This window comes from Amblyraja radiata, chromosome 2 (assembly GCF_010909765.2).
Source record: "Amblyraja radiata isolate CabotCenter1 chromosome 2, sAmbRad1.1.pri, whole genome shotgun sequence".
Lineage (NCBI taxonomy): Eukaryota > Metazoa > Chordata > Chondrichthyes > Rajiformes > Rajidae > Amblyraja > Amblyraja radiata.
Window position 1 is genome coordinate 89,836,083 of NC_045957.1, and position 144,179 is coordinate 89,980,261.

A 144,179-nucleotide genomic window follows, 5' to 3' on the forward strand; every position below is an offset into this window, starting at 1 on the left:
GGCCTACTCATGCTCCTGTGTTCTGTTTTTTTTTTATGTGACCTGCAGCTGGTGGCGTTCCCCTGCTCCAGGTGAGTTTGCATTATTTGCTGGTAGAGTTTGCAGATTTTGGAGGTGTGGTCAGAGCAGCTTAGAGAAGTAAATGCAAGGCATTTTGTAGTAAACTATCAACTGCAACCATTTTGCAGTAGAGGGAATGGATGTTTATTGTAGTAGAAATGGTGCCACTCTGCACTGGTATAGCATTAAGCATCCTGAATTTTATTGGAGCTGCATTCATTCAAGCAAGGGAATTCCATAATGCTCCTGACATGCCTTGTAAATGGTGGAAAGGTTTTGTGGTATCAGAAAGCGAATTACTTGCCACAGGCCACCCAGTCTCTCACTTGCTCTTGTACTCGCGATACTTGTGTGGCTGCTCCAAAGTCGAATTTCTGCTCTGTTTTGACCTCCAGCATTTTGATGGGGGAGGACTCATTAATGCACAAGCTTGGATTAAAGCCCTGAAGACCCACCTAGCATTGCCCTACCTGCAGGATTTGGACATGACAAAGGCACACATTGACATTGTAAAGCCCCACTCAACAACTACTTGGCATGAGCCAAAGTTGGAAGAGCCATCTCATACACTCATCTTTAACAGCTTGACATAATCTTACAAACACCAGCCCTTATCCCAGACTTTCATCAAATGCCCACAGGACTGGCCCATTGTGTCAGCAACAGAGTGATCAACAGATGGGGGTAATGGCCCAAGGAGTCCGCCGCATTGACGCTGGATTCCACGAAAGCTTATAACATTAACATCCTGGTGAATTCTACTTACTTCAATGGATGAATTTTGGAAGATGCACCAAGGAAAACACTTGCAGAGAATATGGTTTGGTTCAGGAACTTCAGCATTTATCACCAAGAGTAAGCATAGGCCATTCAGCCCATCAAACCTGCCCCACCAAGGGATCCATGATGACTTGGGAGCTTGGATTCAGAACTGGCTTATCCATGGAAGACAGTGGGATGGATGGAAGTGTATTATTCTGACTGGAGTTCTGCGATTAGTGGTGATCCGTACGGATCTGTGCTGGGACCTCTGCTTTTTGTGGTTTCTATTAATTACTTGGACAAACTTGGATGGGTTGATTTGTACGTTTACAGATGACATAAAGATTGGTGGTGTGGCTAACAGTGAAGAAGGCCGTCAAAGGATATAGTGTAATAAAGATCAGTTAAAGTTGTGGGCATAGAAATAGCAGATGGAGTTTAATCCAAGCAAGTTTGAGGTGTTGCACTTTGGGAGGTAGAATGTAATGCCCCTGTCCCATTTAGGAAAACTGAACGGAAACTTCTGGAGACTATGCGCCCCACCCAAGGTTTCCGTGCGGTTCCCGGAGGTTGCCAGAGGTTGCAGGTAGTGGAAGCAGGTAGGGAGACTGCCAAAAACCTCCGGGAACCTCCGGGAACCGCATGGAAACCTTGGGTGGGGCGCAAAGTCTCCAGAGGTTTCCGTTCAGATTTCCTAAGTGGGACAGGGGCATTAGGGGAATGTATACAGTTAATAGCAAGACCATTAACATCATTGAGTATAAGAATCAGGAAGTCATGTGTGCAGGAAGGAATTGCAGTTGCTGGTTTACACCAAAGATAGACACAAAATGCTGGCGTAACTCAACAGGTCGGGCAGCATCTCGGGAGAAAAAAAGAATAGATGATGTTTTGCGTCGAGACTCTTCTTTAGACTGAGAATCAGGGTAGAGAGAGTCGCCAGCATTTTGTGCCTATCTTCATGAAGTCATGCTGCAGATTTAGAAAATGTTTACATTTGAAGTCTTGTATGGAGTTCGGGTTATTCCAGTACAGGAAACACATGGATTCTTTGACAAGGATGCATAAGAGGAGCCAAGATGCTGTCTTGATTGGAGGGTATTTAGCTATAAGGAGAGGTTGAACAAACATGGATTGTTTTATTGTCATGTCAGTAGCTCAGAGGTGACCTGATAGACATATATGAGGCATAGTAGAGGAGACATTCTGAATTTTCCCCCAGTGTTGAAATCTCAAAGACTAGCGGGCATAACATTTAGCTCAAAGGGGGAAAGTTTAAAGGAGATGTGTGGGGGAAGGTTTTTCTGCAGAGAATGGTGGGTTTCTGTAATATGCTGCCAGGGGTGGTAATGGAAGCAGATATGATAGTGTTGTTTAAGTGGCTTTTGGAAGATGCAGGAATAGAAGGATATTACTTTAATCATGTTTGGCAAAGACATTGGGGGTCAAAGAGCTTATTCCTGCGCTGTACATTTCTGTGTTTTATGTTCTATGATATGGCTATCAGCCTGTGCTCTTCCCAAGGTTCCTGTGGGAGTCTGGCCTACACTTTCTCTAGGCCTCGTGGTGTTCTCTCATGCATCACTCTACATGGTGTTTTCATGGAGACATCGTATCCCCACAAAGCAAATGCCCAGAGCCAAATCAATTGAAAATGATTGGAAAAGATGACAAAGCTATCTCCTGACTTAATGGAGAAAAGAATCAGTACTACAAAAATGACTTTCAAGGAATTACCCAATGCCAAGAGTCAAGAGAGTTTTATTGTCGTGTGTCCCAGATAGGACAATGAAATTCTTGCTTGTTGCAGCACAACAGAATATGTAAACATAATACAGAACAGAAGATAAAAGTTCAGTGTGTCTATATACCATAGACCATATATATACACAATAAATAAACAGATAAAGTGCAATAGGCTGTTATTGTTCAGAGTTTGTTTGATGTTGTGTTTAATAGCCTTATGGCTGTGGGGAAGAAGCTGTTCCTGATGCTGGATGTTCCAGATTTCAAGCTCCTGTACCTTCTTCCCAATGGCAACGGAGAGATGAGTGTGTGATCAGGCTGGTGTGGGTCTTTGATGATGTTAGCTGCCATTTTGAGGCAGCGACTGTGATAGATTTCTTTGATGGTGGGGAGGATAGAGCCGATGATGTACTGGGCAGTGGTCACAACTTTCTGCATTCTTTTCCGCTCCTGGATGCTCGAGTTGTCAAGCCAAACCACAATACAAGCAGTCAGTATGCTCTGTACTGTGCACATGTAGAAGTTCAAAAGAGTCCTCCTTGACATACCGACTCTCCATAATCTTCTCAGGAAGTAGAGGCGCTGATGTGCCTTCTTTTAATTGCATCAATGTGCTGGGACCAGGAAAGATCTTCGGAAATATGCATGCCCAGGAATTTGAAGTTCTTGACCTTTTCCACCAATGTGGGTCCCTATCCTACCCCTTCCAAAGCTCACAATCAATTCCTTGGTTTTGCTGGTGTTGAGAGCCATGTTATTGTGCTGGCACCATTTGGTCAATCAGTTGACCTCACATCTATACTGTGACTCATCTCCATCAGTGATACGTCCCACAACAGTGGTGTAGTCGACGAACTTGATGATGGAGTTTGCACTATGGCCGGCTACGCAGTCATGAGTATAAAGTGAGTACAGTAGGGGGTTGAGCATGCAGCCTTGAGGTGCCCCCGTGGTGACCCATCTCAGGTATTCCTTCTCTTCTCTCTGCTCTTCCTCCTCATACTTTGTGACACGGCAGACTTCTTTTCTCACTTTCCCAGTTCCGATGAAGGATCTTAAACTCGAAATGTTGACCATGTTTCTCTCGCTGCTGATGTTTAGTTTAAAGATACAGCGAGAAACAGGCACTTCGGCCCACCGAGTCCACACCGACCAGCGATCCCCACACACTAACACTATCCTGTGCACACTAGGCCAATTAAGCTACAAACCTGTACGTCTCGGAGAAAACCCACACAGGTCACAGGGAAAATGTACAAACTCCATTCAGACAAGCACCCTTGGTCAGGATCAAACCCGGGTCTCTGGGGCTGTGAACACTGTAAGGCAGCAATTCTACCGCTGTGCCACCGTGCCGCCCAGCGTGTTGCTTGATCTACTATGAGCTCCCAGCATTCTTTATGACTACCTGAAGTTTCCGATTACCCTACGAGATGATTTCTGCAGGACAGGACAGCAATCACAGTGTGGGACTGGATGTGCTCCTCCATGGCTGGTTTGCCATTGACATAAATTATAACCTTTAGGATGGTGGCTTTCAGATTCCAGATACACTGAAAACATAGTGAATATTACTTTTATATGATCCATAGCTTGTCAGTAGAATTGAAAAGTTTAATAATAGCTAGCAGAATCTAGTGATGTTTGGAAGCTTATTTACTCCCTTAGCAGGTTTCAGACTGCCAACTTCAATCAAATTTTGTTCTCCCACTCTCACCACCTCTCATCAAAAACGTATCTGTTCCTATACCTTTTACAGGAATGATGACAATAAAGAAAAGGACTAGAGGAAAGATAGCACAACTTTGCCAAAATTAAAATACATTTATTTCAAAGTATTGAATCAGTGACATTCAGTGACATTCACAACACATTATATGGCATTTCAAAACTTGATTTTCTCTGTCAAGAATGTTGAAATTTGCTCGGCTTAGTTTAATTACTAAAGGAAAAATGGAATTTAAGATTTAGTTACAGTATTAGGAAACTGAAGGGTAACATTTTTACATAAAGGATTGTTGGTATATGGAACGAGCTGCCAGAGAAGGTAGTTGAGGCAGGTACTAACGCAAAGTTTAAGAGGCATTAAGAGCATGGATAGGATAAGCTTAGAGGGATATGGGCCAAACACAGGCAGATGGGACTATTGTAAATGAAGCATCTTATTTGGCGTTGGCAAGTTGGGCCGATGGGCCTGTTTCCATGCTGTATGACTCTATGAATTACTCCAGCCTGCATATGTCGACTGGGCACAGAAACAAACCCAGTTCCCGAGTGATCCAGCATGTTGTTAGAACTACTTAGCTTCAGATCTCATTGTGTCTTCAATCCAAGTATCGATCAAATAACTGAATTCCAGAGGGAAGGTGAGCGTGACTGCCCTTGACATCAAAACAGCTTTTGAATGAATGTACATTAAGGTGCCCTGATGACACCACTGTGGTTGGAGTCATACCTCATATAAAGGATTAAGGTTATGGTTGTCAGAAGTCAATCTTTTTCGCTTCAGCACATCACTCCAGGAATTCCTCAGGGCACCTCCCAAGTCAAACCATTGTCAATTACTTTCTTATAGTCACTGATTTTGAATGGTATTCAATTCTATTTGTAACTGCTCAGCAAATGGATCAAACCATACCTGCAAGCAGGACCCAGAAAATATTTAGGATAGGGCTGATTGGTGAGAAGTAGAGAAAATTTCAGCACGTATTCTTGATATTCACTAAAATTACCATAATTGAGTGTGATATCATGGGGATCACCATTGACCAGGAATTCAATTGGCCATAGTGACAAAAGGAGATGAGGAGCTGGGCATTCAACAGCATGTACAATACAATACAATACAATACAATTCAATTTATTGTCATTTGGACCCCTTGAGGTCCAAATGAAATGTCGTTTCTGCAGCCATACATTACAAACAAATAGACCCAAGACACAACATAATTTACATAAACATCCATCACATTGCTGTGATGGAAGGCCAAAACAATTTATCTCTCCACTGCACTCTCCCCCCCCGATGTCAGAGTTAAAGTCAAAGCCCCCGGCGGGCGATGGCGATTGTCCCGCGGCCATTAAAGCCACGCCGGGTGATGCAAGGTCGCGCACCAGGTCTTGGTGTTAGAGCCCCCGGCGTGCGCTCGCAGTCCCGCAGCCATTCCAAGCCGCGCGGGGCGGTGTTGTAAGGCCCCGCTCCAGGAGCTCTTCAACCCCGCAACTCGGGCGGGAGAAGTCGCCACTGCGGAAGCCCTGAAAAGCAGTCTCCCTCCAGGGACCCGCGGGCTCCCGGTGCCGCCCGCCAAACCCGCAGTTGCAGCCACCGAATCTCCGGAGGTCGGGCCGCAGCAGCGTCCACCACAGCTCCACCCGCTCTGGACTCGGCCAGCTCCGCGACGGTGAGGTGAGTAGTCGGCACCACAGCCGCCGGTCTTCCTGTTGGAGGCCGCTCCTCGTTGCAGCCCCAACGACAACGGAGACCCGACAAAGAAAAGGTCGGGTCTCCCGTGCAGGGAGAGATTTAAAAGTTACCCCCTCCCCCCCACACCACCCCCACCCCCCCCCCCCCCCCACACATACCCCAACAAAAAATAACAAAAACTACATAAAAACATAGACATAAAATAATAAAAACGCAGACGGACTGCAGAGGCCGCTGCTGACGAAAGTTGCGCCGCGCACAGATGTGCTTGTGCTTGTGTCCTGATACCTTAAGCCCATTACACCATTTACAAAACTCAAATAGGAGTAAGATAGAATACTTGCCTGGAAGAGTCCAGCGTCGATAACTCTCAAGAAGGTCTAAGCCATCCAAGAGAAAGCAGCCAACTTCAATGTCACCCATGAACCACTCTGAGAAATTATTTGTTCCACCAGCAATATAGTCATCCACATCTATCTTGGAAATATATAGCTGGTCCTTGCTGGCTCAAAATCTTGGAATTCTACACTCAACGACTGATAGAGCCATTGCCTTACAGCACCACAGTCCCGGGTTCGATCCTGACCTTGGGTGCTGCCTTTGTGAAGTTTCTATTTCTCCCTGTGACTGCGTGGGTTTCCTTCGGGTGCTCTAGTTTCCACCCACATCCCAAAGACGTGTGGGTTAATTGGCCTTTGTAAAATGTCCCTTACGTGTAGGGATTGGATATGAAACTAGAATAACTGAACTAGTGTGAAGAGTCATTGCTGGTCTGCATAACTTGGTGGGCCAGAGGGCCTGTTTCCATGCTGTAGCTTTCAATCAATCAAAAACAGCACTGTGGGAGTAACTTTGCCATAAAGACTGCAGTGTTTTAAGAGGCACTTACCAAAACCAGGCAGACTTTACTCAGTGCTCCCATTTATTTTGAAGCAACAGCAACAAAGAGAAGCAGAAGAAAGCACTGATTGGCTCTAGCCCGAGTGGGAGGAGAGTTAGAAGTGAGTCAGAGGGGGAAAACAGTTGAAAACTGAGGAATTTGGTTTGTAAATTGGTAAATTAGGCAATTTAGCAGTCAATATAAGCAAGACGGCTCTTAGGGAGCGGCAGTGAGGGAGTGGCCTTGTGAGGGCAGTGCGAGAAAAGTGTGAGTCTTTGGCTCAAGAGTCATCGGTGAGGAGGCTACGCAAAACGCTGGAGAGGGAGAGATGAAAGGAGGAGATGTCAAGCAAACTGATTCAGTATGATGCTTGCAGTATGTGGGAGGTCAAGGACACTGCTGGTGCCTCTGGCTGCTACAAATGTGCGAAGTGCATCCAGGTAGAGCTCCTGAAGGACCGTGTTGGGGAAATGGAGAAGCAAGTGGATGACCTCAGGTTCATCCGAGAAACTGAGTCGTTCCTCGACAAGTCCAACAGTAAGATTGTTACACCTAAGGTACTGGAAGAGAGAAGGTGGGTGACGGTGAGAAATGGAGGGAAACTTAGAATGCAAACGTCCCCCGGTGTTGTACCTCTTGTGACCGGGTTTGCCCACTTAGAAGCTGTCGGGACAGAAGACGTTATCACACTGAGCGGCGGACTGGCTTGCGAAGCAAAAAGGGCTGTTGAGCCAAAACCAAAGAGGCCAACGTCAAGCAATGCCACTGTAGTTGGAGACTCCATTGTGAGAGATACGGACAGGGGTTTCTGCGGCAACAGACGGGATGCGAGGATGGTGTGCTGCCTTCCTGGTGCCAGGATCCAGGATGTCACAGACAGAGTGCAGAAAATCCTCAAGGGCGAAGGTGAGCATCCGGAAGTGGTAGTGCATGTCGGCACAAACGATGTCGGAAAGAAGGGGATGAATATTCTGCAGCGTGACTTTAGAGAGCTCGGAAAAATGCTGAAAAGCAGGACCTCCAGGTTTGTTATCTCCGGTTTGCTTCCAGTTCCTCGTGCTGGCGAGAGCAGGAACAGGGAGATACGGGACCTGAATGTGTGGCTGAGGAACTGGTGCAGGGGGCAGGGATTTAGATTCTTAGATCATTGGGATCTGTTTTGGAGTAAGGGGGAACTGTACAAAAGGGACGGATTGCATCTTAACAGGTGGGGGACCAGCATTCTGGCAGGCAGGTTTGCCACTGCTGCACGGGTGGTTTTACACTGAATAAGGGGGGTGGGGAGTCAAATGGGATAGTCGAGGAGGGAGTTAAAGGAAAAGAGAGTAAAGGGATGGTCAATGACCCCAGAATTAATGGGAAAGGAAGCTTACAAAGGGTTAGGAGCGTATGGCCAAGTGTAATAGGGATCGATGTGAAAGGTGAGATGCGTAAGAAATTAAAAGTGTTGTATATGAATGCGCGAAGTATAAGAAGTAAAGTAGATGAGCTTGGGGCTGGCCGAGTCCGGAGCGGGTGGAGCTGTGGCGGACGCTGCTGTGACCCGACACCCGGAGATCCAGAGGCTGCAACTGTGGGTCTGGCGGACGGCGGCACCGGGAGCCCGCGGATCCCTGCTGGGAGACCGCTTTTCGGGGCTTCTGCAACGGCGACTTCTCCCGCCCGAGTTGCGGGGTTGAAGAGCACCTGAGCGGGGCCTTACATCATCGCCCCGCGCGGCTTGGAATGGCCGCGGGACTTTGTGAGCGCCCGCCGGGGGCTCTAACAACTGGACCTGGTGTGCGACCTTGCATCACCCGGCGTGGCTTTAATGGCCGCGGGACATTTAACATCGCCCGCCGGGGGCTTTGACTTTGACTCTGACATCGGGGGGGAGAGTGCAGTGGAGAGATAAGTTTTTTTTGCCTTCCATCACAGCGATGTGATGGATGTTTGTGGTGTGTTGTGTCTCGGGTCTTTTTGTTTTGTAATGTATGGCTGCAGAAACTACATTTCGTTTGGACCTCAAGGGGTCCAAATGACAAATAAATTGAATTGTATTGTATTGAGGCTCAGTTAGAGGTTGGTAGATATGACATTGTGGGGATTACTGAGACATGGCTGCAGGAGGATCAGGCCTGGGAATTTAATATTCAGGGTTATACATCCTATAGAAAGGACAGGCAGGTGGGCAGAGGAAGGGGGTAGCTCTGCTGGTGAGGGATGGAAGTCAGTCCCTTGCAAGGGAAGACATAGCGACTGATGAGGTAGAGTCACTGTGGATTAAGTTGAGGAATTGTAAAGGCAAGAAGACACTAATTGGTGTTATCTACAGACCCCCAAATAGTAGCCAGGATGTAGGGTGTACGTTGCAGCAGGAGTTAAAACTGTCATGTAACAAAGATAATGCCACTGTGGTGATGGGGGATTTCAATATGCAGGTAGACTGGGAAAATCAGGTTGGTTCAGGATCCCAAGAAAGAGAGTTTGTAGAATGCCTCCTAGATGGATTCTTAGAGCAGCTTATAATGGAGCTGACCAGAGAAAGGCAATTCTGCATTTAGTGTTGTCCAATGAACCAGATATGATAAGAGAACTCGAGGTAAAGGAACCGCTTGGAGGTAGTGATCATAATATGATTAGTTTTAATCTGCAATTTGAGAAGGAGAAGGTTAAATAGGAAGTGTCAGTGATGCAGTTGAACAAAGGGGACTATGAAGGCATGAGAGAGGAGCTGGCCAAGGTAGACTGGAAAGGGATCCTAGCAGGAATCACGGTGCAACAGCAATGGCAGGAATATCTGGGCATAATCCGGTAGACGCAGGATCATTTCATTCCAAAAAGGAAGAAAGATTCTCAGGGGAGTAGGAGGCAACCGTGGCTGACAAGAGAAGTTAGGGATAGAATAAAACTAAAAGAAAAGATGTATAACACAGCAAAGAGTAGCCAGAAGCCAGAGGATTGGGAAACTTTCATAGGACAACAGAAGGAAACAAAACGGGCAATACAGGCTGAAAAGATGAAGTATGAAAGGAAGCTGGCCAGGAATATAAAGAAGGACAGTAAAAGCTTCTTTCGATATGTTAAGGGTAAAAGAGTAGCAAAGTCAAATGTGGGTCCCTTGAAGGCAGACATGGGTGAAATTATTATGGGCAACTAGGAAATGGCAGAAGAGTTGAATAGGTACTTTGGATCTGTCTTCACTAAGGAAGACACAAACAACCTCCCAGATGTACTGGAGGACAGAGGATCTAAGGGGGTAGAGGAACTGAAAGACATTGTCATTAGGTGAGAAATAGTATTGGGTAGGCTAATGGGACTGAAGGATGATAAATCCCCTGGATCTGATGGTCTGCATCCCAGGGTCCTCAGGGAGGTGGCTCTTGAAATAGTGGACGCATTGGTGATCATTTTCCAATGTTCAATAGATTCAGGATCAGTTCCTGTGGATTGGAGGATAGCTAATGTTATCCCACTTTTCAAGAAAGGAGCGAGAGAGAAAACGGGGAATTACAGACCAGTTAGCCTGACTTCGGTGGTGGGAAAGATGCTGGAGTCAATTATTAAAGACGTAATAATGGGGCATTTGGATAACAGTAAAAGGATTAGTCCAAGTCAACATGAAAGGGGAGTAATGCTTGACTAATCTTCTGGAATTTTTTGAGGATGTGACAAGTAAAATGGATGAAGGATTGCCAGTGGATGTAGTGTATCTAGACTTTCAGAAAGCCTTTGATAAGGTCCCGCATGGGAGAATGGTGACTAAAATTAGGGCACATGGCATTGGGGGTAGGGTGTTGACATGGATAGAAAATTGGTTGGCAGACCGGAAGCAAAGACTAGTAGTGAACGGGTCCTTTTCAGAATGGCAGGCAGTGGCGAGTGGAGTGCCGCAAGACTCGGTGTTGGAGCCGCAACTGTTTACCATATATATTAATGATTTGGAAGAGGGAATTAGGAGCAACACTAGCATGTTTGCGGATGACACAAAGCTGGGTGGCAGTGTGAACTGTGAAGAGGATGTTAGGAGGTTGCAGGGTGACATGGACAGGTTGAGTGAGTGGGCAGATGCGTGGCAGATGCAGTATAATATAGATAAATGTGAGGTTATCCACTTTGGCGGCAAAAACAAGGGGGCAGATTATTATCTCAATGGGGTTAGGTAAGGGGGAGGTGCAGCAAGACCTGGGTATCCTTGTACACCGGTCACTGAAAGTTGGCTTACAGGTACAGCAGGCAGTGAAGAAAGCTAATGGAATGTTGGCCTTCAGAACAAGATGATTTCAGTATAGGGGTAAAGAGGTTCTTCTGCAGTTGTACAGGGCTCTGGTGAGACCACATCTGAAGTATTGTGTACAGTTTTGGTCTCCTAATTTGAGGAAGGATATCCTTGTGATTGAAGCAGTGCAGCGTAGGTTCACGAGATTGATCCCTGGGATGGCGGGACTGTCATATGAGGAAATATTGAAAAGACTAGGCTTGTATTCACAGGAGCTTAGAAGGATGAGGGGGATCTTATAGAAACTTATAAAAGGACTGGACAAGCTAGATGCAGGAAAAATGTTCCCAATGTTGGGCGAGTCCAGAACCAGGGGCCACAATCTTCGAATAAAGGGGAGGACATTTAAGACTAAGGTGACAAAAAACGTTTTCACCCAGAGAGTTGTGAATTTATGGAATTCCCTGCCACAGAGGGCAGTGAAGGCCAAGTCACTGGATGGATTTAAGAGAGAGTTAGATAGAGCTCTAGGGGCTAGTGGAGTCAAGGGATATGGGGAGAAGGCAGGCACGGGTTATTAATAGGGGACGATCAGCCATGATCACAATGAATGGCGGTGCTGACTCGAAGAGCCGAATGGCCTCCTCCTGCACCTATTTTCTATGTTTCTATCTCAAGTGCTTAAGGATGGGCATTAAATATCGTCCCTGCCAGTGATGCCCGGACCCAAACAATCAATTTAAAAAATGCATAGACTTGCCTGATCTTCCCTCAGCAAATCAATTCTGAATTTAATTTATACACTTTTACCACATGTTAACAAATTTTGTCCTGGAAGTGTGTCTCCCGTTTTGTTTTAAATTTCTGTTCTCATTTTAAAACAATTAAGTTTGATGCAATAATCTTGATTCAATGTATCAATGTAATCCATTGTCTCAGTAATTTTCAAGAAAAAAATATTTCTAAACAGCTATTGTATAGGCCATTTCAAATTGGAAAGCAGCTTGTGTATTAAAGTAGGAATGTGAGTGGTTTTGGAGATTTAACTTTTGCTCGCAATGGCACAAAATTAAGTGATCTTTGAGGATGATAACCAAAGATAGCTTATATTTTGAGACCGTAAACATGGTGCTCAGCGCAAAACAAAATCTTTCAAAATTATTACAAGTATGCTATTATTTCAGTAACATTCAAACTTTCTGATCCCACTCAGTCGTGTTTGGATGAAAAAGCCTTTGTAGCGACGTCAGTGGAAGAGGGGTGAAAGATTAAACTGCGTGTAGCTTTTAAAACAATTTAGACAATCTCCTCCGCAGGATTAATTTGAGGGCTGATTGGGGTTACGTTCATTCAAAGAACCTTACAGTTCTAACTCTGCTAGAGGCAACGCTGATTTGTGGAATCCAGAGAAAACTATCAAAGTAGCAATCACATTTACATCTGCGTCTGAAACCTATAAAGCCTATTCACATAGCGACACTCCCTGGGAGGCCCTTGCGAAACCGTCTAGGTGAAAGGCAGTTAAACAAGCTGTGGGAAAACCAGGTACCTCGAGGTTTAAATGCCATTGGAAATGATCGTGATGACTTATTAAAACACACCATTTCGCAGATCAGTTTGTATATTGTTTTAGAAAACCTGAACTACTGCCCACAGCACACGACAACTTGTAACATTTAGTTCTAATGCTAGCTGATATGTTTATTCAGCATCCAACTCAAATTGTACACCTATAGCCACGCAATCGCAATGTTCAGACACGTGAAGGCGGTTTCATATTCGCTTACAGCCCAACGATTAACATCGCACCTCCTGCAATCAATTTGAAGAAGGGTCCCGACTCAAACGTCGTCTATCCATTTCCCTCCACAGATGCTGCCTAATCCGCTGAATTCCTCCTGCACTTTGCATTTTGATTAACATCAGCCCTATTGATTCAATTACCTCGTTAAGAAATAGTTGTGCTCCCCCCCCTTGGAATATCTGCATTTAGTCGAAACTAGACCTTTAAAGGAACATTTGAAGGTTGCAGAATGACAAGGAATCGCTCTTAACGCGAAGTCTTGTCATAACCTCCCATTGTTTGATTTGTGTAGCTACCGTTGGAAGTGGGAGTTTGTCCACATCGGACACGGGCTTTCCAATATAAGTTTGTTTATGGCCGGATGCATCCTGAATTTTTTTTTCTCTCTGTTCGGGTAAATAATGACTTTGTATCGGAAGAGCGCAGAGTGTCCGCCCACCTCTGTTCACGTGAATGGCGCTGGGAAACGAAAACCACGTACTGTACTGTATTCCATGCGACAGGAAATTGAAAGACGTGTCATTTAACTGCAAACCGCTTGCCCCGGGGGTTACGTGAACAATTTTTAATCCTTCTCCTCATCTGACCTGAGTCTGAGTCATCAAATGCTGTGACCCAACCGCAGCAGCAGAGACAGTAAGCCGTCAGACGTGGGTTTAATGAGGGAAACAGCATCTTTACTGGAAATGCTTCCACTCTAATACAACAAACAAGGCAGTAGCTAGAGAGAAAGATATTTAAGAGTCAACAGTGTTTTATTGTCATATGTCCAAAGATGGAACAATGAAATTCTTACTGGTATAGCGACATCTCTATGAGCCGGTCAATTAATTATGAAAATTTAAAAAAGATAACTATTTTGAAAATAGATCACTATCTTTAAATATATAAAGTGATTTGTCATTCGGTTAACCAGATGGGGTGAGCTTGTCAATTGGATACAGAATTGGCTTGGTGGAAGGAGTCAGTGGGAGGTAGTGGAGTATTGTGTTTAAGATTGTGATCAGTGATGTGCCACAGGAATTGGCGTTGGGTCCACTATATTTAGTTTAGTTCTAGTTTTAGTTTAGTTTATTGTCACATGTACAATTTGGATGAAATATAGAACAGAACTGTCCTTACAGTACTGTTCTATGTAGTAATAACAGTTCTAGCGGCACAGTACAGGAATATAATGCCCATAATGTCTGTGCCCAACATGATACCAACTTATCTCCTCTGCCTGCACGTGATTCATATATTTCCATGCCCTGTATATGTATTGACCTGTCCAAATGTGGTGGACAGTGCAGAAGGTTGTGTAAAAGGTTACAACAGGATTAAGATCAACAGGGAAAGTGGGCAAAGAAATGCCAGACGGAATTTAGTGTAAAATTTTGGGAAGTTAAAACAGGACAGGAATTATGTGACATTAAGTGACAGGATTCTGAGGAGTGTGGTACAACAGAGAGAATGAGGGGTGTAATTACAGTTTACTCCAAATGCAGAAGGCTGTGGAGGACAAGGGAAATAGATGTGTTTAAGGCAGAGATAGATTAATTCTTGATTCGTACGGGTGTCGGGTTATGGGAAGAAGGCAGGAGAATGGAGTTAGGAGGAAGAGTTAGATCAACAATGATTGAATGGCAGAGTGGATGTCATAGAATGATACAGCATGTAAACATGCCCTTTGGCCCAACTTGCCCACACCGGCCAACATGACCCAGCTACAATAGTCCAATCTGCCAGCATTTGATCCATATTCCTTCAAACCTGTCCTATCCATGTATCATGTACCTTGATGAGCTAATTCTGCTCCTATAACTTAACAACTTATGAATATTACATACAGGTTTGGTCGACATACAGTAGAAAGGGTATTATTAAGCTGGAGAGGGCTGAAAAAAAAATAAGCATATTGATGGAATGGCTAGGCTAGAATTATGATGGAATAACTGAGGAGCAGCGGACTTGTGTGGAAGCTCCTAATGCAAAGCCTACATGTATTTTTGTATTTTTGGTGACTGGCTGCAGCTAATTTAACTTGTAAGATAAGGTTCCAAATATTTACACTGGTTGAATATTAATAAGTCTGTTCCTTAAGGAATGAACCAGATGTACAAACATTTTTAAGAAATGATGCTTCAAATTAAATATCATATTCACATCAGTCAGGTTATCAAATTAAACGTTGAATTTACAATTCACAGAACAAAATCTACCACAGTAAATCCATGCGGAAGTTTATGCTCTTGATTAAATGATTGAAGGATACAGAATGGAATGAGGCCCTTTATCCCATTGAGTCTATGCTGACCATCAATCACCAGTTCACACTAGTTATATGTTATCCCACTTTCGCATCCACTCCCTTCACACTCCACACCTCTTTGGGATTTGGGAGGAAACTGGAACCCAGAGGTAACCCTAATGGTCACATGGAAAACGTGCAGACTGCACAGACAGCAATTGAGGTCAAAATAGAACCAATGTCTCTGGCGCTGTGAGGCAGTAGTTCTACAAGCTGCACCGCTGTGGCATCCAATGATTCTCACAGTGATCCTTCATCTAATTTCCTTTCTCTTTCCCACGATGCAATCCTTTCTCGCCTGTGTGTTTAACCAACCACTGAAGTAAAATACCAAAGATCCTGGAAATTTCAATGAAAAGCAAGAAATGCTGGAAACACTTAACAAGACAGGCAAGGACTGTGAAGAGAGAAACAGCTAACATCTCGGATCAGTTATCTTTATTTGTACAACTAAGTTAATGGCCTCAACTACTTGTGACACGGGTTCACATTCTGTTCTTGCTCCAAATGAACTGTAGATTATCATATGTACCCAGGGCATGCAATGAAGCATGAAGCAATGAAAATGGCAGGCAAAATGTAATAAACCCCTTCTTAATCGAATATCGCAGACAAATAGAGCACATAAAATATAGTACAATAATATTGTTGCACTGCCAAAATCAATCAGTAGAGCAGAAAAGATTGGAAGACACTGTAGATACTGTAATCTGGAGCAAAGATAAATTACTGTAAACATTCTGAGTTAAAGCAGCACCAGCGGATGCAAAGAGGTGATTGACATATTTGGTCGAGGCCCTGTAGCAGGACTGAGTATAAAGGGAAGACAGCTAGTATATAGAAGTCAGAGGGAGAGGTGAGGCAGAGGCTGGGAGACAATAGATGGATCCAGTTTGCGAGGGGATGACGGGCAGATGGAGCTAGGTGGGAGGGAGAGGTAGAATAGGAAAGGCGAACCAAGGAAGTAAGAACCCAGGTGGACAGGTATGTGGGTGATGGGCAGGAGGAACCGGGTAGGGGGTAATGAGTTTTCGTAACATGGTGGGGGGGGGGGGGGGGGGGGATGGAGAAAATGAGCAAAGGGAGAGAGGGAGAAGCTATGTGGGCTGGCAGGTAAAGCAAAGGAGCACATGGAATGTGGATCAGTTGAAATTGGAAAATTGAATGTTCATACCGCTGGGTTGCAGGCAACCTATGTAGAATATGAATTGCTGTTCTTCCTGTTTGCAAGTGGCCTCACAGAGAAGACCGAGGGTGGACAATTCAATGTGGGAAATGGAGTTGAGGGAGACTAGATCTCATGCTTCTGAATGGTCCTTCCATAAGCTAGGGTACAGTTCCGATTTTCCAACATATTCCATTGTGGATATTGTTTTTATTTCTGGAACTATGATGCTGCATTGCTTAGAAACTATATTCTGCACACTGACATTCCTGTCTTGTGTTTGGCTGATTTGATTGGATAGCATGCAAACAAAAGCTTTTCACTATATCTCAGTACATGTGACAATAATAAATCTAATCCTAAGTGTAAACCTTAGTATTGCATTCATTACTCCTGCTGTAGCCTCCTCTACATTGGCATGATTAAGTGTGGAGAAGTTGATCATTTTGGCAGAGCATGTGCACTCTGTCCACAATGGACTTCTTGAGTTTACAATTGCATGCCGTTGAGACTCCCCTTCCTATTCTCCCACTGATCTGTCTGACTTTCCCCTTTACTGCTACCGTGAGGCCAAACACCAACTGGAAGAACAGCACCTCAAATTCCACTTGGGTTGCCAACAACCCAATGATACGAACATTGTTTTTTTTCCTTTCACATATAACCCACACTCATGTTCTTTCACCATTCTTGCCAGTCCACCCAGGGTTTATCTCCCTATTTTAACCTTTTTTTTCCCAATCTACAGCCCATTGCCCTGTCTCCCCCAAGTCCCTTCTTACTATGACTCCTTACCCTCTCCCGTCTTCCCATCACTCAGATAATTATTTTCATGGGTCTCTTCTCCCTTGGTTCACCAATTCTATCCTCTCTCCCACCTGGTTCCAGCTGCCCATCATCCCCTGATCTAGTTCTACCTATCACCCACCAGAGTGTCTCATTCCCCCTGTAACCTCTTTAGACTGGTTACCTTCCCTCTACACTCACAGTCCTGATGCAGTCTGGACACGAAACGTCGAGCATCCATTTGCCTTCACGTGTGTTGTTTGACCCGCAGCATTCTTCCAGCGATTTTTTTCTTTCTTGGAGTAGAGCATAACCTTTAGTCTGCACCATAGTGACTGAGGGGGGATCTATAGAAACTTACAAAATTCTTAAGGGGTTGGACAGGCTAGATGCAGGAAGATTGTTCCTGATGTTGGGGAAGTCCAGAACAAGGGGTCACAGTTTAAGGATAAAGGGGAAATCCTTTATGACCGAGATGAGAAAAACATTTTTCACACAGAGAGTGGTGAATCTCTGGAACTCTCTGCCACAGTAGATAGTTGAGGCCAGTTCATTGGCTATATTTAAGAGGGAGTTAGATGTGGCCCTTGTGGCTAAAGGTATCTGGGGGTATGGAGAGAAGGCAGGTACAGGATACTGAGTTGGATGATCAGCCATGATCATATTGAATGGTGGTGCAGGCTCGAAGGGCTGAATGGCCTACTCCTGCACCTATTTTCTATGTTTCTATGTCTATAGTTCCTTTAAAAAGTTACCGCACAAAACAGAGCATTGGTTCTAACTGTTATACGACAACTAGCTCATCTATCAGGCAAAAACATGAAACCCAACACAGCTATTTTAATCCATTTGACGTAAATATTTCCTAAACAAATCTATCATAGAATAGTTTAGTCGAAGGGTCTTTGACCTGAAACATTAATCTTTGCTCCGATGCTGCCAGACCAGCCAAGTTGCTCCAGCATTTTATGTTTCTATTTCAGATTTCCAGCCTCTTGATTAAAATAAAATGTAATATGTTGATGAAAATTCGCATCGTCCGGGATCTATGTGGAGAAATGGTTCACGTTTCAGTTTTAATCAGCTATGTTTCTGAAGGTATTGTTTGGACTGACCTATTGTAACGATATATCGTGGGAGTTACCAAGATTGAGATGGGCAATGTATTTGCAACAACAGTTTGGACTCCTGACAAAAACAATCACTTTGGCATTTTTATCCATCATTAATAGGAATAGTTTCAGAGTGAGCTAGTTAAGGCAATGCCATTTTTGCCTTGGCCTCCCTAAAATGTATGACTCCAGAGCATACCGATAGCAGGCAGGTTTGGTTTGTGGCATCTGGACGTAACCCTGACTGATGGGGAAGTTACAAAAAAAAAAAAAAAATGTGAATACCGCTTCAGTAAATGCATGACTTGTGGTCAGAGTTGTGGTTCTATATACTGTAGCTATACGGCTGGAACTGATCTGAGAGAGGCGTGCTGCACAGCACAGACCCATTTATTATAGGGACTATCTTCAGTTGCTGAACAATCAATTATTAAGCCTTTAACTTTCCCGAACTCTTACAGAAAGAAGGGTATCTATTTAGGCCAGAATTTCTATAGTAACTAACAAACGCTATTTCAAATTATTATAACATTAACATTTGTGGAAGTCGGTGAGATCTGTGGTACAATTCTGGCTGATGACAGCTCTACGAGTTAGGAAGTCAAATAGTGAAGTATTTTACAGAAAGGGAACAAGGTAATAGGTGAAGACCCATTCCCTACATGATGAAGGTCAACATGACGGAAGCCTTCTTCACCACCCTATCTCCCGCAGCGCCACTTTTAGGGAGCTACGTACTTGTACTCCTAGGGCCAGGTAACTAGCTCTCCCTGGATCCCATGCAATCTAACCTTCTAGAGCAGCCTGCCACGTGGAGCCTTGTCAAAGGCCTTACCAAAGTCCATATTGATTACGGCCTCTATCTCTGCTCTCATCAGTCTTCCAGGTTACTTCTTCAAAGAGCCCTTCTTAAGTAGAGACACAATATTGGTCCTATGTTGGGCCAAAGGCTCAGTTTCCTTGCCGTATATAGCTCAATGACTCCATAATTCTATTCTTTGAAATAATATATCATTCCCCTCTCCAGTAGAGTTGATATTCATTGTTTAATTTATGCTAATCGCCATTAATTTGACCCCTTCAAGTACTTGATCGGTCCCTCTCGATGACTAAAGGAACAAAACTTGGAAATATAGTAACAACAGTTAATAATAATGAACTGCAGATTGTGGTTTATACCAAAGAAACACATAGATGGCTGGAGTAACTCAATGGGTCAGGGGCATCTCTGGAGAACTTGGATAGGTAACGTTTTGGATCGGAACCCTTCCTCAGACCTATAGTGTATTTTCTAATATAATGGATATGATATAATAAATATTATAATGACATTAAAATATAATAGACTTAAAATGTAGATAGGATATTGAGGTAGCAACAAGATAACCTGCAACGAATAACCAGCACTTCTTCATCCCGTGTGAATTTAGTCCATTCGTACGCATACACGTAGAGTGCATGTAGAGTCACGTAGAGTCATAGAGTGATACAGTGCGGTAACAGACCCTTCAGCTAAACTTGCCCACACTGGCCAACATGTCCCAGCTACACTAGTCCCACCTGCCTGCACTTGGTCCATATCCCTCCAAACCTGACCTATCCATGTACCTGTCTAACTGTTTCTTAAACGTTGGGATAGTCCCAACTTCAACTATCTCATCTGACAGCTTGTTCCACACACCCACCACACTTTGTGTGAAAAATGACCCCTCAGATTCTTATTAAATAGTTTCCTCCTTCACCTTGAACCTCTGACCTCTTGTCCTTGATTCCCCTACTCTGGGCAAGCTACTCTGTGTATCTACCCGATCTATTCCTCTCATGATTTTATACACCTCTATAAGATCACCCCTCATCCTCCTGCGCTCCAAGGAATAGAAACCCAGCCTACTCAACCTCCCACTATAGCTCAGGCCCACTAGTCCTGGCAACATCCTCGTAAACGTGTTTGATTTAAATTTTAGCCCGCGCTTAAACGTAGTTTATGCTCTAAATATTGGGTGCCCAAATTAGGACCATTGTTTTGTCATGGTTGTTACATTTCTTTTTCCATCAGACTCCGAAGACAGAGAACGTGGTGTGTTTAATTATCTCTTTAGGGGAAAAAGAGAAACAAAAGATTCCAATGACTTGAGTTTGCAAGCGAACCAGATAATCGGAGATGGATGTTCAGGACGCAATTGAAAGTTACAAAGTGTGAATGAGGATTTGAGAAATGTCCAAGTTGCCGGGAATATGCGCGTGGAAAGGCTCTGTTCCGTGGAATGCGGGAGAAGGGGAGCATGAGGGTCCGTCCGTAGAGTGGACGTGCAAATTGGCACATAACGCTGGGCAGGCGGCAGGAGTTATGTGACCCCTTGAGGACATGTGTGGATTCCGAGAGGGGCTCTGAAAGGCTGCGTTTGGTTGTCCCGCCTTGTGCAACCAGATTGAAGACGCTTTGGAAATTCTACTGTCGATCAACTTTAGTGTTCACGTTGTTGTAGGACACTTGGGTCTGATTTAATGCAGTCAATTTAAATGTAAGTATCATTCACTCGCTGCATTCTTCTGCTGAAATTACCCGGCTTTTATTTTTTTAAATTGCAGTAGTCCTCGTTTCATCTGTAGATGAACACGTATTGGCTGCTTGTTGTGTGTCACACTACATGGCCCTTCTCCAGTTCATTGCCTGGCACAATGTTGGCAATAAGTACTGGATTCTGAAAGCTGTAAGTACAAGAACCCAATCTCTGCCAGCAAATATAAAGGAGATCGATCATCGGTTTAATAAATAATAATCTACATCACTTGGACTATTCATTATTATTGTGTTTGTGAGGTTTGAAAATCATGGTTTGGATCACGGCTGGGATGGCAGCAGAGAGTATTGCAATGATGGATGTGTTTGCTCTCACCTCTCCCTCAACCACCCCGCCGTTGTCACCAACAAGGGAACAACATTGCCGAATTCAATATAATCACACAATTGTGTGAAATTGGACAAATGTCTCTGGCATGGTGCTTCCAGCGAAGGGACAGAAACGATTTCTTGTTATTGCTCTGAAGAAAGTTTCACCTCCTTATCCACAATTCGAATTTCACTGTACCTTAATTGGTACGTAACTGACTAGCATTTTCCCCACTACCGATGTTAGACTAACTGGTCTGTAATTCCCCGTTTTCTCTCTCTCTCCCTTTTTAAAAAGTGGGTTGACATTAGCTACAAGGAATAGAAACCCAGCCTATTCAACCTCCCACTATAGCTCAGGCCCACTAGTCCTGGCAACATCCTCGTAAACGTGTTTGATTTAAATTTTAGCCCGCGCTTAAACGTAGTTTATGCTCTAAATATTGGCTGCCCAAATTAGGATCATTGTTTTGTCATGGTTGTTACATTTCTTTATCCATCAGACTCCGAAGACAGAGAACGTGGTGTGTTTAATTATCTCTTTAGGGGAAAAAGAGAAACAAAAGATTCCAATCAGTGACTTGAGTTTGCAAGCGAACCAGATAATCGGAGATGGATGTTCAGGACGCAATTGAAAGTTACAAAGTGTGAATGAGGATTTGAGAAATGTCCAAGTTGCCGGGAATATGCGCGTGGAAAGGCTGTGTTCCATGGAATGCGGGAGAAGGGGAGGATGAGGGTCCGTCCGTAGAGTGGACGTGCAAATTGGCACATAGCGCTGGGCAGGCGGCAGGAGTTATGTGACCCCTTGAGGACATGTGTGGATTCCGAGAGGGGCTCTGAAAGGCCGCGTTTGGTTGTCCCGCCTTGTGCAACCAGATTGAAGACGCTTTGGAAATTCTACTGTCGATCAACTTTGGTGTTCACGTTGTTGTATGACACTTGGGTCTGATTTAATGCAGTCAATTTAAATGTAAGTATCATTCACTCGCTGCATTCTTCTGCAGAAATTACCCGGCTTTTATTAAAAAAAATTGCAGTAGTCCTCGTTTCATCTGTAGCTAATGTGTGTCACACTACATGGCCCTTCTCCAGTTCATTGCCTGGCACAATGTTGGCAATAAGTACTGGATTCTGAAAGCTGTAAGTACAAGAACCCAATCTCTGCCAGCAAATATAAAGGAGATCGATCATCGGTTTAATAAATAATAATCTACATCACTTGGACTATTGATTATTATTGAGTTTGTGAGGTTTGAAAATCATGGTTTGGATCACGGCTGGGATGGCAGCAGAGAGTATTGCAATGATGGATGTGTTTGCTCTCACCTCTCCCTCAACCACCCCGCCGTTGTCACCAACAAGGGAACAACATTGCCGAATTCAATATAATCACACAGACGTGAAATTGGACAAATGTCTCTGGCATGGTGCTTCCAGCGAAGGGACAGAAACGATTTCTTGTTATTGCTCTGAAGAAAGTTTCACCTCCTTATCCACAATTCGAATTTCACTGTACCTTAATTGGTACGTGACAATAAACTGACCTTGAAACCTTGACCTTGAATTTCATTTTGATAAATAGAAAATGCAACAAAATTGTGATGTGAAGAGCACTGGTTGAGAGGTGAAGCTGAGTATCTTTAAAGAACTTGCAGGTAAGATCGAAATATCAAAGAATGTTGCAGTATTTTTGTAATGCAGTCCGGGCTGTAAAGTAGGAAGTGTGGTGGCACAAGCAGCAATCCATACGTGTTAGCAGTGTTGGCTGACACTGAGAAAACTTAGTGTGACTTCATCAAATAGTGTTGTGGAATCTCATACACTCAAAGTGGGGAAGTTACAAACTGCATTTTATTCCGTGACCATCCTCATTGACCAATATTTTCTCTACTCTTGCCAGCTAACACCAAAAGTCTCCAAGTAGAAACAAGGAACTGCAGATGCTAGTTTACAAAAATAAAGAAACATAGATATGCCTGATTTCCTTAATATCTTTGCTGAATTGATGCCAATTGGTAGAAAAAGACACAAAGCACTGGAATAACTCAGCGGGTCAGGCACCATCCCTGGAGAATGTAGATGGGTGACGTTTCAAGTCAGGAACCTTCTTCAGAATCAAAATACTGCTATTTTTGTTCCACAAATAATAAATGATTCTTAGCTAGCTGTATAACGTAAATATCAATAGATATTTATTGATTGTAATTTTAAGCGATACACAATAAAGGTGGATACATGTCCTTTGCTCACTGATCAGGCATTATTGCAGTTATTAATTGACAAGGGTTTAGGGTAAAATAGTTTACCATGTTCCAATGACTACAGTCCCTTTCCCAGTTTCTCCTTCTCTTTGTCAATAGTGCTTCAGCCAACAATGGTATATTTTCTGCCACCTACAATACTTATACTGAACTGTTTTATCTTTGCAGATCCCTCCCTTTTATTAATATTTTAATATAATTAATATATGTCAAATGCCTTCTGAAAGTCCAGATATAACACATCCAATGGTTCTCTCTTATCCACTCTATAAGATTCGTCAGACATGATTTACGTTTCACAAATCTATGCTGACTGTCCAATGATTTCACCACTTTCCAAATGTGCTGCTATCCCATCTTTAATAACTGAATCTAGCATTTTCCCCACTACCGATGTTAGACTAACTGGTCTGTAATGCCCCGTTTTCTCTCTCTCTCTCTCTTTTTAAAAAGTGGGTTGACATTAGCTACCCTCCAATCCTCAGGAACTACTCCAGAATCTAAAGTGTTTTGAAAAATTATCACTATTGCATCCACTATTTCTGGGGCAACTTCCTTAAGTACTCTGGGATGCAGCCTATCTGGCCCTGGGGATTTATCGGCCTTTAATCCATTCAATTTACCTAACACCACTTCTCGACTAACCTGGATTTCACTCAATTCCTCCATCTCATTTGACCCCCGGTCCCCTGCTATTTCCGGCAGATTATTTATGTCTTCCTTAGTGAAGACAGAACCAAAGTAGTTATTCAATTGGTCTGCCATGCCCTTGTTCCCCATAATCAATTCACCTGTTTCTGACTGCAAGGGACCTACATTTGTTTTAACTAATCTTTTTCTCTTCACATATCTATAAAAACTTTTGCAGTCAGTTTTTATATTCCCTGCCAGTTTTCTTTCATAATCTATTTTCCCTTTCCTAATTAAGCCCTTTGTCCTCCTCTGCTGGACTGAATTTCTCTAAGTCCTCTGGTAGGCTGCCTTTTCTGGCTAATTTGTATGCTTCATCTTTTGTTTTGATACTATCCCTGATTTCCCTTGTTATCCACGGATGTACTACCTTCCCTTATTTATTCTTTTGCCAAACTGGGATGAACAATTGTTGTAGTTCATCCATGCAGTCTTTAAATGCCTTCCATTGCATATCCACCGTCAACTCTTTAAGAATCAATTGCCAGCCTATCTTGGCCAATTCACGTCTCATACCCTCAAAGTTACATTTCTTTGAGTTCAGAACCCTTGTTTCTGAATTAACAATGTCACTCTCCATCCTAATGAAGAACTCAACCATATTATGGTCACTCTTGCCCAAGGGGCCATGCACAACAAGACTGCTAACTAACCCTTCCTCATTATTCAATACCCAGTCTAGAATCGCCTGGTCTCTCGTTGGTTCCTCTACATGTTGGTTGAGAAAACTATCCCGCATACATTCCAAGAAATCCTCTTCCTCAGCACCCCTGCCAATTTGAATCACCCAATCTATATGTAGATTGAAGTCACCCATTATAACTGTTTTATCTTTGTTGCACGCATTTCTAATTTCCTGTTTGATGCCATCCCCAACTCCACTACTACTGTTAGGTGGCCTGTACACAACTCCCACTAGCGTTTTCTGCCCCTTAGTGTTTCGCAGCCCTACCCATATCGTTACCACATCCTCCGAGCTAATGTCCTTCCTTTCTATTGAGTTAATCTCCTCTCTAACCAGCAATGCTACCCCACCTCCTTTTCCTTTCTGTCTATCCCTCCTGAATATTGAATATCGCTGGATGTTCAGCTCCCAGCCTTGGTCACCCTGGAGCCATGTCTCCATGATCAAAAATATATCATATTCATTAATAACTATCTGCACATTCAACTCATCCACCTTATTACGAATGCTCCTTGCATTGAGACACAAAGCCTTCAGGCTTGTTTTTACAACATTCTTACCCCTTATACAATTATGTTGAAAAGTGGCCCTTTTAGATTTTTGCCCTGGATTTGTCTGCCTGCCACTTTAACTTTTCACCTTGCTACCTATTGCTTCTACCCACATTGTACACCCCTCTGTCTCTTTGCTCATGCTCCCATCCCCTTGCCACATTAGTTTAAATCCTCCCCGACGGCACGAGCAAACACTCCCCCAAGGACATTGGTTCTTTAGGAAATTAGGAGCAGGAGTAGGATATTAGGGCTTGACCGAGTTTGATGTGTTATTCATTAAGTTCATGGGAGTTCCTCTACTTCAACACCATATTTCTCTACACTTCTGATTCTTTCAATATGCACAAACCTCAGTTTTGAACTAACTCGGTGAAAGGGGCAATTTAAATGAGATGCATAGGGCAAGTTTCTTACACAGACAGTGGTGTGTGCCGGAACACACTAACAGATGTAGTGGTGGAGACAGATATGATAATGGTGAAGCTTTTAGATATGCTATGGATATATAGGAAATGGAGGGATATAGATCGTGCTTAAGAAGGAACAGCAGATGCTGGAAAATCGAAGGTAGACAAAAGTGCTGGAGAAACTCAGCGGGTGCAGCAGCATCTATGGAGCGAAGGAAATAGGCAACGTTTAGGGCCGAAACCCTTCTTCAGCATTAGATCGTATTCAGGCAGATGAGATTAGTTGAACTTGTCATCATGATTGGCATGGCCATTTTGCGTCAATGGGCCTGTTTCTATGCTGTACCTTTCTATATCATTAATGACTCAGAATGAAAATTCCATTGACCGAATAAAGTAATTTTCTTTAAATTTCTGTCCTAAATGGCCTACTTTGTATTCTGAGTGTGACTTTTCATTCTAGATGCCTCGCCCAGACAAGAAGCCATCCTCCATCCAGTCTGTCAAGCTGTGTAAGAATTTAATAAGCATTGATGATCGCCCAGGCTGGTGCTTACTTCATGCAATGTAGTCTATTTTAAATGACTAGTGATTACATGATTCGAGACAGATAAAGAATTGATAGAAAGGGCACTATTAATGGACAAGGCCCATAATTTGTGGTTATCTTGGAAAAATGGATGGATTCATTGAGCCAAATCCCCTAAACACTGGTAAAAAATGGAAAAAAAAGTCCCATGCAATTAAAAATTGAATTTGATTTATAGTAAAAGCACCTAATTATAAGCTGAGAAAATTTTGGAATGTAATCCCCAAACTCTGGTAAATATTCCAGAAATATGCAAAAGAGAAACAGAATTTTATTTGTTAGCCATGTCAATGCTTGAACTCAGTATTTCCTGGAGACATTCAGCAGGTCAGCCAACATCAGTGGAAGGCAAAAGGCAAGGTTAGAGCTTCAAGTCACTACACTCTGCCCAGCACCTGATAATCGACACACGACAAGAAAAATGTGGTGTCTTTGGCCAAACTTTAATTTTTAAAAAGGCTTATTTTATCATGGCGCCTTTTTACTTCCCTTTCACAAGGTTGCAACCCATCAATGACTGCATTGACTTATGTAACAGAATAAACCACTGACTTTAGGCGATGTTTCTTCTTGGCATCGACACATGAGGGTACTTTCACTTTTAGAAAAGGCAATTAAGTTATTTTAAAAAGACTCAAAGTGCTGGAATAACTCAGCGGGCCAAGCAACATCTCGGACGAACATGAAGAGGTAGCGTTTTAGAAACATAGAAAATAGGTGCAGGAGTAGGCCATTCGGCCCTTCGAGCCTGCACCGCCATTCAATATGATCATGGCTGATCATCCAACTCAGTATCCTGTACCTGCCTTCTCTCCATACCCCCTAATCCATTTTGCCACAAGGGCCACATCTAACTCCCTCTTAAATATAGCCAATGAACTGGCCTCAACTACATTCTGTGGCAGAGAATTCCAGAGATTCACCACTCTCTGTGTACATTTTTTTTTCTCATCTCAGTCCCAAAAGATTTCCCCTTTATCCTTAAACTGTGACCCCTTGTTCTGGACTTCCCCAATATTGGGAACAATCTTCCTGCATCTAGCCTGTCCAACCCCTTAAGAATTTTGTAAGTTTCTATAAGATCCCCCCTCAATCTTCTAAATTCCAGCGAGTACAAGCCGAGTCTATCCAGTCTTTCCTCATATGAAATCCCTGACATCCCAGGAATCAGTCTGGTGAACCTTTTCTGTACTCCCTCTATGGCAAGAATGTCCTTCCTCAGATTAGGAGACCAAAACTGTATGCAATACTCCAGGTGTGGTCTCACCAAGACCCTGTACAACTGCAGTAGAACCTCCCTGCTCCTATACTCAAATCCTTTTGCTATGAATGCTAACATACCATTCGCTTTCTTCACTGCCTGCTGCACCTGCATGCCTACTTTCAATGACTGGTGTACCATGACACCCAGGTCTCGTTGCATCTCCCCTTTTCCTAATCGGCCACCATTCAGATAATAGTCTACTTTCCTTTTTTTGCCACCAAAGTGGATAACCTCACATTTATCCACATTATACTGCATCTGCCATGCATTTGCCCACTCACCCAGCCTATCCAAGTCATCTTGCAGCCTCCTAGCATCCTCCTCACAGCTAACACTGCCCCTCAGCTTTGTGTCATCCTTCTGTGGCAGAGAGTTCCAGAGACTCACCACTATCTGCGTGAAAATGGTTTTCTCATCTCGGTCCTAAAGGATTTCCCCTTTATCCTTAAACTGTGACCCCTTGTCCTGGACTTCCCCAACATCGGGAACAATCTTCCTGCATCTAGCCTGTCCAACCCCCTAAGAATTTTGTAAGTTTCTATAAGATTCCCCCCTCAATCTTCTAAATTCTAGCGAGTACAAGCCGAAAGTCGGAACTCTTCTTCAGTGTGAAAAGAAGGGTCTTGCCATGAAGCGTCACCTACTCATGTTCTCCAGAGATGCTGCCTGACCCGCTGAGTTACTCCAGCACTTTGTTTCTTTATTTTTGTAAACCAACATCTGCAACTCCTTGTGTATCAATTAATTTCTAAACCCCATTGTTGTTGGAACTGAGAAAACGGATAGATGCTAGCAGGAGCCAAATGGCCTGGAAACTCACAGCTGGCAACAGACACTGAGGTGAGAACAACAGCAGCGGGAAAAGTAGAATTTGAAACCATACCATGGTCCAGCACCAGCTCAGTGTTGGCAGCAGCCCGAACACCAGCACTGGATCTGCAAATGTCACCGTCGGAAGTCCCGTTTCTGCGCTCTGCACCAACCAACCCCACCCAGGGACCTGTTATGAACGGCTCCAGCACTAGCCATTGACAGTGATCTGCCATGTCCAAAACGTACCTTTGCATATCTTCTACTTCTTTAGCATAGAGCCAGGACTCCACGCTCACACATTTTAAATTTAGATTCAGTCTGAATAAAAAGTAAAAAAAACACAAAACCAAGATATTCATTCAAACCAGTTTATTTTATGTGCTCCAAATGGTAAAATAGCCTCAGGAACGCTGGAAGGCAGCCACGTTTTATTAACGAAATAGCCCATTAATTGCGCAGCATTAGCATTTTATTTGATTGCGCTTTTCGCCCCTTGGTTGCATTCTATTGTCACGCCGGGGTTCGCTTTGTGCTCGCTGGATTGCGCCAGAGGCTCGGCTCGAGTCGAGTGGCAGAGAGTTGTGTCGAGGCAGAGCGGCAGCGTGCAGCCATGTCCGCCAATGTCTTTGTGTGCTTCCCCTCGCACTCACGAGTTTGGCCAGGGTGTGCACGGTTGCTAAGACACGGTTTAAACAATCCCACACTCCTATCCTTGGGCTGTCCTGCTCGACTTGGAGCGCACGCGAACAGGCAACTTCGTCTCTAGCCTGCACGGAACATAGTCCGTAAAACTCTTCAGCCCTTTCAATCGATTCACACTTTCTTTTTGGCCCAATAAAACACGTTGAGAAGTTTAAAGAGATTTGCGAAAGTAAAACCAGACCACGCCAAATCGAACGACACCGTGCATTTACAAACGTTAAGCATGCCGTGCCCACTTATGCTCAAAAACTCTCACACAATAGTAACAGTGATTTGCAGGCTTCCTTCCATACCCCGCGTGCATCCTAAACAAACTCTACAAGGTATCTCAGCAATTGCAAAAAACTGCAGCTTACTTGAAGAATTCCACTATTATTTTTAATTCACACTATTCTTTTTTTTTTAAAGGAAGCTGTCGACCGCTTTGCAGCGATCTCGCTTGCTCTGAAAAGTATTCTGCTATCTCTGTTGGTGCAGATGACTTCAAACGCGGATTTGAAGGTATACCAAATCCGCGTCAATTTCAACTTCGATGATACACACAAAATGCTGGAGTAACTCAGCGGGGCCGGCAGCATCTCTGGAGAGAAGGAATGAGTGACGGTTGGGATCGAGACACTTCTTCAGACTTCCACCGGCTGGAATCAACTGGTTTTCTAGCGCGAAGTCGAGTTGTGTGTGTGTGCAACCACGTTTTAAGATGACATTGTTCCGACTATTAAACAAGTGTAAATCCATCGATGCAGAATTATTTCATCTGGTTCAAGCGATTGGAAGTTTAGATTAAAAAGGTTACGCCCGATTGAGACCAGTTTGCATCCATCATCTGCAAGTTAAGCAACTTAAACCCTCTTCCTGATTGTGCCACAGGTCAGTGTTGGAACTGGGAAATACAATAGAACGCATGCACTCATTCTTATTTTAAAATACGTTTTAATTATTTTTGCAAACTGTTACGATCTCGGAAGTAGTAAAGGGAAAAAGGGCTAGCTGTGAACTGTCCGGGATGTTCTGGAGTCCAAGATAGCACTGGCGTTGGTTATTCGTGTTCCGGGCTAGCACTGACTTGGGCGACTTTGGAGTGAGAGAGACGAGCAAGCTTGGGGGAGTGAGAGGGGCAAACAAATGCCCCGCCCCGAAACCTGTATCAGCAAATAACCAACGGCGTAAATCCAATGGGACGCAAGTGAATTATTCATATTCTGGGGGCGGGATCTCGACTTTCCTGATATAAGGGAACCTGCACTCGCTCTTGGCTTCTCGGAGTCGAAGAAAGTGCGAAGGGTGAAGTTTCTATTTTTTAGCAAAAGTAAAATAAAAAAGGAAACTTTCCCACAAGTTCGGTTTGAATTCAGCGGAGCAGTAAACTTGTTTTTTTTTACGTCCCGTTTGTTTTTTTTTTCTGTGTGTGTGTGTGAGGAGCTCTTTGCAAAGTGCCCGGCTCCCGGCCATAGGAATAACCATGGTGTATGCGCTGTGTGTGCTGGCCGTGGCGGCGGCGGCCAGTGTGAAGCTGGCGGCCTCACTAGGACCCGTGGTCCGCTGCGAGCCGTGCGACGCCCGGGCTCTGGCGCAGTGCAAGCCGCTGGCACAGGGCGACTGCGAGCCGGTGAGGGAGCCCGGCTGCGGCTGCTGTACCACCTGCGCCCTCCGACAGGGGCAGCACTGCGGTGTCTATACCGAGCGCTGCGCCTCGGGCCTCACCTGTCTGCCGCAGGCGGGTGCGAGCAAACCGCTACAGTCGCTGCTGGAGGGCAGAGGAGTCTGCACCAACGAAACGGCCAGAGTCCGCGTCTTGCACAACTCTGCAGGTACAGAACTATGCACTTTCACTGTCCACTCCTTTACTTTGGTTAGCCGCATTCTGTTAACTACTTGGCTGGGGCGTTTGATGCTTTTGCAGGAGGGAAAGGCGGTGCTCTTTCAGCATACAAGATTGCATTTGCTTTCATCTGTCTTAGCTGCTCTCACTATCGGGGGGGCGGAGTGCATTGATAGTGGAGGTGCATCGATTTCATCACTGTTTTGTCTGGATGGGTGCAAGTCAAGCGATGCTCAGCCGATGCAGGAATAATGTTCCCAATGTTGGGCGAGTCCAGGACCAGGGGGCACAGTTTAAGAATAAAGGGGAGGCCATTTAAAACTGAGATGAGAATAAACTTTTTCACCCAGAGAGTTGTGAATTTGTGGAATTCTCTGCCACAGAGGGCAGTGGAGGCCAATTCACTGGATGAATTTAAAAGAGAGTTAGATAGAGCTCTAGGGGCTAGTGTACAATTGATATGGGGAGAAGGCAGACACGGGTTACTGATGATCACAATGAATGGCGGTGCTGACTCGAAGGGCCAAATGGCCTCCTCCTGCACCCATTTTCTATGTTTCTATGTGCTCCAGCCCGATGGGAGGTGGGTGCTGTTCCGCGAACTCGTTTAAACACCAGCCTCACTGTTGGGCTGGAAGACACTACATCGTAGCTCGGCCCTTCCACTGAGGAGAGAACCGATGATTTTGGTTGATTGTCAATTTCAAAGTTAAAGTCTAATTTGAATGCCTTCATTCTTTGCTTTAGGCATGTGTACAAATGCAATGACTAATTTCAGTTTGGGTGCATTATAAAGTCCGTTTTAAAGCAAGTGCTTTGGTCTAAGATGTGTATACACGTGGAATAAGGGTCCTCCTGCTTTTAATGTGGTACTTGGGAGTGGGGGTGGGGGGAGAGTGCTCTTATTAAATAATCCTCTACCCCACGAATATTTGGTTACGACCGTGATATTGTTACTACAACAATGTGCAATTATTTTTTTAAAGTTCGGTTTTGCAACTGCAAAGATGAGGATAAGAATAACTTAATCTCCAGTTCCCACAAGGGTAAGATTCTGTGGCACTGGTAACGTTGCTAACAGGCATTTGCTGTGAACGTGTATTGGCGATGCCAGCTCACCACCTCCTGGTGGAAGTCGGTATTACCACGTTTGTTGCCAAACGGTGATCCCCGTCAGAAACCCGTACAAGGACAGACAGGCGACTGGGATCAAACAAAATACAGCGATGAGACAAACCCCGCGCCTATGTTTCTACTTCCCACCGCTCTCTTGGCATTCATTGCAAGTGGTAAGCGAGATATTTCGCCTGTAAGATCTTTCCTTGCACCATACTTTGCTCACGTGCCGCCTATTTTTAATTGCAGGAAACGTTAACCGTTCAGAGGAAGAAAGGAATGCCAGTAACTCCGGGAATGAGTGGAGTCCCAACACACACCGAATGCATGAGAGTAAAACTCATCAACCTCACAGGAAGCTGCTGAGGAAGGAAGCCTCTAGAAAATCCCAGCTGTACAAAATTAACAATGAGGCAGAGAACACTGAAACCACCAACTTTTCCTCAGAAATAAAGCACGACACAGAATATGTAAGTGAACCATGAAACTTATTTTAAATTAGTATGCACGTTGTAGGATCCTCTTCGACTTGTAATTTCTTCTCAAATCAAATCTAAATTTTGCATCTGTGCTGACTTTATCCAGTCTCTAGTGACATAACAAATGTGCTGAAGAATTTCACTGCATTAGTCATTCTTTAATAAAAAAAATAATTTGTTTCTTTTCCAAAAATATATTCATGATTTCATCAGAAAACCATTCTTGTCATATCAATAAAACAATTTATAATGTCACTAAACGAAAGAAGCTGTTGTAATTCCTATCCCTGTGCATCCAAAATTAATTTATTTTGAAGGAAAACAATTTGGGTCTATAAACATCAAAGTTTAGATTTACTTAGTTAAGAATGTATGATTTTTTAATCTGTCCATGAATAACAAAAATCATGAATGTTCTGTCTATACTTTAATCAGGGTCCTTGTCGGAGAGAAGTGGAAGATATCCTAAAAAATCTGAAAGCTGTATCCATTCTGAGCCCCAGAGGTGTATACATTCCAAATTGTGACAAGAAAGGATTCTACAAGAAAAAACAGGTTTGTAGATTTCTCAGCATTAGTGCTGTGGGCTCTTTTTTTCATTTGATAAATGTACTTTGCTAATTATCTCAAGGATCTACATTTTGTTGGCCAGACAAGGAATTGCACTGTTGTACCCCTACAAAATAAAAAGCATTGATCACCAACAAAATAAAAAGCATTGATCACCAACCAGATAATGTACTTGCTCATATTCAGAAGCAAGTGGAAAGTTATTTATGGTATCAAAACAATGTACGCCTCTTGCTCTTCTCCAAAACCAACTGATATATTTTACATTAGACCTATTCTTGGCAGGGTGTATCCACAAAACAATTCCCAACCATGTCCCATACATTATTTACATGTAAGAGTGACGTTAACTTTTGGGCACATTTTTTATTTGGAAATATTGGGATTGAGGTCATAAGTTATGTGATCCTATCACAGTTACATCAGCTCTTCTGTATCAGTTGTGTTTTGTTTGTGCTGACAAAAGGGATACACGTTCAAGTTACCCTTGTCCAGAACGATGACAAATCCTTTCACTTGGTGTTAACGTGATCTTGCATTTGTGAGCATGGTCCAGTAGTTCAGTGCACAAGTTGCTGTGCACAACGTTTGCTTCACTTTAAAATAGGCAACTAACCTATGTGGAAACTTCAATGTTGCATAGAACAGTTTCTGTTATAAGAAACAAGTGATTAAATAACAGGGGATCCTCTTATCGTCTTGAGTTTGTTGTGCCATTCAACTGGACCTTAACTTAAACCTCACAGCATTTATCTTCCTTTGTTCCATAAATCTTGATATCTTTACCTGTCAGAAATTCACCATTCTGTTTTGAGATTTTTTAATTGACCAACCTCTTTGGTAGAATAGACTTTGTCTTGACCCTTTACTATTTTACGTTTAGGTTAAGGTCTATTGAAATTGTAATTGCTAATGATTCCATTGAGTCACTGAAATCTATTATTTTAATGACATCTATGCTTTCAATAACTTGGAACTGAAATGTTTTACCATGTCAGTCAGTCTACAAGCTCAAGTTGTGATTTTTCGATAAATCTATTTAAAATCACCATTGCTGACATCTGACAAAAATTTTCACTGTGTAATAAACTTTACATTTGTAATTTAAATTATTGGATAAAGTATTTCAGAATATTTGACATGAATCTGATGCAATATATTCAAAAGCTCTGTAGGTGACAACATGCATTTTGGACTGTGCATTCTATATCATTAACCTCTTGGCATTCTGGTACTGTATCTGTTGAAGTTTCTAAAATTGTTAAAACACTGCCTAACATCAACATCTCAGTCAGGATCAATATTATGACTGATCTTTTGTGACTTGAAAATGTTAGCTATTCATTATGGTCTGATCTCTATAGGGAAAATTACTTTATAGTCTGTTCTACTTTTGACCTTATCTTTTTCCCCTTAATACAGTGCCGATCCTCTAAAGGGAGGAGAAGAGGTTTGTGCTGGTGTGTGGATAAATATGGCACTCGGCTGCCCAGCTATGACAGGAATGAGGAACTGCGCTGTTACAGCTTTGAGAGTAAGTGAAGAAGCCTACAGCTCCTGTGGACTCTGCATGTGCGAGAAAGAGAGAGAGAAAGAAAGAGAGCACATGACAAACATTGATCAGACAGAGACCTCAGAGCAACTGGCAGTAGGCATAGATGGCCTATGTTCTAGAGTTGTGACATCTGCTGCCAGCTTTGGTTGGGAGAGGGGGCTTTCTTTAGCCCACTTGATTCAGCTCTATCCTGCCACATATTCTTCCAGCTCCCTGAAAGAGTGGGAGTTTTCTAATTCCCAAGAAATCTGCACTATAGTTCCCAAGGAAAAGGCACTTCAGAAAGGAATCAGGGAATCTCCACTTGACTATTTAAGAACAGCCTGTGACCAATTTGATCCTGACAGACTTTGTGCTCTTATGTAAAAAAAATATTAGTGTATGCTACTACATATTTTGAAATGTCTTGTTCTGCAGGTCTGAAACAGGAACCTAGCCTTCACGGGTAAAACTTTCTATAAAAATTTTAAAAGGGCTTTTGTTCTTTTTTAAAAAAGCTTTCATGTTACTAAAGTCATATGATTTTTCCTTAAATGAAATGAATATTCTGTTAGAATATGGTCTGTATTTAATATAATTATGTTTTTTAATAAACATTATTTAAACCGAATAAACATGGTATTGTGTTTTCTACAGCAAAAAAAAGCCAATAGATTAATTTGCATCACACGACAACACAAATTACAAATTCACTTGTTCATTAATTGTGCTACATAATTATGATATGATTTTCTGAAATAAAATTGAGTTGGTGCAGCTGCATTCAAAGGACACTTGCTATCATAAACAATTTGAGAACAGTGATATTATTAGTAAATGAGTAAATGTGCATAAATATGTTGGACGCCATCTAGTGGTTACAAAGTGCACAACATCACCAGGAAACCCAGCAGGTGCAAGAATCAAACATGACAAAGTCTCCAGCCTTCACTGGGTCAGTATGTTAATTATCACTACAAGTGATACTATGACTATACATCGAAATACCTTTCAATACAATAATACACTGTTGTTTCGTGACATGGGTATTTTTAATGAATCAATTGGCAACATAATTTATAAAAGATTTTCCTGATTCAGATTTCCTGATTTCCACATTTTCCTGATTCAGATGGATTTTAATTCACATGTTTTGGTATAAGACACTTCACTAAAGAAAGTAAAGTAGAAGATTTGGCTCTATTTTATAACCTCCAATTCATTACCAGAGGCCTATGCTAAAGGCTACATAATTAAGAAAGCAATTATTTCATTTTATTTCATTCATGCTGCATTGATAAAAAGAAATGGGGAATTCTTTAATTAGCAGATAATGTGTCTGAGTATTAATTGAAGTAAAATAGTTTGTAGGAGTATGTGGAGAAATTCATAATTAATCGTTAATTATAATTGCAAAAATAAATGACGTGATTTCATACCTCATTGGAAGTAAGATTACTGCTTTTTCTGATCGGCATACAGTGCAAAGGGTCAACACTAATTTATTACTTTGTGAGATAATTTAATTTTGTGCTAGAAGAATTTTTGACAATTAACATTAAATGCACTCTCCATTCAATGATAAACATTGAACAAATGTTCAGCACCAAATTAATTAATTTTCCTCTACTAATACTAGATGTGCCAAGTATTGTACATAAGATTGTGCTAAAGGCAAGAGTTCAGGTGTCATAAAGAATGAAGTCTAAGCAGTTTACAAAAGTTATCTGCATTTGAAAATGTAAATGTTTTTGTGTGATCAAAGTATTGACATTTGAAATTATGATGAAATATAAACAATATTGATAGTAATCAATATTGACAGCAATTGCATTGTTGCACAGAACTCAAAACCTTTATTTTATTTTCCTTCCTTGGGTTCCAATATTACAATAATTAAGCATTATCAACATTGATTAATACATACTGGCTTGCAGTGTTCCCAGTGACAGCTAAATGTTATTGCTTTTCTGAGATAAATTTAATCATGCATCATTCACAGCAGGAATATTTTCATGCATGTTACTTATTACTGAACTGCATATGTAAGTGGCTACAGTAGATTATTTCACCTGAAAATTCATGTACACGTCATCTTAAATGCGATATTTCCTTAAATGCAATCTTAAAACTACAAAAAAACAGCAGGAAATAAATAGCTTATACTTATGAAAGATAACTGTGACCTTCCAGATATCACCTTCAAATGCTGTGGTGTAATGTGTGAAAGAAAAGCAAAGATGTTAACATCTCATCAGTTTCTGTAGAGCTTCAGTTATTTTGCTCTGCCGATGCTGAAACATGCCCGTCGTGCCGGTGACACTGAGGATCACCTCTCACTTCTGAAGTGCCTGGGATTTTCTTTCCATTCCTGCGGTGAACACACCAACATATTCCACGTAGCCCATCCAATGACGACTCGCACTTTTAAAACATTAAGACACAATATTTATTGTTCCCTATGTGGATATAACTGGTCAAGTGTTCATACAAAAAAAAAAAAAGCTTTTTCCAATATAAAACTAATTGGGCCCTTCCTGAGTCCAGAACCAGGGGCCACAATTTAAGAATAAGGGGTAGGCCATTTAGAACGGAGATGAGGAAAAAAAAATGTAACCTAGAGTTGTGAATCTGTGGAATTCTCTGCCACAGAAGGCAGTGGAGGTCAATTCTCTGGATGCTTTCAAGGGAGAGTTAGATAGAACTCTTAAATATAGCGGAGTCAAGGGATGACACGAAGCTGAGGGGCAGTGTTAGCTGTGAGGGGGATGCTAGGAGGCTGCAAGATGACTTGGATAGGCTGGGTGAGTGGGCAAATGCATGGCAGATGCAGTATAATGTGGATAAATGTGAGGTTATCCACTTTGGTGGCAAAAACAGGAAAGTAGACTATTATCTGAATGGTGGCCGATTAGGAAAAGGGGAGATGCAACGAGACCTGGGTATCATGGTACACCAGTCATTGAAAGTAGGCATGCAGGTGCAGCAGGCAGTGAAGAAAGCGAATGGTATGTTAGCATTCATAGCAAAAGGATTTGAGTATAGGAGCAGGGAGGTTCTACTGCAGTTGTACAGGGTCTTGGTGAGACCACACCTGGAGTATTGCATACAGTTTTGGTCTCCTAATCTGAGGAAGGATATTCTTGCCATAGAGGGAGTACAGAAAAGGTTCACCAGACTGATTCCTGGGATGTCAGGACTATGAGATATGGATATGAGGAAAGACTGGATGGACTCGGCTTGTACTCGCTGGAATTTAGAAGATTGAGGGGGGATCTTATAGAAACTTACAAAATTCGTAAGGGGTTGGACAGGCTAGATGCAGGAAGATTGTTCCCGATATTGGGGAAGTCCAGAACAAGGGGTCACAGTTTAAGGATAAAGGGGAAATCTTTTGGGAATGAGATGAGAAAAAAAAATTTACACAGAGAGTGGTGAATCTCTGGAATTCTCTGCCACAGAATGTAGTTGAGGCCAGTTCATTGGCTATATTTAAGAGGGAGTTAGATGTGGCCCTTGTGGCTAGAGGGATCAAGGGGTATGGAGAGAAAGCAGGTACAGGATACTGTGTTGGATGATCAGCCATGATTATATTGAATGGCGGTGCTGGCTCGAAGAGCCGAATGGCCTACTCCTGCACCTATTTTCTATGTTTCTATGTCTATGTTTCTATGATATGGTGATCAAGGGATATGGTGAGAAGGCAGGAACGGGGTACTGATTGTGGATGATCAGCCATGATCACAGTGATCGAAGGGTTGAATGGCCTACTCCTGCACCCGTTGTCTATTGTCTATTGCAAGTTAGCAGTTCCAGGCCACAATATTTAAAAAAATGTTTGGATAGGTACTTGAATAGGGAAGGTTTAGAGAGGATATGGGTCAAATGCAGGCAAATGGGACATGCTTCGATGGCCATCTCTATCGGCATGGATGTTGATCCGAAAGGGCTATTTCTTAGTTTAGAGACACTTCAGCCCACCGATTCTGTGCCAACCAGTGATCACCCCGTACAGTAGCACTATCCCACTCCCGTACAGTAGCACTATCCCACTCCCGTACAGTAGCACTATCCCACTCCCGTACAGTAGCACTATCCCACTCCCGTACAGTAGCACTATCCCACTCCCGTACAGTAGCACTATCCCACTCCCGTACAGTAGCACTATCCCACTCCCGTACAGTAGCACTATCCCACTCCCGTACAGTAGCACTATCCCACTCCCGTACAGTAGCACTATCATTCTACCAATCATTCTACCAAGCCAATGAGTCTACAAATCTATACGTCTTTGGAATATGGGAAGAAACCGGAACACCCGGAGAAAACCCACATGGTCACAGGGAGAATGTACAAACTCCGTACAGACAGCACCCATAGTCAGGATCGAACCCAGGTCTCTGGTGCTGTAAGGCAACTACTCTACTGCTGTCCCACCGTTGCCACCTTGCTGTGTGACTCAATGGCTTAATACAGCCTTCATCAAAGGGATGGCAGGCTGGCAATTGGGGATTCAGATTTAGCATGCCAGATTCAGGGCCCTTCCTGATTTCTGCCCACAATGACCAGATGGGAATGGACTGGTTGTTGGATCTGATATGCGTGGTCAGATGAGACATAACTCTGTTTGCGCCAGGACAGGAGCATATTATCTCTTGCATGAACCAAAATCAAGCTGGCAACATGGCACTAATCAGACCAACAGTGGCCTGTGGTTCAGTTTTGAGCGTGAGTAAAAGGAAGTCAATCAATTGCTTCATCTGCTCAATTAATTAGAGTAATCCTGATAAAGGAAATCAAACCAAATTTTCTTTGAAGATGCCCTTTGAGTTCTTCAGACTGCAGTCAGAATTAAACTGCTCTTCAGGTGACCTCACCAGTTTGACATGCACATGCTTCAAGCTTGTTGTAGGTAGCCACACTAACTCAACTCCATTCTCCAAGCAGAACACAATCTCCTCTCCATTCTTTATAGTATTGACCACGTTAAGGTAACCACATTTGTGGAAGCAATGGACAGACGAGGTTTCAGGTCAGGACCTTTCTTCATTCTGATAGTTCAGTCTGCAATTCCTTGTGTACCATGTTAAGGGTTTGTGAAAGATTAGAGTCTTTGAGAAAACACTGAGAAAGTCTAGAGGAGGTTGTAGGTGATGCTCAGTGTTAGATACAGAAAACAGGTGCAGAGGCACAAGTTAGGGCAGAGTGCAGTGAACGATTAATATAAATAATAAGATTATTAAAGAGATAGAACAAAGGTGGAAATAACAATAAAATGACCTTTTAAAAATTCATGGCTGACTCAAAATTCAAAATATATAATCCAGGCCGATACTTCATGCAGAAACATTATCTCATACAATATTAAGGATATTGTATTTCATTTAAGACTTTAAACCAAATATATGCTCACCTGACTCAAGTCTCATCCATACAGCCAACAAACTCTCATTAATTTATTCGTGTTCAAAAGGGAACTGCAGATGCTGGAATATCGAAGGTACACAAAATTGCTGGGGAAACTCAGCGGGTGCAGCAGCATCTATGGAGCGAAGGAAATAGGCGACGTTTCGGGCCGAAACCCTTCTTCAGTACTCCCTCAATATGAAATCAAAGATACTGATGAGGTTCCTAGGGTGAGTCTTGAACCCAAATATTTGTTTTGTTTCAGAGGCAAGAATTGTACCTTGAAGCAGATCATCGATGTCAAGATGAATGCGTTCCTAGTGCACAGTAATATTTTAATGTTCACTAACTGCACCTTGAACATTCCACCAGGTGGCGCATGAGTCCTCAAAATAAGTAAAATAGAAGCTACCGATATCTGGCCTTTTATTTGCATATTCATGTTGTGCATTTGAGCTCATGAATGTCTTTACAAATAGGCTGAAGATTCCACTCCATCTTACCCACAGGGAAGGTGTAATGAAACATTGCATGTTTGCCATGCTTGAACTCCTAGGGAGTCCAAGAATCTTACAGCATGGAAACTGGTCCTTTGGCCCAACTTGCCCACACCGTCCAACTGGTCCCATTTACACTAGTCCCACCTGCCTGCATTTGGCCCATATCCTTCTAAACCTACCCTATCCATGCTCCTGTCTAAATATATCTTAAACCATGCCATAGTACCTGCCACAACTACCTCCATTTGCAGCTCGTTTCATATACCCACCACCATTTAAGTTAAAAAGTTACCCATCAGGTTCCTATTAAATCTTTCCCCCTCACCTTAACCCTATGTCCTCTGGATCTCAATTCCCCTGCTCTGGGCAAGTGTGTGTATGCCTAGCTATTCCACTCATGATTTTGTATAGTTCTGTAAGATCACCCCTCATCCTCCTGCACTCCACAGAATAGAGTCTTAGCCTGCTCAACAACTCCAGATAGCTCAGGCCCTTGAGTCCTGGCAACATCCTCGTAAATCTTCTCTGAACCCTTGCTAGTTTGATAACATCTTTCCTATAAAATTGTTTTCTAAAAGTGGTACAGATTTATACCCATAAGGAAGAGAAATGTTCAACTATTATCTTTCAGGAGGATCCCATTGTAGATTACTGAACCAGGAGAAGTAATCACTGCAAAGTTGAAAATGCAATAAACTAGAAATAGAAGGTTGATGTGGTGAGTTGAGCAGAGATCGTTTTTTTGTAAGTATATTATTTGTTCAAAGAAGCCTGGTACCTCAAATTATATTATCTCTGATGAGGATTCTAGAAAAGGCTACTTAATGGACAGATCACGCTATCACAAAGATTGACCTGTTATTACTCCTCAATTGGTCTTGTAAGGACCCTGGGTAAAGTTCCTTTGTAGGAGTGTTCAGAACTAATGGACGTAACTAAAAAATGAGAGCCAAGCTACTTAGATAGAATGTTAGCAACTTCTTGCTCATACAAAGATTCGTGGAGAGCTGGAACTCTTCCCTAAAAGTAGCTGGTTAGGTTCATTAAATGTTGTCTAACTGAGGATATATATATATATATATATATATAACTTGATCTGATTTAATGACTGAAGAGGCTTAAGGGCAGAATAGTCAAATCCTGATCCAAGATTTTTAAATCCCTCATTATTCCTTTTAACTCCAAGCTGCACATACCTGCTTGAGGTTGTAGAATCCTATCTTATCACAGTTGGGAATGTGAAACCTGTAAAGATCCTCATTATTACGCTGTTGTGCCAGGGTAATCCTGTCGATCGCTCGTTGCATCTCTTCCTGACACGGACCCTGGGTAAAATCAGCAAAGTATTGTTGTTTAGTTATTTAGTTTAATTGAGAAATACAATGTGGAAACAGACCCTTCAGCCCATCGAGTCCATTCCAACCATTGATCAGCCCCACACACTCCCAATGTTAATCCCACTTTCGCATCCTACACACTTGGGGCAGTTTACAGAAGCCAATTAACATATAAACCTACATGCCTTTGGAATGTGGGAGGAAACCTGGGTAGCTTCTTGTCAATATACCTGAGGTCATTCAGATCCCAACAACAACAAGCTCATTAGATACTTTCAAGCGAGAGCTTGATAGGGCTCTTAAAGATAGCAGAGTCAGGGGATATGGAACGAAGGCAGGAACAGGGGGTACTGATTGTGGATGATCAGCCATGATCACATTGAATGGCGGTGCTGGCTCGAAGGGCCGAATGGCCTACTAATGCACCTATTGTCTATTGTCTATTGTGTATTGTCATTACTATTGTACTCATCGACCTTCATTGGCTCCCAACAAAGTCCAGCTCAATTTTAATTGCCTGGCCCTTATTTTTCAAAACCATCTGTAGTTTTACCCCTCTCTATCTCTGTAATCTCCCCAACTCACTGCAATGTACTAATTCTGCCCTCATGCTCATCCTTGGATAAACGATCATCAGCTTTAATATCTACCTTAATGACCCGGTCAAATTTTACAGCGAAGTGCTTTTGTCTGCATTGCTATGATGAGGGCACTGAATAGATACTGATTGTTGGTGCTGATTTTAATGATATAATTCCTTTTGTTGTACTAAGGTGATCATTGCAAACCATTAGAACATTTTCTTTGATGGTTGGACACACATCGGCTCTATCATCCAAATAACGTATTTTTAATTATTTCTGTCCCCCTTCTATATCCACTGCAGACCATGTGGCAGAGATACTCTCAAGATGGCTTTAATAAAAAAGTCAGGGTTTGTTCCAGCAACATTGAATATATGGCTTATTTCTGAGTCAGGATGGCACATACGTTGGTGTATGGATGATGATTACAGTATTCCCATATTATTTATGCTGGGGTCTTTCAAAGTAAGTTTGTTGAGTTGTTGTAATATATATTTTTGTAGAAAACGTAAATCACAGAGTACTAGCAATGAATGAATGGAGAGCGACAATGCTTCTGGGGAAATATTTTATGATGATAAACACATGAGAAATGAGGAGGGGGGAACTGGAGGGGACGATGAAAGTAGATAAAACATTAATTGCAGAATGTTGACCTTCTGTACTTGTAACAGTGCTGTTAACATAGCAGTGTGTAAGAAGGAACTGCCGATGCTGGTTTAAACCGAAGATAGGACGACAGATGGCACAATGGGCTAAGTGTTCGGCTGGCAACCGGAAGGTAGCTGGTTCGAATCCCGCTTGGAGTGCATACTGTCGTTGTGTCCTTGGGCAAGACACTTCACCCACCTTTGCCTGTGTGTGTCCTTGGGCAAGACACTTCACCCACCTTTGCCTGTCTGTATGGAAGTAATTGTGTGAAGCACTTTGGGGTCAATGCAAGTTGACTAAAAATGTGCTATATAAATAAAAAGACAAAGACATAGACACAAAAATCTGGAGTAATTCAGCAAGACAGGCAGCATCTGAAGAAGGGTCTTGACCTGAAACGTCACCCATTCCTTCTCTCCAGAGATGCTGCCTGTGTCGCTGAGTTACTCCAGCTTTTTGTGTCTATCTTCTTTTAACATAGCAGGTTCGGTTCAGCTACTAATCAGTGTTGACCTACAAGTGGTATGGAGTTGTTGAAAGTATAGTTGAAATTTATGTGAGCGATTAAGTCTTTTCTTGCTGATGGTTACTTTGTACTTTTGTTGCCCGTGGGATTTTAGCCCATATTTGGATATTGCCCAAAATTGGACATTGCCCAACTTTAGTTTGTTTCACTTATGCCCCTTTTTTTGCCACATTGGTCAATGCTGCTGTCAATGCTACAATCATTGGTCTCTTCAGCTCAGGCCTCACACATTAATTAAAGCTGTGGTGAGTAACAATCAGAAAATTCAAAATTATCAGGACAAAAAATGAAATCCACACAGCTTTATAATTTTTTTGGTTCTGTGGGTTTGAGATCATGTGGTCTGGTAGCAAAACAAAATGCAAATAGTCGTGTTTTAAAGGTAGGCAGTGTTTTCTGAAAGGATCGATAAGGACTTTGCTATTTGTGTACTGATGTCACTGAGCAATCTAGTTGCAGTCACAGATTTCTGAGAATAGCTGAGCATAGTTCAGTCAAAATAGTCAATATACTATCCAGACAACTGTAATTTATCTATTCAAGAGAATAAAGCTACATGAAGAAAATATATTTTCCGTTAACACAGTGTTGCAAGATGTATTAAAATAAAAAGAAAGTTGCAGCACTGAGTTATGAGTTGTGCACGGGTTCTAAACTTTTGCTTGGTTATTTGTAAGCTTCCAAATAGCATCTGAATAGTTCACCACAGTAACATGTCAGCCCGTTATCTTGAACATTGCAATAAATAATTTAAGAGCAGCTTTGACAAAGATATGGGACAAGATTAATGGATTAATAAACTGGTAGAAAATGGATTAAAAAAAGGCAAAGGATCATTAAGGATTCTGTTTAGAAATACAGCATGAAAATAGGTACTGCATCTACTGCATCCGCTGCTCTAGATGCCAGCTGATTTACATCGGTGAGACTAAGCGGAGGTTGGGCGATCGTTTCGCCGAACACCTCCGCTCAGTCCGCAAGAACCTACCTGACCTCCCGGTGGCTCAGCACTTCAACTCCCCCATTCCCAATCCGGCCTCTCTGTCCTGGGTCTCCTCCATTGCCAGAGTGAGCAACACCGGAAATTGGAGGAACAGCACCTCATATTCCGCCTGGGTAGTCTGCGGCCGGCGGCCATGAACATTGAATTCTCCCAATTTTGCTAGCCCTTGCTGTCTCCTCCCCTTCCTTAACCCTCGAGCTGTCTCCTCCCATCCCCCCGCCCTCGGGCTCCTCCTCCTCCCCTTTTTCATTCCTTCTCCCCCCCCACCCCCTATCAGTCTGAAGAAGGGTTTCGGCCCGAAACATCACCTATTTCCTTCGCTCCATAGATGCTGCTGCACCCGCTGAGTTTCTCCAGCATTTTTGTGTACCAGGTTTCTAGATTAATTGGCTTTGGTAAAATTGTACATTGTCCCTAGTATGTAGGATAGAACTATTGTGCAGGGTAATCATTGGTCGGCATGGACTTGTTGGGCCGAAGGGTCTGTTTCTGTGCTGTATGTCTAACTAAACAGAGAGATACTTGATGCAAACCTGCTCCAGAGTGTTCAGAACCTCAGACTGGGGCTGAGGTTCACCTTCCAACAGGACAACGACACTAAGCACACAGCCAAGACAATGCAGGAGTGGCTTTGTGACAAGTCTGTGAATGTCCTTGAGTGGCCCAGCCAGAGCCCGGACTTGAACATCTCTGGAGGGATCTGAAAATAGCTGTGCATCGACGCTCGCCATCCAACCTGACAGAGCTTGAGAGGATCTGCAGAGAAGAATGGGAGAAATCACCCAAATACAGGTGTACCAAGCATGTAGTGTCATACCCAAGAAGACTTGAGACTGTAATCACTGCCAAAGATCCCTCAACATAGTACTGAGTAAAGGGTCTGAATACTTTTGTAAATATGATATTTCAGTTATTTCTTTTTAATTACTTTGCAAAAATTTCTAAACCTGTTTTCGCATTTTAATTATGGGGTATTGTGTGTAGATTGATGATAAAAAAAATAATAATTTAATCAATTTTAGAATAAGATTGTAACATAACAAAATCTTGAAAAAGTGAAGGGGTCTGAATACTTTCTGAATGCACTGTACCAAGCCAATTGACCTACAAACCCGAACGTCTTTGGAGTGTGGGAGGAAACCAAAGTATTCGGAGGAAACCCACGTGGCCACGGGGAGAATGTACAAACTCTGCACAGACAAGCAACCATAGCCAGGATCAAAACCAAGTTTATGGCGCTGTAAGGCAGCAACTGTAATACTGCGCCACCCGTACCATTTCACAAACATTTAACTGGCGGTGGATGTAAGCTGCTAGAGAATTGAAGCTGCCTGAAGTGGAGTCATTGAATTCATGCATTCATAGTAGGAGAGAGTCTGAAAACTCAAATCAATCATAATAACTTCAATGTGCAAAGTGACTCCAGTCCAAATACGAGCACATAGAAATAAAAGGCAGTGAATGCTGATTGTTTTAAGGATAACTGTTCTGTTAACATGGGAATAATGTATTGACATAATTTAGCAATGGCAGAAAACTAAGATTTTATGATAAGGAGCACCATTATTCAATTTAATGTCGAATAGACGGCAACCTCTGAAGTGAGTATTACAATCATTGTTGGACAGAATACAGATATTAAGTTCATTCAAACCAAAGATCTACAGATTTCAGCATTGTAAGTTAATTAAGGAATTTAACATTACTCAGAAAAACAGTTCTGAAGTAGACTTGTTCTGGATGTTACTTCTCTCCAAGCTCTATATATTAGATATTACAACTTATTTTCATACAACGTAAGGACAAAAGAAAATGAGAAACAAGAGGAGATGATGGAGGAAGACAAACAGTCCCTTGAGCTATTGCTGCTATGCAGTAAGATCATAACGAATTCAAACTTGGCACAAACTTACACAACGTTCCTTGGTAGCTTCTCAGTTTAAATATCAGTCAATCTTCAGCTTGAATGTATTCAATGACTTCACCTTGTTGCTCACTGGGCTAGAGCATTCCAAAGATTTCTGACTAATGGAATAAAGGAGTAGACTATTTTCTAAATGGGGAGAGTATTCAGAAATCGGAAGTGCAAAGGGATTTGGGAGTGCAGGTGCAGAATTCCCAAAAAGCTAATCTGCAAGTCGAATTGGTAATAAGGAAGGTGAATGCATTGCCAGTATTTATTTTGAGTGGGCTTGAATACAAAAATGGGGATGTAATGCTGCGGGGTTATAAGGCACTGGTCAGAACGCATTTGGAGTATTGTGAGCTAATTTGGGTCCCAGATCTGAGCGAGAAAGGATGTTGCTAAACTCTCGTCGGAGAGAAACATGCTCTCTCGCTGCTTTCTCTCGGTGATTCCTCCTGCTAGCTATGTATCTCCCACTCCCCTGACATCAGTCTGAAGACGGGTCTCGACCTGAAATGCCACCCATTCCTTCTCTCCAGAAGCTGCCTGTCCTGCTGAGTTACTTAAGCATTTTAACCATATATAACAATTACAGCACAGAAACAGGCCATCTCGACCCCTCTAGTCCGTGCCGAACCCCTAGTCCCATATACCTGCGCTCAGACCATAACCCTCCATTCCTTTCCCATCCATATAACTATCCAATTTATTTTTAAATGATAAAAACGAACCTGCCTCCACCACCTTCACTGGAAGCTCATTCCACACAGCTACCACTCTCTGAGTAAAGATGTTCCCCCTCATGTTACCCCTAAACTTCAGTCCCTTAATTCTCAAGTCATGTCCCCTTGTTTGAATCTTCCCTACTCTCAGTGGGAAAAGCTTTTCCACGTCAACTCTGTCTATCCCTCTCATCATTTTAAAAACCTCTATCAAGTCCCCCCTTAACCTTCTGCGCTCCAAAGAATAAAGCCCTAACTTGTTCAACCTTTCTCTGTAACTTAGTTGCTGAAACCCAGGCAACATTCTAGTAAATCTCCTCTGTACTCTCTCTATTTTGTTGACATTTTGTGTCTATCTTTAGTTGCTGGAAAGTGTCTGTGACTGAGTAACTGCCTCCACCACCACTGTCTTGCTTTCATGGTCTTGGATGATAGGTTAGAATCAGTCTACAGCAGCACAGTGGCATCGCGGTAGAGTTGCTGCCTTACAGCACTTGCAGTGCTAGAGATACGGGTTCAATCCCGACAACGGATGCGGTCTGTACGGAGTTTGTATGTTCTCTCCGTGACTGCGTGGGTTTTCTTTGAGATGTTCTGTTTCCTCCCACACTCCAAAGACATACATGTTTGTAGATTAATTGACTTGGTATAAATGTAAATTGTCCCCAGAATGTGTGGGATAGTTTTAATATATGGGGATCGCTCGTTGGCGTGGAATCGGTGGGCCGAAGGGCCTGTTTCCGCGCAGGATCTCTAAAATTAAAAAACTTAACTAAAACAGTCAATATTGATGATGGATCGAAGATAGGTAGTGCAATTTAAAAAAATAAGAGGAAACACTTCAAAACTGTATAGGTTTGCAGGTTAATTGGCTTGGTATAAATGTAAATTGTCCTTGTGTGCATAGGATAGAGTTAATACACGGAAATCGCTGGTCGGTGCGGACTCGATGGCCAAAGGGCCTGTTTCCATGGTGTATATCTAAACTAAAGTAAACAAATTTAACATTTTTGATTTTCGTATTTGGATAAACAAATTACTGAGAGGATAATTAAACATCTTCCTAAATAAAGAATATCTATATTACTAAAAGTCTAATCTTGACCGCTTTTGGACCATTGTGCTGCGATTTCTGAGAGAACGCCGCCACCTACGGCCGTCATTTTTGGCCACCTCGCTCAGAGCCCGTCTCCGTCTTCCAGGACGGGAGGATTTTTCCCATTGATGAAAAATCAGAGAGATATTAATGGGTTTTTTTAATTCACAATTCTCTCTGCTGCCCCCGCTGGCGGCAGGGGGGAGGAACTCTAAAACCCGGAAGTGTAGTCCCTCACTCAGTCTCTGCCAGACCCAGGAAGCGAGAGGGTCACGGCTCTCTGAGCTGCGAATAACACTGAGCGCACGTCTAATCCACGGTGAGTCCCCTCGATGCGACTGTAAAGTGGCTGCTGCCCAATTGTTTGCCTCGCCTTTTTTAAAAGTTTGTGTTCACAAAATGAATTTTGGTTGTCAGGTGGCTGCTGCCCAATTGTTTGGCTCGCCTTTTTAAAAAGTATGTTTTCACAAAATGAATTTTGGTTGCCAGGTGGCTGCAGCCCAATTGTTTGCCTCGCCTTTTTAAAACGTTTGTGTTCACAAAATGAATTTTGGTTGTCAGGTGGCTGCTGCCCAATTGTTTGCCTCGCCTTTTTTAAAAGGATTGTGTTCACAAAATGAATTTTGGTTGTCAGGTGGCTGCTGCCAAATTGTTTGCCTTGGCTTTTAAAATCGTTGCAACAGTTGGCTGCCAGCCCAAGAATCCATTCGGCCCACAATGGCTATACTAGCCCTATGGAAACCAGTATCTTCAGCCCACAACACCCATACTAGCGCAACAGAAAGCCCCCCTCCCCACTGGCGAGCAATATTGGAATTGGTGGAGAGGTGGCCAGCCCTCCCGTGTGATGCTGGGACCCAACGGGTCCCACTTAGTCTAGTTCTTTATAAAACCTCACCAGAGTCAACCCACCAATAACTTAATCACGTTTTCCCCAAAGATTTCACAAAATTCTGGTTCTTACCAGTTGCTCTCTTGGTTTCTGTTTGTAGTTCCGGGCTCTCATTCCCATCTGCGCATCAGCTGAGTTCCGTGTATCGAACAGCCTGTCTGTTATGGTGTGCCCAGGTACAGGCGGAAAACGGACGATGGGGCCTGTTTGGGTGCCTACCGTACCATCTGGACTAGGACTCTCAATTTCGACTTCAGTGGCCTGTGTTTCTGAAAATGGCAATATTCACATAATAATGAGAAAGTTTGAAGTATCAATAGAATTGCACATTGAATGTATGTTGCCATGAGAGATCACATTTAAGGCAATGATAACTCTACCTGAGTGTATCTCTATATGAGCCTCATTGAAGTAAAGCGTATCTGACAAAGTAACTTCAGTATGAAAGATCAAATTTGAACTGATAACAGTAAATCTCTAGAAATCTCGCATTTTCTCTTAGATGTTACAATTAATTTATATTAGAGAAATGGGCCATTGCACATTTTATTTTGTTAATGATTTCAAGCCACATAATTTACAAACATAAAGCTCAAAGCTACTGTAATACTTTCACTATGGTACTGTTGAACACTGCAAGGGAATTTAATTCATTAAGTGCCACTAAACAGTAACTGAATGCATGGTCAATTAATCTATGCTTTAGAAGTACTGATTGACTAGTAGTGAACTATATGATCCCTGTAGATTACGTACTCAAACCTTGGTGCAGAGCCGAAACCTACAACTATGGCAAGTGTTATATTCATTGAAAAAATGGGCAATTGTCTTGCTGACCAAGGTCAACTCATAGAAATGAAGTTCAGCTTCAAAAAGCTGAATTGTGAATTCCTTTGAACTTAATGCCTCAATCTTGCAAATTTCATTAATCTTTCAGGTTACACACTGGAGGTCAATTCTAGTTTACCAAGGGTCTGCCGAGACAAATATGGTGGGTTTGAAAGGTAAAACGTTTCAACAGAATTAAAAAAAACTTTCTTAAAATTTGTCTTTAATGAGCCATGCAACATGATTAAGAGTGCTGGGCATTTTAAGGAGTGTTCAGATTGTCCAGCCTGCAAATTCAAACAGTGTCGAACAGAAATAAATGGAACTCATTTGGGGAATTTAACTTGAGAAAATGCCCTTTAAAAACTGTCAACATCCTATTGTACAAAAAATAACCTTGGTTAGATAAATATTCTGTTTGGCTCCACAGTATTCAGTAAAATATAACACCTTAAGACAATGCTGTAGATATAGATAAATAATTATAAGGACTTTGGAGGAAATTTTACTTTCTCCATTTAGATAACCCTAAATTAATAATTAAGACGGGTGATTCATCCTTCATCTTCAATTCAATTGTAAGTTCATCTCATGTACTGATGCACCTGAGGCACCTTTCTAGGCCATTTGATAACAAAAGCCCCAGTTTATTTGCCACTTTAACTCCTCTTTTTCCCTGGTCTTCTGAAATGACACTCCATGGTGTTAAGAAGTTGCACAAATGGCAGCTGGCTGCCAACTCTCTCCGATGTGGCTATTCTACATGTATAATCTCAAGCAGTAAGCATCAGGGATCTTCGGTAAACAGAAACATCACAGTCAAGTTTGATCCTCTCGTATCTGACATTAAACACAGGAATCAAAGCAACTTTTTCCCTTCGTAAAACACAAAGGATGTTGAGGAGAACTGTAGATTATGAAGTCAACAAGGATTAAACTAAATTATGCTGATAAAGACCTAGAAATGTCATTTTATAACTAACCAAACAGATACTTCCAGAATTTTTACCACTTGTTAATGAAAATTAAGTATCACGCTAGGCAATATGATTGGTTTGTGTTACTCTACTTTGAGATCACTCATTTTTATGTCCCCTAGCCTACATATACTGCCTCATCCATAAATAGGCACCATAAATTGTGACTTCCATCACTAAGAAGGTAATAGAAGCTGACACATTGGAACATGTGAGACTGCAAGATTTTCTGTGAGTCTCAAATCATTCAGATTTTGAAAATGACACTCTTCCTACACTGTTGTTAGGTTTAAATTTGTGGTGTATCTTCATTACAAGCGGTTCAAGAAGTACCACAATTTCTCAAGAAATAATTGGGATGGGAATGGAATTCTGACCATGCCAATATCATCCACATACCCTGCACAGATTAAAAAAAAAGAGGCATTCCTCTGTCACCTGTTGAAAGATAGGTTTTGAGCCCAGATCAGTCTAATCAGCCACACCATACACTGTGCCTGCTATAAACTATAGAACGACCAACAAACAACATTATTACAAGGTGGAATTCCTAAGGATTCTGTCAATTAGCCAGCCTTGGACCTTTGAATTAAAGACAGGTTCTCATTAACTTATTGTTAAATCTCGCACGCTTAAATTTACTGCAAAAAATGTAATTCAAAAAATCCTGATGTGTTTTTTCCGCAGTCACTGAACCTGCTCCAGAGGATCCCTCATCAAAATCCTCACATTAAACATAACTGAATAGAAGTTATTGTTCACCTTACTTGAAAAATTGCAAGACAGGCATAACCATACCACATCAGAATATACCACATGTACAACAACCACAGGTTCCAAGGTACACACAAATGCTGGAGAAACTCAGCAGGTGCAGCAGCATCTATGGAGTGAAGGAGATAGACAACGTTTCGAGCCGAAACCCTTCTTCACACCCTTCTTGAGTCTGAAGAAGGGTTTTGGCCCGAAACGTTGCCTATCTCCTTCGCACCAGTTGTAGTTGTAGTGGGGTCGCCATGTAGTTATGGGTAGTCGAGGTAGTCGTAGGCTTCTTAAAAGTGTCTCCACTCCTTCTCCCCCCTTCTCTTCTCCCCCCTTCCCCCACCTCTTTTAAAGGACTTACCGTACACTGTGCTAGCCGTCTTAACCATCCTGTTCATAGTGTGTCTGTATCATCTTGACTTTGCACCGTGTGAATTTCACACAGCGCTCCCCCGCTTTCCCTGGCCCCCGCCTTTGCGATGTGTTTGTGTGTGTGTGTGTGTGTGTGTTCCACTCTGACAGTCGCCGTTCCTGTTCCCGGTTTTTCAGGCAGTGCCGCGAACTTGACAGTCGCCGGCAGTCTGCTGAAAAATCGCCTACGTGGGACAGGCCATTAAAGCAAATAAAATAGATTATGGTGAGGACTCTTAAAGAGGCAGGACCACTGTGAGGATCAGTTGAAGATTCTGGTGGTGACTGACTGGATGACAAGGGGCCAAATGGAAAGACCATAGTCCTCTGCAAAGCTGCCTCCCTCCTTTGGAAGATGCAGTCTTCACTGCCATCTCAATAACTTTCAGTATTATCCATAGGCTACTGGCTCTTGGAAGCAATGGAAAAAGTAATGGAAATAAAGGAAATTTACTGGAGAAGTGGCGACACTCAGCTTTCAATTGTATTGATTAGCTGATATTGCTTGGTAAGCCCAATTATTTCAGTCTCACTAAGCAAAATTAAGAGCAGTGATCTTGGGATTTCTGAAGGAGTCAATGTTTGGCAATGTTTGATAGATGGACTCCAATGCACCTCAGACTGCAAATTATGGGGCTCAGAAATATAGATGGACATTTCTTTAGGTAAAGCAAATGCATATGATGCAATCTATAATTTAAACTAAAGTGGAGACAAGTTAATGACATAGTAAGTATATTATTTCCATTCTTACCAATTTCACCCATTTATCTGTTTGATTACAACTGGTAACTTAATAAGTATTTTTTCCTATTTTAACCAAAGAAATCTTTGACATTTTGCTGGATTTGTATTTTTTCTCCCTGGTAGATTAATAATCTTTCTCCCATGTACTCAACGCTTGTTCCATTATTCTGTTTGTAATGTTGTGATTGCATTCACTAAAACAGAGGAGATTGTGGAATCATTTGAAACTGGTGTATAAACAAAGAGATGGGAGAAATGTAGCCATAAGCAGATCAACCAGAGGCTGAGATGACATGGATATAAAGCTCAGTTACAGTAAATGATCTTGGGGTGGTGCTATGCATTACAGCCATTAATGATGAACCAAAGACAGCCAACATTTTAGAAAAGGCAGCTAAAGGAAAAGGGAATAAAATAATATAAAGACTGTAGCCAAATATATTATGAGCTGCTGTTTGCATGCAGAGAAAGAAATTCAATTGCAGCAGCAGGACCACTTAATTTGTAGATTCTACTTTAGGTTTTTTGCAAATTCCTACCATTTGCCAACCTGCAGGTTTTCACTAAAAGCTCATATAGAATAGAATGCCTTTTATTGTCATTCAAACAGCTTGATTTGAACGAAATTGCATTTTCTACAGTTTTACATTACAAAAAATCCCAAGACCCACTCTTAACACAAATTACACAAACATCCATCACAGTGAATCTCCAACACCTCCTCATTGTGATGGAAGGCAAAAGTCTTATCTCTTCTCTTTGTTCTTCTCCAGCGGTCCAGCAGTCCAACTGCAGCGTCGAGGCGATCTGGGGCTCCCGATGTTAAAGCCCCCGGCGGGCGATGGTATGTCCCGTGGTTGTTTAAGCCACGCCGGGCGATGTTAGACCCCGCTTCGAGTCCTTTAAACCCCGCGATTCCAGTGGGAGAAGTTGCCATTGCGGGAGCTCCGAAAAGCTGTCTCCCACCAGGGACCTGCAGGTCACGATGTTCCTGTCCACCGGGCCTGTGGCCGGAGCCTCCAAACCTCCGAAGTCGGGTCGCAGCCGCACGCCACCACAACTCCTCCCGCTCCGCAATGTCAGGTCCGCAGGCTCCGCCACTGGAGCCCTCAGGTTGGTTCCGGCTGGAGGCCGCCGCCGGCTCCACAATGTTAGGTCCAACGACATCGGAGACCCGACAGGAAAAATGTCGGGTCCCCGTCAGCGAAGAGACAAACGGTTTCCCACCCCCCACATATACACAGCTAAAGAAAAATAATAAAAACTAGACTCAAGACATACATTTACCAAGACAAAAATAAAAAAAACACTGACGGACTGTAGTCGAGCCGCTGCCGATAGGCACCGCCACACCACTCTTTGTACATATTTGGACCATTGAAATTTGCCACTTGAACATGATGGCATGAAATATATTAGGCTTTTATTGGTGGTTTGGCAGAGACGTGTCGGCAAATTGTTCTTCATTGGTCACTTTGGCGTTGACTTCTGTGGTGGTACTTAACGGTATAGAGGCCAGATGTTGCTGAAAATGGCTTCCCACTCTGCAGCTGGACTCAACACTGAGCCCAGGATAAAGTGTATGTAGACTGATGGGAGGAACTGGACGCACCAAATCTGCTCCTCACCTTACTGTTAGCAATGGTTGGGCTAAATGAAAATTAGAGATAGAAACTGAAAAATCTTTGTAAAAGGCCAGTCAGGCACCATGTGTGGAAAGAATTTCCCTTTGTAAAAACAAGGAACTACAGATACTGGTTTATGAAAACCCACTAAGTGTGTGCCAATCAGCGATCACCCCATACACTAGCACTAACAATCCTGCACACGGGACAAATTTACAATATACAGAAGCCAATGAACCCAAAAAACGATACATCTTTGCAATGTGGGAGGAAACCGGAGCATCCGCAGAAAACCAATGCAGTCACAGGGAGAACATACAAACTCCGTACAGTACAGCACCCAAGGTCAAGATCAAACGCAGGTTTCTGGCGCCGTAAGGCAACAGCATTATCGCTGTGCCACTGCGCTGTCCTTGGGATTGGGAGGAAACTGGAACATTTGAAGGTAATCCCTGTGGTACAGGGAAAAAATGCAAACCTCACACAGACAGTCGCTGCGGTCAAGGTGAAACAGCAGCTAGATGATGGCTCTACCAGTGCTAAAATGGTAGACTCAAAATGCTGGATTAACTCAACGGGTCAGGCAGCATCTCTGGAGAAAAGGAATGGGTGATGTTTCGGGTCAAGACCCTTCTTCAGATGCTGCCTGTCCTGCTGAGTTACTCCAGATTTTTGTGTCTATCTTCAGTTTAAACCAGCATCTGCAGTTCCTTCTTACACACTGCTATGTTAACAGTACCGTTACAAGTACTGAAGGTTTGTACTTCTTCTTCAGACTCAATGAATCTATTTTGATATGATTTAATGTTTCGTAAGCTCAACAGATCATCTTCCTTCACAACAGCAGTTTTATACCACCACTACTCTGTTCCAAACTACCTAGTACACACTCCTCACATGCCATTCTGCATTAAAGCTATTGGTTAAATGAACCTCACCACCCACTTGCTGGACAAATGAATGGATTAGGAAGTGAAATTAGATTTGGTTAAATCATTGCTTTCCCAATTTAGATGGTATTGTAGCGACGCCTGCTGGCGCACGCAGGTATCAAACCCGGCGTTCGTAAGCCACGGTCACGTGACTCGGGAGGGGCTGCTTGTTTTTGCGCGGTTTTGCTTTCGCGCGGTTTTGCTTCCGCGCGGTTTTGCGTTCGCGCGTTAGTTCAGCCCTGACCACAGATGTGGCCAGACGTGTCATAGAAACATAGAAACATAGAAAATAGGTGCAGGAGTAGGCCATTCGGCCCTTCGAGCCTGCACCGCCATTCGATATGATCATGGCTGATCATCCAACTCAGTATCCCATCCCTGCCTTCTCTCCATACCCCCTGATCCCTTTAGCCACAAGGGCCACATCTAACTCCCACCTCCTGTTTAAATTCCATTCGGAATATTTTGGAGGACCAAGAAACCAAGAACCAAGAAAAAAAATATAGCCAATGAACTGACCACAACTACCTTCTGTGGCAGAGAATTCCACAGATTCACCACTCTCTGTGTAAGAAATGATTTTCTCATCTCGGTCCTAAAAGACTTCCCTCTTATCCTTAAACTGTGACCCCTAGTTCTGGCCTTCCCCAACATCGGGAATAATCTTCCTGCATCTAGCGTGTCCAACCCCTTAAGAATTTTGTAAGTTTCTATAAGATCCCCCCTCAATCTTCTAAATTCTAGCGTGCACAAGCCGAGTCTATCCAGTCTTTCTTCATATGAAAGTCCTGCCGTCCCAGGAATCAGTCTGGTGAACCTTCTCTGTACTGCCTATATGGCAAGAATATCTTTCCTCAGATTAGGAGACCAAAACTGTATGCAATACTCCAGGTGTGGTCTCACCAAGACCCTGTACAACTGCAGTAGAACCTCCCAGCTCTTATACTCAAATCCTTTTGCTATGAATGCTAACATACCATTTGCTTTCTTCACTGCCTGCTTTGAATTCCTACTTTCAATGACTGGTGTACCATGACACCCAGGTCTCGTTGCATCTCCCCTTTTCCTAATTGGCCACCATTCAGATAATAGTCTTTCCTGTTTTTGCCATTAAAGTGGATAACCTCACATTTATCCACATTATACTGCATCTGCCATACATTTGCCCACTCACCCAACCTATCTAGAGAACCTGTGTACTGAAAACTGAACTTTCGATTAAAGATCCGTTTGAAACTTCAGTTGTCGTTCTTGAGACCGCCAAATTGGTAACCCCGACCTGTCAAGCCGTCGTTAGACAAGAGAATTTTGCAGGAAGACTGCGTTCCTGCAGAATCAGCCAGCATGCAGCAGGGCTCACCGGCCTTCAAATTGCCATTGTTTTGGCCTGACCAACCTCAGGTGTGGTTCGCCCATGTTGAGGCACAGTTTCACCACCAACGCATCGTAGCGGTCGACACAATGTATTTCCATGTGGTGGGGGCTTTGCCACAGGACTGTGCCTCGAGGCTGTTGCCCTACATCAGGGACCCACCGACCATCGGCAAATACGAAGGGCTGAAGGCCCTGCTGCTCCACGCTTACGGTCTCAGCCGCAGAGACAGGGCAGCGAAGCTACTGCACATGTACAGTGTCGGCGATGGGCGGCCATCCACCATCGTGGTGAAGATGTTAGCCCTGATGGACTGGCACCGCCCGTGTCTGCTTTTCGAACAGGCGTTCCTGGAGCAGATGCCTGACGAAGTCCAACTAAAGCTCGCCGGAGCCGATTTCAGCGGCCCCCAACAACTCGCGGAGAGAACTGATGAACTGTGGGCACACAGACGGCGGGATATGTTTGTTTTTGCCCGCCCCCTGGTCACTCAGCGGGTGCAGCCGAACCGACATCGGGAGGAGGAAGAAGCCCAGCCCAGCGCCGAAGAAACATCGCCGCTGGTGTTACTACCATCAACGATATGGGCCCGAAGCCCGAAGATGTCGGAGCCCCTGCTCGTACCAGGGAAATGCCTCGGCCGATCGTCCATAGAGGCGAACGCGATCAGCCCAAACCAAACCCTCTACGTCTGTGATCGCCATTCGGGCCACCGTTTCCTGGTGGACTCCGGTGCCCATGCCAGCATCCTGCCTCCGAGCGCCCGAGATATTCGCGCCGGTAAGGTAGGACCCGTCCTCTCGGCTGTTAACCGGACCGACATTCGCACTTACGGTACACGGACCCTGGACTTAAATTTCGCCTCCCGCCAGTACAGGTGGAAGTTTATCATTGCTGATGTCGCCCAACCGATCCTGGGGGGCCGACTTCTTGCATGCGTTCTCCCTGTTAGTCGATGTGCGAGGTGGACGCATGGTCCCTGTGTTGGACCTGTGGCCTGCCAAGCCGCGCCGCCCGTCCACGTCCCTACAGCAACTCAACGAGGTAGCTGAGATCCAGCTCGCCGACTGCCCAGGGTTGCTCATGCCCCGGTTTGACGGGGCTGCGCTCCTTCATGGCGTGGTCCACAACATTCCCACCGAGGGCCCCCCGGTACACGCCCGCGCAAACCGTCTCCCGCCCGATAAACTGCGCATCGCACGAGATGTGTTCCAGCTTATGGAGGACATGGGGATTGTCCGGCGGTCGGGTAGCCCTTGGGCTTCCCCGCTACACATGGTGCCCAAAGCGTCCGGGGGTTGGAGACCTTGCGGTGATTACAGGCAATTGAACGCGGTAACAACAGCCGATCGGTACCCAGTCCCAAACATCCAAGATTTCTCGACTCATTTGGAAGGTGCAACCTTTTTCGCGAAGGTTGACCTTATTCGCGGGTATAATCAAATTCCGGTCCATCCCGACGACGTCCCAAAGACGGCCACCATCAGCCCTTTTGGCCTTTTCATATGGCTTAGAATGGCTTGGCCTGAAGAACGCTGCTCAGGCGTTCCAAAGGTTAATGGATCAGGTCGGTCGGGGTTTGCCGTTCATATTCATCTACCTCGATGGTATTCTGGTGGCCAGCAGCTCGCAGGCAGAGCACGTCAGGCACCTCCGCCTGCTTTTTGAACGGCTGCGCAAACACGGGTTGGTGATCATCCCCGCAAAGTGCCAGTTCGGATTGCGTTCCATTTCATTCTTGGGTCATAGCATCACCTCCCACGGCGCGCAGCCGCTGCCCGCGAAGGTCAACGCCATCTGTCGCTTCCCGAGGCCCCTATCAGTCAAGGGTCTACAGGAGTTTATCGGGATGGTTATCTTCTACCACCAATTCGTCCCATCAGCAGCCGCCATCATGCGGCCGTTGTTCCAATGCCTGGCCGGTAAGCCCAAGAACCTGGTCTAGTCCAAGGAGGCGCAGAAGGCGTTCGATGGGGCTAAGACTGCATTGGCCAACGGCACTATGCTAGAACACCCTAGGGCATCAGCCCAAACAGCCCTCACCGTGGACGCTTCCGACGTCGTGATAGGCGCCGTCCTCAAGCAACGCCTAGGTAGTCACTGGGCGCTGATGGCATTTTTCAGCAGGCAGCTACGAGGCCCCAAAGTTAAGTATAGCGCTTTCGACCGGGAGCTCTTCGCACTCTACCTAGCGATCCGCCATTTTCGCTATTTCCTGGAAGGGCGTGCTTTCACCGCATTCACAGACCACAAGCCACTCACATTCGCCTTGACCAAGGTATCAGACCCCTGGTCCACCAGACAGCAACGGCACCTCGCCTACATTTCCGAATTCACGTCCGATATTCGGCATGTTGCAGGGAATAACGGCATGACGCATTGTCCCGTCCAGCACTGCACGAAGTTTCAGCGCTAAGTCTAGGCGTAGATTATGAGGAGCTGGCTGCTGCCCAACAGGCAGATGCCGTTATGGAGTTTTACCGCAATGCTGAATCAGGTCTCAAGCTGGTTAAGGTACCTTGCGGCGCCGCCGGCGTGCGAGTCCTTTGCGATATCTCACAAAAGCCCGTCCCATTGTCCCGGTTGCTTAGCGGCGTCGGATTTTCGCCACTATCCACAGTCTAGCGCACCCGTCCATTCGCGCCACCTCTGCCTTGATCGCGGAGAAGTTCGTCTGGCATGGGTTGGAGAAGCAGGTCGCAGCATGGGCTCGTTCTTGCGTCCCATGCCAGACATCCAAGGTACAGAGACATGTGCGCCCGCCGGTACAGGATTTTGCCGTCCCGGACGGCAGGTTCCTGCACATCCATGTCGACCTGGTGGGTCCCTTGCCGTGTTCGCGCGGGGCTACTCACCTACTGACCATCGTGGACAGGTTTACCAGGTGGGCGGAGGCAATACCGTTAACGGATACCTCCACTGAGGCATGCGCAAGGGCCATTGTCTCGAATTGGATCGCTCGTTTCGGGGTCCCCTCAGATATCACTACCGATCGTGGGGCCCAGTTCATGTCCTCCCTGTGGTGCGGTATGGCGCAGCTGTATGGCGCGAATCTGCATCAGACTACTGCTTATCACCCAGAATCCAACGGGTTGGTTGAGCGTTTCCACAGGCACCTCAAGTCAGTGTTGAAAGCTCGACTCACCGGCCCAGATTGGATCGACCAGTTGCCTTGGGTCCTCCTAGGTATCAGAACCACGCCTAAGGAGGACCTCAAAGCCTCCTCGGTCGAGTTGGTTTACGGCTCGGTTTTGCGAGTTCCTAGGGATTTCTTGCCTGTCCCCCAGGATCAAGAGGTCCCGGTTTCAGCATTGTAAGCTGACCTTCGCGAGCGGGTGCGCGCTTTGGTCCAAGTCCCTACTTCCCGGCATGGTTCGTCTTCGGTGCATGTGCCTACTGTGTTACGGGATTGTGCTTATGTTTTTCTCCATAGAGATGCTCATCGCTCGCCGTTACAGCAGGTGTACGAGGGTCCGTACAGGGTGCTCAGTACTGGTGCCTCGACGTTTACGTTGGACATGGGTGGCAAGGAGAAATTCGTCTCCGTGAGCCGCCTTAAGCCAGCACACATCGACGAGGATAGCCCAGTGACAGTGGCTACTCCGCGGCGTAGAAGACGTCCACCGGCCGTTTTACCGCCCTCTGCACCTGTTACCCCCGGTCATGTTTCTCCGGTCCCTTTTGTTACGCCCGTCCCTCATTCGCGTTCTTCGCGTCTGTCCGGTTCTCTTTTGCCGGCCCCTACTGTTACGCTCGCCCCGCGACCTCGAACTACGCGTTCCGGTCGAACCGTCCGGTTACCCGTGTGTTTCCGTACCGCGGATTCTGGGGGGGGCATGTAGCGGCGCCTGCTGGCGCATGCTGGTTTTGAACCTGGCGTTCGGAAGCCGCGGTCATGTGACTCGGGAGGGGCTGCTTGTTTTCGCTTGGTTTTGCTTTTGCGTGCTTTTGCTTTCGCGCGTTAGTTTAGCACTGACCACAGATGTGGCCAGATGTGTGTTGAGGCCTGTGTACTGAAAACCGAACTTTCGATTAAAGACCCGTTTGAAACTTCAGTTGTCGTTCTTGAGACAACCAAAGTATGACACTTTTTATGCTCTTACTCCTGTGTCATAATTGTTAATTATTTAAGGATATGTAAAACTAACTTATTCATAGAAAAATGTTGTTTGTGAATTTAAATCGTCAAAATGAAAGGTACTTAATGTTCAAATTTACATTGCTTATAGCAAATAAGAACTGTTTGCTTAAAAGGGCACTGGTGAACATGGCTTGAAACTAAGTTTTGACTCGACTAACATAGAAACATAGAAACATAGAAAATAGGTGCAGGAGAAGGCCGTTCGGCCCTTCGAGCCTGCACCGCCATTCAATATGATCATGGCTGATCATCCAACTCAGTATCCTGTACCTGCCTTCTCTACATACCCCCTGATACCTTTAGCCACAAGTGCCACATCTAACTCCCTCTTAAATATAGCCAATGAACTGGCCTCAACTACCTTCTGTGGCAGAGAATAGTAAGATTAAACGAGAATTTACCAGTTTGAAGTTTGATCTGTATTTATAAGTAGTTACGATGAGGGATTACGTGAAGAGCCCGCTCAGCACGCATGCGCGGCATACTTCAAAGCAGCGGTATGGAATCACAGATAGACACAGTTATTAAAATAAACATAGTAAAGAAAAGGAGACATCAGTTATCAGTTTAACTCATATTATTGAGGGTGGGAGCGGAGGGCACGTAATCCCTCACCGTAACTCCTCATAAAATACAGATCAAACTTCAAACTGGTAAGTTCTCGTTTAATCTTACTATTTTACTTCGGAGTCACGTGAGTGACTACGTGAAGATTTTAAAGCTCTGTGATTTCAAACCGTGTAACAGTTATTACTTCACTCACTGCCGAAGTACTTGAGGGAGGAAGTGTGTTATCGTAATCAACCAATGAATCTGTTTGTAGAAAAACACAACGGTATTTTTTAACAATAACAACAAAGAAAAGGGGAGAAATTGCTCCCCTGGGCTTAAATTAAATATTTGCAGTCTGTAAAAAATTTTCTGCAAATAAAGCAGGTTTTGCCAACGGCTTATTATAAAAAGTTCTGAACGATCTTTCCCCAGTAATGGGAACCATGGCTGTGTAGGCCAGTCAGGTACTATCAAAATACCTGAAGCAGAGTCCATTTGTATTTTGCATAGTACCCGGCTGATGAGGCAGAAGGGAGGAAATGCATAGAAGAAGACATTTCCCCAATCCAGCGCGAACTCATCTACTGCTGCTGCCTCAGGGTCTGGTTCCCAAGCGACATACATAGGTACCTGGTGATTTAGCCTTGATGCAAATAAGTTGATATCTGGCGTGCCATATTGCTTAATAATCTTTGCAAACACTTTGGGGTTTAACATCCATTCGGTGTTGTCATTAAATTTGCGTGACCTGGTGTCTGCCACTGTATTTAGCTTACCTTGCAGGTAAGTTGCTGATAGCCAAATATGTCTTTCGACACACCATTGCCAAATTGTGTTGACCAATTTGTCGCATGATATCGATTTTATGCCGCCCATATTTTTAATGTAGGCCACCACCGTAGTATTGTCTATTTGTAACCGTACATGCAAGTGATGCATATTGGATGCATATGCTTTTAAACCATAAAAGGCACCCAACATCTCTAGATAGTTAATGCCCAGTGTAAGTAGTAATGATGACTCTAGGTTAGTCCATCTACCACCTGTGCTGGATATGATGTTAGTCGCTCCCCAGCCTTGAGCACTGGCATCTGTTTGGATAACTAAAGTAGGGTTAATGATGATGATAGGGCTGAAACTATGCCAAACGTTTTCTGCCCACCACTGTAGTTCTGATATTGCTTCAGTGGGTAATTTCATGATACGATCATAATGACCTGCATGTCGTTTTAGTGCCTGTACCTTTGCTCTTTGTAAGTTTTGATAGTGCAAAGGTCCAAATTGTGTAGCCGGAAATGCTGCTACCATTTCCCCAATTACTCTTGCTACTTGTCGAATAGTTGGTCGCTCGTTGACCATTAAATTGTTGCATGATTGTGCCAATTCAGTTGTTTTGTCTTTTGGCAAAGTTACAGACATGTGGACTGAGTTAATTGTGAAGCCCAGATAGTCCATGGTTGTGGATGGCTTCAACTTAGATTTATCTGGATGTAAGACAAATCCCAAGGTTTCGAACAATTGTTTGGTAGCTGACACAGCTGATATAGCCTATTCCATGGTCTTGCCTACTATTAAGATATCATCAAGATGTGCCATGACAATATGTTTTGTCTTCGTAATATTGCCAGGGCTGGTTTTAGTATCTTGGTGAATAATCTTGGGGCTGATGTTAACACATTGGGTAATGCTTTAAACTGCCATTGCTGCCCCATCCAGGTAAATTTCAGGTATCTGCGATGATCCTTGTGAATGGGTACTGAATAGTAAGCATCTTTGATGTCAATGCTTGCCATGAAGTATCCTTTGGAAATCAGTTGTTTGGCAGTAACAAACGTTTCCATTTTGAAATGTACATACTTAACAAACATATTTAGTGAAGTTAAGTCAATGATGATGCGACACCCACCAACTTTTTTAGTTTTAGTGAATATATTTGACACAAATTCCAAGGGTTCATGTTTTGTTTTTTCAATGATATCTTAGTGATTAGTCTCACCAGTTCAGCTTGTCCCTCTCGTTTCTCTTTAACTGAGAGGGAAAAGACCCTCTGGGGTGAATGTTGAACTGGTGGCAATTTTTCTAGTATAAATTGTATTTTTTATCCATTAATGCTATTGAGTATACACTTGTCACTTGTGATAGATTCCCATGCTTCCTTAAACAGGTGTAATCTCCCCCCTGTTAGTATTGCGCCTACTTTCTATATGCTGGTAGGAACCAGACCCACCTACCTCCATGGTTATGGGTGTTTCTTCTGTCTCTTCCCAGACCAGCGAGTCTTGCGCGTTGTCTGACGTGGCGGTGATGTTTGGGGGTGGCGCATTTTCCATGGGGTCCACTCTGGACCTTGGTCTAAAAAAGACTTCAGGTGGTGATATGCGGACCCCGAGCTTTCACCAGTCCCATTGGGTAGACATCGACTGGTGGACGCGTTGGTGTGCTGCCGCTTGGGTATTGTTGTTTTGGGTTTGCTCGTCCCGAGGCCTGCCTTCATGAGACCAAAAGTTTTAGAGGCCTCTTCCATATCCTTTACTTTTTTCGTGAGGTCTTTGCCAAAGAGCAGTGTGTCTGGCTCAGTGGCTGGGGTTTTGCACAACCCCGCGAATTTTGGATTTAGGGCAGGTCTTATAATTTCTTTAAGGAGGTTATTTATCTCAAACTGTGTGTTGCACAACAGCGCGAGAGTGTCCTGTTGGTTTGTGGTCATCTCCGTATTGTCCACAGAACGATCAAATGATGTGATGGCTGACGTCAGGAGCCTGAGGATCCACTGTAGTTTCAGCTCCTGGTTCCAAATATTTGTCCCGACGTGCCCCCAGATTTGGCTGTTGACAGCCGGCACTTTGAGAGACTCACAATTTTCTGGAGCTGTGTACAATTCTAAGGCCTCATTAACCACCTGCTCCTGTAGGGGCCTGTTGGAGAGGTGGTTAATGCTGGCCACTAGTTTAGGATCTAATGGCCTTCCTGCACGTGGGGCTGCCACGTAGCGGTCCACCACACCCAGCAGCTTTTCCTGGTCCTGCACCCCTTACATACTCCTGACTTCTTCAGTCAGCGTCCCCTCTTCCTGACCAGCCCAGTCCTGGTTGCCAAAGCTGCCCTCGGGTGAGGAGGAAGCGATGGCCAGTGCACAAGGCACTGTGGAGGGAGTGCCTGAACTCCCCCTGCGAGACTGCCCCTCACGCAGCGAGTCTCGCTGGAGCACCTGCTCCAGGAGCCGTTCCAACGAGTCCTCGTCCGACGAGTCGGAAACCACCGGCCGGATGCTCTTCCTGGTGGCTTTACAACCAGACCGCTGCTCAGGCGCTAGCGGGACTTGGCTCGGCCCGGTGTCGGGGATGGCGGAGCGCCAGGTAAGCGGTCCTACCGCCTGCTGCCCCCCACAGATGTAACGCTCCTCCGTCGGAGTCGAGCGGGCGACAGATTTCTTCGAGAGCCTTTTCTTGATCGAACTCATGTCTGAAAAACAAATCAGAAGGCTCTCCTTGCAAAAGAAAAGCCGACCTCAGAGTAACTTACCTGGGGGTCTGTCTTTTAAACTGCAGCGGGAGCGCCTGACTCCCGCTGCGGCCGCTATTGCACTGCTGAACGCAATGCCGCGCATGCGTGCTGAGCGGGCTCTTCACGTAGTAACTCACGTGACTCCGAAGTAAAATTTCACAGATTCACCACACTCTGTGTGAAAAATGTTTTTCTCATCTCGGTCCTAAAAGATTTCCCCCTTATCCTTAAACTGTGACCCCTTGTTCTGGTCTTCCCCAACATCGGGAACAATCTTCCTGCATCTAGCCTGTCCAACCTCTTAAGAATTTTGTAAGTTTCTATAAGATCCCCCCTCAATCTTCTAAATTATAGCGAGTACAAGCCGAGATTATCCAGTCTTTCTTCATATGAAAGTCCTGACATCCCAGGAATCAGTCTGGTGAACCTTCTCTGTACTCCCTCTATGGCAAGAATGTCTTTCCTCAGATTAGGAGACCAAAACTGTATGCAATACTCCAGGTGTGGTCTCACCAAGACCCTGTACAACTGCAGTAGCACCTCCCTGCTCCTATATATTTAAAACCCTGTGTCTAATCACTACAATTTCAAACATAAGATAAGGAGAAGGTACGTCCAGGAATATTTAAAGGATTTAAAATATTTAAAAAATATTTTCCTAATTTAAAATGTACCTATGTTTATATATTAGAGAAAGTTAAAGAAAAGTTGTTGCATGAAAATACAATTTCCATGCGTGGTGCAATTAGAAATTGCATCCATTTTCGGGAAACTATATCTCAGTATTATCCAATATATTAAAGATTGAGCAGATTTTCATGTTTCACATATTCAATACTGAAGGTTTGAGGGTTCAGTCATATTTAACTGCTTAGTTTTGAAAAAAGTAAATTGCATAAGAAATTCTTGAATACAAGCCCATTTTAATCTATTCTCAAATAGAGGAATCTACTGTATTTCATTGATGCCAACTTATTTCTTAATTTAAAAACCGTAAGTCATTGTCACTTGTAAGTCATGACTCAATTCCTAGTTCAATTTGCAAATCTGCGTTTGAATGTGTTCACCTAATACTGTATCGAAGGCAGTGCTAAACCAACACTCTATTGTTCAATAGAGAATCTTGATTGTCTCAGTGAATGTGGCGTTAGTACGGTTTCTGGTAAATTGATTTTCACCCTGGCCGAATGATAACTAAGACAACTCCAGGAGAGATGTTCAGTTTAACTTAAGCATACAGCATTGAACAGGCCCTTCAGCCCATTGAGTCCACACTGACTATTCCTCACCCATCATACTAGTGCTCAAATCTACAATTTGAGAGGGAGAAGGGTAAATCGGAGATATCAGTATTACAGTTGAATAAAGGGGACTATGGAGCCATGAGGGAGGAGCTGACAAAAGTTGACTGAATAGATACCTTAGCAGGGAGGACAGTGGAACAACAATGGCAGGTATTTCTGGGAATAATACAGAAGGTGCAGGATCAGATCAGTTCATTCCAAAGAGGAAGAAATATTCCAGGGGGAGTAAGGGGCGACTGTGGCTGACAAGGGAAGTCAGGGACAGTATAAAAATAAAAGAGAAGAAGTACAACATAGTAAAGATGAGCGGGAAGCCAGAGGAATGGGTAACATTTAAAGAGCAACAGAAGATAACTAAAAAGGCAATACGGGGAGAAAAGATGAGGTAAGAAGGTAAGTTAGCCAAGAATATAAAGCAGGATAGTAAAAGCTTCTTATGTATGTGAAGAGAAAAACAATTCGTTAAGACCAAAGTTGGACCCTTGAAGACTGAAAAGGATGAATTTATTATGGGGAATAAGGAAATGGCAGATTAGTTGAACAGGTACTTTGACAATAGACAATAGACAATAGGTGCAGGAGTAGGCCATTCGGCCCTTCGAGCCAGCACCGCCATTCAATGTGATCATGGCTGATCATCCCCAATTAGTACCCCGTTCCTGCCTTCTCCCCATATCCCCTGACTCCGCTATTTTTAAGGGCCCTATCTAGCTCTCTCTTCAAAGCATCCAGAGAACCTGCCTCCACCGCCCTCTCAGGCAGAGAATTCCACAGACACACCAATCTCTGTGAGAAAAAGTGTTTCCTCACCTCCGTTCTAAATGGCTTATATCTTGGAGCCGTCTTCACTAAAGAAGACACAAACAATCTTCCTGATTTACTAGTGGCCAGAGGATCTGGGGTGATGGAGGAACTGAAGGAAATCCACATTAGGTAGTAAATGGTGTTGGGTAGACTAATGGGACTTGAGACTGATAAATCCCCATGGCCTGATGGTCTGCATCCCAGGGTACTTAAGGAAATTGTGGACACATTAGTGATCATTTTCCAATGTTCTATAGATTCAGGATCAGTCCCTGTGGATTGGAGGGTAGCTAATGTTATCCCACTTTTTAAGAAAGGCGGGTGAGAGAAAACAGGGGATAATAGACCACTTAGCCTGACGTCGGTGGTGGGGAAGATGCTGGAGTCAATCATAAAAGATGAAATAGCGGCACAGTTGGATGCCTATAACATAATTGGTCCTAGTCAGCATGGATTTACGTAGGATAAATCATGCTTGACTAATCTTCTAGAATTTTTTGAGGATGTAACTAGGAAAATGGACAAGGGAGAGCCAGTGAATGTAGTGTACCTGGACTTTCAGAAAGCATTTGATAAGGTCCTACATAGGCGATTAGTGGGCAAAATTAGGGCACATGGTGTTGGGGGTAGAGTGCTGAAATGGATAGAAAATTGGTTGGCAGACAGGAAACAAAGAATAGGGATTAACGGGTCCCTTTCAGAATGGCAGCCAGTGACTAGTGAGGTACCGCAAGGCTCGATGCTGGGACCACAGCTATTTACAATATATATTAATGATTTAGATGAAGGGATTAAAAGTAACATTAGTAACTTTGCAGATGACACAAAGCTGGGTGGCAGTGTGAACTGTGAGAAGAATGCTACGAGAATGCAGGGTGACTTGGACAGGTTGGGTGAGTTGGCAGATGCATGGCAGATGCAGTTTAATGCAGTTTGGTAGCAAAAACAGGAAGGCAGATTATTATCTAACAGTGTCAAGTAGGGAAAAGGGCAATTACAACAGAATCTGGGGGTCCTTGTTCATCAGTCAATGAAAGTAAGCATGCAGTTACAGCAGGCAGTGAAGATAGCGAATGGCATGTTGGCCTTTATAACAAGAGGAGTTGAGTATAGGAGCAAAGTGGTCCTTCAGCAGGTGTACAGCGCCCTAGTGAGTCCACACCTGGAGTATTGTGTGCAGTTTTCGTCTCCAAATTTGAGGAAGGACATTCTTGCTATTGAGGGAGTGCGGCATAGGTTCACAAGGTTAATTCCCGGAATGGCGGCACTGCCAAATGCTGAGAGAATGGAGTGGCTGGGCTTGTATACTCTGGAATTTAGAAGGATGAGAGGGAATCTTATTGAAACATTTAAGATTATTAAGGGTTTGGACACGCTAGAGGCAGGAAACATGTTCCCGATGTTGGGGGAGTCCAGAACCAGGGTACACTGTTAAGAATAAGGGGTAATCCATTTAGAATGGAGATGAGGAAGCACTTTTTCACACAGAGAGTTGTGAGTCTGTCGAATCTTCTGCCTCAAAGGGCGGTGGAGGCTTGTTCTCTGGATACTTTCAAGAGAGAGCTAGATAGGGCTCTTGAAGATAGGGCTATGGGGAGAAGGCAGGAACAGGATACTGATTGAGGATGATCAGCCATGATCACATTGAATGCCGGTGCTGGCTTGAAGGGCTGAATGGCCTACTCCTGCACCTATTGTCTATTGTCTATCCCATTTCCTCATCCACTCTCTATGTAGATCAATCACTATTGCTGATTTGATCCATGTCTGGTTTTGCTATTTAGGACCCGATCCCTAATCCTGGTCGGGTTTCCACCATGCCATCCTGTGGAATATAAGCAATCATACTTTCAGTTTGAGCTACGACTTTGAGTCTACAGTACCTGTCATTATGGTTTCTGTATGTATTCTTATTAATGTACTTATTATGAAGTTCTATGACTCAGTGTTAACAGTACTTTACACACATTACACATTAGGGACATTTTTTTAACAGAGGCCCTATTGCCCTAGAAACTCAAATTACTTTGAGATGTGGCAAGAAATTGGAGCAGATGGAGGAAGCCAATGTAATCATGAGGAGAATATGCAAACTCTACACAGATAGTATTTGAGGTCAGGGTTGAACCCAGCCCCCAGGCAGTGTGAGACAACAACTCTACCAACTGCGGCACTGTCCTGGGATTTCATTCTTCAACCCTAACTATAATGAAATGTCCCGGAAACGTTTGTCAGTGTATGGATTTCCTCCCTCCATGGCCATGTGTTACAGTGATGGGGACTAAGGACAAATCAGTGGATGTGGGCTTAGAATTATCATGAAAACTGTGGTCATTTCTAGGCTTTCATGTTTATTAATTAACAACAGCAACCATCATCATCATCAGCATCATCAACTACTCAAAGTCGAGCATGATTGTCCTCCCGGTGGTCCTTTCTGTGGGTCCTGAGATGGCTGAAGTGTCCGATCGTGGAGCAACTGTAGTTATTGGAACTTGGGCATCGAGAAGTGCAGATTGTATTAATAAAGTTTAATCTATCTAATCTATTTCCCTCCAGGTTGACGCCTGTGTGTGATATCTTTAACGTGGGGTGACCAGTGCATGGACATGGTCCATGACATAGAGAGTCCCATGTCCGACAGCACAGACTCCATGGTGATCTCCCTGCTGCAGCCTTCTTGGCTATTGTTCATCCTGTTGGGCAGCCACCATCCTCAGCGTGTCTCACCAAGGTCTTCTTCTTGGGCGGCGCTTTGTCAGGAATCTTCCTCCTCAACCTGCCCGCCAGATGGTTTAAAGGGCAACCTACGGCTATGTTGATAAAGAGGACAGGACTTAAAACAAATGAATTTTAATGGAGGCGATTCTGCCAGTGAAATTTTCTTGGAACATATTTAGTCTCTTAATGTTGCCAAACATTGGATTCTGTCTCTTTTCCCCTCCCCCAAACCCCTCAACACCTTCTCTCCCCCAAGCTGACGAGCGTTTTACAAAACATTCATCATAGGCAGCACAGTGGCGCAGCAGAAGAGTTGCTGCCTTACAGCACCAGAGACCCGGGTTCAATCCTGACTATGGGTGCTGTCTGTACAAAGTTTGTACGTTCTCCCTGTGACCTGCGTGGGTTTTCTCCAACATCTCCGGTTTCCTCCCACACTCCAAAGACATACAGGTTTGTAGGTTAATTGGCTTTGATAAAATTGTACATTGTCCCTTGTGTATATGACAGAACTAGAGGAGAAGGCAGGAACGGGGTACTGATTGAGGATGATCAGCCATGATCACATTGTATGACGGTGCTGGCTCGAAGGGCCGAATGGCCTACTCCTGCACCTATTGTCTATTGTCTATAGTCTATTGTCTTTAGTGTGAGGGGTGATTGTTGGTCGGCGTGGACTCGGTGGTCCGAAGGGCCTGTTTCCGTGCTGTATCTCTAAACTAAACTCAACTAAACTAAACTAAACTAAACTAAAATATAACAGCATTGATAAAGCTTTGTGTTACACTTGAACCCACATTTATCAGGAATCTGGCTACCTCATTTTGGAAATCTTTGCATTGTACGATTTCTCATATATATATATATATATATATATATATATATCATATATATATGGACGTCATGGTGGCGCAGCGGTAGAGATACTGCCTTACAACGCTTGCAACGCCGGAGACTCAGGTTTGATCCAGACTACGGGTGCTATCTGTACGGGGCTTGTACGTTCTCTCCGTGACCGCATGGACTTTCTCCGAGATCCTCGATTTCCTCCCACACTCTAAAGACGTACAGATTTGTAGGTTAATTGGCTTGGTAAATGTAAAAATTGTCCCTAGTGTGTATAGGATAGTGTTAATGTGCGGGGTTCTTTGGTCAGTGTGGATTTGTGGGGCCGAAGAGCCTATTTCCGATCTGTAACTGAAATCTGTAATTAAAATATGAAATGCTCTTTGCATTTCACACGGAGCTTGTCCAGTTCTAATATTGCAGTTGTATCAGCTGCAATTGAAAGTGAAGCACAGCAGAACAGCTGGTAGAGCTGTGTAGGAAGGTACTGCAGATGCTGGTTTAAACCAAAGAGAGACACAAAAAGCAGGGTAACTCAATGGGACAGGCAGCATCTCTAATAATAAATAATAATAATGGATGGGATTTATATAGCGCCTTTCTAATACTCAAGGCGCTTTACATCGCATTATTCATTCACTCCTCAGTCACACTCGGTGGTGGTAAGCTACTTCTGTAGCCACAGCTGCCCTGGGGCAGACTGACGGAAGCGTGGCTGCCAATCTGCGCCTACGGCCCCTCCGACCACCACCAATCACTCACACACTTTCACACACAGGCAAAGGTGGGTGAAGTGTCTTGCCCAAGGACACAACGACAGTATGCACTCCAAGTGGGATTCGAACCGGCTACCTTCCGGAGAGGAATGGGTGGTGTTTCGGGTCTGAAGAAGGGTCTCGACCCGAAACGTCACCCGTTCCTTCTCTCCAGAGATGCTGCCTGTCCTGCTGAGTTACTCCAGCTTTTTGTGTCTATAGCTGGCAGAGCTGTTGTTTTGCAGCTCGAGATTCGATCGTAACCTCAGGTGCTGTCTGTGTGGGGTTTGCACATTCTCCCTGTGACTGTGTGGGTTTTCCCCGGATCCTCTGGTTTCCTAATTTGTTTTGTAAATTGTTTTGGGAGTGTAGGTAAGTGGGTGGGAAGGGGAGGGGGAAATGACAATGAGAGAAGCTTTAAAAAATGGGATTAATGTAGGATTAATGTGAAGGTGCATTTGATGGACAGCGCAGACTCAATGGACCAAAAGGTCTGTTCCTGTGTTGTATATCTCTAGGGTAGACAAAAATGCTGGAGAAACTCAACGGGTGCTGCAGCATCTATGAAGCAAAGGAAATAGGCAACGTTTTGGGCCGAAACCCTTCTTCAGACTGATGGGGGGTGGGGGGAGGCGGGGAGAAGAAACGAAAAAGGAGGATGAGGAGCCCGAGAGCTGAGGGAGAGCTAGGAAGGAGAGGAGACAGCAAGGGCGAACCGAATTGTGAGAATTCAATGTTCATGCCACCAGGATGCAGACTACCCAAGCGGAATATGAGGTGCTGTTCCTCCAATTTCCGGTGTTGCTCACTCTGGCCGTGGAGGAGGCCCAGGACAGAGAGGTCGGATACGGAATGGGAGGGGGAGTTGAAGTGCTGAGCCACCGGAAGGTCAGGTTGGTTAATGCGGACCGAGCGGAGGTGTTCGGCGAAACGATTGCCAAGCCTACGCTTGGTCACACCGATGTAGATCAGCTGACATCTAGAGCATCGGATGCAATAGATGAGGTTGAAGGAGGTGCAGGTGAACCTCTGTCGCACCTGGAACGGCTGCTTGGGTCCTTGTATATCTCTACAACTCTATGATTCTGTTTCTCACGTTGCTCCCATGACCTGCGTGGGTTTTCTCTAATCTTCAGTCTTCCCCCACACTCCAAAGACATACAGGTTAATTGGCTTGATATAAATGTAAGTGTTAGAGTGCGAGGCCGGTTTCTGCATTGTATCACTAAACTAAATTAAACTAAACTAAATTTTTGGCTAAGTTCAGTGAACAGAATTTCCATGGTATTTTTGCAAATTATATTTTTTCTTGTTTGGTTTGATTTTCATATTCATCTCACCTCCCTGCAGTATTTGGGATAAATATCTGCATTAAAGGTATTGTGATGAAACTGATAATCCACTGTTCAGAAATCCTGATAGTTTGGCATCTGGCTCATTGGGATCCTGTTTCTACACCCTCTTTAAATACAGCAAGACCCTGCTTCCGCACTTACTTTATACTGACTGGGTCCCTGTTTCCACAATCCCTTTATACAGACTGGGTCCCTGTTTCCACACTCCCTTTATACATACTAGCTCTCCATCCCTACATTTTCTTTAAACACACCAGCAGCCCAGACTTGTACTTGCTTTAAAAACAATAGGATCCCATTCCCACACACATTTTAAATAGAGCCTTGCCCTGTTCCCACACTCCCTTTACACCACTGCCTCCTTCTTCCCACACTCCCTTTATACATACAGGCTCCCAATTCCCACACCCCCTTTGTGCACATCAGGTCCCTGTTCCCACACTTCCTACAAACTCAAGTCAAACTGAAACTAAACTCAAACTCCTTTAAATACACCATCATCCCATCCCAACACTTCTTTTAAACACAGTTCAGTCCCATTCCCACAGTCCCTTTAAATACGTCACGGCTCCGTTCCCACACTCATTTAAAAGCCACCAAGACCTTATTCCTTCATGCTCTTTAAACAAGCAGTGGCCCTGTCTCCACACTCATTTTAAATATACTGGGAGCATTTTCCTGCTTGCCCTTTGAATACATTGGTGCCCTTTTCCCTTGGCTCGCTGTAAACTCACCTGGTTCACTTGTCCATTTATAATACCACTGTGCAACATCTAAAAAAGGATAAATTAAAGTGTATTGAAAGGTTCAGAGGGAATGTAGAGACAAGAAACTGTAGATGCTGGTTCATAAGCAAAAGACACAAACACTGGAGTAACTCAGCAGGTCAGAGAGCATCTGTCATCTGGAGAACATGGATAGGTGATGATTCAGGTCGAGACCCTTCTTCAGACTGATTGTAGGGCTTGAATTAAAGTGTCTTGGTGTAATATTGATAGTCTAGAAAATTTGTCAGTCCAGTATCGTCAAATTCCTGATGGTATTGGAGTGTGAGACTTACCTTGTTAGCTGACGGAAGATGAAGTAATGTATCCATAGTACATTTCTAGGTACTTCATGTCCATACCATTTACCTAACAATCATTATTATTATATGGGTAATAAATTTTAGAAATTCTCTGCCGCTGGGCATGTTGGAGGTCAGATCATAAATATATTTAACGGAGATAGATAAATATTTGAAAGACCAAGGAATTCATGGCTATGGAGAACTGGCACAGGTCAGGAGCTCAGGCCAAACTGGATCATATTGAATTGCTGTGAGGATTACTACAGCCTCTATTTATTGTGTCTTGTGTTATGTAATGTGCTTAAGGAAGAACTGCAGATGCTGGAAAAATCGAAGGTAGACAAAAATGCTGGAGAAATTCAGCGGATGAGGCAGCACCTATGGAGAGAAGGAATAGGCGATGTTTTGAGTCAATAGACAATAGACAATAGGTGCAGGAGTAGGCCATTCGGCCCTTCGAGCTTGCACCACCATTCAATGTGATCATGGCTGATCATCCCCAATCAGTACCCCGTTCCTGCCTTCTCCCCATATCCCCCGACTCCCGCTATTTTTAATAGCCCTATCTAGCTCTCTCTTGAAAATATCCAGAGAACCAGCCTCCACCGCCCTCTGAGGCAGAGAATTCCACAGACTCACAACTCTCTGTGAGAAAAAGTGTTTCCTCGTATCCATTCTAAATGACTTACCCCTTATTCTTAAACTGTGGCCCCTGGTTCTGGACTCCCCCAAAATTGGGAATATGTTTCCTGCCTCTAGCGTATCCAAACCCTTAATAATCTTATATGTTTCAATAAGATCCCCTCTCATCTGTCTAAACTCCAGAGTATACAAGCCCAGCTGCTCTATTCTCTCAGCATATGACAGTCCCGCCATCCCGGGAATTAACCTTGTAAACCTATGCTGCACTCCCTCAATAGCAAGAATGTCCTTCCTCAAATTAGGGGACCAAAACTGCACACAATACACCAGGTGTGGTCTCACTAGGGCTCTGTACAACTGCAGAAGGACCAATGCGCTCCTATACTCAACTCCTCTTGTTATGAAGGCCAACATGCCATTCGCTATCTTCACTGCCTTCTGCACCTGCATGCTTACTTTCATTGATTGATGAACAAGGACCCCCAGATCCCGTTGTACTTCCCCTTTTTCCAACTTGACACCATTTAGATAGTAGTCTGCCTTCCTGTTTTTGCCACCAAAGTGGATAACCTCACATTTATCCACATTAAACTGCATCTGCCATGCTTCTACACAACCTATCCAAGACACCCTGCATTCTCATAGCATCCTCCTCACAGATCACACTGCCACCCAGGTTTGTGTCACCTGCAAATTTACTAATGTTACTTTGAATCCCTTCATCTAAATCATTGATGTACATTGTAAATAGCTACGGTCCCAGCACCGAGCTTTGCGGTACCCCACTTCAGGGACCCTTCTTCAGACCAATGTGCTGATTGTGTTCCTATGGCAATTTTTCACAATTAGCAAGTGCAGAAGTTGTTAAACTGGGAAGGGTGCAGAGAAGATTCATGAGGATGTTGCCAGGACGTGAGAGCCTGAGCTATATCGGGAGGTTAAGCAGGCTAAGACATTGATTGGAGCAGAGGAGGATGAATAGAGAAAGGCTTGGTTAGAGTGGATGTGGAGAGGATGTTTCTACTAGTGGGAGAGTCTAGGACTAGAGGTCATAGCATCAGAATGAAAGGATATTCTTTTAGGAAGGCGATGATGAGAAATGTATGCATTCTGTGGAATTGATGACCTTATGAAGGGTAATCTCATAGAGGATATAAAATCATGAGGGGACTAAATAGAATAAAGGCACAAGGTATTTTACTCAAAACAGGAGAATCAAGAACCAGACCGCAGGTTCAAGGTAAGAGGGGAAAGATTTAATAGAAAGCTGAAGGGCAACATTTTTACACAGAGAGTGGTGGATATATGGAACAAGCTGCCAGATGAGGTAGTTGAGGCAGGTGCCATCACAACATTTAAAAGACATTTGGACAGGTAAATGCATAGGACTTGTTTAGAAGGAAATGGGGTAAATGCGAGCAAGTGGAATTAGTGTAGATGGGGCATTTTCTGGACATTGGGCCAAAGGGCCTGTTTCCATGCTGTATGACTCAGTGACACTGAGAAAAATACAGCACAGAAGGATACCAGATGAACCCCTGAGTCTGTGTCCACTCTTTTGAAGAGCAATCCAGTCAAACCCTCTCTCCTGTTCTTCCCCTGTGATGTGTCATTTTTTTTTCTGCTTCTGGCATAATTTTCTTTCATAGAGTCTGAGTTATTAAGTCATAGAGTCATACAGTGTTGAAACAGACCCTTCAGCCCAACTTGCCCACACCGACCAGCCCATTTACACTAGTCCACACACCTACTAATTGCATCTTAAACATTGCAATAGTCCCTGCTTGAACTACCTCCTCTGGCAGCTCGTTCCATACACCCACCACCCTTTGTGTGAAAGTTACCCTTCAGATTCCTATTAAAGCTTTCCCCCTTCACCTTAAACCAATATCCTTTGGTTCTCGATTCCCCTATGGGCAAGAGACTCTGTGTGTCTACCCAATCTATTCCTCTCATGATTTTATACACCTCTATAAGATCACCCCTCATCCTCCCTGTGCTCCTTGGGACCAATTCTCTTTTGAGGGCTCCTGAAGAGTTTATATCCACCACTCCATCACGTTGTGCACTCAAATTGCTAACCCTAACAATTCATAAAATGGTTTTCCCAAGTTATGCCTTTATTGCCAATCACCTTCACTGTGGTTACTGACTTTCAGCCACTTTATCTTTATTTGCTCTAATCCATAGGGGCAAGGGGACTCCACAGTGCTTCTTTGAATAGTACCATGAGATACCTTGCATCTCTCTGAACTTTCAAAGTCTGAAAGGCAACACCTCATCTTGGGCTGTATGATCATTTACCCTAGAGCAGGATTTAAACCATCTAACACCAAGATGAGAATCCCAGACTCAGACAAATGAGGTGATGGAATGTTCAGCTTGTATTTTTTTAAAGCATTGCTGCTTATCCAGATAAAAATATCCCCGTGCTGTGGAACAGTATGGCTTAGCTTTTGGGCATTCACTGTCTGCTTCAGGTGGGCCTGGTTTCAGAATAGTTGCACAGCTTAGTGCTATCAGAGGATTGTGCTATTTGTATCTAAGCACAACTGAGTCTAAGCACTCAAGTCTGTGCAGGAAACATCCAACTTATATCTTCAGGCATTTTTTCATCTTTCACATGCCATTCGTTTTTGAAGAAGCTGATTAACAGTCTTTGTTTGTGAGCTCGGTCCTGCTAAGAACACTAATGATACTTAAGTCCAATTCAGCAACAGCACTTTCAGCTAGCAGATAGGTAACTTTAATCAACAGGAAGCAAAAAAGGACACCAAGTGCTGGAGTAACTGAGCGGGTCAGGCAGCATCTCTGGAAAAAATGGATAGATGCCATTTCTAGTTGGGACCCAGTTCAGTCTGAAGTTTAAGTCCTTTAATGTATGTCCTCTAGTTTAAGAGTTGATTCTCAACCCGAAACATCACCTATCCATGTTCTTCAGGGATACTGCCTGATCTGCCAGGTTACTCCAGCACTTAGTGTCTTTTTTTGTAAACCCGCACCTTCAGTTTCTTGTTTCTACAACAGGAAGCAGATTCTTGGAGTAAAAAACTTTGTGTCTAACCTAACGTACCATTTCATTCCCCTGAAATTTAGCTAATTTTAAAGACACAGCCAATTCCAAAATCCTGATCTCCTATGCAACCATACTCCAAATTGTTGAATAAGTTTAAAACAAAAAATAAAGGCAACAGTTGAAAAATATCACCTAAATCTTGATCAGACCAAAATAGTCAAACTCGGGAGTACACACAGAGTGAGAAGGTATCGTCATACAACATAAACTTCATTTGTGAAATTCAAAATATTACCATAGAAGAAATTTCAGAATAGAAATAACACTATGGATCTCAAAATGGCTGAACAAAGCATATTTTGCTTTTTGCATTTATTATAGACATGAATGACAAGTCATTGAATCAAAACCTAGACCGACCCTGAGCTTGGTGAGAGGAATTATTTTCTATTTCTATAGTAGATATCAACTCTTTAAATCATAGATATTTAGAATTTAGAAGAAAACCATTTAGCCCATATTGCCAATGTTGTATACAAGAGAGATATTGTGGCTAATCCCACTTTCTGATTAAAATTCCTAGCATTGTTCCTTTGCAGCCCATTAGTTTACACAAACCGTTATAAATTTTGGAGCGATTTAGGCATATTAACCATTTAAGAAAAGAGCAAAGAATAAAGAGCACTTGGTAGAGAAGGAAATGTTGCTAAAGTAGCAATAAAGAAAATGGCAGTACTGGTATTGGAAATGATAGAAATAAATACATTCTCATACCAGGAATAACATTTATTACGGTGGGAGACATCCAATGTTACTGAGCAAGGCAAGAATGAAAACCACAAGGTCTCTGACACTAATCTTTTTTAATCATCTTTGAATATGAGGACAGTGTCAAAGTAGTGAGTAATGGAAGCAGACTCTTGAGAATTAGATTCAACTCAAGATCAAATCGAGCAGCATGACTTAGAAACTCAGTCAACAGCATTGTTTATTTTTCATTCTTATGTATCTGAAAATAATATACATCTGGAATGGAACATGATAGCAATCATTTACTGGTTAAAATGTGCCAATCTCAAACAGGCACTTTCAGCATTGCCCAAGAAATAAGACCACGTTGCCCCGGGGAGAGGCTATCATTAAGCACTTCCAGAACAACCATGTTTTAATTGGCTACTGCCTGAAGGGTCTCTATGAGCAGATCCCAGCTCAGCTCTGGGAACTCAGCCTGTAAGCTCACATTTACATTTCACAACTTGCCTGTTCTCATTGGCAGGCGTACACTGGCATGTGCCAACTCCCACCCTACCGTCAAAGTCCCAAACATTTCTTGGACCTTTAGCCCCGATGTCACGACCCAGGTCCTTATCTCCAAGTATGCTCCCCCGCCAAGTCTGGATCTCCACCTGCCCAAACTCCACTAATATGTAGGCATGTGGGTGCATTACCCCCCCCCCCCCCCCCCACACATACCTCCCCCCCCCCCCCCACATAAATCATGAAGAAGCCACTTGGCATGCTTACCTTCATGTCAGATGATTGAGTACAGGAGTAGGGATGTCATGTGGCAAATTATAAATAATGATGGATGGTCGCAGTCTTTTTCCAACGTAGGGAAGTCTTAAGCTAATGGACACAAAGTTCTGGAGTAACTCAGCAGATCATGCAGCATCTTTATGGTGAAGTTTTGGGTTGAGTGGCTCTAAAACTAGAGGACATCGATTTAAGGTGAGAGGAAAGATTTAAAAGTGACCCAAGGGGGACATTTTTCAAGAAAAGCTTGTGGGCATATGAAGTAAGCTGCCATGGGAAAGCGGCAGAGGTGGGTAAATTACAATGTTAAATGTGGACAGGTTTATGATGCTATGAACAGAGGAAATATAGCTCTGAACAATCACCTCCCATCCTCCAAAACCCCAAGAGAAAGAGTCCCAGTCTATCGAGAATCTCTTTACAACTGAAGCCCTCCAGTCCCAGTACCAGCCTTGTCAATTATTTCTGCCTGCACACTTTCCAGCCTAATGTCGCCTCTCCTCTTGCTGAATCTTGATCTTTTTTTAAATTAATTTATTTATTTATATAGCACGTTTAAATCAACTCGCGTTGAGACCAAAGTGCTTTACATAGAAAAAAAAATAATTAAGCTTCCGTACATCCATAGAAAAATTAAAATTAAGAAAAATTACACAACATATTGTATAATTCAACACAAACGTACCCCCGCAACAGAATAAAAAATGTCCACTGTGGGGAAAGGCATCAGAAAGTTCAGTCCTCTCCCTCTGTGATTACCCGAGGTCGGGGCCTATTTGTGGCCTCCGCAGCCAGTCCGATGTTTTCAGGCCCTCTTGCCAGAAAGCTGGAATGCCGGCATCGGGTGAACACTCCTCGGCGGCTTGGAAATGTCTGGAGCGGCCGCTTCCTCCAAGCAATGATTCAATATTTGATTCCTTAATATAGTTGGATTAGTATCAATGAATGGTTAATGATCAGTGAGGTCTCGGTAGGTCTAGGAGCCTGTTTCCATACTGTAGCTATGACTGCAACACCACGATATTGTGAGAACTAAAGCAATGTGCGCATAGGGCAAAGAATGGAGTTGGGTGCTTCGAGTTCTCAGGAACTACTGAGATTTACTGCAGTGGACCCATGTCCAAAGTGGTCAATGGGAAGCCAGAACCCTTAACACTTTAAATATTTAGGCTAGTATATTTACATTCAAATTATAATGGGCAGAAGTGAACTATGCCAAAATTCGCACATATGTTGATGAATAAAATTTAATGTTGAGAAGTGAAAAATTAAATGTTTAATTTGGTGATGATGATTTAAATACAATCATATGGTGCAGTTTTAAAGGGTATGTGGAAACAGGAAGGTGGGGGAAATGAAGGGTGAATGACTAGTGGGGGACTATAGGTGGTGGCTGGAAGGAAGGTAAAGTACAAAGGGTCCTTGACTTTATGAATAGAAAGGCCAACGACAAAAATATGAGAGCAAGGAAACTAGATTAAATTTTTATAAAAACACCAGAGTAATGCATTCAAATCTGGGAACTGCACTTCAGGAAGGATGTCAACACAATTTGAGATTTACTGGCATAGCACCAGGAACGATGGACTTCAGTTCAGCAAGGAAAGCTACTATTGGGATAAATGGAAGGGAGTATACCACTCCTGCTTAGAATGGTTTAGGTGTAGTGGGCTGCGGCCTGTAGCTACAATGGGAAGTGTGAGTAATTAGTCTCATGCAAATAAGCATATCCTGGCCTTAAAAGTAGTTGACAAACTGACTGAAAGATGCTGGTGCGTGTGTCAATCTGTTCCATCACTACATACCACACGGAACATGCAAGAATGCCCAAGTATTATACTTAGGAAATTGCTCCAGTGATCTCATCTAAGTCAGACCCTTGTGGGATCAGAAACCCACTGTATTTTGAGCGGAATTCGAAAATAGTAATTCCATATATATTTTTCAATTGTTTTAATTTATTGTTTTACTTAATTTTGTGCCACTACAATTTTATTTTAATAATTTTTAGAACATTACTTTTAATGTAATTTTATTTTAATTGTTTCAGGCAATTTCAATAGTTTTGCAGTGGATTACAGAGGCATTTGATAATTGCTGCAAAAGTACAAAGATCAAAAGAAAGGATTTGCCCTCTGAATCACATCAATGGCTTTCAGGGCATTCTAGTGATTGGACCTCAACTGCCTCACTAAACAACCAATATCTGGAAATCCATGACAATCACAGCAACACACCTGTACATGAAAAGAGTGCTGAGTGTTAGGCTGGGATATAGTGCACATCCTGAATGAACCAGCTCAATACATTTCACTATCCAAGGTGAATTGCACATTCACTGAGCACAAATGGAAACTTTACTAATCTCGTTGCAATGCCTTAATTCACATTTGCTTACCAGGGGTCATTTCAGGAGATGACAGGGGCCAATTGGGAAATAATATTGTGAACACAATGTAAATTTGCATCAGAAAAAGTTTAATGTTCTTTTGAGGTCAAATAGTGCTATTAAATTCGGAGAAAGGCATTAATCTGTTGTTGTTAAATCATCGTCCATGAGGAAATATTCTGGGAATATTCCGAGAAAAAAAGCTGATAACATTGTCCAATTGAGCTTTCCTAAATTTTGTGTGCATGTAACCGAAAAAAATAAATCAGGCAAGGAAAATTTGGTCTTGCAGAGAATAACAAAATTAATAAACTGGGCATAGATTATGATCACTTGGCATGTGGTAATGTATTTCAGCCAAGAGAGTATAGTCCAAAAATATGTGGCTCTTCCAATGAACTCCCATGTGTTGCTGGCAGGAACCTGCTGGAATAGCTGAACCCTCAGCCAGCATGTGATGCTTAAAGTCCATGGCTGTTAGTTGAAGTTCCTGAGATGACCTTAAATGAATGAATGTGGGGTAGGTTTCTAGTAGCTGGATGGCGTGCGCAATCTCTTTCTGCTTTTATTTGAATTTCGCAAATTTAGTTTGTAGGGTCACTGATTTTTTGTTTGCTGTGTGATATCAACTCAACAACCTCTTCCTCAATGTCAGCAAGGTGAAGGAGATGTTATTGACATCAGGAAGTGTGGCGGTGCATACATGTCAATGGTGCCGAAGTGGAGATGGTTGAAAGCTTCAGGTTCCGAGGTGTAAATATTACCAACAATCTTTCCTGGGCCAACACACCATAAACACACAGCAATGTCTCGACATCCTCAGGAGATTAAGGAAATTCAACATGACTCCAATGACTCACCAGCGTCCACAAGTGCAATGTAGATAGCATACTATAGGGATGCATCACAGCTTGTTTTGGGAATAGCTCTGCCTAAAACTGCAAAAGAATTGCAGAGAGCTCTGGATGTAGCCCAGTCCATAATCACAAATCAGACTCCTCATCATTCACTCAATTTGCACTCCACAAGGCTTCAGGAAAGCAGCCAACATAGTCAACAACCTTTTTCACCCCCGTCATCCCCTCTTCACTCTACTGCCATTGGCCAAAAGATTAAAAAGCTTGAAAGCACCAGACATAGGAACAGCTTCTTCCCCTCTATCATCAGACCTCTATTATCAGACTCCCATAAGTTAGGGCATAGTCTCAACGCCCTACAGAATCAAGGGATATGGGGAGAAAGCAGGATCGGGGTACTGGTTTTGGATGACCGACCATGATCATATTAATGGAATGGAGCGGCAGGGCTTGTATACTCTGGAATTTAGAAGGATGAGAATGGATCTTATTGAAGCATTTAAGATTATTAAGGGATTGGACACGCTAGAGACAGGAAACATGTCCCCGATGTTGGGGGAGTCCAGAACCAGGGACCACAGTTTAAGAATAAGGGGTAGGCCATTTAGAACGGAGATGAGGAAAAACTTTTTCACCCAGAGAGTTGTGAATCTGGAATTTTCTGCCTCAGTAGGCAGTGGAGGCCAATTCTCTGGATGCTTTCAAGAGAGAGAGTTAAATAGAGCTCTTAAAGATACCGGAGTCAGGGGATATGGGGAGAAGGCAGGAATGGGGTACTGATTGTGGATGATCAGCCATGATTACAGTGAATGGCTGTGCTAGCGCAAAAGGCCGAATGGCCTACTTCTGCACCTATTGTCTATTGTCTATTGTCTATTGAATGGCTGCATTGCCTCGAAGGGCTGAATAGCCTCCTCCTGCACATTATTTTCTATGTTTCTACGTTCCTATGTCCATGTTTCTATGTCTCATTTTTCCAACCTACCTCATTGAGGGCATTGGGTTTTTTTCTCTGGAACTGTAAAGCTATGATGTTGAAAAAACTATTCTGCCCTCTGGTATTTTTTTTCTCTGATATAATCTCAAGATGTAGAAAAGTGGGCAATATAGCCGTTCATGTCAAAAATATCAATTTACAAAAATATGTATAATTTTCTTTGGAGAATATTATGCAAAATAAGTCATTTTTAAACCAGGGTTCATAACATGAGATTCTGCTGAAAACACAAAATAGCATGAGAAATAGGAGAGGAATATTTGATATGGGCCGTCTGGCCTGCTCTTGGTTTTAATACATTCATGGCTTCAACTTCTTTTCCTGCACGATTCCCATAACCCTGGACTCCTCTGTAGTCAAAACATCTATCTCAGTCTTGTTTACAAATACACAGGAGAAGATGTTAAAAGTCCAAAGTGCCAAATATCAACTTACTCCCGATGGTGATGGGAGCCTTCTGCAGTCACCTATGCTCCTCCGATGTTGAGAAAGGCTAGGCAGACACGTCATTGGGGTTATCAAATGGGCACTGACTTTAATCGACGTTTCGCTGATTGAACCCACGATGTTTCCAGTAGGCTCAGAACCACATGGTCTAGTCGGTTATTTGGGAGACCAAATGGGTTTTTTCCTCTTCAGCCATAGCCACTGGTTACTCCGCTCTGCCACCCGTGATGTTTCTTTGATGGCCTGACGTAGGGCTTGTCCGCTGATCCCCTTCATCAGTCTTAAGGTAGATGTTGCCACGAGTCCTCGACATCCAACTTCTATCGGGCAGATCTTAGCTCTCCAGCCCCGCTGTTCTGCCTCCACTGCAAGCTCTGTATATCGCAGTTTCTTTCTTTCGAAGGCTTCCTGCACAGCATCCTTCCAAGGGACTGTGAGCTCCACAAAATACACTATGCACTGAGAGTTCGACCAGAACACAAGATCAGGCCTCAAGTTGGTGATGGCTATCTCTGATGGAACTGTAAGCCATTGGTCCACATCCACCAGCATCTGCCAATCCCGGGCTGCCTCCAGCTGTCCAAACCTGGTCCTTGGTGGAATTTTCCATTGCCTTTGTTCCCCCCCCCCCCGAACAAAGGCAATTGTCTTAACTGGGTTGGTTGTTCTGGGTGGCAGGACATTGTTGGTTGTTCTCCTGCATTCCAGAGTCGCTGCCAGGCATTTGAGCACTTGATTATGTCTCCAGGTGTACCGTCCTTGGGAGAGGCTTACTTTACATCCAGTGAGGATGTGCCTGAGTGTGGCTGGTGTGCCTTTGATTATAGAAATGCTTCTTGATTTGGATGGCTTGCATTTCATTCTGACCCCAGTGATGTTCTCTTGAAGCTTCCCTAAAAGGCGCCTGGTGCAATGTGCTGTTGTTGTTATGATTGTCATGTCATCCATGAAGGCCCTGATGGGTGGTAGAAGGACTCCAGACGTCAGCCACTCGCCACCCACTACCCACTTGGAGGCCCTTATAATGATTTCCATAGCCATTGTAAAAATCAATGGGGAGATGGTACACCCCGCCATAATGCCAATCTCCATGCAGTGCCATGTGGTCGTGAAGTCAGGCGTGGTGAAACAGAGCTGCAGATCTTGAAAATAAGCCTTGACAAGGCTTGCGAAAGTCTCTGATATCCTGAAGAAGTCAAAGGATGCCCAGAGGAAACTCTGAGGGACAGTTCCGAACGCGTTGGCAAGGTCAAGGAAAATGACATGCAGATCTCTCTTCTCTTTTCTTCCAGTCTGGATTTGGTGCCAAATCATGCTGGTATGTTCGAGACATCCAGAGAACCCTGGGATGCCTGCTTTTTGAACTGTTGTATCCACAAGGTTGTTTCTCTCTAAATAGCTGGTCATCCTCTGAGCTATGATGCTGAAGAAAATCTTACCCTCTACATTGAGGAGACTGATAGGGCAGAATTGGTTGATATCTGTGGATTCCTTCTCTTTCGGAATCAGGATTCCTCCTGAACATGCGCCATGCTTTGGGTATGACTCTCTTCTCCCAAGCCACTCTCATTAATATTTTATTTTTTAATTTAATTTTATTCAATTTATTGTCATTGCACTTTTTAGTGCAACAAAATGGTTTAGCCTGCAGTCATAACATAGAATAAATAACAAACACTCAACACAGTTTAAAGTCCCAAAGTCATTGTCTCTTCCCTCCTTGCTTTCCCTCTACGCTGAGACAATCCAAGCCTCCGATGTTGTGACCCCGCCGGGTGATGGTAGGTAAGTCCCGCGGCTGAATCCGAGCTACGCAAACGGGCCGGTTCGTACTCCGCGGCCCGGGGCGGTCGAAGCTGCCGAAGCTGCCGTCCTCCAGTCCAGCGGATGCAGCTGTAGTTGCGGGAGCTCTGGAAAACAGAACTCGAGCTCCCGATGATGTCGTCCACTGGCCCGCGGTCGAGCCTCCGAGGCTCCAAAGTCGGGTCGGAAGTTGGGTCGCCTGGCAACCACAGTCCCGAAGTCGGCCAGCCTCACGTTGGTAAGTCCTGGCTCTGCCTCCGCAGCCTCGAGGTCGGTCGCAGTTGGAGGCCGCCAGCTCCGAGATAGTCCTCAGCGCAGACGGACACGGAGACGGGGGATACGGCAGGAAAGGTCGCATCCCCCCGAAGGAAGAGTCAAAAAACGTGTTACACCCACAGCTAACATACACAACTAAATAAACCGAAATAAACTGTAAAAACGGGACAAGAGAAAACAAAAAACAGAAAAAACAAACGGACTGCAGGCGAGCCGCAGCTGCAAGGCAGCGCCGCCACTAGATATATATTAATACTTGAATATATTTGTGCATTTAGTCATCTCAGCCCTCCAGTTTGGTTTAGTTTCTTGATACAGTGCAGAAACAGGCCCTTCGGCCCATCGATTCCGCGCCGACCAATGATCACCAGTACACTAGTTCTATCCTGCACACTAGGGACAATTTACAGAAGCAAATTTACCTACAACCACGTCTTTAGAATGTGGCATGAAACCTGAGCACCTGGAGAAAACCCACGCAGTCACAGGGAGAACGTACAAACTCCGTACAAGTAGCATCCATAGTTAGGATCGGACCCAGGCCTCTGGTGCCTGTAAGGCAGCAACTTTACTGCTGCGACATTGTACTGCGTATTCTCGAGATGTTAGAATTACAAAGATTCATGAACATCTGAATTAAACTCCTCATCCCCAATTGTTTTGTGCATGAAATCCTTACTTTGAAATTACAACACCCAACTCATGATAATCCCATGAGGGGGAGATCCTCAAAGTTTCTACCTTGACAAACCCATTCAGAAGTTGATCTGTTTCAGTAGGATCGTCTTTCATTCCTCTAAAAGCCTGAATATAGATCCAAACTCTTATTCCGTCCTCATAAGTCAACCTTTCATCCCAGAAATGACAATGTGTAACAGATAGCATTGACGTTTAATCTGTTCAAAGGTTTTAAACAAAGTCAATCCAAAATTATAATCAGAACATCCTTGCAAATGAGCTTGTCAATTTATTACAATATGGTTAGGATGGACAAAAGCTGCTCTGATCTTATGTCATGGGAAAAATGGAACCCTGGTAGGATTTTAAAAGGGGGAAGCTGCTCCTATTAGCATTTGTTTCCTGGACTAGGGGCCACAAATTCTCTCTGAAGAAGGGTCCCAACGCAAACTGTCACCTATCCATGTTCACCACGGAGTTTGAAGAAGGGTCCCACTCCATAGCGTCACCTATCCATATTCTATAGGGATGCTACCTGACCCGCTGAGTTACTTCAGGGAGAGGTTTAATGTGACAGCTACAATGATGTACATAAACAACTATTAGGAATTTAAAAAAATATCCAGCAGAAAAGCACATTAAAATCATACTTCATTGGTGATATATGTATTTTCTTATGGTCTCATAGCAGATTTTCATACAATGAATTGTCAGGAGTTGGGCAAAAAGACAGCATGTTTCCCAAGGCTTTAGCTTGCTTGTACCCATTAACTGTGCATGATCTTGGGTGCCATGTGCAAAGTGTAGATTTGCCTGCATGATGTTGCATTGCAGCTGGAGCTCATTGTAGCTCGTGATATAGATCGGACAGGTTTAGAGGGATATGGGCCAAATGCAAGCAGGAGGAACTAGTGTAGTTGGGACATGTTATTCGGTCTGGCAAGTTGGGCCGAAGGGCTTGTTTCCACACTGTATGACTCTACAACTCATGAAGTCAGATCTCAGCTCAATAGGTCATCCGATACAAAGAGTGTCAGGATAGAAGTTTCAAACACAGATAGAAAAACCTCAAAGATCTGATCAACAAAACATTGACTAATCTGGTTCACCATGATGTTGGAACTGAATCTATCACAGTGCTCGACAGTGAATTCGCTAACAATGCTACACGCATTGTCTTTCTTGTTAAGAATTTTGCAGGTCTGCCTTGTTCTTTCTATTAGGGTTTCCTTTTCTTGATATGCAATGTATTATTTTTTTCCTTGCGTTGCTATGCTCTGGTATTACAATGGTAATTTCAAACACAGATTTCTCTCTCATTATCATGACACTGTGTGGTAGGTCACAGCCATAGAAGCACACAATTCAAATTTGCACACTATAAGTTCCACTTAGGGTTCACAATCTATTTCACATCTCATAGCCCTGTTTTGTCTTAGTCACATCAATTTATGTCCATCAACTGACTTCAATGTTGGCCTAGATAAAATGCCTTATGATAGTAAAGGTGGCACAGTGACGCCAGTAGAGTTGCTGCCTCACAGTGCCAGAGATGCGGATTTGATCTTAACTACAGGTTTTGTCTTTACGGAGTTTGCACGCTCTCCCCGTAACCATGTGGGTTTTCTCCAGGTGCTCTGGTTTCCTCCCACATGCCAAAGACAAGCAGGTTTGTATTGGCTTTTGTAAAGGTTCTCTAGTGTGTAGGATAGAACTAATGTATGGGTGATCATTGGTTGGCGTGGACTCGGTGGGCTGAAGGGCCGTTTCCATGCTATATCTCTAATACTAATAGATAGTCATAATTAACATTTAGGGATCATGCAGGATTGTGTGATATTTACCTAGGTTTTTGCATTTTATTGGATTATTAAGAGTGGTATCAAATAAACTAAAGAACAATCTGCAGATCATTTCATTGTTTAAAATCAGATCAATTGATATGTTTTATATCTGATGTCCCAACATGATATGAAATGTTATGTCAGAATAAGGTTGGCTATTAATATAACAAAAATGTTGGTAAGCACATGCATAAACTAGAATTTAATCAAGCAAACTATGAAACATAGTGGATGATGAGATGTGACAAATGATCAGGTGTGAAAAGTGATGGAAGTTGGTATAATTTAAATGGTTTGAATCAATTAAATGGAAATACTAAAGAAAGCAAGTAATATTTAAATTGAATAAATGGTTGTACATAATTAATGAAAATAGGTCATCAGGTAATTTGCATTGGTATTGAAAAACAGTAAAATTATTTTGTTTCTATATGTTAAAAATTACATTTGAGTGTTAGTTATCCAACAATCCCTTTAGAATCATAAATTGACCAACAATATAATCCATTTTGAGGCAAGTGCATAAAAATACATCTGACATAAATGCAAAAAGAGAAAGTGTAATATCATATAAGGCAGTCTACTGTGTGTAAAATTAAGTCACAGTAAGAACAATACCTGATAATGTAGGCATCTTTCATTAATGAAGGACCTTCACTGATTGTTTGAATTGGTGATTTTTCCACCGATGGATATTAGAGAGTGAATGAGAGGAATGTTGAAAAATAAATTATTATACAGTGTGTGCAATGGACTTGTGTACTGCTTTGGGTATCTGCAAAGGGATGACTGAACATTACTTGTATTACTGGTTTGGAAGCCTTTCAGGGTTAATTAGGAGCACAACAGTGTGAGGTTTCATCATGATCCTAAACCCATGAAAGTGGATGAATAAGGTGCAACATTTATCCTTTCCAAAAAAAAGACAAAAGCTGCACTGTTGAGATGGATTTTCCTGCTATATTACTTCTATTTTTCTCCTCCAATTCAGATGAATGCTATTATCTATGAAATATGGATGAAACAATGCAGAAAAACATCAATACGTTCTACAGTGAAAACACAATACCATTATTCAGCTATTTCAACAGAGACCATGGTTATGTAACTATTATTGATTATATTTCTTCATTTTCAAGTTAGTAAAACTAATGTTGTGATTAAGTTTATTGTCATATCAAATGAGTTTCTGCTGGCTAGTTTAATATCCAGCATATTCTCTGGCACAGAAGGCAGTGGAGGCCAATTCACTGGATGTTTTCAAGAGAGAGTTAGATATAGCTCTTAGGGCTAACAGAATCAAGGGATATGGGCTGAAAGGAGGAACAGGGTACTGATTCTGGATGATCAGCCATGATCATATTGAATGGCGGTGATGGCTCGAAGGGCCGAATGGCCTATTCCTGCACCTATTTTCTATGTTTCTATGTTTCTATTTTCTTGGAAAAAAGAGAACTGTTATTGTATTATTCAACTACATATTTGCTTAATAAGTATTTTAGTTTAGAGAGAGAAAGTTTAGTTTAGAGAGATACAGCGTGGGCACAGGTCCTTCAGCCCACCGAATCCGCGCTGACAGTCCCGCCATCCCGGGTATTAACCTTGTAAACCTACGCTGCACTCCCTCAATAGCACGAATGTCCTTCCTCAAATTAGGGGACCAAAACTGCACATAATATTCCAGGTGTGGTCTCACTAGGGCCCTGTACAACTGCAGAAGGACCTCTTTGCTCCTATACTCGACTCCTCTTGTTATGAAGGCCAACATGTCGTTCGCTTTCTTCACTGCCTGCTGTACCTGCATGCTTACTTTCATAGACTAATGATCTAGGACACCCCAGATCCCGTTGTACTTCCATTTTTCCCAACCTGACGCCATTTAGATAGTAATCTGCCTTCCTGTTTTTTATATCAAAATATTAAACTTCATCTGCCATGCATCCGCCCACTCCCCCAACCTGTCCAAGTCACCCTGCATTCTCATAGTCTTAGACGCCTAAGGTTAGGTTGTTAGCCAAGAATGATAGACTTGGCTATCCCTTAGTACAGCAACATCAAGACCGATGGACAGCGCCGCTGGCGGGGGCAGAGTTCCTTTCACAGCATGTGGAGAGTCTGGCCCGGGTCAGCACGGCCTGGGCTGCACAAATTGGCTGAGCTGCCAGGGGTAAAGTTGGGGGAGAGCAGGAGCATTGAGAAGGAGGGGGCCCTGGAGAGGAAAATACTACAAAAAGTAGTAAACACTGCCCAGTCCATCCATTTTTTTGAGCGTGAGAAATTCTATGTCCCGCCAGCCTTTTTTCAAAATTTAGCAACAAAATGGGAGTGCGTCTTCGACGCAAGTGCTTCTTCATTGCCGGGAAATACGGTATATGCTCCATCGAAAACTGCAAGAAATTGCAGAGATGTGGACGTAACTCATACCATCACTTAAACTAAGATAGACAAAAATACTGAAAAGGGTCTCGACCCAAAACGTCGCCTATTTCCTTCGCTCCATAGATGCTGCCTCACCCGCTGAGTTTCTCCAGCAGTTTTGTCTACCTTCGATTTTCCAGCATCTGCAGTTCCTTCTTAAACATCATGTAAACTAACCTCACTTGTATTGACTCCATCTATATTACAGGCTGCCTTGGCAAAGCCATCAGCATCAAGGACCAGTCTCATCCAGATCACTCCTTCTTCTACCCTCACCCATCAGGCAAGAGGTAGATAAGTTTGAAAACACATACTTCCAGATTCAGGGACAATTTCTTCCCAGCTGCAACTGAACTGAGCTAATTCAGTCCTGACCTCCCATTTACCTCATGGAGACCTTGAACTGCCTTTAATCGGACTTTATCAGACTTTATCTTGCACTAAATGTTGTACCCTTTATTCTTTATCTGTGCATTGTGTACTGTTTGATTGTAATCATGTAAATGCTTTACTTTGACTTGATAGCAACAAAAGCTTTTCACTTCACCTCAGTATATGTGACAATAATAAACTAAACTAAAACTAAAAATAAACAAAAAAACTATACTTGAAATCTGATGTAAAAGTAGAAAATTATAGAAAACTGAGTATTCCACTTAGTCAGTTTTCTGTTCAGATGGGAGGTTAAACATTAACAGTTAAAAATCACCTTGTTGTCTTTATTTTATTCCACATTTACAGCTTGCCCATGGCAAATCCTTGCAAGACCATCCTATGTTTCCTTGTATCTTTACTCAAGTTTACTTCAGTAAGACACATATTCAAGATTCAAGATAACATTAATAATAGTTAATTCTGCTTCACACATTTCACACAGGAGTTTCACACACAACGTGATTGTGATACAATTAACTTGCAAGATGCTTGCTTACTTACTGATACACTGACTGGAAGATAAAGCTGGGTGAAATATAAAGCATCTCATGCTAACAGCTGGAATAGTTCAATTAAAATAATTCTGAAAAATGAGTTGCTGTAACATTGAAATTTGAAATGGATTTAAGTATACTAAGAAGTGAAAATTGCCAAGTGTACTCATGCATATGCTGATGGTCATCAGTCCAGGAAAGATAAAGCACTGCTGTGGCTGTGAGTTATTGAAGGATTGAAGAGTAGCTGTGGGTTATTGAAGGATTTTTACTCCAAATGTTGGTCACTGTTTTATCAAGAGGAATCTTCCACCAGCTTTCCTAAAATTATCCCTCTCTGGTTTCAACCGCAAATCACTTCTGCAGCTCTGATGGCATTAAGGACTATAATTATGATAATCTAGGACTGGTCTCACCCCAGTCACTCACTATTCTCACCTCTCCCATTAGATAAGAGGTGCAGAAGATTGAAAACGCAGTCCTCTAAATTCAGGGACAGTTTCTTCCCAGCTGTTAGGCAGGGAAGAAACCCTCAGGCAGCTGAAACCATTCTCTCACCAGCTACTGTACAGTCCTTACTTCCATTATCCTCACAGGAGACCTTTCAACTATATTTAATCAAACTTTATCAAACTTACTTTGCATTAAATTACATACCCTGTATCCTGTATCTGTACACTGTGGACGGCTTAATTGTTATCACGCATAGTCATTTCATTGACTGGATTTAATGCAACAAAAAAGCTTTTCATTGTACCTCGGTATACGTGACAATAATAAACTAAACTAAACTAAATTTTCTGTTCATTTAATGATACCATACACTCGACCTAATCACCTCACAAGTACTTTCTTTTAAGATGCAGTCTTAATTATCTTCATATTTTTTTATCCAACGAGTCTTCCCAATGCGCTTGCCTGCATTGATTGAATGTTTGAGTGATCATAACTGATCACAGCATTCAAGCAGATTGTGTTTCCTTTGACTTTATTATCGCTTACAGTGGTATAAGTGATGGCAGGCATCATCTTCTGTAAGTTATACTACACTGAATTGGCCATGCAGATCAATATTCTATTGACTGTTGATGCTGTCTGCGTTAATTGGTTACGTTTAACACTAAATCATCCGACTCCTTGGTCTCTTTCAGCTTTGTCATTTAACTTTTTCAGTACCATTTATTAACTTTCTATATCAGCTCTTGCTCTGGGTAGTACTTTATATTTGTAAACATTTAATTTTTCTTGAGATAGACACAAAAAACTGTAGTAACTCAGCGGGACAGTCAGCACCTCTGGATAGAAGGAATTGGTGATGTTTTAGGCCGAGACCCTTCTTCATTTTTCTTGTCCATTTATCTGTCCCAACTGTACGATAATTGTGTGTTCCATTTCCATTTGTTGTGATTTTATTTAATTTGCATATGTGATTCAATTTCTGAATTTATATTGCTTGCATAATTGGAATTAGTGGACCCTCTAGTGTTTACCAATCGATTTTCAATTACTCTGGATAATTGTCCTTAAAAACAGTTATTGTCCTTTCTTACTCCATTGAGTTCTACCGAGCAATGCACATATAGATCAGCCATATTCAAACTAAATGATGCAGAAGGGTTTAGAGGATGAGTGGCCTTCTCCTGCATCTCTACCGCTCTCTAAGTTCAGCCAGAAACTATACTTTTGAGCTTAATTATTACAAGTGGAACCTTGTCAAATGCTATTTATAAATAAAGATACATACTGAGATTATCAATTGGCTTTCCTGTCCAGGGCCCCCTCCATTGCCAGAGTGAGGCCACACACAAACTGGAGGACAGCGCCTCATATTCCGCTTGGGTAGCTTACAAAGCAGTGGTATGAACATTGAATTCGCCGATTTAAGGTAACCTCTAACAACCCTCTTCCCCCCTCCCGTTCCCCCCCCCCCTTTATTCCATCCTCTTCCCTGTTCTCCACCTGGACTCACACCTGCCCTCTCCACCTTCATTTTTTCCCGCTGGCTTCACTATTTTCAACTCTTTAATCCTTTTGTCTTATCCCTTCTGTCTCCCTTCTGTCTCCCCCCCCCCTCCCCCCTTGCCTGCGTTCACATTACCTGCCACGCTTTGTCCTGTCCCTCCTCTCCCCCAACTTTCTGCCCCCCCCCCCCGCTCACAACCAGCCTGTTTTGGGTTGGGACACTTCTTCAGACCCTTGTCCAGAGATGCTGCCCAACCTGCTGAGTTACTACACCACTTTGTGTCCTTTTCTATCAGCCAAGATATTTAGGATATCTGGCAGAGTCCAAACTTTTCAGATCTATTCGGACTCTTGTTATTTATTTCGCAGGTTAACAATTAATTCTTGATAGCTAGTTCCTTTATTTTCCAACAAATAAGTATCACATGGTTGTTTTCACACCTTTCAAATATGTTAACTTATTTCCAGTCAGATATCTTTCTCTGTGTTTCTTACTCTCATCCCTCTCATCTGCTGGGAGACCGCTTTGCGGGGCCGCGGCAACGGCGACTTCTCCCGCTTGAATTGCGGGGTTCAGAGTGACCTGGAGCGGGGCCTCACATCGCCCGGCGCGGCTTTAAATGGCCGCGGACTTGCTAGCGCCCGCCGGGGGCTCCAACATCAAGACCCGGGGCAGGGCCTTGCGTCGCCCGGCGTGGCTTTGAGTGGCCGCGGACTTGCTAGCGCCCGCCGGGGACTTTGACCTCGACTTCGGGAGAGGAATGGAGAGCAGGGGAGAGACAAGACTTTGCCTTCCATCACAGTGAGGAGGAGACTCACTGTGATGGATGTTTGTGTGAATTGTGTTGGTGTGTGTCTTGGTTCTTTTCTTGTATGACTGCAGAAACCAAATTTCGTTTGAACCTCATGTGAGGTTCAAATGACAAATAAACGGTATTGTATTGTATTGTATTGTATTGTAAGAACTTTTCAATGGTGTGGAATAAATACAGTATAACCCCTTGGATTTATGTTTATGTTCACTGATGTCAGTACAACCAGTGAAGCAATACTATTCAAAGTATGTTCCATATGTTTGCACTAGGTTAGAATAACCTGGTTGCTGGAACATGCTGCCAGAAGAGGTGCTAGAGCCAGATAGTATTGTGGCATTTAAGAGGCTTTTAGATTGGCACATATATTTGCAGGAAAGGGAGGGATATGGATCATGTGAAGTTGGATGAGATTAGTTTACCTTACCATCATGTTCAGCATGGACACTGTGGGCCAATGGGCCTGTTCCTGTGATGTACTGTGCTCTCTTCGATGTCCTATGGTTCAACTTCATATTCAAATGCCCCAAGGTGCATCTAATACGTGATTAATGTGATCAATTTTGGGCCCCATATCTGAGGAAGGAGGTGCTGGCACTGGAGAGGGTCCAGAGGAGGTTTACGAGAATGATCCCAGCAATGAGTGGGTTAACATATGATGAGCATTTGATAGCACTGGGCCTGTACTTACTGGAGTTTGGATGGATAAGGGGGGACATTGAAACATATCAAATAGTGAAAGGCCTGGATAGAGTGAATGTGGAGAGGATGTTTCCACTTGTGTGTGAGCCTAGAACCAGAGGACCTCAGACCAAAGGACGTTCCTTTAGGAAGGAGATGAGAAGGTATTTCTTTAGTCCGTGGGTGGTGAATCTGTGGAATTCATTGCTACAGAAGGCTGTGGAGGCCGTGTCAATGGATATTTTTAAGGTAGAGATAGACAGATTCTTGATTAGTATGGGTGTCAGGGATTATGGGGAGAAGGCAGGAGAATGGGGTTAAGAGGGAGAGATAGATCAGCCATGATACATTGCCAGAGTAAACTTGATGGGCCGAATGGCCTAATTCTGCTCCTATCACTTACGAACTTATGAACCCTATTAAATGACAGATAAGGCTACTGAATTGAACGTTAATTTTAACAGGTGGGAATGTGTACAATTGATAGCTTTGCATCCACATTAAATGTGCAAGTTCAGCTCCGAATTTGAGTTGAGGGCAGAATGAGTTCATTCATGATCACACACGGAGTGCAGGAGTAACACAGCAGGTCAGGAAGAATCTCTGGAGAATATGGATATGGATGTTTCGGGTCGAGACCCTTCTTCAGGCTAATTGTAGGAGAAGAAAGCTGTAAAAGGGGAGAGGCCGGTCAAAGCGTGGCAAGTAATAGAGGTCGACATTGGCGAGGATTTTTTTTGGACAGGCAGATGGTTGGAACAATGGCCAGAGATGAGAACAGTAGGTATTGGACAGGTTTAGAAGAGTTGCGTATTGTGAAACCAGGGGGAGGAAAGTAATGGAAGAAGCGGGGGACGGGGACGGGGTGGTGGTATGGAGGGGAGTAATAGGTGGAAGTTTAGGTGGGACACAGAAGAGGGAAGGGGAGGTAAAGAGAGCGGGGGGGGGGGGGGGGGGGGTTGGAGAAGAGAGGGGGATAATTAGAGGTTACCAAAAATTACCTAAAATTGTAGAATTCAACATTCATACTGCTGGTTTGTAAACAACCCAAGCGGAATATAAGCTGCTGTTCCTCCAATTTGCGCGTGGCCTCACGTGGTCAGAAAGATCAATGTGGGAATGAGAAGGGGAGGTTAAAATGGTTGGCAACCAGGAGATTCAGTAGGCCTTGGCGATCCAAGCAAGTGTTCAGCAGAATGGTCACCAAGTCTACATTTGGTCTCGCCGGTGTACAGGAGGCCACATAAGGAACACCGGATGCAGCACATGAAGTTAGAAAAGGTCTGTGTGCTTTTGTCTATTAACCAGCATTGGCAGGTCTTTGTTTCTACAGATCAGTCATGATCTTATTTTTTATAAAATAATGGGTTTGACATGTACATGGATATGATAGGCTTAGATGGATATAGGCCAAATGCTGGCAGTGGGACTAGTTAGATGGGACATGTAGGTCCGCATGGGCAAGTTGGGCCAAAGGGCCTGTTTCCACATTGTATGACTATGGCTGTATGGCTCTATGACTCTATGACACTAACAATAGTGGAGTTATTAAGTGGAAGGTAGTCTTAGGCTGCAGGGTAATATTGATGTCATTGTGAGTTTGGCTTAATTGGAAAATGGCGTTTAATCCAGATACTGTAAATGGTGCATTTTGAGAATTCTGGTGAATACATTGAATACTATGAATACGTTGTCTGTCCATTTCCTCCTGACCCACTGAGTTCCTCCAACACTTTGTATTTGTTAAAGATTCCAGCATCTGCAATTCCTTGTGTTTCCATAAGAAAGATGTGACTGCACTGGAGAAGTTGCAGAGGAGATTCATCAGGATATCACCTGGAATAGAGCAATTCAGTTGTGAGAAGAGACTGGAAAAGTTATTTTTCTCTTTTCCCCTAGAATGGACAAAGTTAAGATGGGACATGATAACTGGAATGAGCTGCCAGAGGGTCTGGTGGGGGCAGAAACAGTCACAATATGTAAGAGACATTTGGACGTATTTGAATGAGCCAGGCATAGTTGGATATGGAATTAATAGGTAAGATAGATAGGCATAATGGCTGACCCAGACTTGTTTATACGCTGTACAACTCTATGACTATGACACCTTTGACAATGCTTCCCTACTCTGTTTATTTTGTGTAATCCAGAAATGCATAGTGATCAATTGATATGCATTCTTTCTTTTGCATTCTATCGGTAAGCATCAGTTATTTGCATTTATTTCACTCTCATTGACTAGTCTTGCTGTTTTTAGCGGCTCATGTAATTGTAATGCCAGATCCACCTGCTTTTTTATCCCTCGTAGTTTAAAAAATATATCTTTTTTATTTCCTTTGTAATTCTGGGTTATCTTATGGATTGTATAGGATAGGCAAAAAATAAGCTTTGTGGCTTCAGCCTATTCCTTTTTCAGTCATTGATTATGTGAACATTGTGTGAAATGGATACAGTGTTGGTTCATATTCACATAGATTGTAAAGTTTTGTTCTTTTTAATGTATGACCGAAATAAACTATTCATTCATAAACTATTCATTCACTCATTCATTCATTCATTCATTCACATTCATTCATTCATTCATTCATTCATTCATTCATTCATTCATTCATTCATTCATTCATTCATTCTAATCTTGAAATTATTGTTTTCTTTGTTCATCAGATCAAAATTACTGGGCTTTCTGGTTTCATTTGACTAACTTTGCCAGCAAATGGACTACTCTGCCAAATGTTTTATTGCTCTGCTTTTGATTTATTTCTATGTATTTTCAACAATATCTCACTATTTGATATTTTGCTCAGATTCACAATTTCTTTTGGCATGCGGTGAACAGCAGAAGTCTCAGCAGGGATCCTTTTTGAACACTGTAGACCAGTTACAAATAATCTGAGAAACACCCCTCACCTCTAAGGACACAAAGGGCTATAAAAACTCAGCGGGTCAGGCAGCATCACTAGAAAACATGGATACGTGACGTTTTGGGTTGAGACCCTTCTTCGACCTGAAACGTCACCTATCCATGCTCCCCAGAGGTGCTGCCTGTCCTGCTGAATTATTCCAGCACTTTGTGTCCTTTTGTGTATTAACCAGTAACAGGTTCTTTATTTCTACATCCCTCACCTCTACCTTCTATCTGTTTTCTAAACATCTTTAAAAGTATTCCTCTACTTATCGCTTAATCCTACAAATTCAACTGTTTATTACGACTCTCCAATATAAGACTTTATTGGCTAAAAATCCATGTAAATCCATTCACTACTTTGCCCTAATCTACAATTTTGCTGATTTCTATTCTGAAATAGTTGGTTAAGCATGATATCCTTTTAGAAATCCAAACAGTATTTTCATTACTCAAACTCAACATTGTTTGTAGGCGTATTTTGAAGTAAAAGACATTATTTAACATCTTTCTTGAAGTTAATCCAATTTTCTGTGTTAAATTTTATCCCTCTTCTCAAAGATAATGATCACAGGAACTGTTTGCGAGAATTCTTGAACTTAATCTGTTGAAATGGATTAGTTATCTAATGCCTGGTACAGTATCTCTGAGTATCCATGAAGACCAAAGATTGTGTCCATGTTATGTTTGCCCATCTTATCAGGTCTATCTTTAATTGTTGTTATCCTCCTCTTGAATTCTCCAGCTGTTGTCAGGTCCTCTCTAAGAATAAAAACTGAGCTAATGTCTCCTTGCAGTTTCATTATCATTTCAGGATTATAGCATGTTTTGGAGACACCAGAAACTGCAGATGCTGAAATTTTGCTGAGGGAAGTCAATGGGTCAGGCAGCATCTGTGGAAGTAAATGGACAGGTGACATTTTGGATCAGGACCCTTCTTCAGACTAAAGTTTGAAGAAGGGTCATGACTCAAGTTTGAAGAAGGGTCCAAAACTGAAACATTACCTCTCCTTATCCCCAAAGATGCAGCCTAACCCGCTGAGTTACTCCAGCACTTCGTCATTTATGCACAATTCCGGCATCTATAGTTCCTTTTGTCTACGTTTTTTGTTTACACCATAAAGATTTTATTTCTCCTTTCTCCTTTTATAACGTGCACTTATGAACCCATTCACTATTCTGTTTTAAAGTTTTTAATGCCTTCATTTCATGTAACATCATCCGCTATGGTCTTCACAGTGTAACTATGCAACTATGGTCTTCACAGTGAGAAGTTCTTCAAGTGAATGATCCAATCTTCACTGAACTGTTTTAGCAAATAAAACTGAACATTGTTTATCTAAGAGCAGACCGAGTGGCTGAGGATGCCTTTTGGGATCATCACTGCACCCAGAGTTTTATTTGCCAAAACACATTCTTGACATCAAGCTGAGGGAAGATGTTTGTTCTGCTTAGATCTGGCAGGATAATGTTCAAGTGTCTTCTTCATTAGATAAAGCTCATTTCTAATGCTTTTTCAACTCATATGGAACTGAACCTCTAAACTTGTACATACGAAGCAGAAGGAATAATGATCTTTGTCTCCATTAGTCTTTCAAGTTCAGTTTTCATTTTCTCTCTGACAGCTGCAGGAACACATCTCGGAAGATGTAATACCAGCTGCATGTGTTTATTTCGCTGTGGATGGTGTTCTCCCTCCAGCTTTATAGTTGTTTCACAAATTCATCAAAACTGACTGATATCTACTGGTCCATGGCTATCTGGACTACACTTCTTCCCACCCTGCTTCCTGTAAGGACTCTATCCCCTACTCCCAATTTCTCCGTCTGCGCTGCATCTGCACCTAGGATGAGGTGTTCCAAACCAGGGCATTGGAGATGTCCTCATTCTTTAGGGAATGGGGGTTACCCTCTTCAACAATCAATGAGGCTCTCACCGGGATCTCTTCTATATCCCATAGCTCCGCTCACACTCCCCACTCCCCACTCGTAACAAGGACAGAGTCCCATTTGTTCTCACCTTCCATCCTACCAACCGTCACATGCAACAGATAATCCTCCGACATTTTTGCCACCTCCAACGGGTTCTGACCATTGGCCACATCTTCCCATCTCCTCTCCTTTCATCTTTTCGCAGAGACCGCTCCCTCCGCGACTCCCTGGTCAATTAGTCCCTTCCCACCCAAACCACCCCCTCCCCTGGTACTTTCCCTTGCAACCGCAGGAAATGCTACACTCGTCGCTTTACCTGCACCCTCGACTCCATCCAAGGATCCAAGCAATCTTTCCAGGTGAGGCAGAGGTTCACCTGCACCTCCTCCAATCTCATCAATTGCATCCATTGCTCTAGGTGTCAACTGCTCTACATCGGTGAGACCAAGCATAGGCTTGGTGATCGCTTCACCCAACACCTCTGCACAGTTTGCATTAACAAATGCGATCTCCCGGTAGTTCAGCACTTCAACTCCCCCTCCCATTCCGTATCTGACCTTTCTGTCCTGGGCCTCCTCCATGGCCAGACTGAGTCCCGCCACAAATTGGAGGAGCAGCACCTCATATTTTGCTTGGGTAGTTTACACCCCAGCGGTATGAACATTGACTTCTCCAATTTCAGGTAATCCTTGCTTTCTCCTTCCTTCCCCTTCCCAGCTCTCCCACAGCCCACTGTCGCTGCCTCTTCCTTTCTATTTCCCGCCCCCCACCCCCCCCCCCCCCATCCCCACATCAGTCTGAAGAAGGGTCTCAACCCAAAACGCCATCTATTCCTTCGCTCCATAGATGTTGTCTCACTTGCTGAGTTTCTCCAGCATTTTTGTCTACCTGCAAATTCATCAAACAACTGCTTCTTGTTGGATGAAGAACTTGCATGTGTGGTAGCCTGCACTGTAGTCATGTTCTCTGTCGGTGATGATATCACTTCCATTTGCTGCACTGCGCATCTAGCAAGGATTAGCAAACAGTGCTCCTCATGTGTAACAGACTCAACTCTCCACTTCCTTCTATTTTTGGCATATTCCATTTTCAGCTTGTATCTGCCCTGTGGCCTTATATTTGTATGTATCTTCACGTTTGTCTCTTCAAATTTCCAGGAAGCCTCTAAGGAATTATTTTTCTTGCTGTATCAATGTCTCCTAGAACTGGATCTCCCTCCCATCAATACATTTGCCAAGAGTTATCAAAACCAGGCTAAATCTAGCCAGTACTCAGTCATACGCACATCGGCAGTCCATTCCAGCAAATTCATCCTAAATTTCAAACTCTATCTCCTATTGTGCTTCATGTAGCATTTCTCTATAGCAAGGCAATAGTTCAAGCAAATCACTCTGAAAACGATTATAACAAGCCTAAAATGCATTGTAACACCTGAGTATGTTACATTCAAAACACAAGACTAACTCAGCAGATAAGGCAGGATCAGCGATGTTTCTGGTCAGGACCTTTAGACCCAGACAGCCACTGTCATAGTCATAGAGTCATACAGCATGGAAACCGGCCCTTCAACCCAACTTGCCCACACTGACCAATATCTCATCTAAAACTAGTCCCACCTGCCTGTGTTTGGCCCATATCCCTCCAAACCTATGTACCTGTCGAATTGTTTCTTAAATGGTGCAATAGTCCCTGCCTGAACTACTCCCTCTGGCAGCATGTTCCATACACCCACCACCCTTTGTTTGAAATTGTATTATCTAATAGTTCTTGTCACTACTAGTAAAGCATCACATGTCAAAGTCTTGACCAGGGTGGAGGGGGTTAAGGGGGGGAGACTGGATTCTCAGTTAATTTAAAGGTTATTTCAGTTATTTACAAGTTTGTAACTGGTTCTGCACCTTAGTAATACCCAGTAATACTTAGTAGGCCCAGAAATGCCTCGCACATGCCATTCTTGCATTACCATGAGGTGGGGCTAGATGGCGCACATCCCCCACTGCACTGTTTTGTGATCTGAGACATGAGGCACTAGAGACTGCAGATGCTGGAATCGAGCAAAAAAAATGTGCTGGAGGGACTCAACAGGTCAGGTAGCATCTATGGAGGGAGTGGATAGGCAATGTTTTGTGTCAGGACCAACGTCGCTTGTCCATTCTCTCCACTGACGATGCTTGACATGCTGAGTTTCTCTAGCACTTTATCTTTTGCTGTTTCTTGAGATTAATTCTCTTCTATTATTATTATGGTTTCACCATCTTTTTCTGATGTGCTTATGACGATATTAAAAGTCCAGTCAAAAGTGATGAAACTAGGGACTGCAGATGCTGGTTGACAAAGAAAGACACAAAGATGCTGAAGAAACTCAGCATCTCTGGAGAACATGTAAAGGAGACGTTTCGGGATCAGGACCCTACTTCAAACTGATTTTGGTGGGGAGGGGCAAGAGGAAGCTGGAAGAGAGAAGGGGCAGGTGATAGGTGGATAGAGGTGAGGGAGGGTTTTATAGGCAGATGGTTGGACGTTTCGTCAAACACTTGCGCTCGGTCCACAAGGCCTACTGGATCTCCCGGTTGCTAACCACTTTAATTCCACTTTCCATTCTCATACTGACCTTTCTGGCCTGGAAATTCTCCATTGACAGAGTGAGGCCACATGCAAACTGGAAGAATACTCTTCATATTTCACTTTGGCAGCTTATAACTAACAATATGAATAATGAATTTTCAAATTGTTGGTAACTAGCCTACAAAATCGCCTGACCCTTCTTCCCCAATCCCGTCCCCCCCTCTATTCCCTTTGACCCACATAAACCGGCACCCATTTCTCTCCTCCCCCTACCCTTTATATCTATATTCCTTCCTCTGGCTTCACAATTTGCAACTCTTCCATCTTTATATCTTCTCATCTCTCGCCTTTGTCCAATCATCTGCCTACCAAACTCAGCCCTTTTTCTTTTTTTTCAATCAAATGGGGTGTGTGCAGAATACCAAGGTGAAATACATTTTTGAAGGGGGACTGTGAAGAGCTCGATGTCATGGTTTCATATATCAGAAGATAATATATACTATAATATAGAATTACTAACTATGACATCCTGCTGATCCATTTAGTTCTCGGTGCTTCCCTCCTTACCCACATGGATCTGCACAACCTTTCTACCTTCCAAGCACTTCTCAGACCCTCATCAAAAACATCTCTTACTTTGGTACTCTGAAAACACCACATTTCACTGTCTTTTAATAGCATTTTTTCTTTGTATTCTGATAGCTCTTAGACGGTGTGAGATGTAAGCTTCAGATGTAAGTACTGAGGACACGCCTAATAGAAGTATATAAAATTATGAGAGGCATAGACTTACAAGTCAGTTGGAGCCTTATTCCCAGGGTGATAATGACAAAGACTGGAGACATAACTTTAAGGTGAGATTTGAGAGGAGATTTGAGTGGATAGTTATTTACACAGAAAGTGTTGGGGACCTGAAATGTACTGCCAGAAGTGGTAGTGGAGGCAGTTTCAATGGTGGCATTTAAGAGGCTTTTAGATAGGCCCATAGAGCTGCGGGGAATGGGGCGGATATGGATCACATGCAGGCAGAGGAGATTAGTTTAACTTGGCATCACATTCAGCACAAACATTATGGGCTGAATTGCCTGTTCCTGTGCTGCAATGTTTTATGTTCCATTTTCTATAGCAAAATTAGACATCTCATTCTTGTAAACTCCAGTGCATACACGCCTCATTCAACCAATCTCTCCTCATAGGAAAAATGTCCATGTCAGGAAACAGACTGGTAAATCTTTGTTGCACTGTTTCTTGGTCCATATAGTTTCTTTGGTACAGAGACCAAAACTGCATAAACTAGTTTAGATGCGGTCTCACCAAGGTCCAGTATTTTTGTAGTAAGCCATACTTGTTTCTGTGTTCAAAACCCCTTACAATGAAGGTCACCATTCTGTTTGACCTCCTCACTGATAGCTGCACCTGCCTGTTTGCTTTCAGTAATGGTTAAAAGGATTTCCAGATTCCTTTGTACATGAACATTTCCCAATCTATCATCATTGAAGTCTTGCTCTGCCTTTGTGTTCATCTTGCTGAAGTAGATAACTGCTTGGAAAACTCAGAAGGTTTATCAAACATGACTTTCCTTTCATAAATCCTTGTTGACTGCCTAATCCTGTTGCTATATTTGAAGTGTCATGTTATCACATTCTTCTTGATAAAACGTTCCCCCCCATGACTGTTGTTAAGCTAACTAGTTTGTAGTTCCCTGTTTCCTCTCTTTTTGTAATTTTTAAAAGTGAAGTTGCATTTCCAGTTGGCAAGGATCCTCCACAATCAGTCAAATTATAGAAATAACATCCAAAAACATGAAACATTTCTATGGCTTCCTCTTCCTATATACTGGGTGCAGATTGTCATGTCTTAGTGATTTACTAGCTTACATCACTTTTTTTTGCTAATACTAATTTATGTAGAATTCTTTCTTGTTGTTTGACTCTTGGTTCTCTAGTAATTCATTCTTGTTGATTGGTTCTTGGTTCCCTTTCTGGCAAGTTATGTTTATCTTTTGCAACGCAGTCAGTACCAAATTATTTGTTTAATTGCATTTCCTTATTTTCATTATATATTGTCCCATTTGTGATTGTAAATGACTTACATATCACCAATAAGCTGTTTTATGACATAGTTATAGATGCCTTTAATCTGGTTTAATGTACCTTGCATGTTCACTCACAGACACCAGTCTTACTCTCTTACCAATCCCTTGGTCCTTTTTTGCTGAAATGTAAACTGTTCCTATCCTCAGGCTTGCCATTTTCTCTGGCAACATCATATGCCTTCTTTTGGATCCAACACTATTCATTCGTTAGCCAAAGGTGGGTCAATTTTCTTTTATGTGTTTGTGCCAGAAATACTGAGTAACTATTAAAATTCCTGCATTCATTCCTTGAATATTAGTGTTTGTCTATTCACTGTCTTGCTGTTCAGTGAAACTCCCTAATCTATCATATCCAACTCACTCCTCATACCTTCTGAACAAATGTTTCCTTTGTTTAAATTAAGGATCCATGATTTGGATTGAACTACTTCACTCTTGGGGTCAAGGAAAGAGCGTTCACGTCGCGGCCCTGTTTCAACCAATCTTTCCACCACCACAAGGCAGGAAAATGGGGTTGGGAGGGAGAGATAGATCAACCATGATTGAATGGCGGAGTAGACTTATGACACTGTTGAATGTTATTTTGCTACATACATGATCTGCTCATTCAGGACTTTCACAATGCTCCACTTTACATCTTGACAATTTAGCTCCCCCCCCCCAACCCCCTCACCTGCATCCACCTTGATTTGCAAGGCTTTATCCCACTAGCACCATGTGAGGTTCAAATGATAAATAAAAGGTATTGTATTGTATTGTATTGTATTGTAAGAAGCACAAGAAGCGCAAGACAGACACCATTGTGCAGATGCCGAGAAGTGTGTTCAGCTCTGGCTGAACAACTTCTAATCTTGTGTGTGGACTCAATAAGAAGAAGAAGACTTCACTCTTCATCTCAACAAAGTATCTTGAGGAGGGAACCTCATTGAAACATCCAGAATCGTGAAAGGCTTGGATAGAGTGGATGTGGAGAGGATGTTTCCACTAGTGGGCGAGTCTAGGACTAGAGGTCATAGCCTCAGAATTAAAGGACACTCTTTTAGGATGGAAATGTGGAGAAATTTCTTGTCAGACGGTGGTGAATCTGTGGAATTCTTTGCGAAAGAAGTCTGTGGAAGCCAAGTCAGTGGATATTTTTAAGGCAGAAATAGATAGATTCTTGATTAGTACAGGTGTCAGAGGTTATGGGGACAAGGCAGGAAAATGGGGTTGGGAGGGAGAGATAGATCAACCATGATTGAATGGCGGAGTAGACTTATGACACTGTTGAATGTTATTTTGCTACATACATGATCTGCTCATTCAGGACTTTCACAATGCTCCACTTTACATCTTGACAATTTAGCTCCCCCCCCCCCCCTCACCTGCATTCACCTTGATTTGCAAGGCTTTATCCCACTAGCACATCTTTTCAAGCTTTCTCCCCGCTATTCTTCATTCTGGAGAAGCGTCCCGAGCCAAAACGTCTTCTATCCATTCCATCCAAAGTTTGTGTTTTGCTCAAGATTCCACCATCTGCAGTTTCTGGTCTCTCCACTCCTGACTCTTAACTCTCTGGACAGTATTATTTCTAACTTGGTTTAACAGGAGACTGAAATCGCCCATGAAATCCCTTATTATATGCACCCCTAATTTCCTGTGTGGTGCATCGCCAACACTACTATGATAGTTTGGAGAATTAAAGACAACTTCCCCCAATGTTGTGTGTTCAATCTTTTCTGGCCAGTGCTTTTTGGATCCATTGACCTATAAAGCTGTCAACAAGACCCAAGCTAAATTGTCAAGATGTAAAGTGGAGCATTGTGAAAGTCCTGAATGAGCAGATCATGTATGTAGTAAAATAACATTCAACATCTGATAGCAATCCAGCAAACTTATTTACTCAGGCAAATTTGAAAAACACATTTATGGACTCTTATAAACCAGCTGTGTTATAATCCTATGTTGTGCTGAACACAAAAAAATGCACCTATGCGAACTTTACGTTGCAAGTACCACAAACACAAATGGAGGAAACATACAAATGCATTATTTTTGGTCAAAATGTGACCAGGCTTCAGAGTGGCATTCTAAGATATTTAAGTTTAGGTTTAGGTTTAGTCACGTGTATCGAGGTACAGTGGAAAGCTTTGCTTTGCCTGCTAACCATTCAAATCAGATAACACTATACAGACATACAATCAAGCCAAACTCAAGTACAATAGGTAGAGCGAAGGGAAAAATACAGTGCAAAATAGTCAGAATAGTTGCCAGCTTTTTGGCATAATCATTCCAGAGCCAACAGTATCCCAGATCTAACTATACACCATCCCTTCACTTAATTAACACGTGAACTGGGTCCATATTCAACTGCCCCATTAACATCAAGAAAAAAAGTGAAATTAAACAGGCAAACAAAATCTTGAAAGCTGGAAATATCTCCTTATAAGTGGCACTGAACAATTCATATTTGATGTAAGGCACAAATGGGGGATGGGGGTGATGGGGGGGAGAAGGGGAGAGGGTGCTGCACATGTTGATTTGCCCTTGTTGCCGAGGAGATGAACGCATAGGGTAAGAGCTTTCCACAGATTGTGTTGGTGTAACTAGCTGGCTGATATCTAGTGATATCTGTGGAGCACGCAGTAGAAATCTTATGCCTGATGACTTGTCTACAGGAAACGTGTCAATTGAGATTGTGGGGGATATAAAACAGCAACTCGTATCCTGAGGGTTGGTTTAGTTTAATGACTAACTGAGGTAGACAAGATGTGGTGATGATTAACCAGGAGTATGCGGAATTCCTGAGTTCGAACTGGAAAGAAGAAATAAATTAACCCTTTCTCATTTTCTTGCTGACTGGAAACATTCATTTCATAAACATGCACGACAGATACATTTTGAAATTCTAACAAAGTGCTCCAAATGCCGGCCACATTTCTAATGACCGGAAGAGTTTAAGGAAGAGCAGGATATGAGCAGGCTCATACAACCAGAGCCCAGCTGGCCTCACTCACTTTAGACAGAGTGTGATGATTGGGATTTTTCAGCAAAAAAACACATTTAAGGGGCTGTCCCACTGCGGCGACCTAATCTGCGAGTTTAGAAGAGTTTGCCCTTGACTCAAACTCGCAGCATGGTCGACACGTGGTCCGAAGAGGTCCTATGAGGTCACTGGAACTCTCCTTCATGCTCGAGGGAAGTTCCCGCATACTCGCGGCCTCAGTTTGGTCGAGGAAAAATGTTCAGCATGTTGAAAAATTTTCTGCGAGTAAAAATTGGTTGGCATGGTTCTTCTGAACTCGTAGTGCAGTGGAGTGGGGTCGCTATGTATTTACAGGCAGTCGAGGGCAGCCGTATGCAAACTCCGTCGCTGACCGGGCATTTTAATTGGCTCATTGGAGTTTTCAGGACCAAGGAAAACCGACCGGTAATGTAAATTGCCCGCTAAACTTTATTAAAAGTTATCTGGCTTCTTAAAAGTGTCTCCATTCCTTCTCCCCCCCCCCCCCCCCCCTCCTCGCCTCCTTCTCTCGCCCCCCCTTCTCTCCCCTTCTCTCTCCTTTTCTCCCCCTCTCTCCCCTTCTCTCCCCCCCCTCCCTCCCCACTCTGTGCAGCAGTCTTTTACCTTCCTCTTCATCGCGGGTGTGAATTTCAGACAGCGCTCCCCTGCTTTCCCTGGCCTTTGCTGTGTGTCTGTGTGTGTGTGTGTGTGTGTGTGTGTGTGTGTGTGTGTGTGTGTGTGTGTGTGTGTGTGTGTGTGTGTGTGTGTGTGTGTGTGTGTGTGTGTGTGTGTGTGTGTGTTGGCGGGGGATCTTTTAAGAATGACTGTGTTAAACATAAAAATAAAATCATGAAAAGCATAATACTGAATAAATAACCTTAAATGTCAAACCTAATGCATTTTATTACAATTGCTCACACAGCCAAAATAGTGACTGCTGCTGATATATGTGATGAACATACAAAGGCAGCATTGTGTTGTGGAGGATGAAATTGGTCTTGAGAAGTTGTGTATAACAGTCAATTATTTTGGATTAGAGATATAGTGTGGAAACTGGCCCTTCGCCCCGCCGTGTCAGCGCCAACTAGTGATCCCCGCATACTGACACCATCCTACACACGAGGGACAATTTACAATTTTACCAAAGTCAAATTAACCTACAAACCATCATGTCCTTGGAGTATGGATGGAAACCAGAGCACCCGGAGAAAAACCACGTGATCACTGGGAGAACGTCCAAACTCATACAGATCTAACCCAGCACTCTGGAACTGTAAGACAACAACTCTACCGCTGTGTCACTGTGCCGCCCCTAACTTGTGCAGTAAGCTATTAAGCAACTTGCTCGGTTTTTAGTTTTTACTGGTTTTGTTGCCTCATATAAAGCTGGTGGCTTTTGAAAGTGAGCAATGGCATACCAAAAAGCTCAACAAAAGTTAAGACTGAACTGGAATAAAAATATGTAATCTGTTTCATCTGAAATCCAGTTTTTATACATGCAATATAATGTGCTGGGGCTCTTTAAGCATTTGGTCATCTTTCTTTTCAATCCATGCAATTTGTAAACATAAATAAATACTTACTTTCACAGAACATGTTGCCTACAGGAGACCTTCAATAACATATTTATACCTCAACTGCAAAACAAGGGTTACCTGGCCAGTATCACAGTTCGCTAAGATTCTCCATTCAATTATGGCAGTAAAAGAACGCCATACTTGTAAAACACAAAATGCTGAGGAACTCAACAAGTCAAGCAACATCTGTCGAGGAAATGAACAGATGACATTTCGGGTCGGGGCTAAATTGCTTTCGATATTCTGCAGCCATGCATGGTGTTTTGCCTGTTTTTCTTTCACCATTGTGTTTAAAAGTGAAGGAGACAATTTGCTTTTTCAAGCTCCATTTCAGTGTAATTGAACATTTGTCAAACTGAATGCAAAACAAACAGAACCATAAAGCTAAAATGACTGATTTTCATTGCGACATTAACATACCTTTCAATCTCGCAGTCTTCCAACAAACTGCAGCAGAAATGACCACATGGGAATCAGGGAACTTTCCATACAGCCAATCAAAAATAACTCTGTGAAAAGCATGCTCTTACCTAAAGCTGTTGACAACAAGCAAAGGACAAAATGTTTTGTGTTTACTGACTGGAGAAATTGGGAAAGCCACTGTGTGAAAACCAGGTGATGTGGGACTAAAAGCGATGGAAACCGTGCACTTGAAATGACTTTGGTTAATTGGAAGATGAGACAGTGTCAAGAAAATTCTTGCACCGCCTTTTCTTAATTTTTTCTTGCTGATAGCTAATATGTTTGCAGCTGACCAGAAATGCACACATTTCCATTTGCTATCATGTATGTTTTTAGTTCTTTCAGTAGAATAATCTTTACTACCAATAAACGAGAACTTATGGAGAATTATAACTTTATTATATGTAGTACATCAAAAACACCTTGGTGAATATTCCAATCCAATAAAACTCTGGAAATTAGGAAGATCTTCACTTAATAATAAGTTCCACGCTAACATTCCTCCTGGTATTTTACCCATTATGTCTAAGTTGGGCCAAAGAGCCTGTTTCCACACCGTATGACTCCATGACTCTATGACCACATGGGCTTTGTGGTATGCTCCAGTTTCCTCTCACATTGCAAATACATGCACGTTTGTAGGTTAATTGGCCTCTGTAAATTGTCAATAATAATAATAATAATAATAATAATAATAATAACAATAATAATAATAATAATAATAATAATAATAATAATAATAATAATAATAATAATAATAATAATAATAATAATAATAATAATAATAATAATAATAATAATAATAATATATTTTATTGTCATTGCACATAAGCGCAATGAGATTTGGTATGCAGCTTCCATCCGATGAGTACGATGCAAAAGTGAGATAACATAGAACTAGTGTATGCATGATTGGTGGACAGCTTGGACTCGGTGGGCCGAAGGGCCTGTTTCCAGACTGTATCTCTATACTAAACTATTTCATTGGTACACTAAACATGTGTTGTACATAGTGTTTGCAAGAAATAGTGAAATTGGCCAAAGGTATGTTGAACAGCATTACGATGTGTCACACCATGAATCATGAACCTGTGAAAACTGGGAACTACATGAAAAGCTCCCAAATGTTACATTGTTGCTGTTCTGATTACTAGGAAGGACACTCCCTTGGGCATCCACGGAATTATGGGAAAAGATAGTGAATAGAGATCATGGAGATCTGTGAGTGTTCCCACACGCACCGTTTGATTGTCCGTTCTGAGCAAGCCCCTTGTCATTAGTGGCCCTAAACCAGGATCATTTAGTTTAATTTAATTTATTGTACGATACAGCATGGAACCACGATCCTTTGGCCACCGAGTGCACCACTGATAACCCGTTCACACTAGTTCCATGTTATCCCATTTTCCCATCCACTTCCGACACTTTAGGGGCAATTTACACAGGCCAATCAACCTACAATTAGCACGTCTTTGAGAAGTGGGGTGCAGGTTAAACCAGATGAAGTCCACATGGTCAAAGGGAGAACGTGCAAACTCCATACATTGAATAAAATCATGTTTGCTCCAGTCTTTAGAGCATCACAGTGGTACAACGGTGGAGTTGCTCTCTTGCCGCGCTAGGGACCCAAGTTCAATCCTGACTACGGGTACTATCTGCATGGATTTTGCACGTTCTCCCTGTGACCGTGTGGATTTTCTCTGGGAGTTCCAGTTTCCTCCCACATTCCAGACGAACAGGTTTGTTTGTAGGTTAATTGGCTACTGTAAAGTTGTTAAATTGTTTCTAGTGCATAGGACAGTGTTACAGTATTGAGTGATCACTGGTCAGCATGGACTCAGTGGGCAGAATGGCCTGTGTGTGTGCTGTATATCTAATGTCTAAAGTAAAAATAATCTATCTACACAGCAATATGTTGCTCCTTCAGCAGGAGTTCCAAACCTGCTTGCAGTACTCCATCTTGCTAGCTCTGTACTTTTATTCTCCATACCTTTTGCAGCAAAGGCTGACATCCCATTTGCCTTCCTCATTATCTACTGCATCTGCATCCTAACTTTTTATGGTTCATAGACTGGGACCCACAGATTCCAATGTTTCTCACAGTCACATTCCAACTATACAATAGAACCACTAGGGTCTGAGTATCTGACAGCTTTTACATATTTGCCCAGCAGCCATGAAGGCACCTGCCAAATGTTGACCAGCTTCTTTTTCAACGTGCGCCTGTCATGTTGTTGGCACCAGGTTCCAGTTTGAACTCAGCTGACTGTGGGAAACTGTGAGGGGATTCCTGCAATCCTAATCCTGTGGTGAAGTGAAGCAATGCAAGAGGAGCCTAATATGGCATTATGTTATCTTTCCTTCAGGACCAGGAGTAAGTGTGTACTCTGCATGATTGTAATTATGTACAGTATGTCTTATCTGATTATATTGGACTGCATGCAAAACAAAGCTTTTCACTGTACCTCGGTAACTGTGACAATAATAAACCTAAACCTGAACACATAAAAATTCAGCATGGCCCTGGCAACTACTGCTGTTCACCTACAGTATCTGCTGTCTGTCTACAAGTTTAGTTTAGCTTAGGTTAGTGATAGAGCATGGAAATGGGCCTTTTGGCCCACCAAGTCTGTGCCGACCAATCACCACCTGTACACGAGTTCTATCCTACATACTGGGGATAATTTACAGAAGCCAATTAATCTGCAAACGTGTACGTCATTGGAATGTGGTAGGAAACCAGAGCACCCGGAGAAAACACACGCGGTCACAGGGAAAATGTACAAATTGTGTACAAACAGCTCCCATAGTCAGTATCGACTCTATGCTTCCTCGCCCTCATCTTCCGTCCGGACACGCCCCGGCGGTCTGTGTTACCACATGATGGCAGGAGCGGTCCCAATAGAGGTAAGGGAGTAATCCTAATCCATTCTCCACCCCAGGTCCCCAGTAAGGGAGTCCTCCCCCTTTACATCGGGGACCTAGAGTGGACAGTGTTGCACACAACCGTGGCGTGCAACAGATATTTAGGAGACTAAAATTAGAGCACATGGTATTAGGGGTAGGGTGTTGACATGGATAGAAAATTGGTTGGCAGACAGGAAGCAAAGTGTAGGAGTGAACGGGTCCTTTTCAGAATGGCAGGCAGTGGTGAGTGGAGTGCCGCAAGGCTCGGTGTTGGGGTCGCAACTCTTTACCATATATATTAATGATTTGGAAGAGGGAATTAGGAGCAACACTAGCAAGTTTGCCGATGACACAAAGCTGGGTGGCAGTGTGAACTGTGAAGAGGATGTTAGGAGGTTGCAGGGTGACCTGGACAGGTTGAGTGAGTGGGCAGATGCGTGGCAGATGCAGTATAATATAGATAGATGTGAGGTTATCCACTTTGGTGGCAAAAACAAGGGGGCAGATTATTATCTCAATGGGGTTAGGTTAGGTAAGGGGGACGTACAGCGAGACCTGGGTGTCCTTGTACACCGGTCACTGAAAGTTGGCTTGCAGGTACAGCAGGCAGTGAAGAAAGCTAATGGAATGTTGGCCTTCATAACAAGAGGATTTCAGTATAGGAGTAGAGAGGTTCTTCTGCAGTTGTATAGGGTTCTGGTAGGACCACATCTATTGCGTACAGTTTTGGTCTTCTAATTTGAGGAAGGACATCCTTGTGATTGAGGCAGTGCAGCGTAGGTTCACAAGATTGATCCCTGGGATGGCGCGACTGTCATATGAGGAAAGATTGAAAATACTAGGCTTGTATTCACTAGAGTTTAGAAAGATGAGGGGGGATCTTATAGAAACAGATAAAATTATAAAAGGACTGGACAAGCTAGATGCAGGAAAAATGTTCCCAATGTTGGGCAAGTCCAGAAACAGGGGCCACAGTCTTAGAATAAAGGGGAGGTCATTTAAGACTGAGGTGAGAAAAAATGTTTTCACCCAGAGAGTTGTGAATTTATGGAATTCCCTGCCACAGAGGGCAGTGGAGGCCAAATCAGTGGATGGATTTAAGAGAGAGGTAGATAGAGCTCTAGGGGCTAGTGGAATCAAGGCATATGGGGAGAAGGCAGGCACGGGTTATTGATAGGGGACAATCAGCCATGATCACAATGAATGGCAGTGCTGGCTCGAAGGGCCGAATGGCCTGCACCTATTTTCTATATTTCTATGTTTCTATGTTTCTAAGTCGGCTCATGGACACGCCAGCCACCTGTCAGTTCTGCAGCAAGGAAGAGGCCGTGTTCCATATGTATATGGAGTGTGAGAGGTTGCAGCCCCTGTTCGACTATCTGAAAGGGCTGCTCCTCAAGGTTTGGCTGCACTTTAGCCCCACGCTCCTGATATTTGGTCACCCTGTACAGAGGGGGGAGGGTCGGGAGTGGGGGGGAGGGAGTCTCCCTGTCGGTTTGTTCCTGGGCCTGGGCCTGGCCATGGTCCAGGCAGCGGGTAGTCGATGGTCACACCAGAGTCAACTGCCTGCCCCTCTTATGGGCCTACGTCCGTGCCCGTGTCTCCCTGGAAAGGGAGCACGCCGTGTTCACGGTAGGCCTCCAGGGTCGAGTATATTGTTGATAAAGTTGACAATATTTGAATTTGATAGCTGTTTTGTTTGTAATCTGCCAATATAGGTAGTCTTGATCTTGTTTCTACTCTGTTCGTTTTGAATAAAAGCATTTTGTATTATAAAATAAATAGTCGGTATCGAACTCAGGTCTTTGGTGCCTTAAGGCAGCAACTCCACATGTGCCACTGTGCCGCCCCAGGTCACAAGTATCTTCTCCCAGATTAAGGGCAAATTTAGTCAACAGGATTTAAATGAAGCCAAGAATGAGCTCAAGAATGTTAATTTTCATTTCTGGGGCTGCAGGCATGTTTCCAATGGTGCCTGAGTTTAAAACAGGTCTCTGATCTTTATTCCCTCTGTTTGGTCTCTTTCTGTCTTAGTCATTAATCTTGTGGTTCTGTGCTAGGATCAGTTCTAAATCTTGACAAACTAATTATTCTTTGTGTGTTGCATCAAAGAAAGTGACTACAGGACTATTATAAATACTGGATCTGAAGCTTCTTTATACTTTGTCAGCCCTATTGATGGACTCCAGATTTACCTTTCCTTTGGAAGCAGACTGACGCTGAAATTTTCCAGCATTTTTTGTTTCTGCCATTATGCTTCTCATATTATGCTTCTCAGGTTTTCCATTGGATTTTACTGTTAGGGAATCAATAGTCAAGTCAAGCAGAGTCGAACACACAAGCACAATGAGAAACAATGAAAGACAATGAAACTTCTTGCTTGCACTTAGACTCACTCAATGCATGAAACATAAATTATACCTAAATAATATTTAAATTAAACAACATAGTGAGAAGAAAAAGACTATTCAGAAACAGAACTTTTGTGCAAAACAATTAGAAAACCAGTCCATGGGAGTGCGATTGGCCCACAGGATTCCAATGCTGAGGGAGGTTAACGGTTGTGTAAGTCAGTTCAAGAACCTGTTAGTTGAAGGAAAGTAGCTGTTCCTGCACCTCAGTCAATTCTAGAACCTGATAGTTGTTGGAAAGTAACTGTTCCTGAACTGTTCCTGTGGGATTTCCAGCTTCTGTACCTATTGCTCAATAGCAGTAATGAGAAGAGGGTATGGCCCAGATGATGGGGACCCTTGACAGTGCCTCATATAGATTCTTTCAAAGATGGGGACGACTATGCTTATGATGGGACCAGGCTGAGTCCACCACTCTCTGCAGCTTCTTGCATTCCTGTGCTTTGGAATTGCCATGCTGGGACAAGATGCAACCAGCCAGGATACATTCTACAATGCATCTCTGGAAGTTTGTTGAAGTATTTGGTGACATACTGAATCACTTTAAATTTCAGATAACGTAGAAGTGCCGGCGTGCCTACTTCGTGATTGCATGTATGTGTTGGATCCTGGACAGGTCATCCGAGATGTTAATGCCCGGAATCCTATGTACATTTTGCTCTCTGGATCTGGAATTGCAGGAATTTCATTGTCCTACCTGGGACACATAACAATAAACTCTCTTGAATCTCTTGAATCTCTTGGACCTCTCTAGTTGAGCATACTTTCAATTCCTTTCTTTCCTCTTGTTTAAGATCACCTTAAACTGACCAAAGCTCAACTGTAGAAGGGTCTTGAACCAAAATATCACCCATTCCTTCTCTCCAGAGATGCTGCCTGTCCCGCTGAGTTACTCCAGCTTCTTGTGTCTATCTTCTGAGAATTCTGATTACCTTAGCAAAGGGTTACAAATTTATTAATGAGTTGTGCAAGGTGAGAAATCGCCAAGGCTCCTTTTAATCCCAGCTGACCGTAGATTGGCAGTTCTTTAACCTGATTTTTAAAGAGTGTGCACCTTCAAATCTGCTTTAAGTCTGATTTAATCCCTTTTAAAACAACTCAACTCCAAATATTGCTTTACTGCACCAGTAGTAAGCTAATTTTACAATCTTAAGGGCCTGTCCCACTTACGTGTCCTTGGCACGCAAATTATGCGACCTCGTGGTCCCGTTGAGCCGAGACGGTCGAGCGAAGGTTGGGCACGATTTCATGCGTACGCACAGTCGTCTGGAGCGCGTGACATCATTTGAAGATGGACACAAAGCTGGAGTAACTCAGCGGGACTGGCAGCATCTCTGGAGAGAAGGAACGGGTGACGTTTCGTGTCGAGACCCTTCTTCAGTCTGAAAAGAAGGGTCTTGACCAGAAACGTCAGCTATTGCTTCTCTCCAGAGATGCTGCCGGTCCTGCTGTGTTACTCCTGCATTTTGTGTCTATCTTCAATTTTCCTGGCCCCGCTCTGGGAGTAGAAGTGGCGGCGGATCTGGACCGCAACGGCCGTGAGCCCCAGGCGGAGTTCGGCAATCGTTTGCCTGCTACTGCTGCTGTTGAAGGTGAGACGTTGCGTCGCACCAGGGTCTCGGGTCTGTCCCACTTTGGCCGTCAGTTTCGCGACAGGCCATTGGCGCGCGAAGATTTTGTTCACTACAAGAATTTCGGAGCCCCGCGCGATGTCGGGATCGGTCCCGCACAACTCCATACCCCTCCGCGCTTCTAAGTGGGACCAGCTCCGCGTGACCATACGGTGCCCGTACGCCTCAAGCGACCACGAGGTCGCGTAATTTGCGAGCCAAGGACGTGTAAGTGGGACAGGCCCTTTACTAACTCTGCACAACCTGATATTTAAAATATGTCGCAACATTACTTTTTGGAGAGTTTGTCACTATTCAAACAACCTACCTGGTTGTTTGGAGATCTTTGATTATTTGTCATCTCCCAACTCAAACCGTGAGTGCGATAGAACCACAAACTCTGAAATATTGTATCTGCAAGTGAATTGCGATAATGTTTTCTGGGACTGAAAATAATTCTCCTTTGTGAGGGAGGTCTTTAAATCAGCGTATTTTCATATTAAATACTGAAATTCGATAAAATGCTGCAGAATGAAATATTGTTGCAGCTGTCTGTGTATGGAAGGTGGGTTGAGGAATGGATAATGCTATAACAGAATTTGCTATGAGCAGAAACATGGTGCCGATCCTTCCTGATTATAAACAAGCTTTTCTGAAGCAGCGCAAACATCTGGCTCTAATTTGACTCCCCCCAAAGATCATAACTTTAAAACATGTAAAGAAAAAATGTCTGTTTTTCTTTCACTCTTTTATTTAGAATGCAGCTTTCAGTTTGTGGCACAGTTCCATGAAACATTCGCACACTGGGAGAACTGTATGAGTGAACTTTACAAGTGTACTTAAACGGTGACAAGTGTGATACTGATTTCACTACCTGAGGGGATAAAGATCAAATAAATCAGAAACATGACTGATATTGTTGCCACAAGCAGAGGCGTAGATCATATCACACTTTCCATTTGCATTTTAAACATTTTATAAATTAAAATGTTACTTTCTTTGTAAGTTTGCTTTTTAACTAATCATACAACAATTGGCGTGTAAATTTGGTTCAGCAGAATTGAGAAGAAGCCTGTGTGTATTAGGACTGCTTTAATCCTGTTTGGAAAGTTTACTGGAATGCAGTAAATGAAGCATATATTAGAAGAAGCATTGACATAAGAAATAAATACACTTTAAGCCAAACACTCTAAGGAGGGCAATAAACAGCCAGATAAAGGCTTCAAAAATTAGAAGAAATTCATAACATCTCTTTCAGGTTTTTACGATATACCCTAACATCAAAATTATAACAAATTAGAAAGGTTTTGTGTGAAGGTGATTCTTTCACTTTTTATACAAAACCTTTGTGTTATATAAAAAATTCAGGCAAGTAAACCAACTTTAGAGGCAAATACCTGGGTAACTGCACATTATCTCGATTTATTCTAACAATTATAGCAGAGGTAAATGAGTACTAGTCATCAGCAAAATAAATTATTTTGTGTTAGGTTAGTCTTTTCAGTCACCATGTTATAAAAAGCACATTACGTGATTACCTGCTTGTATTGATTGAATCCTTTCCACCTCAGCAATGTCCATGCATATGCCACGTCCTTGCATGAGAGTCTCCAAAGGTTTGCTATCCACCAGCTGGGGGTAACAGCGGAGCCCGATCCCACAGCGTGCCGTGTACACCCCACAAGGTTGGCCTCTAGACAGTGCACACATCTGGCAGCAGCCGCAACCTGGCTCCCTTACCATCTCTTCGGTGCATGTATTATCCACGGGCGGGCAGTGCGCCAACCTTTCATCGGTGCAGGGCAAGCAACGGATCGGCCCGGCTGCCTCCAAGATCAATGGCGAAAGCAGCACAAGCAGAACACTCAAATGCTTTAAAAGACACATCGAAACACAGAAAGTAAACGAGATGGGGAACAGAAGCGTGCTCACAATACCTAGCCACTCTGAGTGCAATCAGGATTATTTATACAATGGTTAGACTAGTTAGTGATAAATTCCAGTCAGGACGCTGATTAGCTATTCCTTACATGTGGGTGTAATCGTACAGCATGAAGTGGAAAAATACTTTCGCTGGGTCTTAAACACATAGTTGTACCAGTAGGAACTTGAAGAATTGGGTTACAGCCAAAACAACATAGTCGTGACTTGACATTCTATTTATCCGAAGGAGCAGATGGATATACAGTGATAACTTCATTACTTTCCCTGCAATAAATCTGCTCTCCCTGTATTTTACAGTGCAACAAAAGCAAGGGGAGAACATTAATACACCTTTGATCTGTACAAATCCTTCTTTTGGTGAAGGAATCTGAAGAAGGAAGATTTTAAAATGTGTTGTAGCTGCAAAAAATTGCAGACTTTAAATTATATCAAAAATATGATATCTAACATCAGTTTGGGGAAAATCATTTTGGAGGAAAAATTACAAAGCTGTATATTCAGCGGGACTAAACACTGCGCTGATATTTGAAGGGGCTGGTGCACAATCTAATGTTCTAAGTTTAGGCAAGGCCAACTTTGATGGCATTAGACAAGAACTTGCAAAGGTTGATTGGAGTAGGTTGTTTGCAGGCAAAAGGACAGCCGAAAAGCGGAATGGTTTTAAAAGGGTCAGAGTGAGAGTTTAAGGTTCGGCATGTTCCTGGTAGAGTAATGGGCAAGGCAGGTGAGAGTAAGGGACTACGGATGACAAGGTAAATTAAGGCTATGGTTTGAATAAGGAAGTAGGCATAGGTCAGATATAGGCAGCTGGGATCAAGTGTATCCACGGAGAAGTATTGGGGATTGAGAAACATACTCAAGAAGGACAAATAGGAGGGTAAAAAAAGAGGGCAGGACGTAACTCTGGCAGATGGGATAAAGAAATGTTATGTATATTAAATGAAAAAGGGTAACTAGAGAGAGAATAGGGCTCCTCAAAAACCAATGTGGTCATTCATGTGTGTAGCTGCAGGAAATGGATAATGTCCTCAATGCATATTCCTCCTCTGTATTTAACATGGAGAAAGGCATGAAGACTTGGGAACTTGAGAAAGTTAATGGCAATATCTTGAGTGCAGTCTGAATTAAAGTCATGGAGGTGCTGGTTGTATAAAGTTAGATAATTATCCTGGCCTGATCAGCTATATCCAAGGACAATTGGAAAAAAAGAGAAGACATTGCAGGAGTCCTGGCTGAGATATATGAATCATCATTAGTCACTGGTTAGGTGCTGGATGACTGGAGGGTGGAAAAAAACTTAGGAAGTATAAATCAGAAAGACAAATATCTGTGGAGAGGATTTTGAGAATTAAGGTATACATTAATTTGGAAAAAGCAGGTGTTGATTAGAGATACACAGCATGTTTTTTTGTGTGTGTGAGAGGTTGTGTCTCACAAATTCTATGAAGCTTTTTGAAGAAGTAATCAAGAAGGTTGATGAGTGCAGGGCCATAAATGTAGTCTACGTGGACTTCAGCATGGGCTTTCGTAAGGTTCTGTATGGTCGGCTACTCTAGAAGGTTACATCGCATGGATCCAGGCAGAGCTAGCAAATTGGATACAGAATTGGATTTTTGGTAGAAGTTGAGGGAGGTGGTTGAAGGCTGTTTTTCAGAAGGGAGATCTGTGATTAGTGGTGTGCCTCAGAGATTGATGCAGGATTCCCCCTGCAACCACAGGAAATGCAACACTTGTCCCTTCCCCCTACCCCCTACCCCCCCCCCTCCCCCTCGACTCACCAATCAGTCTTTCCAGGTGAGGCAGAGGTTAACCTGCACATCCTCCAACCTCATCTACTGCATCCGCTGTTCTAGGTGTCAACTTTTCTACATTGGCGAGACCAAGCGCAGGCTCGGCAATTGCTTCGCTGAACAACTCTGCTCAGCCCGCGTTAACCAACCTGATGGCTCAGTTGCTCAGCACTTCAACTCCCCCTCCCATTCCCAATCTGACCTTTCTGTCCTGGGACTCCTCAATTGCCAGAGTGGGGACCAGTTCAAATTGAAGGAACAGTACCTCATATTTCACTTGGGTAGTTTGCACCCAAGCGGTATGAACGTTGACTTCTATAATTTTAGATAGCCCTTGCTTTCTCCCTCCTTCCCCTCCCCCATCCCAGTTCTCCCACGTCCTACTGTCTCCACCTACTTCGTTTCTCTTTCATGCCACCCCCCCAACATCAGACTGAAGAAAGGTCTCGACCCAAAACGTCGCCTATGCCTCACTCGCTGTTTCTCCAGCATTTTTTGTTTACCTTCCATTGCTGTTTGTCCTCTATATCAACAATTTGGATGAGAACGCACATGGCATGATTGGTAAGTTTGCAGATAGCACTAAAACACGTGGTATTGTACACAGTGAAGATTGAAATCAAGAAATATTGTGGGAGTTTGAACAGCTGGGTAAGTGGATTGAGGAATGACAAATTCAGATAAGTGTGAGGTACTGCATTTTGGAAATCAATCCAGGGCAGAGGGATCCAGGGGTGCAAATGCATCATTCCCTGAAAATAGCATTGTAGGTAAATAAGATGTTGAAGAAAACTTTTGGGACATTGTCCTCCATTGGTCAGGGAATTGAACATAGAAGTTGGAACATTATGTCACACTGTTCAAGGCACTGGTGAGGCTGCACTTGGAGTATTGTGTTTTGTTTTGGTCTCCCTGAGATAGGAAATATGCTATTAAGCTGAAAGGAGTACAGCAATTTATGAGGATATTGCCAGGAGTCGAGGACCTGAGCAATAGAGAAAGGTTGGGCAGAACAAGATTCAAGAGTGTTTTAGTGCCATATGTACCGAAATGGAACAATGAAACAGGGGCCACAGTTTAAGAACCAGGGGCCACAGTTTAAGAATAAGGAGTAAGCCATTTAGAACGGAGACGAGGAAACATTTTTTCTCACAGAGAGTGGTGAGTCTGTGGAATTCTCTGCCTCAGAGGGCGGTGGAGGCAGGTTCTCTGGATGCTTTCAAGAGAGAGCTAGATAGAGCTCTTAAAAATAGCGGAGTCAGGGGATATGGGGAGAAGGCAGGAATGGGGTACTGATTGGGGATGATCATCCATGATCACATTGAATGGTGGTGCTGGCTCGAAGGGCCAAATGGCCTAATCCTGCACCTATTGTCTATTGTCTATTGACAGTTACGAATGACTCAGAAAACACTAAACATTAATAATAATAAAACATTAATGATGAAACACCATTGCTAAAGCATGTGAACCAACAAAATACCAGATCAAAGGGAGGCTACAGATTTTTGGTTATTGAGCAGAGCAACTATTCGTGGATAAAAACAGTTTTTATGTCTGCTGTGGCAGCTTTGACAATCCGGAGTCGCTTTCCAGAGGGAAGTGATTCAAAGAGTTTGTGGCCAGGGTGAGAGGGGTCAGAGATGATCTTGCCCGCTCACTTCCTGGCCCTTGCAGTGTACAGTTCGTCAATGGTGGGAAGGTTGCAGCCAATAACCTTCTCAGCTGATCGGATGATTCACTGCAGCCTCCAGGTGTCGTGCTTGGTGGCTGAGCCAAACCAGACCATGATGGAGAAGGTGAGAACAGACTCTACGATGGCCGTGTAGAATTGGACCATCATTGCCTGTGGCAGATTGTGCTTCCTCAGCTGCCGCAGGAAGTACATCCTCTGTTGTGCCTTTTTGACTGTGGAGTCGATGGTAGCTCCCCACTTAAGGTCCTTGGAGATGATGGTTCCCAAGAACTTAAAAGACTCCACAGATGTGATTGTGGTGTTGTTGATGGTGAGTGGGGTGAGGGGAGGCAGAGCAAGTCTACAATCAATTCCACTGTCTTAAGAGCATTGAGCTCTAGGTTGTTTCGACGACACCAGGACACCAGCTGTGACACTTCCTGTCTGCAGGCAGATTCCTCCCCATCCTGGATCAGTCCAATCAGGGTTGTGTCATCCGCAAACTTGAGAAGCTTGACAGAGGTGACTGTGGAGGTGCAGTCGTTGGTGTAGAGAGAGTAGAGGAGAGGAGAGAGAACGCAGCCTTGCGGTGCTCCTATGCTGAGCGTTTGCGGATCCAAGATGTGCTTTCCCAGCCTCACATGCTGCTTCCTGTCTGTCAGGAAGCTGGTGATCCACCGACAGAGGGGTTCAGGCCCAGTCAAATCGGAAAGTTTGGAGTGTAGTAGCTCTGGCATAATGGTGTTGAATGCAGAGCTAAAATCAACAAACAGGTTCCTTGCATAGGTCCCCTGGCGGTCTAGGTGCTGTAGGATGAAGTGCAGGCCCAGGTTGACTGCATCATCCACAGATCTATTGGCCCGATATGCAAACTGCAGAGGAGTTTGTGATATTTTTCAGCTTGGCCAGCACAAGCCTTTCGAGTGTCTTCTTGACTACAGAGGTCAGTGTGACAAGCCTGTAGTCTTTAAGACAAGTAATCCTTGCCTTTTTGGGTACAGCGACAATAGTGGAGACTTTGAAGCAGGCAGGGACAATACATGTTTGCAGAGACTGGTTAAAAATGCCTGTATAGACGGGTGCCAGCTGTTTGGCACAGAGCTTAAGAGTAGAGGGGGAAACTGTCAGGTCCTGGAGATTTCCGGCTTTTTTGTCTTCTGAAAAGCCTCTCCACCTCCTCTATTTTTATTGTTGATATTGGATAAGTGATGTTGTGCAGCACAGAGGGTGTGGGTGATTGGGTGTGAAGTGGTGATTGGAGGGAGGTGGGTGTAGAAGGGCCCAGTCTTTGCAGACTGAGGTCAGGCTGTGAGTGGTTGTGAAGTGTTGGCTGGGGTGGGAAATGGTCCAGTCTTTTCATACCTTTTCATACCAGTCTTGCCTTAAGTAGGTGTGAAGTAGTGAATGGGAAGGAGAGGGTGCAGGGTCCATTCTTTGTAGATTGGGGTTGGGCTGTGTTGGTTGGGGAGGAGGGGGAGGAAGTACCAGGGTTATGTTTCTGATTTTCAAACCTGCAGTAAAACTCATTCAGTCCGTTGGTCAGCTGACGATTGTCCAAAGAGCGGGGGGCTTTCCTCTTGTAGCTGGTAATTTCTTGCAAGCCCTTCCATACTGAAGAAGAGTCACTAGATGAGAACTTGCTCCTCAACTTCTCAGAGTACCTTTCCTTGGCAGCTCTGATTCCTCTTCTCAGCTTGTACTTGGCTTGCCTGTAGAGATCTGCATCCCTGCTCCTGTAGGCCTCCGCTTTAGACCATCAGAGCTGTCTGAGTTCTGCAGTGAACCAGGGCTTGTTGTTGTTGAACCATGTCCGGGTCTTAGTTGGAATGCAACTGTCCTCGCAAAAGCTAAGATATGATGATACAGTGTCCGTATACTCATCGAGGCTTGTGGTTGCTTCCCTGAACACATTCCAATCCGTGCAGTCAAAGCAGGATTGTAGGTTCTCAATGCCCTCGCTTGTCCACCTTTTTGTTGTTCTGACCACATGCTTAGCAGCTTTTAGTTTCTGCCTGTAGGTCGGAATAAGGTGAACTAGACAATGATCAGAGAGACCCAGACCCGCCCGGGGAACAGAGCGATATGCGTTCTTGATTGCTGTATAACAGTGATAGAGTGTTCTCTCCCCTCTGGTGGGGCAGGTAACTTGAAGTCTGTAATTTGGAAGGTCACGGCTGAGGTTAGCTTTGTTAAAGTCCCCCAAAACAATGATCATGGAGTCCGGGAAGTCACTCTCTACCCTCATTACCTGGTCAGCGAGTTGCATTTGCGCCTCACGTACGCAGGCTTGGGAGGGGGAATGTAAACTCCAGCGAGAATAAAGGAGTTAAATTCCCTCGGAGAGTAGAAGGGTTTGTAATTTATAAAGAAGGATTCTAGGTTGGGAGAGCAAAAATTTGACAGTACGATGATGTCGCTGCACTAGTCCTGGTTGGTATAGAAGCATATTCCACCACCTCTTGATTTCCCCGTTGCCTCCACTTCACGATCCACTCTGTGAAGTTGTAAGCCAACCAGTTGCAGCACATTGTCCGGGGTCGACTCACAAAGCCAGGTCTCGGTGAAACACAGGGTAGCGGCTCGAGAGAAGTCCTTGTTTGTCCGGTGCAGGAGTTGCAGTTCGTCCACTTTGTTCTTGAGAGAACGTACGTTTGCCAGGAATATGCTCGGGAGTGGTGTGCATAATCATCGTCGCCGGAGTCGGGTGAGTGCTCCAGAGCGCTTCCCACGGGTCTTCCTCCTTCTCAAGACCTTGAACGCACCATAAATAAACATGAGAAAATAAATTCAATAAATAAAAAAATGCCATATACTGCAAAAAGCAAAACAAAACCCCAAGTCCCTACTGCAACTAAGGCAGTTTAGTTCAGAAGATAGACACTAAATGCTGGAGTAACTCAAAGTAACAAGCAGCATCTCTGGAGAGAAGGAATGGGTGACAATTCAGGTCGAGACCCCTCTTCAGTCTGAAATCAACATATATAACTTATCCCTTCACATTCATCCTCTGCTAGACGTTTTGTAGCCAATTCCAGTCTGAAGAAGGGTCTCCATCCGAAATGTCATCCATGAGGCTAGGACTTTATTCCTTTGAGCATAGGAGGCTGAGGAGTGAGGGAAGTACAATAACAATACCAACATTTAATAGACTTCTGGGCGGGTACATGGGTAAGAAAGGTTTTGAGGGATATGGGTTGAAAGCGCGCAAATGGGCATTTTGTAGGGGCATTTTGGTCAACATAGACGAGTTGTGTTGAATGGCCTGTTTCCGTGCTCTTTGACTATGCTTAGAGGGCATTAAGTTTGTAATATCCTGCTTTGAGTCAAGATATTTAAGAACCAGGCAGTTTGCAGCGTGATCTCCTCAGATGTTGTTTTCAGTTTGATGTTGAACAGAACTGGGCAAGCAGACCAGACTGATAAAGCAAAACACCACTGATAATTAATATGTCTGTGTTGCCATTGGATGGTACATTTTTTGCCTACATATTATTCTTATTGAACTTAAACAAATGTCACTCCTTTCTACATGTTTAGCACTAACATCTTACTGAATGCTGTCAACATTGGTTCAGATACTTCAGGGATTTTAAATGAGAAGACTCGAACTGGCATTGCCATTTCTCTTTTTTTGCACTAATTGGCAATTCATGGATGTTTGTCAAAGGGCTTGTTTTCATGGGGTAAGACTCTATGACTCTACTCTGTAGAGCATAGTATGCAAAAAACACAAAATCACAAAATCCTGCAGATGCTAGAAATCTAAAACAAATCCAGAAATCACCGGGCAGCATGGTGGCGCAGCAGTAGAGATGTTGCCTTGCAGTGCCAGAGACACGGGTTCAATCCTGACCACAGGTGCTGGAGTTTGTACGTTCTCCCCGTGACCGCATGGGTTTTCTCTGGATGCTCCCGTTTCCTCCCACTCTCCAAGGACATGCAGGTTTGTAAATTAATTGGCTTCGGTAAAATTATAAATGTCCCTAGTGTGTAGGATAGTGCTAGTGCACAGGAATCGCTGGTCAGTGGGCCTAAGGGCCTGTGTCCGCGCTGTTTCTCTAAAATAGACTAAACTAAAACTAATTTGCTGGAAACACTCCAATAGCATCATTGGGAAGAGATATAGTGTCAACATTTCACGCCAGAGACCCTTCAACAGAACGCTTTGCCAGTTTTGACAAATCACCTCCAACCTGAAACTTTGACTCTATTTCCCTTCCCACTGATGCAGCCTGACCCACTGAGTATTTCCAACATTCGCTGTGTGTGTTTTTGCATATATGTATTGATAGGTTACTAGTTGTATAAAACAGCAGGAGCCCCAATAAGGTCACGCCTGCATCTCATCTGAGCCACAGTAACAGGTCCTTTGGCCCGCAATATCTGTGCTGAACATGATGTATGTTGAGCATATACTGTATGTATTGATAGGTTACTAGTTGTAGAGAACAGCAGGAGCCCTGATAATGTCTTGTGACCCGACAATGCAATTGTAATAAAGGTTGCTGCCTTCAACATTGGATGTTCGCATAGAACAGAACATTGAACTGTACGCCACAGTAACAGGCCCTTTGGCCCATTATGTCTGTGCTGAACATGATGCTAAGATAAACTAATCTCACCTGCACATGATCCCTATCCCTCCATTCGCTGCATATCTATGTGCCTACCTAAAAGCCTCAACTGTCATTAAGATGAAAGTTCATTCAATAGAGAGTTAGATTTAGCTCTTAGAGCTAACGGAATCAAGGGATATGGGGGAAAAGCAGAAACGGGGTACTGATTTTGAATGATCAGCCATGATCATATAGAATGGCGGTGCTGGCTTGATGGACCGAATGAGCTACTCCTGCACCTATTTTCTATGTTTCTGTTTCTATTATCATATCTACCTTTGTCATCACTGACCAACAGGACTCTGACAATTCGTATTCATTTCCCCAGACGCACTTTATTTACTTGTGCACAAACAGAGCACCTCCACCATCCAGGCATCCACTACCCTCTCCATAACAAAACTTGACACGCACATCTTCTTTAAGCTTTCCCCCTTTCACCTCAAATCTAGGCCCTCTAGTCTTTGACATTTATATTCTGGGGAAAGGATTTTGACTGTCTACCCAAATAAACTTTGGAGAAATAAAGGAACTACAGACTGCCATCCATGTTTTGATATTACAGCTCGAGGACTGTGGTGTACATAATGTACATAAGAATATAGAGAACAATATTGTCTAAGTAGAACGATGATAATGGCAGGGAGTGAACATGATCAATACGCCAACAAGCTGACACGGTGCAAGTGGACTCAGCCATATGAGTGGAAATATTCTTGAGCGCAAACATTGTTGTACTCTTAAGAAACAGGGGTTGACGTGCACCTCTCCTGACCTCATCTACTGCAGTTGGTGCTCCTAATGTGGCCTCATTTACATCGTCGTGGACTAGGTGATCATCTTCTCGAGTACTTGCGCACAGTTCACCTAGGATTGCTGAGTTTCTTAGTTGCTAACCATTTTAACTCTCCATCTCATTTCCAACACCAACCTTTGGCTTCCTCCATTGTCAGAGGGAGGCCACCTGCAAACTGGGATACAGCATTTTACTTTGGGGTCACGTGAGTGACTACGTGAAGAGCCCGCTCAGCACGCATGTGCGGCATTGCGTTCAGCAGTGCAACAGCGGCCGCATCGGGAGTCAGGCACTCCCGCTACAGGGTGAAAGAATGGACCGTCAGGTAAGTACCCTGAGGTCGGGTATTTTTTCACAGGAGAGCCTTCTGCTTTGTTTCACAGGCAGAGAACAAAGGCTCTTGAACAAACCTGTCCCCAGCTCGACTCCAACGGAGGAGCGTTCCATCTGAGGGGGGCAGCAACAGGCGGTAGGACCGCTTACCGGGCGCTCCGCCATCCCCGACACCGTGCCGAGCCCAGTCCCGCTAGCGCCTGAGCAGCGGGCTGGATGTAAAGCTACCGAAGAAGCGTCCGGCTGGTGGCTTCCGACTTGTCGGACGGGGACGTCTCTCCACCCGCACGGGGGAGAGACAGCCGCATGAGCCGCCTGGAGCGGCTCCTGGAGCAGGTGCTCCAGCAAAACGCGCTGCGTGAGGGGCGCTCTCGCAGGGGGGAGTTCAGGCACTCCCTCCACAGTGCCTTGTGCACTGGCCATCGCTTCCTCCTTACCCGAGGGTAGCTTTGGTGACCAGGACTGGGCTGGTCAGGAAGAGGGGACGCTGGCTGAAGAAGTCGGTAGTATGCAAGGGGTGCAGGACCAGGAAGAGCTGCTGGGTGTGGTGGACCGCTACGTGGCAGCCCCATGTGCAGGAAGGCCATTAGAGCCTAAACTAGCGGCCAGCATCAACCACCTCTCCAACAGGCCCCTTCAGAAGCAGGTGGTTGATGAGGCCTTAAAAATGTACACAGCTCCAGAACATTGTGAGTCCCTCAAAGTGCTGACTGTCAACAGCCAAATCTGGGGGCACGTCGGGACAAATATTCAGAACCAGGAGCTGATACTGCAGCGGATCCTCAGGCTCCTGACGTCAGCCATCACATCATTGCTCGTTCTGTGGACAATACGGAGATGACCACAAACCGACAAGACACTCTCACACTGTTGTACAAACACGCAGTTTGAGATAAATAACCTCCGTAAATAAATCATAAGACCTGCCCTAAATCCAAAATTCGCGGGGTTGTGCAAAACCCCAGCCACTGAGCCAGACACACTGCTCTTTGGCAAAAACCTCACGGAAAAAAGTAAAAAATATGGAAGAGGCCTCTAAAAACTTTTGGTCTCATGAGGGCAGGCCCCGGAACGAGCAAACCCAAAACAACAAAACCCAAGTGGCAGCACCCCACCGCGTCCACCAGTCGACGTCTACCATATGGGACTGGTGAAAGCTCAAGATCCGCATTTTATCACCCGAAGTCTTTTTAGACCAAGGCCCAGAGCGGACCCCATGGAAAATGCGCCACCCCCCAACATCACCGCCACGTTAAACAACGCGCAAGACTCGCTGGTCTGGGAAGAGACAGAGGAAACACCCATAACCATGGAGGTAGGTGGGTCTGGTTCCTACCAGCATATAGAAAATAGGGGCGCAATACTAACAGGGGGGAAGTTACACCTGTTTAAGGAAGCATGGGAGTCTATCACGAGTGACAAGTATATACTCAATAGCATTAGTGAATACAAAATACAAAATACAATTTATACTAGAAAAATTGCCACCAGTTCAACGTTCATCCCAGAGGGTATTTTCCCTCTCCATTAAAGAGAAACGAGAGGGACAAGCTGAACTGGTGAGACTAATCACTAAGGGTATCATGGGAAAAAACAAAACATGAACCCTTGGAATTTGTGTCAAATATATTCACTAAAACTAAAAAAGATGGTGGGTGTCGCATCATCATTGACTTAACTTCACTAAATATGTTTTGTTAAGTATGTACATTTCAAAATGGAAACGTTTGTTACTGGCAAACAACTGATTTCCACAGGATACTTCATGGCAAGCATTGACCTCAAAGATGCTTACTATTCAGTACCCATTCACAAGGATCATCGCAGATACCTGAAATTTACCTGGATGGGGCAGCAATGGCAGTTTAAAGCATTACCCGATGGTTTAACATCAGCCCCAAGATTATTCACCAAGATACTAAAACCAATCCTGGCAATATTAATAAGACAAAAACATATGGTCATGGCATATCTTGATGATATCTTAATAGTAGGCAAGACCATGGAATTGGCATGTCAGCTGTGTCAGCTACCAAACAGTTGCTCGAAACCTTAGGATTTGTCTTACATCCAGATAAATCTAAGTTGAAGCCATCCACAACCATGGACTACTTGGGCTTCACAATTAACTCAGCCCACATGTCTGTGACTTTGCCAAAAGACAAAACAACTGAATTGGCACAATCATGCAACAATTTAATCGTCAACGAGCGACCAACTATTCGACAAGTAGCAAGAGTAATTGGGGAAATGGTAGCAGCATTTCCGGCTACACAATTTGGACCTTTGCACTATCAAAACTTACAAAGAGCAAAGGTACAGGCACTAAAACGACATGCAGGTCATGACCGGATCATGAAATTACCCACTGAAGCAATATCAGAACTACAGTGGTGGGCAGAAAACGTTTGGCATAGTTTCAGCCCTATCATCATCATTAACCCTACTTTAGCTATCCAAACAGATGCCAGTACTCAAGGCTGGGGAGTGACTAACTCCATATCCAGCACAGGTGGTAGATGGACTTACCTAGAGTCATCATTACTACTTACACTGGGCATTAACTATCTAGAGATGTTGGGTGCCTTTTATGGGTTAAAAACGTATGCATCGAATATGCATCACTTGCATGTACGGTTCCAAATAGACAATACTACGGTGGTGGCCTACATTAACCATATGGGCGACATAAAATTGATATCATGCAACAAATTGGTCAACACAATTTGGCAATGGTGTGTCGAAAGACATATTTGGCTATCAGCAATTTACCTGCCAGGTAAGCTAAATAAAGTGGCAGACACCAGCTCACGCAAATTTAATGACAACACCGAATGGATGTTAAACCCCAAAGTGTTTGCAAAGATTATTAAACAAAATGGCACGCCAGATATCGACTTATTTGCATTAAGGCTAAATCACCAGGTACCTATGTATGTCGCTTGGGAACCAGACCCTGAGGCAGCAGCGGTAGATGCGTTCGCACTGGATTGGGGAAATTTCTTCTTCTATGCATTTCTTCCCTTCTGCCTCATCAGCCGTGTACTACGCACAATTAAAAATGGACTCTGCTTCAGGTATTTTGATAGTACCTGACTGGCCTACACAGCCATGGTTCCCATTACTCCACGACATCCCTCCGAACATCCACAAGAAAACAGTACTTGTCCAGCATCAAAAAATGGGAGAAGTACTGCTTCGATACAGGGACCACCTACTCAACCGCTACAGTTACCAACGTACTGGAATTCCTAGCGAACCTTCACCACGATGAAGGACTCAGCTACAGTGCCATCAACACAGCTAGAAGTGCCCTGTCTGTCTATTTAAAACAAGCTCCAGGACAACAGGCCATGGGGTCCCACCCGCTGGTGGTCAAACTAATGAAGGGTATTTACAACTCTAACCCCTAGACCAAGGTACACCCATATATGGAATGTCAGTGTGGTCCTGACATACCTCAGGGGATGGCCACCAGCCAGATCCCTCAACCTGGAACAATCTATGCTTAAAACGCTCATGTTGATGGCACTTGTATCTGCACAGAGGGGCCAGTCACTACACCTATTGCGACTGGACAGCATACTCACAGCTCCAGACCAGATCTCTGTCATTATCCAGGGACTGATCTAACAGAGCAGAGCAGGAACACCTAATCCAGTCGTGGAATTCCGAGCTTACCCGCCAGAACCATGGTTATGTGCCATGACCCACCTACTGTCCTACATAGACACAACCAAAAATATTCGAGGGAGTGAAAAAGCCTTATGGGTCAGTCATAAAACCTTATGGTCGGGTGATGAGCCAAACCATTTCGAGATGGCTCAAACAGGTGCTAAAAGCTGCTGGGATAAACACTAACATGTACAAATCTCACTCCACCAGGGCAGCATCCACGTCGACGGCCAAAAGAATGGACGTGCCTATAGACCACATCCTGGCTACAGCAGGATGGTGGGGGGAAAGAACGTTCAGAACTTTTTATAATAAGCCGTTGGCAAAACCTGCTTTATTTGCAGAACATTTTTTACAGACTGCAAATATTTAATTTAAGCTCAGGGGAGCAATTTAATTTCTTTGTTGTTATTGTTAAAAAATACCATTGTGTTTTTCTACAAACAGATTAATTGGTTGATTACGATAACACACTTCCTCCCTCAAGGACTTCGGCAGTGAGTGAAGTAATAACTGTTACACGGTTTGAAATTACAGAGCTTTAAAATCTTCACGTAGTCACTCACGTGACTCCGAAGTAAAATAGTAAGATTAAACGAGAACTTACCAGTTTGAAGTTTGATCTGTATTTTATGAGGAGTTACGATGAGGGATTATGTGCCCTCCGCTCCCACCCTCAATAATATGGGTCAAACTGATAATTGATGTCTCCTTTTCTTTACTGTGTTTATTTCAATAACTGTGTCTATCTGTGATTCCACACCGCTGCTTTGAAGTATGCCGCGCATGCGTGCTGAGCGGGCTCTTCACGTAATCCCTCATCGTAACTCCTCATAAAATACAGATCAAACTTCAAACTGGTAAGTTCTCGTTTAATCTTACTATTTCATATCTGCTTGGGTAGCTTCTAGCCCATTGGTATGGACATTGAAATCATCAATGTAGGTAAATAACCAACAATCTGGCCACTCCCCCCTCCCCCCCTTTTCTTCCCGTTCTTCCCGTGCATCCAGTTCTTTCACTATCCCGCTCTTTTCCCTTCCCCCTGCCTGCTCCACAAATAACCTTTCATCAGGCTTCAAATTTTGCTACATTTATAGCCTTTTATCTTTTTAACGTTTCTAGCCTTCATTCACCCATCTGCCAAAGAAACTCCCCTCACCTATATCTACTATAATTTTCCAGACTTCGTCCCACTCTCATTTAACTTCCAGCTTTCTAACCCCCATTACAATCGGTCTGAAGAACGGTCGGACTCACTGAGGTTCTCCAGCACTTTGTGTCTTTTTTATCATTGTCAAAGTCCTAAGTGGGGGACACACAAATTAGAACAGCACAGCCATGCGGGACAAAAGAAAAGAGATTCCGTTGCAAGTCCTTGGGCTAGAGACATACGAAACACCACTGAGTTTGCAAGCACGCAGCACTATAGTCTGGCCATTATCTCATGTATGGGCATGGTGAGAATCTCGAAGGGACATTTTAATATGTTTCTTGAATGCTATAGTTTTGGCACATGTACCAGGAAGCCAGAGTGTTTGAATTGGTTGATAAAATAATTCAGATAAAGTTATTTAATACAAACAAGGTAGTTAAGGAAAATTACTTGCTGTTATGGATAATGAGAGACAGGACAACATGAAATAGAGCAGAGTGAGATCCAGGAGAACAGGTATTTCACCACCTGCTGAGATGCAGGTGGTGAAATACCAGCATCAACCCAGATGGAATTTTATGCCAGCCAACAAGGAAAATGTTTGGGCTGAGAGGAGTGTTAAATGTTAAATGTGAGACCTTCTTGAGAGGAGCATGAAGCATGCAAGTGCAGTGTAAAATACATGAGGGGCAACATTTTTACACAAAGACTGTTGGGTTTATGGAATAAGCTGCCAGAGGAAATTGTAGAGACTCATAAATTCATACGTTAAAGGACTATTTAAAAAATAATAATTTAAACAACGCGATTAGGGTCAAATGGTGTGGTGAAGTAACATGACAGTGAATGGGACTGTGATCCTTACATGTGTGAGAAATGGCAAATGGAGTTTAATCTGAGCAAGTGTGATGAGTTGCACTTCAGGAGGTCAAAAGTAAGGGGAAAGTATGTAGTTAATGGCAAGACCCTTAACAACGTCGATATACTGAGGAATCGTGGAGTCCAAGTTGCTCCGTGAAATTGGTAATACAAGTAGATAAAATGGTAAAGAGGGCATACAATATACTTTCCTTTATCGGTCGGCACTCTGAGTATGAGTCACTGCTGAAACTTTATAGGAATTTGGTTAGGCCGTATTTGGAGCGTTATGTGCAGTTCTGGGTACCCCTTTACAGGAACAATAAGAAAGCTTTGTAGAGGGTTTAGAGGAGGTTCGGCAGAATGCCGCCTGGATGAGGGGGTATTAGGAAAGGCTGAACAAACTTGGAGCTAAGGAAAGACCTGACGGATGGATAGAAAATTATGAAAAGCAAAGATAGGGCACACCGTCAAAACCTTTTACCTGGGGTGGAAATGTCAAAGACGAGAGGGCATGGTTTAAGGGTGAGAGGGTCAAAATTTAAAGGAGATGTGCAGAGCAAGTTTTTTTCAAAGAGATTGGTGGGTGGTTCAAATACTCTGCCAGGGGCATGGTGGAGGCAGATATGATAGTGGCGTTTAAGAGGTTTCTAGATGAGCATGTGGACATGCAGGGAATGGATGTGCCTCCTGTGTAGGCAGAGAAGGTTACCAGCTTGGGAGGTATCGATTATACAGCACCAGGGAGGTGGTCATACAGTTGAGAAAGAGACCTGCAAATTAACATGTCTGTCAGTCAATTACACCTGAGAGAGGTTTCCTGGAAATGTTCTAAGTCTGGGCAGATGAAAGACAGTGTAGAGTGAGTTGCCTGAATAAAAAGATACAATTTCAGAACCGACTTGGGAAATTCAGAATTAGATTACAGTATTCATGAAACTCAAAGGCAGGCAGTTCAGTGGAAGAGCATGTAGCCTGTTTGAACAGCAGGAGAGAGCAAGTTTACAGGAGTTTACAGTTTAGGCTTTAGACCTTAGAGATACAGTGTGGAAACAGGCCCTTTGGCCAACCGAGTCTGTGCTGACCAGCGATCACCCCATATATTCGCACTATCCTACACTCTGGTAACATTTAACGATTTTTTACCAAAGCCAATTAACATACAAACCTGGACATCTTTGGAGTGTGGGAGGAAACCGGAGCACCCAGAGAAAATCCACGCAGTCACAGAGAGAACATACAAACCTTGTACAGATAGTACCCGTAGTTGGGATCGAACCCAGGTCTCTGGCGCTGTAAGGCAGCAACTTTACCGCTGTGCCACTGTGTTGCCCTAGGTTTGAGGAGAGTAATGCAACAAAAATAATGCACAAAGATTGTGAGAAACAATTAACTCTGCACAAGGTTGTAGAGCAAGTGGCCATCACATGGATCTGGCAAAGTTGATAGAAGAACAGCGAATTTGTGACTGCATGGGTTCTAGGGAAGAGCTGAATGTCTTAGCTGAGGCTCTTGTGGCTGGATTGATTGAGTCAAGTACAGATTGAGCTGAATGCTTTAACAGAAAAGCATGTTACAAAGTAAAGGCTGTTCCAACTTTCTGAGAATCCTCCGAAGGATATCATACCAGGCACGCACTTAATAACACCAGTCAAATACAACATAAGAAAGTTGAAAGCCGTAGTAATGATCCAGAGAGAGAGGGTCAGAGCAGATAATGTTTGTGATTGGGCAATTGTTACATTTGAAAAGAGGAAATGTTGAAGTAACTCAGGCAGCATCTCTGGGGAAAAGGAATGGGCGATGTTTTGGGTCACGAAGAAGACTGAAATCTGAAGTCTGAAGTCTGAAGAAGTGTTTGGAGCTGAAATGTCACCCATTCCTACTCTCCAGAGATGTTGCCTGTCCTGTCTGAATTCTAATGCGGGCTGATAGTGCATGAACCAACATTCCATCTTGGACATCATTGCCTCAGTTTTTATGAGGCTAGGTTTCCTGAAGCTCAGAAACTCAAATGGCCAAGGATAAACCTGCCAAGTTAAAGGCTGCCAACCTCATTACAGCACATAATTGAAAACAAAGCTCCTTGCACCAGGTTGGCTGTCTGCCTGCTGGCCCATCTCCATAAATCCATGCGTGGACAGATTGGAGATGGATTTCAATCACGCTGGAGACATTTATAGTTTGAGGGAGTTCGTTTTGCTGATAAGGTGAAGACAAGTCTAAATGGCAGCTGTGTTAATAAGACACATGAGTCTGAAAATCTGATCTTAGCGTGTATCGTTGGGCTTAATTAACATTAGTTGAGCTTGCCCTAAGGTGTCGAAACAGGTTAAGCATTCAAGCATAACTTTGTGGAAAGCTCAGCCACTCCCATTGAAGGCATGGCGTGCACAATCCGACACACGACTGTGTTTCGTGATGACTCAGAAGCCAAGGGCAAGGGCACAGAGGCTTTCAGGTGTGCAGCTGGAGGGTTGTGGTCGAGGAGATCAAGAGGAGGGTTGATGCAGTGCACCGACTGGGAGAAGCAGTCCAGTTTGTCCTTCTCTCCATTGCTGGTGCTACTCCATCTGGGGTCACCTCCTCTCTGCAACCCCAGACAATGTAATGTGTAAGTGAGTGATAGATTTCAGGATAGGAACATGGAGAGAATTAAACAAGATGTTTGGTGTGGACTTGCTGGGACAAAGGGCTTGTTTCCGTGTTGCATGACTCTACGACTCTGTAAACTTAATTATCAGTCAGCCCATTAATGCCTTACAGACAGCTGTTCCTAACACTGGCTTCTACTCCTTTAACAATATATTGCATCTTGACCTCATGTCGTTTAAGATGTCAACTTTGACAATATTTATAAATCACCCTTGCACCTAATATATGCAGAGAAATTTACCCCCATCACATCACACTAGATCTCAACCCGCCCACTATCAGAGGCTAAAATTCTCCCCTAATGAGAATAGTTTAGTTTAGAGACACAGAGTGGAAACGGGTCGTTCGGCCCACCGAGTCCGCAACAACCAGCGATCCCCATACACTAACACTATCCCACATACATTAGGGACAATTTACACTAAATACCAAGTCTATTTACCTACATACCTGTACGTCTTTTGAGTGTAGGAAGAAACCAAAGATCTTGGAGAAAACCCACGCAGTCACGGGGAGAATGTACAACTCCGCACCCATAATCGGGATCGAACCTGGGTCTCCGGTGCTGCAAGCGCTGTAAGGCAACAACTCTACCGCTGCACCACCATGATGCCCACAATAGGTTAGTCAGATGTGAATGAAAAAGTTGGTAAGAACAACTTGTATTTATATAACACCCCAGAGAGAAGTTTCCAAGTCTTGAGAAATATAACAGGGACATTTGGCGAGATTAGCCAGATTGACAATGCACACAAAATAGAGTACTGTCTGTGAGTCGAGTGGAGCAGATCTGCTTCCTCCAAGTATATCAATTTAGTTAATGATCCATCAAGATCTGACTTCCTCAAAATTATCCAATTCATTGAATAACCCAACAGAATTGACCAATCCACCATGTTGTCTGTCCACTATTTATTTTTTTCTCCAATGATTATTGTAACCATCCAGAAATAGTGGATGCATTAGTAATAATCTTTCAAAACTCTTTAGATTCTGGAGTAGTTCCTGAGGATTGGCGGGTAGCAAACGTAACCCCACTTTTTAAGAAGGGAGGGAGAGAGAAAACGGGGAATTACAGACCAGTTAGTCTAACATCGGTAGTGGGGAAACTGCTAGAGTCAGTTATTAAAGATGGGATAGCAGCACATTTGGAAAGTGGTGAAATCATTGGACAAAGTCAGCATGGATTTACAAAAGGTAAATCATGTCTGACGAATCTTATAGAATTTTTCGAGGATGTAACTAGTAGCGTGGATAGGGGAGAACCAGTGGATGTGGTGTATCTGGACTTCCAGAAGGCTTTTGACAAGGTCCCACATAAGAGATTAGTATACAAACTTAAAGCACATGGCATTGGGGGTTCAGTATTGATGTGGATAGAGAACTGGCTGGCAAACAGGAAGCAAAGAGTAGGAGTAAACGGGTCCTTTTCACAATGGCAGGCAGTGACTAGTGGGGTACCGCAAGGCTCAGTGCTGGGACCCCAGCTATTTACAATATATATTAATGATCTGGATGAGGGAATTGAAGGCAATATCTCCAAGTTTGCGGATGACACTAAGCTGGGGGGCAGTGTTAGCTGTGAGGAGGATGCTAGGAGACTGCAAGGTGACTTGGATAGGCTGGGTGAGTGGGCAAATGTTTGGCAGATGCAGTATAATGTGGATAAATGTGAGGTTATCCATTTTGGTGGCAAAAACAGGAAAGCAGACTATTATCTAAATGGTGGCCGACTAGGAAAAGGAGAGATGCAGCGAGACCTGGGTGTCATGGTACACCAGTCATTGAAAGTAGGCATGCAGGTGCAGCAGGCAGTGAAGAAAGCGAATGGTATGTTAGCTTTCATAGCAAAAGGATTTGAGTATAGGAGCAGGGAGGTTCTACTGCAGTTGTACAGGGTCTTGGTGAGACCACACCTGGAGTATTGCGTACAGTTTTGGTCTCCAAATCTGAGGAAGGACATTATTGCCATAGAGGGAGTGCAGAGAAGGTTCACCAGACTGATTCCTGGGATGTCAGGACTGTCTTATGAAGAAAGACTGGATAGACTTGGTTTATACTCTCTAGAATTTAGGAGATTGAGAGGGGATCTTATAGAAACTTATAAAATTCTTAAGGGGTTGGACAGGCTAGATGCAGGAAGATTGCTCCCGATGTTGGGGAAGTCCAGGACAAGGGGTCACAGCTTAAGGATAAGGGGGAAATCCTTTAAAACCGAGATGAGAAGAACTTTTTTCACACAGAGAGTGGTGAATCTCTGGAACTCTCTGCCACAGAGGGTAGTCGAGGCCAGTTCATTGGCTATATTTAAGAGGGAGTTAGATGTGGCCCTTGTGGCTAAGGGGATTAGAGGGTATGGAGAGAAGGCAGGTACAGGATACTGAGTTGGATGATCAGCCATGATCATATTGAATGGCGGTGCAGGCTCGAAGGGCCGAATGGCCTACTCCTGCACCTAATTTCTATGTTTCTATGTTTCCCAAACCACCATTTCCTCCTATCTTGCAAATCTCTCCCCATGTCCTATTATCCCAATTAATTGTTGCAGCTTTCCTGTCTGACAGGCAGCCAGCCTGATGACCAATTAGATTGCGCAGAAAATCCAGCAAAAAAATTGAGTTCAAGACTATGTCCAAATTCAATTCACTGTGTTTTCATTTGTGTTTTTCAAACTACTTGCATTACATCTAAACATCTGTTTTTTATCACTTCTATTTTAGTCTAAAATTGTACATTCCCATAGAACCATGCAATTATCCTAATCCTTGCATATGGTAAATCATCTGATTTATCACAGGAGACTAAACTAATTTAAAGATTATCTGACATATTCTAGGTCTCATGTTTTATGATGTTTTTATTAATGTGTCATTTTTTTACTTCGGTCATCTCTTGCTAATTTGAAAATAAACTGGCCAGCAACAAGCAAGTATGGTCTAAATAAAATTCAGGTAAAATTTGTTACTTATGGGGGTCTGGCAATTGCAAATTACATGTACTGTCGCAAAATAGTATTGAAATAGCAAACTGTGGTTTACAAATTAAATTTCATCCAGTTTTGGTGCATTAAAATGGGTGCTACATTCTTACTAATGACAATATGGGTATCGCCTAAAGGAATTTGCTAAATTGTCATCCAGCTTTTAAGAAATCACTTTTGTGGTTTTCTCAATATAAATACACATAATTTAAATACAATTCCTACAACTCTCTTCAATTACATAAAAACATGGGGATGTGAATTATTGCAAGCAGATCAAGATATGAATGTTGTTTTAAAGTCCAATGGTCCATGTAATTCAAAGGAGATCTTTCCTCAACTAAGGTTAGTCACGGCTCAGTTGGCAACAATGTCACAACAATATCAGTGTTGTGGGTTCCAGAGACCTGAACACAAGATTGATTGCAGAAAGTTCAGAAGGGGGATTAAAAAAGGAAATGAGAGAGACAAAGGGAGAGCCTGAGAAAGGACTTGGCAGCAAACATAAAATTGAATCCAAAAATATCTCTAGGGATACGGACATACAGTAGAAGGGGCTGTGAGAGGAGTTCAGACACCAAAAAGGAAATTTACTTGTGAAGGCAGTGGTTGTATCTAAGCTACTAATTGGGTGCTTTACATGTCTTCACCAAGGATTAAGATGCTTTGGGATTCTCAGCAAAAGAAGATGCAGTTGAGATTCGAGATGGACTAAAAATTGATAAAGAGCAGGAACTAGAAAGGTTAGCTTTACATTAAACAGGTAAAGAGGCTGATTCAGATGAATTGCACCCAAGGTTGTTGAAGGAGTGTGAGAAGAAACTACTTTCGAAGTCCCAACTATAATCATCCAAACACATATAGATTCAAAATAGTGCTTGAGGTCTGAAAGGTTGCAAACACCCCTTTGCAGAAGGAATAAACACAATGACACCGGACCAGAAAATTTACCCTTGGAAGTGGGAAAGTTCTTAAAAGACCAAGCAGGGAGAGAATTGGTTAGAGAAAGTCAGCATGGATTTGTTAAAGGCAAAAGCTCACTAACTAAATTATTAAATGTTTTGATGAAATATCACAGAAGTTTGTTGAGAAAAAGGTGATGCTGCAGTGTAGATGGGTTCCAAAATGTACTTGATAAGGTGTCACTGTTTGGCTAAGGCATTAACATTGAAAGCTCTAGAATACAACATTTCTCACAACAGGGGTATAAAATTGGCTAAAAAGAAATATATATACCGGGTATATATATAAATTCTGGAGAGGAGGGGAGTATAGAATGGAGACGCAAGGAACTGTAGTTGCTGTAATCTTGAGCAAAACACAACACACTGGCGTAATTCAACAGCTCAGGCAGCATCTGTGGAGGGAACGGATAGGCGCCATTTTGGGTCAGGACCCTTCTTCAGACTAGTAGTGGGGAGAAAGCTGGAAAAGAGGTGGGGGATGAGACAAAGCCTGGCAAAAAAATATAGGTGGATACAGGTGAGCGTGGTTTGAGTGGCAGATGGGTGGAGTAGGTGACAAAGGTAAAAGGTAAAAATGAGGTAAAAGATTGCTAGATAAGGAATGAAGAGGAGGGAAATGTATAGCTAGTGGGCGAGATGTAGGTGGAAAGAGCAGTGAGGTGGGGAGGGAGTGGGAAAACAGCAGAATATCAGGAGAAATGTATGTGCACTGGGGTAGGAGAATAGAGGGGTAGGTGGATGTACAACAAAATGCTGTGAACACTGAATTCTCCCATTTTAAGTAACACCCCCCTGTCCCCTCTCTCTTTCTTGTGCCAACCTCCATTTGTGTGCACCCATTTATCCCACTATAACATCTGTGTCCCCCCCCCCTACCATCCCCTTCCACCTATATCCCTCCCATTGGCTTTATAAGTCACTACTTCAAGATTCAAGATTCAAGAGAGTTTATTGTCATGTGTCCCAGATTGGGCAATGAAATTCTTGCTTTGCTTCAGCACAACAGAATATAGTAGGCATGAATACAGAACAGATCAGTGTGTCCATAAACCATTATTTAAATATATATACACACACACCTTAATAAATAAACAGATAAAGTGCAGATAAACAGATAATTGTCTAATAAACAGATAAAGTGCAAATAAACAGATAATTGTCTAATAATGTTCTCCACTTTTCTCCACATGTCTGATTCCAGACCTGAATCTATTTTATCTCCTTTTCATCTTAGTTTAATTTGGAGATACAACATAGAACCAGGCTCTTTGGCCCACTGAGTCCGTGCTGAACATTGATCATCCGTTCGCACGAGTTCTATGTTATCCCACTTTCTTCTCCACTTTCTGGACACTAGGGGCAATTTAACAGAAGCCAATTAACCTACAAACCAGGACATTTTTGGGATGTGGAAGGAAAGCAGAGTACCTGGAATAAACCCACATGCTCACAGGGAGAACGTGCACACCTATCCATCTACTTCTCCGTGTGTTTTAAATATTGTTATTGTATTTGCCTCAGCTACTCTGATATCAGAGCCATCTTTGATAGCTCAATCCATATACCCACCACCCTCTGAGTGAAAACTTTCCCCCTCAAGTTACTATTCAATTTTACTCCTTTCATCTAAAACCCATGTCCTCTGGTTCTTGACTCCCTTCCTTGGGTAAAAGATTCTGTGCATTCACCCTATCGCGAGATGATGAAGCTTAATATTTTGATTTTGATTCTCTTATGGCCCTAATCCAAGGACTGGTATAAAATCAAGTCCTGGTGTAACAAACCCCAAGCCCTTATGGCCATTATTGACAGCTCAGGGTTTTCAAGGCGTAATTGGGAAAAATTAATATGATGTCACGCAGATGGATAGCCAAGATCTAATTGGCTGTAAGTGGTAGAAGCACACGTTGTTTATTTTAATTTAGTTTAGTTTAGTTTAATTTAGTATACTTTAGAGATGCAGCATGGACACAGGCCCTTCGGCCCAACGGTTCGATGCCAACCAATAATCTCCATATACTAGCTCTATGTATATATATGGCCTATGGTATATAGACACACTGATCTGTTCTGTATTTATGCCTACAATATTCTGTTGTGCTGCAGCAAGCAGGAATTTTATTGTCCTATCTGGGACACATGACAATAAAACTCTCTTGACTTGACTTGTCTTCACTATCCTGCACACTAGGGACAATTTTTACTGAAGCCAATTAACCTACAAATCTGTACATGTTTGGAACGTGGGAGGAAACCAGCGCACCCAGGAAAAACCCAGGCGGTCACATGGAGAATGTACACACTTCGTACAGACAACACCTGTCGTCAGGATCGAACTCGGGTCTCTGGCACTGTAAGGCAGCAACTCTACCGCTGTGCCACCATGCCACCCATTTGTATTTGTTGTAACATACCAGCTCCTATACAATTGTCTCCAAAGCCAGGAGAAGAGGGAGCTTCTACTCAAGATGCAGTGTGTGTTCATGCACAAAGAAAACAAAAAAACATTTTTCGGCGGATAAATGTGCAAGATTCAAAGGACATTTCTTATCCAAGGGGGTAAATCTGCTGAATTAGTTTTTATAATGTATAATTTTCCCTTCAAATACGTTTTCTTTCTAATCTATTAAGAACCCTTTCACTTCAAGACCTCTTGTTAAATTTCAAAGGATGGTTAAATATTTTACGATTTGGAATACAGACTGCAATGTTTACAAGTATGTTAAAAGCAGGTCTTCAAATATATTAGCATGGCTGGGATGAGGGTCAGTTCATTCTTCAAGGATTCCTTCAGTGGACTCTCATTCAGCATCCTCACACGCACTTGAGGCTGAGGTAAAACTATATAGATGGTTATGAGTAAATAGGGGGCAGTTACTGTGATAAGAAGCTCATTAACAGCATACATTTATACTGAAGATAGACACAAAGTGCTGAAGTAACTCAATGGGCCAGGCAGCCTCTCTGGAGAATAAGGATGGGTGACCTTTTGGGTTGGAACCTTTCCAACGTCACCCATCCTTTTTCTCCAGAGATGCTGCCTGAACTGCTGAGTTACTCCAGCACTTTGTGTCTATCTTCGGTATAAACCAGCATGTGCAGTTGCTTCCAATACATTTCTAGTGTCTGTATGTTTTTCCTAGGGATAACTTCTGCTTATTCTCTTCTGTGATGATTGATCTTGGTAACTGTCCACTGCCAGAGAGGATATTTGAGATATCAAAATAAACGGAAGACCACCCAAAGCCTTGACTTTTTTATTTTAATGCACGTCTGAGCATGGATCAAAGAAACCACAGGCATGGTAATCCCACTTTCATTTAACTGCAAAGGAATACGAAGATTATATATTTTTTTAAACCAGGTTTTGTTTTTAAATGAAGCTTTCCTGAAAGAAAGATTCTTTATAGTAAATACAACCTGTCCAAATTACAGCAACATTTCTTGAAAAACTGAAATCCCCACACCCCGTAGAGATTGCCAAAGAGCAAGGGGAGAAATAAGTTTGGATCAGCTCCCAGTGAACTTTCTGGATGACACTGGGAAGCTCTATAAATTGTAGACCCTCAGAAAGCATAGATGTCGTTGTAAGCTGTCCATGTAGCCTGAGATGAAATATAGCATATCAAATCAAGATATTAGAAAGTTGATGAAGCCTTGAAGTAAAATCTTTAATGAAAGAATTATCTGATGCAAATGACAACCATGTGAATACATCAAACGATTTCATTGTAAAATTGCAATATTAAAAGCGTTTTTTTTTTATCTTGATCACAATCCTATTTTCACATTTGTAATTAGATTTACTGAAAGGAAAAGTAGCAGGCAATATTGTTTTCAGTATGGGCTGATTTTCAATTACTTAGCCACTTGAGAACCATATAACCATATAACCATATAACAATTACAGCACGGAAACAGGCCATCTCGGCCCTACAAGTCCGTGCCGAACAACTTTTTTCCCTTAGTCCCACCTGCCTGCACTCATACCATAACCCTCCATTCCCTTCTCATCCATATGCCTATCCAATTTATTTTTAAATGATACCAACGAACCTGCCGCCACCACTTCCAC

At 43.2% G+C, this 144,179-nt stretch overlaps 2 protein-coding genes across 2 annotated transcripts; one reads left to right on the forward strand and one right to left on the reverse strand.

The window, feature by feature from the left end:
- Positions 1-30,327: 30,327 nt before the first annotated feature.
- On the forward strand, positions 30,328-35,237 carry igfbp3 (insulin like growth factor binding protein 3). The gene is made up of 4 exons (XM_033050208.1): positions 30,328-30,896; positions 32,273-32,493; positions 32,938-33,057; positions 34,495-35,237. The coding sequence occupies exons 1-4, from the start codon at positions 30,548-30,550 to the stop codon at positions 34,612-34,614; spliced, it is 810 nt and encodes a 269-aa protein (XP_032906099.1). The 5' UTR covers positions 30,328-30,547; the 3' UTR covers positions 34,615-35,237.
- On the reverse strand, positions 35,202-118,721 carry LOC116991527 (insulin-like growth factor-binding protein 4). Its single transcript, XM_033050194.1, has 4 exons — positions 118,200-118,721; positions 49,302-49,498; positions 41,709-41,837; positions 35,202-37,030 (listed from the first exon to the last, which is right to left on the reverse strand). Exons 1-4 carry the CDS (start codon positions 118,546-118,548, stop codon positions 36,878-36,880), a joined length of 828 nt encoding a protein of 275 aa, XP_032906085.1. The 5' UTR covers positions 118,549-118,721; the 3' UTR covers positions 35,202-36,877.
- Between the last annotated feature and the right edge of the window lie 25,458 nt (positions 118,722-144,179).

Bases quoted from the DNA above. Each gene is read 5' to 3' on its own strand.
- LOC116991527 (XM_033050194.1), bottom strand. From the start codon at position 118,548: ATGTGTCTTTTAAAGCATTTGAGTGTTCTGCTTGTGCTGCTTTCGCCA. The intron at 49,499-118,199 runs GTAATCACGTAA...TGCCATTTTCAG, and splicing joins GATTCAATCAATACAAGCAG to AAACACAGGCCACTGAAGTC. The intron at 37,031-41,708 runs GTATGTGCAGCT...ATGTTTTAAAAG, and splicing joins GATTCTACAACCTCAAGCAG to TGCGAGTCGTCATTGGATGG.
- igfbp3 (XM_033050208.1), top strand. From the start codon at position 30,548: ATGGTGTATGCGCTGTGTGTGCTGGCCGTGGCGGCGGCGGCCAGTGTG. The intron at 30,897-32,272 runs GTACAGAACTAT...TTTTAATTGCAG, and splicing joins CGTCTTGCACAACTCTGCAG to GAAACGTTAACCGTTCAGAG. The intron at 33,058-34,494 runs GTTTGTAGATTT...CCCTTAATACAG, and splicing joins GATTCTACAAGAAAAAACAG to TGCCGATCCTCTAAAGGGAG.